The following is a 143020-nucleotide window of genomic DNA, read 5'->3' as shown; positions in this document are numbered from 1 at the left end:
TCATACACATGAATATCAGTCAAAGGCAGGAGGATCACCAAGGTACAAGGGTCAGAGGCTCTAAACTGGAAGCTTGAGCTATCACTAACACTGGTCAGCAGGCTGTGAGAGACTGAAATAGTCCAGCTAGCTCCAGAACGAGGCTGGGGAGATTAACTCCCACATGACCAGTCCGGAGTGAAGACAGCAGAAAATAAACTCCGGACCGGACCATGACAGTACCCCCCTCTCAGTGGGGGGCCACTGGGCCTCCCTGGATGACGAGTGTGAAAGGCCCGGACCAACCGATCCGCATGGACCGAACGCGCCGGCACCCATGACCGATCCTCAGGACCGTATCCTTTCCAATGGACCAAGTACTGAAGTGAACGATGGAGCATACGAGAATCCACCACCTGTTCCACCTCGTACTCGGTCTGACCATCTACCATAACAGGCGGTGGGTGCGAGGGAGACTCATCAGAGGAAGGCACCGACGGCTTCAGAAGCGCTTTATGGAACACATTAGGAATCCGCAATGACGGAGGCAAACGCAGGCGAAAGGCCACAGGATTAATCACCTCTAAAATCTCATACGGACCAATAAACTTGGGACCCAACTTAGCAGAGGGAATTCTCAGCCTTATGTTTTTGGTGGATAACCATACCTTATCCCCCACCTGATAAGTCGGCCCCACTGAGAGTCGTTTATCCGCAAAAAATTATATTTGCCCTGAGCCTCCCCAATGTTTCTCTGAACCTCCCTCCAAAACTCCTCCAATCGCAAAAAGGCCGAATCAGCTCCTGGACACTCCGAATCTAGTCTGGAGAATTCACCAAAATGAGGGTGAAACCCATAGTTGCAGAAGAAAGGAGAAGTACCAGTAGACTGATTGACACGATTATTGAAGGCGAATTCCGCTATAGGTATCACAGAGCACGAATCATCCTGTCTGGATGTGACAAGACACCGCAGGATCTGCTCCAAAGACTGATTGGTCCTTTCAGTCTGACCATTGGTCTCGGGATGGTAGGCCGATGAAAAGGTCAGACTGATGCCCAGCCTTTTACAAAAAGCTCTCCAGAATTTTGCCACGAATTGCACCCCTTTATCAGACACCACACTGACAGGCACACCATGCAACCGAATCACATGCTCAATGAATAGCTTAGATAGAGTCTCAGCATTAGGAAGGCCCGTTAAGGGTACAAAATGTGCTTATTTACTGAACCTATCCACAACTACCCAGATCACGGTTTTGCCATTAGAGGGTGGGAGATCGGTGATAAAATCCATGGATAGGTGAGTCCACGGTCTATCTGGAATTGGCAGTGGCACCAATTCCCCGGCCGGCCGGTTGTGGGAGGCTTTAGCGCGGGCACAAGTTTCACAGGAGGACACAAAACCAGTGACGTCAGAAGTCAACGAGGGCCACCTGAACAGCCTAGTGATGGCTTTACGAGTGGCCGAGATTCCAGGATGCCCCCTCAGAGCTGAGTCGTGGAACTCCCGAAGCACCCTTAACCGATACTGGACAGGCACAAAGAGCTTATTTTCAGGTATGGACGGAGGAGCAAGAGATTGGGCCTCACGAATCTCCTGCTCCAATCTCGGGGACACCACAGCCATCACCACCCCGCGCTGAAGATTGGAGGAAGGAGGTTCAGGAGGCGATACCGGATTTAGGCTGCGAGACAAGGCATCCGCCTTCACATTCTTGGAACTTGGTCGGAAAGTGATGGAAAACTGAAATCGGGGAAAAAAAAAGTGACCACCTTGCCTGTCTCGGAGTCAGACGTTTGGCGGATTCGATGTAAGACAGGTTCTTCTGATCTGTAATGACAGTGATACGATGGCCAGCCCCCTCCAAAAAATGCCTCCATTCTTCAAAAGCCAATTTAATGGCCAACAACTCTCGGTTACCCACATCATAATTCCTTTCAGCAGAGGAAAATTTTTTAGAAAAGAAGGCACAGGGTCTTAAGTTAGTTAATGTGGTGGGCCCCTGGGACAACACAGCCCCCACTCCCACCTCAGAGGCATCCACTTCTATGATGAATGGTTTAGACAAGTCAAGTTGCACCAGTACCGGAGCAGTCATGAAACGTTCTTTTAACAAAGAAAACGCCGCCACAGCTGGAGCTGACCAGTTTTTGAGATCCGCCCCCTTTTGGGTGAGATCAGTGAGGGGTTTGACCACTTGAGAGAACCCCTTGATGAATTGTCTATAATAATTGGTGAAACCCAGAAATCGCTGAAGACCCTTGAGATCTCTCGGTTGCACCCAATCCACAATGGCCTGTACCTTCCTAGGGTCCATACGAAACCCCTCAGCGGACAAGATGACCCCTAGAAAGGACAATTCTTGAGTAAAAAATGAACATTTCTCCAATTTGGCAAAGAGTGAGTTCTCCCTGAGCCTCTGGAGAGCCGCATGAAGATGACCCATATGACTTTGTCTATCAGAAGAATATATGAGTATATCGTCAAGATAAACAACTACAAAGCGTCCAATAAAATCAGAAAAAACATGGTTAATGAAATTCTGGAATACCGCTGGTGCGGTAGTCAAACCGAAGGCATAACCAAATTTTCAATCAGACCCTCAGAGGTGAGAAACGCAGTTTTCCATTCATCCCCCTCCCGCATACGGATGAGATTGTATGCTCCCCTGAGGTCCAACTTAGAGAACCACCTGGCCCCTGACAATTGATTGTACAATCAGGTATCAGTGGGAGAGGATAAGCGTTTCTTATGGTTATTTTATTCAGTTCTCGAAAATCGAGGCATGGGCGTAAGCCACCATCCTTTTTTTTTCACAAAAAAGAACCCCGCTGCCACAGGAGAGACAGATGGCCGTATATGTCCTTTACGGAGGCTCTCAGAGATATACTCCTTCATAGCAGCCCGCTCAGGGCCGGACAGATTGTACAGCCGGGCTTTGGGCAATTTGGCACCGGGAACAAGATCCACGGCACAATCGAATGGGCGGTGTGGTGGTAGAACCTCAGCCTCCTTTTCGGAGAACACATCCTCAAAATCCTTCAGGTACTCCGGAATACCCTCCAGACTGACGGATGACATAGACACAGTAGCAAGACAGTTTTCAGAACAACCAGGTCCCCATTTAACAATATCCCGGGACCCCCAGTCAATAACCGGGTTATGCCGTTGCAACCAGGGAAACCCTAACACCAGGCCAGCAGGGAGGTTATCCAAAACAAAGCATGACATGCGCTCCTGGTGTAGGGCCCCCACCCTGAGGGTGAATTCTTTAGAAATGAAATGGAGACCATCCTTAGTGAGAGGTGTAGAGTCAATAGCCACAATTTTAAAGGGAGTCCCCAACCTAACTGTCCCTAATCTACAGCGAGCCACCAGCTTAGAGTCAATCAGGTTCAGGGATGACCCACAGTCTACAAAAGCCGAAGTATGGAAAAAGCCGTTCTCAACACCAAGTTCCATCTTTAGCAGTATCTTTGAAAAAGAAGAAAAAGGTACCTGAGAGTCTGGGTGACCTCCACGATTATCACCCAGACTCAGTCGCTTGATAGTCGGAGGACAGGAGGGGCAGTCTTTTTTCCAATGTCTGGGATCTCCGCAGTAAAAACACAATTTTCCATCACGTCGTCGTTTCCTCTCTTTCTCCTGGGGGTTGGTGGCTCCCACCTCCATAGGTTCAGATGGAAGCAAAACATCAGGGTTAGCAGGGAAAAATGGAAACCCTCGCTGAGTAACACCTCTCTCCCGCAGTCTCTGATCCATACGGATAGCCTGAGTCATAGCCTCCTCCAATGAGCTGGGAGGTGGATGGAGAGTCAGAGCGTCCTTCAAACAACCGACAGTCCCTTCCTGAACAGACATCTCAGTGCGGAGTCGTCCCAGGACACCTCAGTGGACCATCGACGGAATTCGGAGCTGTACCATTCGGCTGAGTGCTTCCCTTGCCCCAGACCCAAAATAGTGTCCTCTGCCACCCTAACACGGTCCGGTTCATCATAGATAAGTCCTAGGGCCTCAAAGAACCTATCTACCGACATCCGTTCAGGGGCAGTAGGGGGCAACGAAAAAGCCCAGGATTGGGGACCCTCCCTAAGTAAGGAGATAATCCCTACCCGCTGAGTCTCATCCCCAGACGATCGGGGTCTAAGAGAAAACCATAATTTACAACTCTCCTTGAATAGGTGAAATTTATCTTTTTCGCCAGAAAATGTGTCAGGAAGTTTAACTGAGGGTTCAGGAGAGTGCAAAATAACATCTACAGAGTCACCTGGTGGACAAACAATATGAGAGGTGTTTCCCTGCATGGTCTTAATAGTCTCAGTCAGTTCTTTCTGTAAGTGGGTATGAGACATGACAAGGGACTGATGATTCACAGAAAAGTCCAGCGCCATCTGCGTCAAACTGGATACTTGATCTGCCAAGTTATGTAGCTGATCCCTGACCAAAGAAAAAAAATGCAAAATCCCGTTTAAATGTATGGGTTAGTGATAATGTAGTGAAACCTCCACCAGGGGGAGCTGGTGAGGGAAGAGAGGTTACACGCTAAGAGCAGCAACCCTGAGCAACAGCACAGGTGCCACAGGTAACCAGAGAGAATAGTCAGACGAACCGAGTCAGAAACTAGCAGGAGCAGACATACCAGAAGGAGCAGCAATATACGTAGTCAAAATACCAAGCCGAGAGTCAGAAAGCCAGAACATGAGCACGGGGTCCAAAACGTGAGACAAAATACGTGGTCGGGGTACAAGCCGGGGAGTCAGATGCCAGAGAGGGAACGTAACAGCAGAGACGAATACCAAGAGACGGGGTCAGAAATCAGTCCGGGTCATACACGTGAATATCAGTCAAAGGCAGGAGGATCACCAAGGTACAATGGTCAGAGGCTCTAAACTGGAAGCTTGAGCTATCACTAACACTGGTCAGCAGGCTGTGAGAGACTGAAATAGTCCAGCTAGCTCCAGAACAAGGCTGAGGAGATTAACTCCCGCATGACCAGTCCGGAGTGAAGACAGCAGAAAATAAACTCCGGACTGGACCATGACACTAACTAGTAGGACTCGCAGCTATCCTGCAAACAGGGCTCTGAAACTTGAGGATCAAGTTCTGCAGAGTCCCATCTTGATTGAGGCTGAGGTGCATATGCTCGGTCAATAGATAATACATGAACATTGTGTAAGGAGGGAAGGGTGGTAGTCGTGGCGAGGTGTTTTTGCATTCCCACACCCTGCCTCTTCCTGGCAATCTCTGCTTGATCCTGACAATCTCTGCCTCTTCCTGGCAATCTCTGCCTCTTGCTGGCAATCTCTGCCTGATCCTGGCAATCTCTGACTTTTCCTGACAATCTCTGCCTCTTGCTGGATAATCCCTGTCCCGTTCTGGCAATCTCTGCCTTGCTTCACTGCTGCATTACCTCTCCTTGCCCTGGGCATGACCGCCTTGGCTCTCCTCACTAACAATGAAATCCCCTCATTATATCCCACTGTTCTGTATTACACCCATCTGTAGCTCCTCCAGCTTAGAAAAACCCTTATGCTAACTATATCTATTCCAATCAAAGAATAGAATAGAATCGTAGAGTTAGAAGGGACCTCCTGGGCCATCTGGTCCAACCCCCTGCTCAAAGCAGGATTCACTAAATCATCCCAGACAGATGTCTGTCCAGCCTCTGTTTGAAGACTTCTATTGAAGGAGAGCTCACCACCTCTTGTGGTGGAGATCGCTGTGTGTGATGGGGATCAGCGACCAGCCCCCCTGCCAGTTATCGCTGATCGTGCTCGAGCGGCCTGGGCCGTTTTTCGATCGTTGGTCTCCCGCTGGCCAGCGCGCATCGCTGCATGTGGCAGCGAGAGATCAGCGACGCTGGACGCTGGTTTCTAATGTAAACATTGGGTATCCAGGAGCCGCGGCTCCTGGATACCCGCTGTTTACCTCGGAAACCGGAGTACACGCTGGTTTCCAAGGTAAACAGCGGGTATCCAGGAGTCGCACGGCTCCTAGATACCCGATGTTTACCTTGGAAACCAGCGTGTATGCCCAGGTTTCCAAGGTAAACAGCGGGTATCTAGGAGTACCCCACTTGAGACATTCTTCCAACTGGATGTGCAGCCATTTACGACCACTCTTTGGGTCCAATCACTAAGCCAGGTCCACCTAACAGTTGCCTTGTCCATTCCATACTTAGTCATTTTTTCAATAAAGATGGTGTGAGATACTTTGTCAAATGCTTTGCTGAAGTCAAGATATACCTATATCCACAGCATTTCCCTGATCCACCCAGTCAGTGATTCTGTCATAGAAGGAAATTAAGTTAGTCTGACAAGACTTATTAGTTACAAACCCATACTGACTCTGTTTAATTACTTCACTCTTATCTAGGTACTTACATACATGTTGTTTAATAATTTGTTCAAAGATCTTTCCTGGTATAGAAGTCAGACTCACCGGCCTAAAGTTGCCTGGGTCCACCTTCTTTCCCTTTTTGAAGTTAGGAACAACATTTGCTCTTCTCCAGTCTTCTGGGACATCTCCTGTTCTCCAAGAATTTTCAAAGATTATGGAGAGTGGTTCAAAAATTTCTTCTGCTATGTCTTTCAGTACTCAGTGGGGTGTAATTCATCTGGACCTGGAGACTTGAATTCATTTAGGTTAGCTAAGTGTTTCCTCACTATCTTTCTGTTTATATATATCCTGGATTCTTCTATTCCCTTAATAGGACAGTGAAGAACAGTTGATGTTACCTTTCCTTTCTGAGAGAAAACAGATGCAATATAGGAATTTAAAAGTTCGGCCATCTCAGCAACCTGTCTTACCATTTCATCCTGTATAAATCCTATTGCATCTTTGACTTTTCACATATCCCCAAAATCCTTTTTCATTGCTTTTGACGTCTCTTGCAAGCCTCAATTCATTGTCAGCTTTAGCTAATCTGATTCGTGAGCTTTGAGAATTTCATTTTTCAATATTTCCCTCCTTGTTAGGCGTCGGGTTCCTGCCACTGCACAGCAGGAATCCAGAGCCTTGCACCCAGTGGTCTCCCATTCTTCTTCAGCCGCAGTGGAGCCTGCTCAGCAAATTCGTCGGTCCTGGCGCTCTGCCCAGGCCAACTCCGTGGGTTTGCTTGCTGCTGCCACCTCTGGCACAGCTATGACAATGCATGTTGCTCTGCAGCGAGATTCTCCAGGGACTAAGTCCTCATGTTGGGCCACTGAGCATGCCCGTGGAGTGATCTCCCATTGGAGATCAAGGGTCACATGCTCAGGTCCTGCTCGATTCGGATTGGCCCATCCGAGAAGCCAGGAAGGTCCCGGACGCCCGTGGCTATAAAAGGTTTGCATGGCCGCTTGCCCATGCGTTAGTATAGACTAAAATAGTTTGGAGTGTATGATGATGGATGCATGTATCTGGTGACTGACTCATTATGAAACCCCTTCCCTCTGCACACTTGCACACTTGATTTAACCCTTGCTGGCATCGCAGTCACGGTGCCGAGCGCTAGCGGTCTAGAGGGACTTCAGTCCTGCGGTCTAAGGGCTGAGTTCTGTGACCATACGCTAGCGCTCACACTGCCGAGCTCTGTGAGCAATAACAGGCTACGGCATGTATTATTTGGTGGTTGTGCGTCTCTGAGAGATAAGAGTCCGCCTCTGTACACATTGGGTGAGGTTAACCCCGTGTGCCCCGTTATTATACCGCCATATAGCATCCGCCATTACCAAGCAGCAGTTAACACCTCTGCACGGTGGACCCCGGGCTGCGAACGCACTTAAATACCATCTTTATTATTTGCTGCGTTCCGCCAGCCTGTAACATTATACTAGCGCCAGGGTCTGGCTAGTAATGGCGGATGAACAGCGACTGCTACAGTACATCCAGCAGCTGCAGGGCGGGTTGGCGGCTCTCGAGCGTTCAGCCTCAGCTGCGGATGTTACTGCGGTCGCTGTTCAGGCAGCCACAGAGGTTGTCTCCCGTGTGACCACAGCCATCCCTGCCCCGACTTTGTCCCGCCTCCCGCTGCCCGAGAAGTTCTCGGGTGATAGTGCTTCTTGTAGGGGTTTCATAAGCCAGTGCTCTATACAGCTGGAGCTGCTGGCCGCACGATTCCCCTCTGAGCGGGCTAAAGCGGGATTTATTATTTCCCTCTTGTCGGGCAGGGCTTTGGAGTGGGCCACACCGCTGTGGGAGCGTGGTGATCATGTGGTGCAGAGTGTCTCGCGGTTCTTGGACACTCTGAAGCAGGTCTTCCTGGGACCACGAGTCACCCATGACACCGCTCTCCTGCTGCTGGCATTATCACAGGGCTTGTCCATGGTCAGCCACTTTGCCATCCAGTTCCGGACGCTGGCCTCAGAGTTAGAGTGGCCAGATAAGGTCCTCATTCCGGCATTCTGGAGAGGTTTGGCTGGCCATGTGAAGGATGCTCTGGCCACCAGGGAGATTCCCGCTACACTGGAGGAGCTTATCACTGTCTCCACCCGTATTGGTCTTCGCTTCGCCGGGCGAAGGTTGGAGCGGGCCCAGTGTAGGCAGAGGTTTAGGTTGGCACCTAACTTTGCTAAACCTCTGGAATCTTCCGATCGGGCGTCCGAGCGTCAGGGGGCTTCCCGTGAGGGATCCAGGCCCCGGTCCACTCGAGCTCCTGTGAGCTGTCATGTTTGCCGGCGGTCCGGTCACCTTGCCAACCAGTGCCCACAGCAGCTGGGAGAACACTCGCGCCTAGTGGCCATAGGAGGCGGTGCACTAGAATCAGCGGCGTTTTCCTCCAAGCTGTCCTTTAAGGGGACACTTGAGGTTGATTCTTCCACCCTGGCGGTGGAGGTTTGCGTGGATTCCGGGGCAGAGGGCAATTTTATGTCGTCAGCCTTCGCTCAACGGCACGCTATACCCCTGGTTATGATGGCTACACCAGTCACCGTCAGAGTGGTGAACGGCGCCACTCTACCCTCACAGATAACCCACCAGACCGCCCCCTTGTTACTCTCAGTGGCTCCATCTCATCAGGAGACGATATCCCTCCTTGTCATGCCCGAGGGTATTGACCAGGTACTTCTAGGGGTCCCCTGGTTGCGGTTCCACTCCCCCCATATAGAGTGGTCCTCAGGGAGGATTATTGGGTGGAGTAAATCATGTGAGGGTAGATGTCTGAGGGAGTGCGTTCAGGTTGCCTCCACCGAGGTTCCCGCAGATCTCTCCTCGCTCCCCAAACACTTATCGACAGTATGCAGACGTGTTCTCCAAAAAGGCGCCGGAGACCCTTCCACCGCATCGCCCCTATGACTGTCCTATTGACCTCTTGCCTGGTGCTGAACCTCCCCGGGGTCGAGTCTATCCCCTATCTCTCTCGGAGACAGAGGCCATGTCTCAATACATCAGGGAGAATCTGGCAAGAGGATTCATTAGGAAGTCAGTGTCACCAGTGGGGGCGGGATTCTTCTTCGTCCAGAAGAAGAGTGGGGAACTACATCCTTGCATTGATTACAGGGGTCTTAATGCCATCACCGTTAAGAATAAGTATCCTCTGCCCCTGATATCAGAGCTGTTTGATAGGCTACGGGGAGCGAGGGTGTTTTCCAAACTTGATCTGCGGGGGGCTTACAATCTGATTCGCATCCGTGATGGGGACGAATGGAAAGACGACATTTAACACCAGGGATGGGCACTATGAATACCTGGTGATGCCCTTCGGCCTCTGTAATGCCCCGGCCATCTTCCAAGACTTTGTGAACGATATCTTCCGGGATATGCTTACCATCTCGGTTGTAGTCTATCTGGATGATATTCTCATCTACTCACCAGATATTGACTCCCACCGGAGAGATGTTTGCAAAGTTTTCGATCGCCTGCGGGCAAACTCCCTCTATGCCAAGTTGGAGAAGTGTGTGTTTGAGCAGGAGTCCTTGCCTTTCCTGGTCTATATCATCTCCACCCGGGGATTGGCCATGGATCCTGCCAAGCTACAGGCGGTGATGGATTGGCAGGAACCTCATTCTCTCAAAGCGGTCCAGCGCTTTATGGGGTTCATAAATTACTATCGCCAATTCATTCCCCACTTTTTGACTTTGGTAGCACCCTTGGTAGCCCTCACCAAGAAGGGTGCAAACCCCAAGTTGTGGTCGGAACCGGTCTCCAAGGCCTTCTCCTCCATTAAGTCCCATTTCGCTAGCGCTCCCATTCTACATCGCCCCGATGTAGAAAAGCCCTTCATTCTGGAAGTGGATGCCTCTTCCGTCGGTGCTGGAGCGGTCCTGTTTCAGAAGGACACTCAAGGTCGGAAGCACCCATGCTTCTTTTACTCCAAGACCTTCACACCGGCGGAGAGGAATTATGCCATCGGGGAAAGGGAGTTGCTAGCGATGAAGTTGGCCTTCTCGGAATGGAGACCTCCTGGAGGGGGCTCGCCATCCTTTCCAGGTGTTCACCGACCACAAAAACTTGGTGTATTTACAAACAGCCCAGCGGCTAAATTCTTGCCAGGCCAGATGGTCTTTGTTCTTTTCCCAGTTCCACTTCACCCTCCATTTTCTCTCCGGGGAGAAGAACGTCCGGGCCGATGCTCTCTCCCGCTCCGTGGTGTCATCGGAGAAAGAGGAGGAGGAGCCTCGGCTGATCGTCCCATCTGAGAGCCTGAGGACTGTGGTTCCGGTTGCCCTTGAGTCAGTACCTCCGGGCAAGACATTTGTCCTTGCCCGTCTGCGACCGGAGGTCCTCTCTTGGGCTCATTCGTCCAGGGTGGGTGGATATTTCGGGATAAAACGGACCTATGAGCTTCTGGCGAGGACGTACTGGTGGCCGCATATGGCCCGTTACGTCAGGGACTATATTCAGGCGTGCGTCTCTTGCGCCCAGAATAGGTCCTCTCGTCAGCGGCCCGCTGGGCTTCTTTTTCCTCTGCCAGTAGCGGACAGGCCCTGGGAGATGGTCGGTATGGACTTTGTGGTGGGGCTACCCAAGTCCAGTGGCAGCACGGTCATTTGGGATGTCACCGACCATTTCTCTAAGATGGTGCTGCACCTGGTACCTCTCTCCCGGTTACCTTCTGCAAGGGGCCTGGCAGTGTTGTTCATTAAGCACGTTTTCCGCCTGCATGGCATGCCGGACAAGATTGTCAGTGATCGGGGTCCTCAGTTTGCGTCCCAGTTTTGGAGAGAGCTTTGTTCCCTGCTCAGCATTGAGCTGAATCTCTCCTCGGCCTATCATCCCGAGACGAACGGGTTGGTAGAGTTAGCCAACCAGACCCTGATCACATATCTTCGACATTTTGTCTCGGCCAGGCAGGACGACTGGGCATCCTTGCTGCCGTGGGCAGAGTTCGCTTTGAACAATGCTGTGGCCGACTCCACCGGTCAGACCCCATTCCTCCTAAATTACGACCAGCATCCGCGCATCCCTGTGCCCATGCCCGTGTCATCCACCGACTCCAGGGTGGCAGACTGGGCGGTGGAGGCACGCAATATTTGGGATCGCACCCAGGATGCTATCCGGGCTTCCAAGGAGAGAATGAGGACCTCCGCTGATGTACACCGGCGTCCTGCTCCGACTTTTGCCCCTGGCGACTTGGTGTGGCTCTCCACCCGAAACATCAGGCTGCGGGTAGAGTCCGCTAAGTTCGCACCGCGCTACATTGGCCCCTTCAAGGTCCTCGAGCAGATCAGCTCTGTGGTCTACCGTCTGGCCCTTCCACCACACTTGGCTATCTCTGATACATTCCACGTGTCCCTCCTTAAGCCTGTTCACTTGTCCCGGTTCTCTGAGTCAACTGCCGGGACATCAGACTTGTCTTCGGACGAGTTTGAGGTCAATGCCATCGTGGGATGCAAGGTGATGCGGGGCAAAAAGTTTTATTTGGTGGATTGGAAGGGTCATGGTCCAGAGGCTCGGACCTGGGAGCCAGTGGAGAACATCCACGCTCCGCTCCTCATTGCGGTGTTTGAGTGTAGCGAGGGTCAGAGGGGAGGGGGCCCTAGGAGGGGGGGTAATGTTAGGCGTCGGGTTCCTGCCACTGCACAGCAGGAATCCAGAGCCTCGCACCCAGCAGTCTCCCATTCTTCTTCGGCCGCAGTGGAGCCTGCTCAGCAGATTCGTCGGTCCCGGCACTCTGCCCATGCCAACTTCGTGGGTTTGCTTGCTGCTGCCACCTCTGGCACAGCTATGACAATGCATGCTGCTCTGCAGCGAGATTCTCCAGGGACTAAGTCTTCATGTCGGGCCACTGAGCATGCCCGTGGAGTGATCTCCCATTGGAGATCGAGGGTCACGTGCTCAGGTCCTGCTCGTGTTCAGATTGGCCCATCCGAGAAGCCAGGAAGGTCCCAGATGACCGTGGCTATAAAAGGTTCGCATGGCCGCTCGCCCATGCGCTAGTATAGACTTAAATAGTTTGGAGTGTATGATGATGGATACATGTATCTGGTGACTGACTCATTATGAAACCCCTTCCCTCTGATAATACGAATGTGGTTAGGGTTTAGAGTCCGAGTCAGCGCCTGTCAGTGGCTAGTCTATAGGCCGCAGTGCATACCAGCCATCTGCACACTAGCGTCCGATGGTGTCGCCCACTGCAGGGCACTATCGAACCGCGGCAAGTGACAGCCACACCGATGCAACGCCTTGCGCAACCTGTGCGCTTACCTGGCCCAACCCAGGGCGATTAGTGGCGTCCACCTGAGTGGCACTGCGCACACTTGCACACTTGATTTAACCTTTGCTGCCATCGCAGTCGCAGTGCCGAGCGCTAGCGGTCTAGAGGGACTTCAGTCCTGCGGTCTAAGGGCTGAGTTCTGAGACTATATGCTAGCACTCACACTGTCGAGCTCTGTGAGCAATAACAGGCTACGGCATTTATTATTTGGTGGTTGTGCGGCTCTGAGAGATAATAGTCCGCCTCTCTACACATTGGGTGAGGTTAACCCCATGTGCCCTGTTATTATACCACCATATAGCGTCCACCATTACCGAGCAGCAGTTAACACCTGCACGGTGGACCCCGGGCTGCGAACGCACCTAAATACCATCTTTATTGTTTGGTGCATTCCGCCAGCCCGTAACACACCCTTCCTGGACATTTTTGTCCTTAAGGATATCCAGCCATTGGATCCCTCCAAATCTCTTTCTGAATCCCTTAAAATCTGCCTTTCTGCAATCTAACCTTGATGTCTGAGTCTTCACAGGTCTTCCTCCTCTAGTTATCCAAAATTCTAAAATAGCATGGTCGCTACCTCCTAGGGTCCCAGCCACTCTTACCTCCTCAAACATTTCCTCCCTGTTTATGAGGATTAGATCCAAGGTATCAGGTCACCTTGTTTTCTCCCCTACCTTTTGGAAGATAAAGTTGTCAGCAAGAGAGGATAAGAATTTCCTTGACCTGTTAGTTTTGCCTGAGAGAGATTTCCAACAAATATCTGGATAGTTGAAATCTCTCATGACAACTATGTCATATTTTTTGGAGAACTTGGCCATTTGATGCATAAAGAGTTCATCGATATCGTCAGCTTGCACAGGCGGCCTGTAGTAAATGCCTACAATGGTGTCCATTCCATTGTTCTGTCCTTGTATTCTTACCCAGTTTCCACAGAACTCCCAGTCTCTGAAGCTTCAATCTCTGTGCAGATATACGTGTTTCTAACATACAATACGACACCTCCTCCTCGTTTATCAAGCCTGTTTCTTGCAAATAAGTTGTATCCTTCTAGCCTTGTATTCCAATCATATGTATTTTTCCACCAAGTTTCAGTGATTCCAATGACATCATATTTCTTTTCCTGTGTTAGTAGTTCCAATTCTCCTTGTTTGTTGCCCATGCTTTGTACATTAGTATAGAAACATTTTAGTTGTGATTGGTTTCTCTTTCTCCAATATTTTTATTATTTAGATTTTTTTGTCTTTGTTCTTGTACTTCTAAGACTCTTGCTCTTCTAAGACTCTCATTCCCTACCTCTAGTGTGCCCCCACTATTCTAGTCCTATGCTATCCCTAATCCTATACACAACACATGTCAAGTATATACACATTACAGTCAGTAACAGTAAATAAATACATTCTCAATTATAAGCACTATGGAACTGCATGCATTTAATGTGAATACTGTTTGAAGAGGGGGAGGCAGATGATGGACAGTCACCTCCTTACACTCCTCCCTCCTAAAATATGGTCATCCCCAACCATGGCAGCACCTGTAAAACACCAGTTGCCAAATTTAAAACGTTAAGTTAATACAGTCTTAGTCCACTCCTTAAACACGGGTCCAACTGAACCCGTTCCCTTTGCTCCTAGGACCCATACACACATTGTGCTTACTGGCAAAATTTCAGGCCCGTGAGCTAGTCCTTTCCTGCTCCAGGTGTCCAAACACAGGAAGTCCATGTAAACAAACACGATGGCCAACTCAATACCACTCTGACAGTCCATACAGTTCTGACCAGGCTCGCTCCTCGAGTCCTCCTGTTCACATGTTTCCCCCTCCCTCCTTTAACAAAGTATGATCCCTTTAAAACTAGTGTGCTGCTTTTATGCTCTCAGAGGCAGTTCAGGGTTAAAACAACAGTTCAGAGTTAAAATAGCACAGGACTTAGAGCAGCCACACACAGTCCATTCTTGTTACCAAGGGTGATTAACCCTTTTCAGTGTTTTAGTCCCGTAATCCAGCAGGGGTACGGAAACGTGAGCAAAGAAACTTGGAGTAGGGGGAAAAAACAAAGTCACTTAACTGCACCGACACCAGGTGCCATTCAGGGCTCCTTACCCTTCAGGAGACGCGGAAAAGTCTCTCATTCCTTTTCCATTTGACGCAACTAGCACCACACTTTCCATGTAAAAGGCAATGTCCCTGCGACCAGAGTAATGTGCCGCATTCTGGCCCTGTATAATTATAAAGGTGTGGTCCAAAGACCTGCTGGGGAAGACTCTCCACTTTTGCTCAGACTCCTTTCCTCCACCAGTGGCTGGTCCGAGGAGCTTAGAGCCTCCCGGTCCTGACTGTCTTTCTCACCGGCCGGTCAAATGGGAACCAATATTCTAGCTCCACCGTCCACCAGCCTCCGGGGGGCATGTCCGACTTCAACTAGGCCACGGTCTGCTCCCAGTCCTGCTGCCCGATTCCCCCGTGGAAAGACATACTCCACCGCTGCATGAAGACAGGTGACTCGCTCAACAATGGCACCGCTCTTCCAGGTATGTCGTCCCTCTCTTCCTGACCCTGCCCATTCATGGATGGAGCCACTTCCGACTGCTCCGCCCATCCGCCTTCAGACTCCTCCCTCTGCTCAGGAATCTGCTGCATGCGTCGAGGCTTCTTCGTTCTTCTCCGTGCCCACCTCGGGCAGGCACCAGTCACTAGGGGACGTGGCCTCGGCTCAGGCCATGCTTCTGCCAAGCTGATTTTTGTGCCCTTTTCTTTTTAGGACACCCACGATGGGCAGCACCACTCCCATTTTTGACAGCCATCTTCATGTCAGCGTTTGGCCCCCATCTTTGCCATTTTTAATGCTCCTCCGCTCTCTGCACACGAGGCATTGCAATCCTGCCAACTACGCCAATTTTGTAAGGAGGGCACGGTGATAGTCATGGCGAGGTGTTGTTGCTTTCCCAGAACCTGGCATCCCACAAAGGAAACATAAAGTAGAACACTCACTTTAGATTCTAGGGTCGCTTCTGTTTCGGCTATCACGGCTCCAGATCCCCGCTTCTCACAAACAACTTCAGAATCTATGCCCATGCTTAACAGATCAACTTTACTTAGCAACAGGGTTCTTAGTACAGATGCCTCACAGTCCTCATACAATGACATCCCTGGAACTTTCCCTGTCTTCCTGGCAATCTCTGCCTCTTCCTGGCAATCTCTGCCTTGTCCTGGAAATCTCTGCCTCTTCCTGGCAATCTCTGCCTGATCCTGAAAATCTCTGCCTATTCCTGGCAATCTCTGCCTGATCCTGGCACTCTCTGCCTCTTCCTCGACAATCCCTGTCCCGTCCTGGCAATCTCTGCCTTGCTTTACTTCTGCATTACCTCTCCTTGCCCTGGACATGACCTCCATGGCTCTCCTCACTAACCAGGATGTCCCCTCAGTATATCCCACTATCCTGTGTACTACACCCATCTGTAGCTCCTCGCAGCCTGGAAAACCGCTTATGCTAACTATACCTATTCTAAAACTCTCATTCCCTACCTTTAGTGTGCCCCACCAGGGGCGTAACTATCACAGTCTCAGAAGTCGCCACTGCAACCGGGCCCGGGGGGAGTCAGACCATGACAGCTCTCAATCGTCCCGATTCCCGGGGGACAGTCCCAGTTTTGACCCCCCGCGTCCCGCCCGGGAGTTTATTCTTCCTGCACTGCACTGAGCAGCCACGCCCCCCCATGCACCCCATCCTCGCCCTCCCAGATAGACCCACCGCAGCCCCCCAACAGCCTGCAATCACCACTAGGCTGTTCTTTTCTGTGCGCACAGGACCTGTGATGAGGAGTCAGGGGTCACATTATCAGGGGCCTCATGTCTGCAGGACTCTGCTGTGCTGGTTGTCATGGTGCTGGATGAGAGAAGTTTATGTGTGGGGTCAGGAAGGGTTTACAGGGTGGATGTAGCAGAGCTGTGAGTGTGTACAATTTTGGACGGAGCGGAGCCGTGTGTGTACAAGGTGTACGGAGCAGAGCCGTGTGTGTACGAGGTGTACAGAGCAGAGCCGTGTGTGTACGAGGTGTACGGAGCAGAGCCGCATGTGTACGAGGTGTACGGAGCAGAGCCGTGTGTGTACGAGGTGTAAGGAGCAGAGCCGTGTGTGTACGAGGTGTAAGGAGCAGAGCCGTGTGTGTACGAGGTGTACGGAGCAGAGCCGCATGTGTACGAGGTGTACGGAGCAGAGCCGTGTGTGTACGAGGTGTACGGAGCAGAGCCGCATGTGTACGAGGTGTACGGAGCAGAGCCGTGTGTGTACGAGGTGTAAGGAGCAGAGCCGTGTGTACGAGGTGTACGGAGCAGAGCCGCATGTGTACGAGGTGTACGGAGCAGAGCCGTGTGTGTACGAGGTGTAAGGAGCAGAGCCGTGTGTGTACGAGGTGTACGGAGCAGAGCCGCATGTGTACGAGGTGTAAGGAGCAGAGCCGTGTGTGTACGAGGTGTACGGAGCAGAGCTGCGTGTGTACGAGGTGTACGGAGCGAGCCATGTGTGTACGAGGTGTACGGAGCAGAGCTATGTGTGTACGAGGTGTACAGAGCGGAGCCGTGTGTACGAGGTGTACGGAGCAGAGCCGCATGTGTACGAGGTGTACGGAGCGAGCCATGTGTGTACGAGGTGTACGGAGCAGAGCTATGTGTGTACGGGGTGTACGGAGTGGAGCCGCGTGTGTACGAGGTGTACGGAGCGGAGCCGTGAGTGTACGAGGTGTATGGAGCGGAGCCGCGTATGTACGAGGTGTACGGAGCGGAGACGCGTGTGTACGAGGTGTACGGAGCAGAGCCGGGTGTGTACGAGGTGTGCAGAGCGGAGCCGCGTGTGTACGAGGTGTACAGAGCGGAGACGTGTGTACGAGGTGTACGGAGCAGAGCCGTGTGTGTACGAGGTGTACGGAGCAGAGCCATGTGTGTATGAGGTGTACGGAGCGGAGCCGTGTGTGTATGAGGTGTACGGAGCGGAGCCGTGTGTGTACGAGGTGTATGGCGCGAAGCCGTGTATTTACGAGGTGTACGGAGCGGAGCCGCGTGTGTATAAGGTGTACGGATCGGAGCCGTGTGTGTACGAGGTGTACGGAGCGGAGCCGCGTGTGTACAAGGTGTACGGAGCAGAGCCGAGTGTGTACGAGGTGTACGGAGTGAAGCCGTGTGTACGAGGTGTACGGAGCAGAGCCGGGTGTGTACGAGGTGTACGGAGCGAAGCCGTGTGTACGAGGTGTACGGAGCAGAGCCGTGTGTGTACGAGGTGTACGGAGCAGAGCTGCGTGTGTACGAGGTGTACGGAGCGAGCCATGTGTGTACGAGGTGTACGGAGCAGAGCTATGTGTGTACGAGGTGTACGGAGTGGAGCCGCGTGTGTACGAGGTGTACGGAGCGGAGCCGTGAGTGTACGAGGTGTATGGAGCAGAGCCGCGTATGTACGAGGTGTACGGAGCGGAGACGCGTGTGTACGAGGTGTACGGAGCAGAGCCGGGTGTGTACGAGGTGTGCAGAGCGGAGCCGCGTGTGTACGAGGTGTACAGAGCGGAGCCGTGTGTACGAGGTGTACGGAGCAGAGCCGTGTGTGTACGAGGTGTACGGAGCAGAGCCGTGTGTGTACGAGGTGTACGGAGCGGAGACGTGTGTGTACGAGGTGTACGACGCGGAGCCGTGTATTTACGAGGTGTACGGAGCGGAGCCGCGTGTGTATAAGGTGTACGGATCGGAGCCGTGTGTGTACGAGGTGTACGGAGCGGAGCCGCGTGTGTACGAGGTGTACGGAGCAGAGCCGAGTGTGTACGAGGTGTACGGAGTGAAGCCGTGTGTACGAGGTGTACGGAGCGAAGCCGTGTGTACGAGGTTATGGAGCAGAGCCGTGTATGCAAGAGGTGTACAGAGTAGAGCCATGTGTGTACGAGGTGTACAGAGCGGAAATGCGTGTGTACAAGGTGTACGGGGCAGAGCTGGGTGTGTACGAGGTGTACGGAGAGGAGCCGCGCGTGTACGAGGTGTATGGAGAGGAAATGTGCATGTATTTTGGCATTGGGGGGTCCCCATTTGAAAGTTCGCACCGGGGCCCATAACTTTGTAGATATGCCACTGTGTCCCACTATTCTAGTCCTATGCTATCCCTAATCCTACACACAACACGTCAAGTATACACACATTTCAGCAACAGTAAATAATTATATTAAGGCCTGGGTCAAACTTGCGAGAAACTTGCACGAGTCTCGCATCTCAATGTCCGGCACTGCCGCCGGCACTAGGACTGGAGCGCTCAGCTGCATAGAAATACAAGCAGCCGCACACTCAGGTCCCGAGTGCCAGCGGCAGTGTCGGGTATTGAGACGCGAGACTCGTGCGAGTTTTTTGCAAGTGTGACCCCGGCTTAACATTTATAAACACTATGGAACCGCATGCATTTAATGTGAATACTGATTGAAGAGAGGGAGGCAGATGACGGACTCTGTCACCTGCTTACAGCTGCTCTTGGCTTTCTTAAGAAGTTTCATAGTCAGTAAATGAAGCAGAGACTGAACATGTGTCCTCCACTTCGTTCAAGATGAGGCTCTGGAGAACCTGATTCTCGGATTCCAGAACCCCATTCTTGTAATTGTTGTGGGCCCCAATAGACAGACCCCCCCCAGTGATCGATAAGATATCCCCCATGCTATGAAAACTTAATATCTTGTAAATAACTCTAACTATAAAGTATTGGTAAGGGAGTTTGTCTTGGCTGACCACACAGTATAATAGAGGAGAAATGGTTCTGGTGCAATCAGCAGCACAAGGAGAGTGCCGCCTATTTGCAGTTCATGAGCAAGAACTACCTGCTCGACTTCTATGCCGACTTTGCCGCTCAATTCATTGCCGAGTTCTTTGACCTGAATGCATGGACTGAGATGTTGGAGGCAGACAGGACTCGATAAGAGCAGGATGATAGATTCTCCTTATTGTATGTGTTCTGTCAGCATCAACTACAACTTCCAGTAAGTCCTGAAAAACCTGTAATAAATGGGAGTGTGAGTGTACCCCTGTCTATTGTACGTATTATGTCCTTCACCATATTGACAGGTGTTTTCCAGCATCATATGACTGCAGGCAGGTCACTCCATCCTGTTTATTTCCATTGTTCAGAATAGAAAGTCATGTGAGATGAGGCTTGTCTTCAAGAAATGCCTATTAACGCCTTCATTGCCTGGTGTTAGGGCTGAAGCACTTTTTAGAAAAGCGGAGCATGAGAACTAGTCCTGTTTCATTTCCAGGTCTCCAATAAACTACACTCCTCAACATTAAAATTGTAACACCAAGAAGGAAAGGTTGTGAAATTATGGAAATCACAGGATGGATAGGTTAGTAATGGTTGTCTGGGGAATGTTTTGCCACACTGAATGCACTTGGGCACACAAATTAACAAGATTCATTGCTGGCAATACTCTTTGCCATTACTGACCAATGATGTACTCGATGGGAAGACAAGTCCGGAGACACTGCAGGCCATGGGTAGCACGTTTAGGTCACACAGGCTGCTCACAGGGACACATTAAAGAAATGGCCGTACAAATGGTTCCAAATCATGACCAAATCAATCTATCGCTGAGCTGTTAGTGCACCTGGAATATAGACTAGAAGGGTCCGGCTACTGTATCTCATGCCAACCCACACCATAAAACCAGGAGTAGTACCGGTGTGACGTTCCCTCATGGAGTCATCTTCACAGCTTTGACCAAGTGGTCTCCAGACCAAACTCTGGCTATCATTTCATGCAAAATAAAAGAGAAACTTGGCACTAAAGAGGATAGCCATCATTCTAGCCATTGAGAGTGGTGGCATCAGGTCAATGGTACAGCTTTACCTGGATGCCTGATTCGTAGGTCAGTGTAATGCAAATGCCTTCTGATGTTTTGTGTAGACATTGTTTGCTGCCATAAACAGAGGCATACTGTCTATATAGTTAGACCATGTGGACACTATGGGATCCGTGAGCTGGGAGGGGCCTATGCTCACCGCCTTTTGTCACAATTTCAATTACAAGTGCTTCTCACTAAATTAGAATATCATCAAAAAGTTAATTTATTTCAGTTCTTCAATACAAAAAGTGAAACTCATATGGGTCGCCCTCCCAGGGCTGTGGGGTACTCGGTACCGGGCCGGTCTCTCAGAGGGGAATGTCACAGCAGCGGTGACCCGGTCCGTGGCCCTGGGCGCCCATGTAAAAGGGAATTAAGTGATGGAATAAAGTTTATGAGTGAATGATTCGTGACGCCACCTGTGGTGTTCGGCAATGAAGGTGTTAAGCCGACGCTGCAGACAGATCCTCTGGGACAGATGGTGGGGTGCAGCAATGATGGTGTAGCCCTCCACAGGCCGGGCTGTAGTCCCAGGGCAGAGTAGATGAAGAGGGAAGGTGTTGAGGAAGAGGGTGTAGTGTTCGGCACAGAGATTTGGCAGTTCTGGAGAGTTTTCAGGAAGAAGGCAAGGACAAAACAGGGTGCAGTTTCTTTACCTTTACTTTTCTTGGCAAATGCAGTCCAGGGTCCAGATTACAGATGGCACAGGAGCTGGCTAGCCTGGAAGCAACTTAGGAATCTCTCTAGGCAGATGGGTTGTGTAGTCTCCTTCCTAGCGCTTAGTTTTAGGTACTTGCAGTACTGTGTTACACTGAAGTTCCACTTGCTTATTCTCTTTAGAACTCCCTCGTATGGCAGACAGCTGTAGCCTTTCTCTTCTGACTCACACGTCGCTGTTGTGCCTCCGAGTCTTATGTGGGAATAGAGCATGTACAGCTTCCTATTCCTCCGATTTCTGTTGCAGGAACATCAGTATCCATACAACCTTGGAGATCGGGCTCCAGATCATGCGCTATAGCTGGGAATGAGCCTGAACTCTCTGCTCAATCTCCCAGCTCTTCTCCTCACGTCCACACACGTTGCCCTCCTCACACGAACTCCCTCAATTTTCCCTTCCTGGCCCCCAGAGAGCAGTTCTTCCCCCAGTTTTTGGGTTCAGAGCTCCCTCTGCTGGCCTGGAGTGGGAACTGTGTTGTGTGTTGCGATTAACTGCCAGAGAGATCCCTTATTGCTTCCAAGCATGACATCACACTCCCTAGGAGGAAGGTAATGCCACTGTGGCGACCATACTCCTGGGGGCACCACATTCCCCCCTAGTGCAATTCAGTACTCCTGGACTGAAGAAAACATGTAAAAACATATTAACAAATGAACAATTATAACTGTAACAAGATTTCAAAAATGAAAAATTACAAAAACCAAAGCTCAAAAATAGTCCTGGTGACGATTAGTCCATGCGTCAATGTCCATGGTCCATTTCCTGAGCAAGTTGACAAGCTATTTACAAGGATTGTTTTGGCCACACATAGTCCTATGGCCCAATTGTCCATCAAAAAACAAAATAAGATCTTCAAAAAGATTCTTACAGAGTCTCTGTAGGCACAAAACTTGAAAACGTTGCATATTTACAGATTAACAGTTACAAAACTTATCTATATGCGGAACCTTAAGGGTGGAATACCTTGGGTACTACGGACAGACCTATGTAGCACTGGTGTTGTTGGGGATCTTACTGGATGCCTTGTGTTAACTACTGGTGTAGTGTGTGTTGTACTGGCTACATTACTGGTGGTTCTGCGTAGCACAGGGATGCTAGATTTCCTAGGACCACTTCTCACTGTGGGCATGACAGATTCACCACTGGCAGGGTGAGAATTCTCTTGTTCCACTGCTGGTGTGGCATCCGCTGCTTGTATTTGCTGATTTTCAGAGTGGTCTTGAGTCACTTCTTCAGTTGGGGAAAGGTCAAAACTGGCACCACTATGGCTTGATTCGCTCTAGTCCAATTTGCAGGGAGTACAGTGCTGACCTTTTCTTCTTATTCCTCTATGGGCTGAAGGTTGTTTTGCTCTTCCATTCTGTCCTTTAGTTGGTCAGGGCACAGTTTCAGTTGATCCCTCGATACTGCTGATGATGTTTCTCCTCCATCCTTACTGATAAGGCACACTTTGGTGTTGTCAAAGTTTGATGGTAAGACGGTGTAGGGTTCAGCTTCCCATTGGTCATCCAATTTATGTATCCTTCTTTTCCTCTTTAGGACTTGTTCTCCTGGTGACAAGGGAACTGCAGGTTCATGTTGATTGTAGTTCTTTTCTTGTTTTTGTCTTGCCTGAGCTAGACTCTTTTCTACACACTCTTGTACTCTATGGTACTGTTGCTGCCGCTCTGTATCCCAGTCAGCATCTGGTGATGTCACCTCAGGTGTAAGGACTCCCATATCCAAATCAATAGGCAGTTTGCCAAGCCTCGCTCTCATTAGGTAGGCTGGAGTGCAGTTGGTGGAATTCACAGGAATGTGATTGTAGAGGTCTACCAGATCTGGCAACTTCTCTGGCCACATATTCCTCTCTTCCAAAGGCAAGGTCTTCAGTAGGTCAATCACCACCTGATTCATCTTTTCACACATGCCATTGGTCTGTGGTTGGTACGGTGTTGTCCTGATCTTCTTGCAACCGTACAAGTTACAGAATTCCTGGAACACTTCTGCCTCAAAGGCTGGACCTTGATCTGTAAGCACTTGCTCGGGATATCCGTGTGGTCGACAAAAGTGCTGTTGGAATGCTCTGGCTGCTGTCCTGGCTGTTTGATCCTTGACAGGCACGACTACCAGGAATCTCAAGTAGTGGTCAACGATGGTAAGAGCATAAATGTAGCCTGAACGACTTGGAACCAGCTTCACATGGTCCAGGGCTACCAACTCAAGTGGCTGTTTGGTTATTATTGGCTGCAAAGGAGCTCACTGGCTGTTACGGTCCTTTCTGCGCAGGTTGCATTATCCACACTCTCGGCACCAACTTTCAATAGCCTTCCTCATACCAGCCCAGTAGAATCTCTTCCAAGACCATTAACGCCTCCCTCTTTGGGACTACTGTGGCGCCCCTGAGGCTCAGTCGCCACAGAGGTACTGCACCTCCTCCTGAGGTGTGGTGCCCCACCATCCAAGTAAGTTGGAGGCTCCTGACCACGCTCCAACATCTGCATCCCACACAACAGAGTAGTTTAGCAAAGCCACATTGCGGCTCTTTGCTTAGAGAGTCGCAGAGCACCTTTAGTGGCTCCCTGCTTGGAACACTAAACGTGCTGAGAGGCGGGTGGAGATGAGAATACATAAAAGAGCGGGAAGGTTTAGAATTACAGGTCAGTCAGACAGTAGGTCAGTCTGAGAGAGGAAGCCACTCAGAGAGGAGTGAGGAAAGAAGATCCCTGGAAGAGGGATGGAGGAAGGAGGTGCTGCAGCAGACCTCAGTGACCTGGGTCTGCTGGCACGGGAAAGGAAAGAAGGAGAAAGACATTGAACTGAAACCTAATCTTCCATAAGAGAGAGAGATTAGTACGGAACGAAGGAGTAAAAGGGAACAGAGAGGACATGGGTTAGGAGAGAACCCTGCCTAGAAGTTCTAAGCGCAAGGCCGGGGCCCGGTCCCCGAGGTTGTATGGATGCTAATGGTCCTGCAGCAGACACCGGTGGAGTAGTGGGCTGTAAATGCACTACTCCCATCTAAGACTTGGGGGCACAACAGCAACTTGGATAGAGAGCCGGGACTCAGGAGTAAGGAGTCCCCGATGCAGGCTACAGCTGTCTGCCGTACAAGTAGAGTTCTTGGGAACATCTGTCAGGAGGCACTCCAGTGTAACTCAGTACTAGGAGTACTTCACACTTAAAGGCGCTATAGAGGAGACGTTCAGAAAGGCACATGTTGGCGGAGTGTTGGAAGGGAGCACTCCATCTTGCCTGGAGGTTGACCCGGAGGACACGGCATGGAGGCAGGCACCTGTGTGTACTACAGACTGTGAGTAAAGCTTTGGAACTACAAGCCCTGGTGTCCTCCATTCATTCTTGCGCCAAAGCACCTGGCACCGCTACATCTGGGTACCGGCTTCTACACCGATTGTGCCTCTCCTCTAATTCCACATCTACACTGCCTTGGGGCTACAGCTTCACCTGTTGGGAGCTTCACCATCTTGGCTGCAACACACCACCAACCCCAGAGGATCTGCAAGCAGCGTCGGCTTAACACCTCACTTGCCGAACACCACTGGAGGCGTCACGAACTATTAATTTAACTACATTCCACCACCATTTCAATTCCCCCATACATTGGGCGGCCAGGGCCACGGACCGGGTCACCGTTGCTGTGACACATCCCGCTGACACCGGCCTGGTACCAAGTACCTCACGGCCCTGGGAGGGCGACCCAACTTGGCGTCACGAACAGGATGACGAGACCCGATGCCATCGGGTTCTGTGTGCCTAAGATTTGTTGGACTTGGAACTTTTGAGAATGTGCAGAAGACCCAATTTAATAGACTGTAAAATGAGCATTAATAATGGCCGCTGGCACGGAGAAGAAGGGTGTGACGATATGGGAGGTCCTAGGAAAAGACCGCGAACAGTCTTGGGCCTCCCCTGCCTGAATTACTATGTGACAGCAACATGGCCCACCCCCCGAGGGGTTCGTATACTGGCTTGGTATGGAGGCGCTGGAAGAAGACGCCGCCCCAAGAAGGAGGGGCAGAAGCCAGTGGCGGGAAAGGGGCTGAGGCAGGAAGAAGAACGCCAGAACGCCATGTTGGAAGAAGAGGGAAGGAGGCCTGCGGAGTGCGGGGAAGCGGATCTCCCCGGCGCCATGGCTGAAGGCTCGGACCCTGCTTCTAATATGAATCGATGGCAGTTGGAGGAGGAGATTGCCCGGCTGACCCAATGTTTGCGACTGAGGCAGGAGGCCTTGTGGAGGCTTAACTGGCAACGCGCCCAGGAGGGGCCTACACCTGCGGTAACCGCCGCTGCTGCACCGGAGCTTCCCCAGGCAGATTCCGTGGAGCCTGCCGCCGCCATCACACCACCGGCAGCATCCGTAGCCCCTTTGCTGCCTCCACAGGAAGAATTGTATGAGGCCCCGGGAGCCGAAGCGGAGGAAAAGGAGCTCCCGCCCGGACCTGACGCGGCTGCGCAGGTCCCGCCAGAGACCCCTGCGGACCCGGAGTCACCGTTAGCTCCACTGCCATCCCCGGTGTCCCACCGGGCAGCGCCCACCGCCACTACACCTGCACCAGAGCAGAGACCACACCGCCAGAAGGCTCCAGGTACGTCCGATGCACTGACACCTGGGAAGGCCCTGGGGTGTACTACGGTCGCAGCGGCTGGCCAGGTCGTGCTAGATCTGGTCTGGGACCGGGATACCTGTCCCCGGGGGGAAACACCGGAACCTCTGACGGTGGCGCCGTGATACAAAACCAGCCTGGATCGGTCCTGGGAGGAACGGGAGGATGATGAGAACTGGGCTAGTTGTCAAGCTACCATCCGGCAACTGGCAGCTGAACACGGGCGAGGGAGCAGCGCCGGCTAGCGGTACTAGGCCCTGATTTGGACCGGAAGGAACAGGTAAGAGTCGGTCATTATGGTCCCAGAGATGCAGCAGGTTGGGGCCACCTCCTGAATGTGAATCATGAGAGGGGGTTTGGCTTTATCCATGACCCTAGCCGAATCTCCGATCTATTTTTCAACCGGAGAGACGTGGAACCTCATTTGAGAAAAGGGCACCCTGCCAGGTACCTGAGCCCGGGAGATCACGTAACCTTCACCACAAACGAAGGTCTGAGAGGCTGGTACGGTATGAACATCAGGCGGGTCCCGGAGGATCTCATCAAGACCTGCAGGCAGAAACCACCCACTGCCCCCATGTGCCAAGCTGGAGCCGTACCAGTCCCACAGCCAAGGGTACGGAAGGCCGCAAGCTTCACCCCACTGGAGGAAGAGTACCTGAGGACTGCCCATGCTTTTCTTTCATCTGGTAGCAGTTCCCAGTCATCAGCTTCCAGAACCCCAGGAGGGAACAACAACCATTAGTAAATCTCGTTGCCCAGGAGGGTATTTGCACAGTTGTGCTTTGTTTTCTATTATGTTTTAGTTTTGGGTTTTTTCCAGTGTTGCCCTGTTTTATTGGCAGCCTTTATACTTGAACTACAGAGATCATGAACGCTGAATGGTCCAGAACTGCAATTGTAAATAGTTTGCACCTCTTTAGGTGCCCTCTCTTGGTTTTACATAGACACTTTGCGAAGATAAGGTCTACCTCATCTGGAGTATGACTCCAATCAAAGGACACTGCAAGAGATCCCGGCTGGGAGCGGTGTCCAGCGTTTACAAGAATTGTTGAAAGTTTTAATGTGAAGTATTTGATAATGATGTGTCTTATAAGAGTATTGGTAACTAGGAAATGGCTTTTATATAGGATTAGGAATGTTTTGATACAGAGATGAGAGATTTGAATAAAAAATTGAAAATGTAGGTGATGAACCAGGCACCACGGTTGTCACTCAGAGTTAAAAGAAAGTAGAAAATGTGCACTAAAGATGGAAAGAAATGTGTTGATGAAGAATACTGAAGTGATAGTGAGTAACAGACAATAGCACTTTGAATTACGTATTGTATTGAAAATTGCACTTTTGACTTAAGATTTTAGATAGTTTATTAAGAATTGTTTGCAACGTTCAAGAATGATTGCCTCCCACATTGGGAAGTTTAGTATAAGAAATGTTTGTTTAGCATTACAAAAATTTTGTATGTTCCTGTGTTGTCAACTTTGTTTGCCTTGCAGCCTGCGGACGTGCTGTGTTTAACGGGGGGAAGTGGCGCCCCTGAGGCTCAGTCGCCACAGAGGTACTGCACCTCCTCCTGAGGTGTGGTGCCCCACCATCCAGGTAAGTTAGAGGCTCCTGACCACGCTCCAACATCTGCATCCCACGCAACAGAGTAGTTCAGCAAAGCCACATTGCGGCTCTTTGCTTAGAGAGTAGCAGAGCACCTTTGGTCGCTCCCTGCTTGGAACTCTAAACGTGCTGGGAGGCGGGTGGAGTTGAGAATACATAAAAGAGCGGGAAGGTTTAGAATTACAGGTCAGTCAGACAGTAGGTCAGTCTGAGAGAGGAAGCCACTCAGAGAGGAGTGAGGAAAGAAGATCCCTGGAAGAGGGATGGAGGAAGGAGGTGCTGCAGCAGACCTCAGTGACCTGGGTCTGCTGGCACTGGAAAGGAAAGAAGGAGAAAGACATTGAACTGAAACCTGATCTTCCATAAGAGAGAGAGATTAGTACGGAACGAAGGAGTAAAAGGGAACAGAGAGGACATGGGTTAGGAGAGAACCCTGCCTAGAAGTTCTAAGCGCAAGGCCGGGGCCCGGTGCCCGAGGTTGTATGGATGCTAATGGTCCTACAGCAGACACCAGTGGAGTAGTGGGCTGTAAATGCACTACTCCCATCTAAGACTTGGGAGCACAACAGCAACTTGGATAGAGAGCCGGGACTCATGAGTAAGGAGTCCCCGAAGCAGGCTACAGCTGTCTGCCGTACAAGTAGAGTTCTTGGGAACATCTGTCAGGAGGCAGTGTAACTCAGTACTAGGAGTACTTCACACTTAAAGGCGCTATAGAGGAGACGTTCAGAAAGGCACATGTTGGCGGAATGTTGGAAGGGAGCATTCCATCTTGCCTGGAGGTTGACTGAGTCCCTGACCCGGAGGACACGCCACGGAGGCAGGCACCTGTGTGTACTACAGACTGTGAGTAAAGCTTTGGAACTACAAGCCTGGTGTCCTCCATCCATTCTTGCGCCCACGCACCCGGCACCGCTACATCTGGGTACCGGCTTCTACACCGATTGTGCCTCTCCTCTAATTCCACATCTACACTGCCCTGGGGCTACAGCTTCACCTGTAGGGGAGCTTCACCATCTTGGCTGCAACACACCACCAACCCCAGAGGATCTGCAAGCAGCGTCGGCTTAACACCTCTCTTGCTGAACACCACAGGTGGTGTCACAAACTATTAATTTAACTACATTCCACCACCATTTCAATTCCCCCATTACTTGGGCGCCCAGGGTCACGGACCGGGTCACCGCTGCTGTGACACATCCAGCTGACACCGGCCCGGTACCGAGTACCCACGGCCCTGGGAGGGTGACCCACTACCACATGCCAGACCAACTCATGAGTGCGGGCATTAATACTTCTCCGACACAGCTTTCCCTCATAGAGGAACAGCCGGCCTCTTTCCTTCCACAACTGCTGGGTTTCTTCAGGAGCATCTGGATCTGGGCGTGAGTCAGCTTGTGACAGTAGCTCCTTTACCAGGTGGACTGCGGGGTCACTATCCTGGGTTTCTGCCCAGTCATGATGAGGCAATGGATTTAAGGTGGCCTCTTTCACGACAGACCTTCTGTTTCTCACTCCTTGAACACGCTGGGCCGCAATTGGCCGGTGGAAGGCAGGTAACTCTATTTCTTCGAGTGCCTCAGAGTCTTCTCCCCCATCTGGCAGATTGGGCATCGTGGACAGCGCATCAGCATTGGCGTTCTTGTGCCCCGCTCGGTACTTGATGGTAAATTCATAGTTAGACAGCCGGGCCATCCATCGCTGCTCCAGTGCACCTAGTTTGGCAGTTTCCAAGTGAGTCAACGGGTTGTTGTCCGTGAAGATGGTAAACCTGGCTGAAGCTAGGTAATGCTTGAATCGTTCAGTCACAGCCCAGACTATGGCGAGGAACTCCAGTTTGAAGGAACTGTAGTTGTCAGGGTTCCTTTCAGTGGGACAAAGCTTCCTTCTGGCGTAGGAGATCACCTTTCTTTGCCATTCTGTACCTGTGACAGTACTGCTCCCAGTCCCACGTTGCTGGCATCAGTATACAACACAAATGGTTGGTCATAATCTGGGTAGGCCAGAACTTCATCTCCTGTAAGAGCCATCTTCAGTCGAGTGAAGGACCTCTCCAGTTCCTCATTCCATTCAAATGTAGGACTCTTCTTTCTGGCTTTCTTGGGCTGGCCCACCAGAAGATTTTGCATCGGCGTGGCTATCTCAGTGAAGCCTTTGATGAACCTTCGGTAGTAGCCTACCAACCCGAGGAATTGACGTACCTCATGGAGGTTGCTGGGCTTCTGCCAGTCTCGGATGACAGTGACTTTGTCTGGATCCGGTGCCACACCTTCTGCACTCACTTCATGACCGAGGTACTGTACCTTGGGCTTCAGGAGGTGGCATTTGGATGGCTTCACTTTCAGGCCAAAGTTGGACAAGGCTTTAAACACCTCAGCCAGGTGCTTCAGATGGTCTTCATAAGTCTTGGAGAAAACAATTACATCATCAAGGTATAACAGAACTGTCTTGAAGTTCTTGTGTCCAAGACAGCACTCAATTAGCCGTTGAAATGTCCCTGGGGCAGTGCAGAGCCCGAATGGCATGTAGTTGAACTCGCAGAGACCCATTGGTGTAGTAAATGCTATTTTCTCCTTGTCTGCCTCTGCCACAGGAACCTGCCAATACCCACTAGTGAGATCTAAGGTGGAAAAATAGTTAGCAGTTTTAAGTGCAGCTAATGACTCTTCATTTCTGGGTAATGGGTAGACATCCTTATGTGTAATGCTGTTAATTTTTCTGTAATCAACACACATTCTCATGGTACCATCTTTCTTTTTCACAAAGACTATTGGAGCTGTCCAGGGGCTACAACTGTCTCTGATCACCCCAGCCTCCTTCATTTCCCGCAACATACTTTTGGCACATTGGTATTGTGTTGGGGGTATAGGCCGGTACCTTTCCTTAATGGGTGGATGATCTCCAGTGGGGATATGGTGTTGAACCCCTTTTGCCTTCCCAAAGTCTAGAGGGTGTTTACTGAATACCCGCTCATACTCCTGAGTCACTCGGTAAATCCCATTCTTTTGGTATGAAGGGGTGGAGTCAGCCCCCACATGCAGCTGCTGACACCACTCCTCCAGCTGCTTTACAGAGCCATTGTCCTCCACCTGGTCGGATGAGTCCAAGGGCTCTGCTGCCTGTATGGCGTTGTTACTGACAGTAAGCAGCTTAGCAACTGTGGCATGCCGAGGTATTGTGGCCTCCTCCTCCCCACAATTCAAGAGGCGTATAGGTACTCTCCCTTTGCGAACATCAACTACCCCTCTGGCTGTCAGGACAGTGGGCCGGCTATCAGAGTACACTGGCTCTACCAATGCTTGGTAATCTTTTCCTCTGAGGCCGATGGCTGCCTGACACCAAATTAACATTTCACATCTGGGGGGTATCGCAATGGGGAAAGGATCACTCACTCTGACACTGCCAATTTCTCCGCCAGACAGTTCTACCTGCTGTCTTTGCATTAGGGCCTTGATCTCCTTCTGCAGGACTCGTTGTTCACTGGAACCAGCAGTCTCGGCTACCTGTTGCAACAAAGCAATAACCTCGGCAATCACATTAGTACCAAGGGTCGTCATTGGGTTACATTCTCCTCGATCAATGTCTACAACTATCAGACCTTGAGATTTTAACTGTACTCGCCCCACTTTAATAGTAATCTCTTTACATCCTACTTGCGGCAAAGACTGACCCTTGCTGGCAACTACTGTCAGTTCATCACTTGGGCCACGGGCAAGTTCAGAGTCAGCCCAGTACCGCTTGTAAAGGTTATAGGGCATAGTTGTCATCTGAGAGTCAGTGTCCAGTAAAGCATTCATGGGGATGCCGTCAATTACCACTGGGAGGACCGGTCGCCCTCCAACATACTTGACTCGCCAGTTCTTTGGGCCTAGTGGTCCTACTCCTGGGGGTTGGCCCTCTGCCCCAGGGTGGCAGAATCTTGCGATGTGGCCTGCCTTGCTGCAGCGACGACAGATGGGACGTCCATTCTGGTCATAGCGATCGTTGTCTCTCCCTCGGCGTGGCGGAATCCTCTTCTTCCGTAGCCATGGGACATCCTCTGGACTGGAGGCCAGCTGGATCTTCTCCTTTGATGACACCTGCATGGATTGCACAGTTTTAGCAAGTGCAGCCATATTTTTGGTCAGCTCTTGGACTTGAAGGCGCAGTTCTGTAGATGGATCATTATCCAGAGTCTGTGCATCAGCCCCCACAGGGCTGGGAGGGAAAGATGCTGCTTCTTGGTGGTATGTGATCGCTGGGCGCCTAGGGGGCGCTGGACGTCTGACATTTGGGTCATGCAGCACTCGAATAGCCCTGTCTTTGAAGTCAACAAAGTCTAGGTCAGGGTTTTGTAGGGCTATGATGTGCAGCTGTGCTCTGTGGGTACTGGATAGGAGGCCCTCAATAAATTGCTCCTTTAGCAGTCTGTCTCCATCTTTCACACTGTCTGGATCAATCTGCTTTATGGCTCGCAGCACCTCCTGCAGGTTAAGAGCATAGTTCCGTATACTGTCCTGCGCTCTCTGCTTGCACCCAAAGAATCTCATCTTTATTTCAGCTGCAGTACGGGTGTCAAAGGTGCTTCTTAGCTTAGACAGGATCTTTTTAACAGTCTCTTTATCAGTGTCCTGCCAGGCTTTTACTTCCCTTTGCGCTGCACCAGTTAGCTGCCCAATAAGGATGTTCACTTTCTGGCTTTCAGACAGAGGATACACCTCAAACAAACTGCACAGTCTCTCTTTAAATTCACTCAGGGTATGTGACTCCACAGGACGCCACCTCTGACAGGCGCGGGAGCGCTTCCTTCTCTCAGCACAAATCAGCCATTTATCTTGGTATTTCTTCTTGAGAGATTCTCCTCTCCTTCTGCACCTTTTACAAACCTCCAATATTGGAATAAGCGATAATATGATAAAGGCTCGGGCTGAGCCGAAACGTCTTTTATTTATATCGCTTCCACTGTGTGCTATATTCCTGTTTGGCTCCCACATGTAATAAAATGAACACCTATTTGCATAAAGTCTGTTTGCGTGTGCGGTGAATTTAATTAACTTCTCAGAGGGGAATGTCACAGCAGCAGTGACCCGGTCCGTGGCCCTGGGCGCCCATGTAAAAGGGAATTAAGTGATGCAATAAAGTTTATGAGTGAATGAATCGTGACGCCACCTGTGGTGTTCGGCCAGGGCTGCCACTAGGAATTTCGGGGCCCCATACTGGCAATTTTTCGGGGCCCCCTTGAGACTCCGCCCAGGCTCCACCCCAGCCCCGCCTCCACCCCTCGAACTCTCCACAGTCCCACTGCCCTCTCTTGGAAAAACTCTTCTCACCAATCACACATTAACAGTTCCAATCACCAGATCCCACATATAGCCAGCAGCTTTTGTTTTGGCCAAAAGATTTTTTAAGCCGCCACCATAACACGATAGACACTTTTGGACGAGCTCTACTCTACTGTAACCTATTAAATATTTGTTAAAACATACAATACAATTTAGGTATATTTTTATTTATTTTTCCATTTTTAAAATGACCAATAATATCACATACAAGGCACAAATACCATCGCACCATGACCAGACCACATATTACCACCACGGTGATCGAATAATATCACATACAAGGAACAAATACTACCGCACCATGACCAGACCACATATTACCACCACAAATTGACCAAATAGCACATGCAAGGAACAAATACCGCTACACCATGTCCAGACCACATATTACCACCACAAAGTGACCAAATAATAGCGCATACAAGGGACAAATACCGCAACACCATGTCCAAACCACATATTACCACCACATAATGAATGAATACTACAATACTGATCAGTAATAAAAAAACACAATACTATCACCATAAGTGTCATTATACAGAGGATATCTCTACTCAGTATGCAGTGTGTGCGCACAGGTAATACAGTGATCAATGACATTATACACAGGAGCTCTGTATATAATGTACAGGTAATACAGTGATCACTGGTTTCATTATACACAGGAGCTCTGTATATAGTGCCAGTGTACAGGTAATACAGTGATCACTGGTGACATTATGCACAGGACCTCTGTATATAGTATACAGTGTATAGTGTCAGTGTATAGGTAACACACTTACTCACCAATGACGTCTCTAGGTGAAGTCCTTCATCGTTACTTTTCATCTTTCATCCAGAACAGACCGCCATCACGTCTTCCAGCCAGGGCTCATCTCTGCAGGAAATAACACAGTTATCTAGAGCATCGCTTGCAGAACAAATTACTTATTTTTTCCCAACTTCTACATTACACCACATAAAGAAAAAAAGGTGACATAGTGGTCCTGTTACTGTGCAGAGGGACGTCTCCCCATTTAAAACAGTATACGCAAAAACTAAAATAAATACATCACTGCAGTAAAAATATCCCTTAATTAGCCCCTATGGTAATATCCCCCATCCTAGCCCCCGTGCGTCTCATTCCTGGCTTCAGCCGTATGTTCTCCCATCCCACCCTCATGAGTATCCATTCTTCCCCATATGATCTCCCCATCCTGCCTCATCTGTCTCCATTGTATCTGACTAAAAGGATAGGAAAACAGCTAAGCTGCAGGTGGAGACAGTCAACATGCTGGTACTGTTCAGCATAATCTGTGCTGCCTAAAAGGAGAGGACTACGGCTGGACTGCAGGTGGAGACAGTCAACATGCTGGTTCTGGTCAGCACAGTCTATGCTGACTAAAAGGATAGGACTACGGGCAGAGCTGCAGGTGGAGAAAGTCAACATGCTGGTACTGGTCAGCACAGTCTATGCTGACTAAAAGGATAGGACTACTGGCTGAGCTGCAGGTGGAGACAGTCAACATGCTGATACTGGTCAGCACAGTCTATGCTGACTAAAAGGATAGGACTACAGGCTGAGCTACAGGTGGAGACAGTCAACATGCTGGCTCACCCCATCAGCCCCCTGGCTCACTCCATTATCAGCTGGGCCTCCTAGCTCCCCCCATCATCAACCGGACCATTATGTCCCCCACGAACAGCCGGGCCCCTGGCTCCTCCACGTACAGCCGGGCCCCTGGCTCCCCCACAAGACCCCCACGAACAGCTGGGCCCCTGGGTCCCCCACGAACAGCTGGGCCCCTGGGTCCCCCACAGAACCTCCATGAATAGCCGGGCCCCTGGGTCCTCCACGAACAGCCAGACCCCTGGGTCCCCCACGAACAGCCAGGCCCCTGGGTCCCCCATGAACAGCTGGGCCCCTGGGTCTCCAACGAACAGCTGGGCCCCTGGGTCCCCACAGGACCCCCACCAACATCCAGGCCCCTGGGTCCCCCACCAACAGCTGGACCCCTGGATTTCCCACCAACAGCCGGGCCCCTGGGTCCCCCACCAACAGCCGGGCCCCTGGGTCCCCACAGGACCCCCATGAACAGCCGGCTCCTGGGTCCCCACAGGACCCCCACGAACAGCCGGGCCCCTGGGTCCCCAACAAACAGCCGGGCCCCTGGGTCCCCCATGAACAGCCGGGCCCCTGGGTCCCCCACCAACAGCCAGGCCCCTCGGTCCCACACCAACAGCTGGGCCCCTGTGTCCCCACAGGAACCCCATGAACAGCCAGGCCCTGGGTCCCCCACAGGACCCCCATGAACATGCCAGCTGGGCCCCTGGCTCCCCACAGGACCCCCCCATCCCCACAGCCAGGCCCCTGGCTCCCCGACCCCCATGATCAGACCAGATGACAACCGGGCCCCCAGATTCCCCATGATCAGCCGCCAGGCCCCCCGACAGACAGAGACATAAAAAGAATACTCACCTTACCTGCTCGCTCACCGGGCGCAGCCTCGCTGTCCACTGCACCGTCAGACCGACTCCACGTGCACACCGCTCTCCTTCTTGCTCAGGAATGAGGAAGTGAAGAGCAGCGTGTGATGTCACGTGAGCCCGGGGGCGGTGCTGGACCATGGTGCACTGGGGGGAGGGAGAGAGGAGGAGGAGCCAGGCGCTATGCCAATGTCCTTCCCTGACAGTGAAGAAGCCAGGGCAGGCTGAGGGGGGTCTGGGCGGGCCCGGGACGCTTAACAAATTGTAGGGGGGGCCCGGCCGGCTGGGACCCGAGCAGCGAGCGCAGACCGGGTTGCCAGCGGCGCGCCCAGCATGCTCAGGCGCCGCCGGGCCCTGGCGGGCCCCCCTAATGACGGGGCCCCATACAGCTGTAATGCCTGTCATGCCCTGATGGCGGCCCTGTGTTCGGCAATGAAGGTGTTAAGCCGACGCTGCAGACAGATCCTCTGGGACAGATGGTGGGGTGCAGCAATGATGGTGTAGCCCTCCACATGCTGGGCTGTAGTCCCAGGGCAGAGTAGATGAATAGGGTAGGTGTTGAGGAAGAGGGTGTAGTGTTCGGCACAGAGATTTAGCAGTGCTGGAGAGTTTGCAGGAGGAAGGCAAGGACACAACAGGGTGCAGTTTCTTTACCTTTACTTTGCTTGGCAAATGCAGTCCAGGGTCCAGATTACAGATGGCACAGGAGCTGGCTAGCCTGGAAGCAACTTAGGAATCTCTCTTGGCAGATGGGTTGTGTAGTCTCCTTCCTAGCGCTTAGTTTTAGGTACTTGCAGTACTGTATTACACTGAAGTTCCACTTGCTTATTCTCTTTAGAACTCCCTCATATGGCAGACAGCTGTAGCCTTTCTCTTCTGGCTCACACGTCTCTGTTGTGCGTCCGAGTCTTATGTGGGAATAGAGCATTTACAGCTTCCTATTCCTCCGATTTCTGTTGATGGAACATCAGTATCCATACAACCTTGGAGATCGGGCTCCAGATCATGCGCTATAGCTGGGAATGAGCCTGAACTCTCTGCTCAATCTCCCAGCTCTTCTCCTCACGTCCACACACGTTGCCCTCCTCACACGAACTCCCTCAATTTTCCCTTCCTGGCCCCCAGAGAGCAGTTCTTCCCCCAGTTTTTGGGTTCAGAGCTCCCTCTGCTGGCCTGGAGTGGGAACTGTGTTGTGTGTTGTGATTAACTGCCAGAGAGATCCTTTATTGCTTCCAAGCATGACATCACACTCCCTAGGAGGAAGGTAATGCCACTGTGGCTACCATACTCCTGGGGGTGCCACACATATACACTGCTCAAAAAAAAATAAAGGGAACACTTAAACAACAGAATCTAACTCCAAGTAAATCAAACTTCTGTGAAATCAAACTGTCCACTTAGGAAGCAATACTGATTGACAATCAATTTCACATGCTGTTGTGCAAATGGAATAGTCATCAGATGGAAATTATTGGCAATTATCAAGACACCCTCAATAATGGAGTGGTTCTGCAGGTGGGGACCACAGAAGACATCTCAGTACCAATGCTTTCTGGCTGATGTTTTGGTCACTTTTGAATGTTGGTTGTGCTTCCACACTCGTGGTAGTATGAGACGGACTCTACAACCCACACAAGTGGCTCAGGTAGTGCAGCTCATCCAGGATGGCACATCAATGCGAGCTGTGGCAAGAAGGTTTGCTGTGTCCGTCAGCGTAGTGTCCAGAGGCTGGAGGCGCTACCAGGAGACAGGCCAGTACACCAGGAGACGTGGAGGGGGCTGTAGGAGGGCAACAACCCAGCAGCAGGACCGCTACCTCCGCCTTTGTGCAAGGAGGAACAGGAGGAGCACTGCCAGAGCCCTGCAAAATGACCTCCAGCATGCCACAAATGTGCATGTGTGTGCACAAACAGTTAGAAACCAACTCCATGAGGATGGTCTGAGGACCCGACGTCCACAGATGGGGGTTGTGCTCACAGCCCAACACTGTGCAGGATGCTTGGCATTTGCCACAGAACACTAGGATTGGCAAATTTGCCACTGGCGCCCTGTGCTCTTCACAGATGATAACAGGTTCACACTGAGCACATGTGACAGACATGACAGATTCTGGAGATGCCGTGGAGAGCGATCTGCTGCCTGCAACATCCTACAGCATGGCCGGTTTGGCAGTGGGTCAGTTATGGTGTGGGGTGGCATTTCTTTGGAGGGCCGCACAGCCCTCTATGTGCTTGCCAGAGGTAGCCTGACTGCCATTAGGTACCGAGATGAGATCCTCAGGCCCCTTGTGAGACCATATGCCGGTGCTGTTGGCCCTGGGTTCCTCCTAATGCAGGACAATGCCAGACCTCGTGTGGCTGGAGTGTGTCAGCAGCTCCTGCAAGATGAAGGCATTGAAGCTATGGACTGGCCCGCCCATTCCCCAGACCTGAATCCGATTGAGCACATCTGGGACATCATGTCTTGCTCCATCCACCAACGTTATGTTGCACCACAGACTGTCCAGGAGTTGGCGGATGCTTTAGTCCAGGTCTGGGAGGAGATCCCTCAGGAGAAAATCCGCCGCCTCATCAGGAGCATGCCCAGGCGTTGTATAGTAAGGAGGTCATACAGGCACATGGAGGCCACACACAATACTGAGCATCTTTTCCTTGTCATGAGGCATTTCCACTGAAGCTGGATCAGCCTGTAATTTGATTTTCCTCTTTGATTTTGAGTATCATTTCAAATCCAGACCTCCATGGGATATTTATTTTGATTTACATTGATAATTATGTTTTATTGTTCTGAACACATTCCACTATGCAACGAATAAAAATTTGCAACTGCAATATTTCATTCAGAGATATCTAGGATGTGGTATTTTAGTGTTCCCTTTATTTTTTTGAGCAGTGTATAATATAGTCGTTACAGAGTGATCTATTTCAAGTATTTATTTTTGTTAATGTTGATGATTATGGCTTACAGCCAATGAAAACCCAAAAGTCATTATCTCAGTAAATTAGAATACTTTATAACATTAGCATGAAAAAATGATTTTAAAATCTGAAATGTTGGCCTACTGAAATCTATGTTCAGTAAATGCACTCAGAACTTGGGCGTGGCTCCTTTTGCATCAATTACTGCATTAATGCAGCGTGGCATTTAGCCTGTGGCACTGCTGACGTGTTATGGAAGCCCAGCGTCCTTCAGCTCGTTTGCATTGTTGGGTCTGGTGTCGCTCATCTTCCTCTTGACAATATCTTTTTAATGATATTCGAATTTAGTAAGAAGCACTTGTATATCTGAATCCTTAGGATACAGGGTCCATTGAATAGAATGGTGCTGCAAGAAGCCGTCCCCTCCCCATTGTACCATACAGTTTGCGCATCTGAGATTCGGCACAGACTCAGCACAACAGCAGGCACGGTGACTTCAATGGCGCATCAGTCTGCACGTGGAAAAACTGAAGCAGCACATCACGGGAACGTGGCTAGGCGATTCGTATTTAACAGCTAGGGCTAGGCGAGTGGTATGTATTTATTTTTTATCAGTATTTGGCAGCACAAACGATGATCAATTTTTTTATTGATCTTCTCTCTCATTCTACATTCTGCTTTTAGAAACAAGCTGAATTATTGTCCAGACTAGATCTGTTGCAAAACTGATAAAAACAGAATCAGATGGGCTCCGTTGATTAGTAAAAAAGCACATATCAGCTGATGTTTTTATTTTCAGTTCACAAAACTTACACCAAATAGACATACCCTATAATAATACAAGCGGTCTCTCTACATCTGTTTGCATCAGTTATGCAATAGATAATTTCTTTTGTTCCTAAAAAATGGAAAAGACAAATAGAATGTCAAAATGCAGGTGTGAATAAAGTCTTAACACTAATCATTGTTAGCTTAATTACTCAGAAACAAGCGAATAATGACAATAATTGGCAAGTGTTATTATAGCTTTAATGAGACAGGATTTAGGTTTAGTGCCATGGGCAGCATGAGCGGAAAATACCACCCTGCATGACGTCACCACTGCAGCTAGTCAATAAAGACCGCAACAGCAGGAAGGCAGAACTGGACCTGGGGAGAGTGGGATTGGCGTGTGTTATTTCAATGTCTGTAACCCTATAATAAAAAAGTTATTGACGGACAACCCCCTTAATTGCAGTAACCCTGGAAATAAAATCTGACATCTGTTTCACCAAGCTTTTGGCACATCCAGCATCAATCATAAAGGACCCTTTACAGATTGCTAGTTCAAGACGTGGATGTCACTAGAACTAGAGACTTCATCTATTGCCTATGAAATCATACAATGTGTGACTATTGATGAGCGTATGTGGTAGGAGGTGTTATCCGAGAGTGTTCGAGCACAAATAGAGTGTCTTTGGTGTGCTCATTGCGGACATATAGACAGCCTACTAGAATGCTGTATACAGGGGCGGACATATCGCTGGTTCAACTGGTGCGGTTGCAGCAGGGCCCGGAGGTGGACCCCTGAAGGACTGCTAATAATTAGGGAAATCTGGCCTGTGTATCCGACCCCGAGGCTCTGGGGGGCCCCTAGCCAGATTGCCCTCATGTGCAGGGGGCAGGGAGCAAGCTCTGCTGCCTGCAAGAGAAAATGGCAGCGGAGCGGAGATGCAGGGATCCATCCTGCTTCCTGCCCGCGCTTCCTGTCTCACACAGCAGCGGTTTAATGACATCATCATTCAGTGCCGGGGCTGTGCGAGACAGGAAGGAAGCTGCCGATGATGCTTCGGCTGCAGGATACCGTGCGCAGAGGTGAGGTGTGTGCTGTGTGTGTACGTATGCAGAGAGGTGAATGGTGCTGTGTGTGTGTAGGTGAAGGAGAGGGCATGTATGTGTGTGGATGCAGAGAGGTGAATGGTGCTGTGTGTGTGTAGGTGGAGGAGAGGGCAATGATGTGGGTGATGGGGCAGAAGGCAATGATTGGGCTATCGGAGAGGGCAATGATAGGGGTGGTGGAAAGGGCAATAATGGGGTTGTTTGGGGAGGAGGAAATGATGGAGGTGGTGTAATGGGCAATGATGGGGGTGGTGGGGGAAAAGACAATGATCGTGGTGGAAAAGGCAATGATGGGGATGGTGGGGGAGGAAGAAATGATGGAGGTCGTGGAATGGGCAATGATGGGGGTGGTGGGGTAGAAGACAATGATGATGGCGGTGGAAAGGACAATGATGGGGAGGTGGGGGAGCAGGAAATGATGGAGGTGGTGGAATGGGTAATGAACGGATGGTGGGGGAGAAGGCAATGATGGTGGAAGTGGAAAGGACAATGAAGGGGTGGTCAGGAGAAAGCAATGATAGAGGTGGTGACCAGGGGAATCATGGGGGTGGTGGAGAGGACAATAATGGGATGCTGGGAGAGGGTGACAATGAGGGGTGTGGGGGATTGGGATGGGAGGGAGATTTATAATGGATTTAGGAACAGGGGCGGTGGAGGAAAACATTATTATCGCTTATGTCTAACACAGTCCCTTAGTATAATGTTTACTCACTTATTATGTATAGCACAGTCCCTTAGTATATAGTGTACTCACTTATTATGTATAGCGCCATCCCTCAGTAGATAGTGTAGTCACTTTTTATGTATAGCACAGTCCCTTAGTATATAGTATACTCACTTATGCATAGCACAGTCCCTTAGTATATAGTGTACTCACTTATTATGTATAACACCATCCTTAGTTACATAGTTTCAATTTTGTTATGTATAACACCGTCCCTTATTATGAACCATCCTCTCTTTATATATGATGCCGTCCCTTACTTTATAGCTTCATCTGCTGTTATTTATAGTGCTGTCTCTTACATAGTGTATTCTTGTTATTTTTGTTATTCACAGTGCCCTCTTTTATTACATAGTCCCTTCTCTTGTTAGATATAAAATGATTGCTGATGGATGACCAGTCCATCGGCTTCTCCATAAGAAAAGCTTTCTCATGCTCCATCAGCCATCATTGCATTATACAGCTAACAAGACAGGACAGTATGTAATAAAAACAGAGCTCTATGTAATCCAATAAGGGACGGTACTGTACATAACAAGAGATGGCACTGTATAATAAGGGATGACAATATATATAATAAAGGAGACTATTTAATATATACACGTGTGTGTGGCTATATATATATATATATAGTTAGGTCCATATATATTTGGACAGAGACAACATTTTTCTAATTTTGGTTCTAGACATTACCACAATGAATTTTAAACAAAACAATTCAGATGCAGTTGAAGTTCAGACTTTCAGCTTTCATTTGAGGGTATCCACATTAAAATTGGATGAAGGGTTTAGGAGTTTCAGCTCCTTAACATGTGCCACCCTGTTTTTAAAGGGACCAAAAGTAATTGGACAGATTAAATAATTGTAAATAAAATGTTCATTTCTAGTACTTGGTTGAAAACCCTTTGTTGGCAATGACTGCCTGAAGTCTTGAACTCATGGACATCACCAGATGCTGTGTTTCCTCCTTTTTGATGCTCTGCCAGGCCTTCACTGCGGTGGTTTTCAGTTGCTGTTTGTTTGTGGGCCTGTCTGAAGTTTAGTCTTTAACAAGTGAAATGCATGCTCTATTGGGTTGAGATCAGGTGACTGACTTGGCCATTCAAGAATATTCCACTTCTTTGCTTTAATAAACTCCTGGGTTGCTTTGGCTTTATGTTTTGGGTCATTGTCCATCTGTAGTATGAAACGACGACCAATCAGTTTGGCTGCATTTGGCTGGATCTGAGCACACAGTATGGCTCTGAATACCTCAGAATTCATTCGGCTGCTTCTGTCCTGTGTCACATCATCAATAAACACTAGTGACCCAGTGCCACTGGCAGCCATGCATGCCCAAGCCATCACACTGCCTCCGCCGTGTTTTACAGATGACGTGGTATGCTTTGGATCATGAGCTGTACCACGCCTTCGCCATACTTTTCTCTTTCCATCATTCTGGTAGAGGTTGCTCTTGGTTTCATCTGTCCAAAGAATGTTCTTCCAGAACTGTGCTGGCTTTTTTAGATGTTTTTTAGCAAAGTCCAGTCTAGCCTTTTGATTCTTGATGCTTATGAGTGGCTTGCACCGTGCAGTGAACCCTCTGTATTTACTTTCATGCAGTCTTCTCTTTATGGTAGATTTGGATATTGATACGCCTACCTCCTGGAGAGTGTTGCTCACTTGGTTGGCTGTTGTGAAGGGGTTTCTCTTAACCATGGAGATTATTCTGCGATCATCCACCACTGTTGTCTTCCGTGGGCGCCAAGGTCTTTTTGCATTGATGAGTTCATCAGTGCTTTCTTTCTCAGGATGTACCAAACTGTAGATTTTGCCACTCCTAATGTTGTAGCAATTTCTCGGATTTTTTTTTCTATTTTTGCAGCGTAAGGATGGCTTGTTTCACCTGCATGGAGAGCTCCTTTGACGGCATGTTTCCTTCACAGCAAAACCTTCCAAATGCCAGCACCACACCTCAAATCAACTCCAGGCCTTTTATCTGCTTAATTGAGAATGACATAACGAAGGGATTGCCCACACCTGTCCATGAAATAGCCTCGGAGTCAATTGTCCCATTACTTTTGGTCCCTTTAAAAACAGGGTAGCACATGTTAAGGAGCTGAAACTCCTAAACCCTTCATCCAATTTTAATGTGGATACCCTCAAATGAAAGCTGAAAGTCTGAACTTCAACTGCATCTGAATTGTTTTGTTTATAATTCATTGTGGTAATGTCTAGAACCAAAATTAGAAAAATGTTGTCTCTGTCCAAATATATATGGACCTAAATGTACATTTATATATATATATGGTGTATATACACTCACTGGCCACTTTATTAGGTACACCTGTCCAACTGTGTGTTAAGACTTAATTTCTAATCAGCCAATCACATGGCGGCAACTCAGTGCATTTAGGCATGTAGACATGGTCAAGACAATCTCCTGCAGTTCAAACCGAGCATCAGTATGGGGAAGAAAGGTGATTTGAGTGCCTTTGAACGTGGCATGATTGTTGGTGCCAGAAGGGCTGGTCTGAGTATTTCAGAAACTGCTGATCTACTGGGATTTTCACGCACAACCATCTCTAGGGTTTACAGAGAATGGTCCGAAAAAGAAAAAAAATCCAGTGAGCGGCAGTTCTGTGGCCGGAAATGCCATGTTGATGCCAGAGGTCAGAGGAGAATGGGCAGACTGGTTCGAGCTGATAGAAAGGCAACAGTGACTCAAATTGCCACCCGTTACAACCAAGGTAGGCAGAAGAGCATCTCTGAACGCACAGTGCGTCGAACTTTGAGGCAGATGGGCTACAGCAGCAGAAGACCACACTGGGTACCACTCCTCTCAGCTAAGAACAGGAAACTGAGGCTACAATTTGCACAAGCTCATCGAAATTGGACAGTAGAAGATTGGAAAAACGTTGCCTGGTCTGATGAGTCTCGATTTCTGCTGCGACATTCGGATGGTAGGGTCAGAATTTGGCGTAAACAACATGAAAGCATGGATCCATCCTGCCTTGTATCAACGGTTCAGGCTGGTGGTGGTGGTGTCATGGTGTGGGGAATTTTTTCTGGGCACTCTTTGGGCCCCTTGGTACCAATTGAGCATCGTTGCAACGCCACAGCCTACCTGAGTATTGTTGCTGACCATGTCCATCCCTTTATGACCACAATGCACCCAACATCTGATGGCTACTTTCAGCAGGATAATGCGCCATGTCATAAAGCTCGAATCATCTCAGATTGGTTTCTTGAACATGACAATGAGTTTACTGTACTCAAATGGCCTCCTCAGTCACCAGATCTCAATCCAATAGAGCATCTTTGGGATGTGGTGGAACGGGAGATTCGCATCAGGGATGTGCAGCCGACAAATCTGCGCCAACTGTGTGATGCTATCATGTCAATATGGTCCAAAATCTCTGAGGAATGCTTCCAGCACCTTGTTGAATCTCTGCCACGAAGAATTGAGGCAGTTCTGAAGGCAAAAGGGGGTCCAACCCGTTACTAGCATGGTGTACCTAATAAAGTGGCCAGTGAGTGTATATGTAGCTTTGTCTCCTTAAAAGGAAGGGGGCCCAGACATTTCCTGCACAAGGACCCCAAGCTGTCAATGTCCGCCCCTGGCTGTATATGAGGGCACACAGCTGCTGACCCTACTATACATGGGGAATTCCTGGTCACAGGTTCCCTTTAAGCTCCGATTGCGCTATCTAAATCTATAAGATTTAGTCTGGAGGGCGACGATTCCCAAAGACTGAGGCTAGGTTCACACTAGGCGGTTTTTATGCTAATTTTCAGCTGCATTTTACAGTACCAGCAAAGTCTCTGAAGTTTCGGAGATCTCCTGCACACAGCTTGGTTTGTCATCAGGATTTTGTGGCTTTTTTACACAATACACTTCTTTCACCCATTGACTTGAACGAGTAGTGAAAAAAACGCTACAAAAACACAAGCATCATGTTTTGATGAGTTTTTTTTTGTGCCAAAACCTGATTCTATGGAATAGGATTTTTTTTTCCAATACTAAACTTTATAGTGCACAAGATACAGATCCAGTATGCCAAATCTGTGGCAAAAAAACCCCAAAACATGCTTTTTTTCTGCAGCTTCTTTCCTGCCAACAGATCAGGTTTTGCTGCTGAAAAACCGCCTAGTGTGAACTTTACTCTTAATCCATTTTATAAGCCACTCCGGACATTCTGCGTCTCTGGGAATGCGCGATGCAGCTGAGCACACGCTCCCCGGTTTTGTCACGTTATTGTATTCCTTAGGCTGGAGTCACACTAACCAGCGCAAAATACGGTCCGTAGTTTACATGCGTAATACGGATGAATGACCCCTAAATAGTGCTCCGTAGGTCATCCGTAAGCCAGGTGCGGTCGCGTATTTTGCGCATGTCTGCATCGTATGTAATCCGTATAGCATCCGTATGTAATCCGTATGCAACCCGTATGGCGAGATTTTCTCGCAGCCTTGCAAAATGGACATTTAACGGTTTTGATGCCTGATAATTTAAATCATTAGCCTGCACCCTATTTATACACTCAGAAACAGGTGGCTGCCTCCATTCTGTCCATTTGTGAGCTTGCTTTCAGGAGGTGTGTTGGTGCTCTTTGTGCAACATGGCAGAGGGTCTGAGATTCAATACAACTGACCAGGTTCTCTAACTGGCTTTTGTCATGGCGCTTTGGGCAACCATACCCAGTAATAGTGGATCCGCGGAGGAGGAGACGCATGTGGGTCCATCCACTTTTGAGGCAACGACTCACAAGAGGTCATTTTCACCGCCTCTATTCTTCTCTGTGGGAGCATCCGGAGAAATTTTACCAGTACTGTCCATTGAGCATTTCCACATTTGCTCGACTCTTGGAGACAGTGCGCCCTGGGATAACCTTTCAGGACACAAGGATGCGCAAAGCGATATCTGCAGAGGAGCGACTTCTACTCACAATACGGTATGTACTACACAACCACATTCTCTATGTTCATAATGTGTGTGCTAAAGTATGTTTATTTGCCTTCTTGGACAAAGTTTTATGCCCTCATCTTACTCCAAATATGTTTCAACTTACACACCAGAATGTTAGCTCTAATATGTCCTGCATATCACTTAGTCATTGTGCCACCAAATATGTGTGTGTTATTCTCTCTCAATTCCTACCAAGTTTGGTCGGCATGTAACTGATGTTTTTGGACTTTATGCATTCTAAACTTATCAATTTCTGTTGTTCTACAGCTTCCTGTCCACTGGCCTGTCTTATGCCGCCCTCCACCATGAGTTTCTCATTGGAAGATCAACCATTTCAGGCATAGTCAGGTCTACATGTACAGAAATCTGGACAAGACTCCATCAAGTGGTCATGCCCGAGCCCAGGATGGAAGACTGGTTGAGGATATCAAGGGACTTTGAGGACTGCCAGTTTCCAAATTGTATTGGGGCTCTGGATGGCAAACATATCCGGGTGCGTAAGCCGCCGAACTCTGGCTCCCAATTCTTCAATTATAAACAATACTTTTCTGTTGTATTGTTGGCTCTGGTAGACCCTCAATACAAGTTTATAATTGTTGACATTGGGGCCTATGGAAGGACGGGAGACTCTAGAGTCTTCAGTACTTCCATAATGGCTCGGCGGCTACGCACCAACCAGTTGGATCTACAACCACCACGCCAGCTACCAGGCTCCCCTGAAGAATCAGTCCCTTATGTCCTTGTGGCAGATGAGGCGTTTCAGTTATCGCACAATGTCATGAGGCCATATCCCCGACGCAACCTTGACCACAGGCGCAGAATTTTTAACTTGCGCCTATCACGTGCTAGGCGACTGGTGGAGTGTTCCTTTGGGATTCTTTGTGCCAAATGGCGGGTACTCCAGTCTGCCATTCATTTGAGTGAACAAAATGTGAATGAAGTTGTGAAAGCCTGTGTTGTTCTGCATAACTTTACCAGGATACATGATTGTTCCTCCTCTGATGGTGTTGTGCGTAGGCCGGACAATGTGCGCAGGGTGAGACCACCTATGAACCCTCAACGTAGACCGCTCTCTGGCCTCAAAGTGCGTGATATTTTCACTACTTTATCTCACCTGAGGGGGCAACTTCTTGGCAAGAGCATACTGTGTCTATGTTATAATTTGTTTCTTTAAGTGTGTCTAAATATATATTACTCAACCCCTTATGATTCTATGAGTGTTTCATTGCATTGGTTAGTGTATGTTAGTATGTTGACAGGGTTTTTGAGAAATCACACAGAGACGTTAACTATAGTAGACAAATTTTTAGTTTTGCCTTTTTTTTGGTTGCTTAAAGGCAAACACAATATTTCCATAAGAACATTTTGGCAATGGGCAAAATGACCCTTTGTGCCTTCTTAAACTTTTTTGAAAAGTAACATTACATAACATAACCCAAAAAACATTAGGCAATAACAACATTGCTGCATGAGAATATTAAACTAGAAAGGAAAAAAATAGGTGAGCTCCATCAACAAAATTAATGCTAAAAGATAACACTCACATTTCTTCAGAATGTTTTCCAATCATAGAAATATTCCACCATGACAGGCAAGGCTACCTCACGGCTTTCAGACAGATATTACCTGTCTGTAGAACAGAGAATATTTAACCATGCTATACTGGAAAGGATGAAAAAACAAAACTCACTTGTTAAGACATAGAGAGCGTGATATTCTGAAGGCTGGTCGCCTTGATTTGTTTTACTATAGAGTGCTAGCAAAAAAGGTGACTACTTCACTAAGGCCTGCACGCCTTTCCTAGGCATTAGCAAGTGAGTAGTGTATTTTCATCCTTTGACTTTACAGTATAGCGCGTTGAAATATTCTCTTTTGTACACACATGTAATATCTGTCTGAAAGGCGTGAGGTAGCCTTGCCTGTCATGATGGATTCTTAATATGATTGGAAAACAGTGTGAAAAAATTAGAATGTTAAATTAGGTAACAAAGTTTGGTGATGGAGAACACCTGTTTTTTCCTTTGTATTTGGAGCACCAGTTAAACCGCACTGGACATCTACAGCCATCAGACTTATAAATCCTCATAGGTTGGGGAAGGGGAACGTGGAAGAGCAGCCTGTGGGTGCTGCTGGACACTGTGGCCAACATCGCCCTGTGTGGGGCCATACTGTTGCCCATGATGCTGGAATTGTCCTGCCTCCTGGGACTGTTGGGGATACTGGCCAGAGTAATGATGATGGTGAGGGGCATCTTGTTGGCTGTGGTAGGCACGTGGCTCATACCCACCAAGATAGCCAGATCGTCCCCAACCAGGTTGGGACCAGCCTCCAACACTGGGTGGGTACAAGTGGCCATATTGGTGGGGTTGGCTAGAGGCTGACATTTGTGGCTGCTGAATAGAAGGTTGGGTAGTGGGAGGAAGGGGTTGAGGTGTAGGCCCACGTATTAGGGGATGTTCGGACCCTGCTTGAGCAAGCATCTGTGTGGATGGTCTCATGCGCATTAGATTTCGGGGGGAGAGCTGCCACCTCTCCAGATATTCGAATAGCCCATATGGGGTATTGGGGGGGGGGGTGCTTGCATCAAGCAGGATCTGAAAACATCCCCTAATACGGAGCCTGACCTCACGGGTAAGGGCACAGAGATAAAGGGTGAGGCTACGTGAGTAGGCCTCCTCCCCATCATCTGTAGTTACTCTTGATAAATAATTGAGCACCCCTGTGTCCACATTGGTCCTGCTCTCTTGAATAGTGACCTGGCGCCTTTTTCGTGTTCGCCGTGTTGTAAGAGCAGCCTGTGGGGATGCCCTGATCTGGCCAGTTGGGCTGCTGCTCAAGTTGCCCGGCTCTTCCAGGATGGGTGATGGGGCAGCAGCAGACCGTCCTGGTGGTGTTGTGTGTTGGGCAGCCATTGGGTTGTCTTGTGATGCCTCATCTTCTGCCATCCTTCTTGTAGGGGAAGAAGATGGGCCAGCCACCTCATCCCCTACAGGATGTATTATGGGCTCTGCCTCTGAGGCCGTTCCTCGATCCGTAAGGTTGGATTGAGTTCTGTTATGAAATAGAACAGAGGCAAAAATACATCAATATTTTTGGCCCTGTAAAGTATTTGTGTAATGTGGTGTGAGGTATCTACTTACGGTCTCAGATCCAGAATTGGGGCGAGGAAGGAGAGCCGGTCATAATAGATATACTTCCTTTTAACATATCCAGCATCCCGACTCCTGGACCGCTGCTGGCGTTCCCGGCGGTACTGGTCCCGGATGCTTCGCCAGCGTTTCATCACATCTTCCACTACAATGTGACAGGAAATATTGTCAAATTCACATATTTGACTACCAGTAGTCTAGGCATGGGGCCTTCTGGGGTGTGCTTTCTACCCATGGTGGCATATCTAATTGGGCAGATACACAGGGTCTCTTCAGCTACACTTAATAATTGTTTTGTCTAGGAGGATGAGGAGCTTGTGGCCTAACCCCAAATTATGGCTGTGTGAATCCACGTGTCACATCCAAATGTAACGGCCTCATGAGGCAAAAAGTACATGCACAGGAAGGGGGGTGCTGATTCTATATTCCTTTTTTGTTGCGCGCTAAGGTTACTCATGTTTTGCGTTGTACTTACGAATTTTATGCTGCTCCTCACGTGGTCGGTCACAAAAGTCATGGTACATCTGGCGACAGATGCGCCTCCATGACGCCTCCTTTCTTGCCCGGTTTGCATAATTTGCATCGCGTTGGTCCCAGATTTCGGGACGCTCCTGCACCAGGACAATGAGCAACTCCACATTTATGTACGTGGACGCCATGCAGCTGCTGTACTCCGTGGAGGCGTACTTCCTGGATGTCTGGAGCGCTTTTTGAGCTCATTTGCGTGTCTAGGCTTCCTGATGATGGATTGGCCCATTTCCTGTCACCAGCCAAAAGACCTGCGTATTGCTCGCAGGTCACACGTCTGGTCCGTGTGTAATCCGTATTTTTTGCGTGCCCATAGACTTGCATTGGCGTACTACGGGCGTAGTACGCTGACAATCGCAGCATGCTGTGATTGGCACGGAGCGTAGGATACGGATGAGAAATATACGCCTGGTGCGAGTGACCCCATAGAGAATCATTGGTCCATGTGTAATGCGTGCTTTTAGCGCCTCTCACTCGCCCGTATTCCTCGCCTGTGTGACCCCGGCCTAATAAGTCCGCCTATATTACTCCCTATAGAATGTGACCTGACATGTATTTCCTTTTAACACCCAATGAAGCTACTGAGAAATACTGCAAGTGAGTCTCTGCACCCAGTGTGAACACAGTCCAGCTCTCCACACACTGAGAGGGAGCCTCTGCGCCCAGTGTGAACACGGTCCACGGTCCAGGTCTCCTCACACTGAGAGGGAGCCTCTGCGCCCAGTGTGAACACGGTCCAGCTCTCCACACACTGAGAGGGAGCCTCTGAGCCCAGTGTGAACACGGTCCAGCTCTCCACACACTGAGAGGGAGCCTCTGAGCCCAGTGTGAACACGGTCCAGCTCTCCACACACTGAGAGGGAGCCTCTGAGCCCAGTGTGAACACGGTCCAGCTCTCCACACACTGAGAGGGAGCCTCTGAGCCCAGTGTGAACACGGTCCAGCTCTCCACACACTGAGAGGGAGCCTCTGCGCCCAGCGTGAACACGGTCCAGCTCTCCACACACTGAGAGGGAGCCTCTGCGCCCAGCGTGAACACGGTCCAGCTCTCCACACACTGAGAGGGAGCCTCTGCGCCCAGTGTGAACACGGTCCAGCTCTCCTCACACTGAGAGGGAGCCTCTGCGCCCAGTGTGAACACGGTCCAGCTCTCTGTGAGGAGCCTCTGCGCCCAGTGTGAACACGGTCCAGCTCTCCACACACTGAGAGGGAGCCTCTGCGCCCAGCGTGAACACGGTCCAGCTCTCCACACACTGAGAGGGAGCCTCTGCGCCCAGTGTGAACACGGTCCAGCTCTCCACACACTGAGAGGGAGCCTCTGCGCCCAGTGTGAACACGGTCCAGCTCTCTGTGAGGAGCCTCTGCGCCCAGTGTGAACACGGTCCAGCTCTCCTCACACTGAGAGGGAGCCTCTGCGCCCAATGTGAACACGGTCCAGCTCTCCTCACACTGAGAGCCTCTGCGCCCAGTGTGAACACGGTCCAGCTCTCCTCACACTGAGAGAGAGCCTCTGCGCCCAGTGTGAACACGGTCCAGCTCTCCTCACACTGAAAGGGAGCCTCTGCGCCCAGTGTGAACACGGTCCAGCTCTCCTCACACTGAAAGGGAGCCTCTGTGTCCAGTGTGAACACGGTCCAGCTCTCCTCACACTGAGAGGGAGCCTCTGCGCCCAGTGTGAACACGGTCCAGCTCTCCACACACTGAGAGGGAGCCTCTGAGCCCAGTGTGAACACGGTCCAGCTCTCCACACACTGAGAGGGAGCCTCTGCGCCCAGTGTGAACACGGTCCAGCTCTCCACACACTGAGAGGGAGCCTCTGCGCCCAGTGTGAACACGGTCCAGCTCTCCACACACTGAGAGGGAGCCTCTGCGCCCAGTGTGACCACGGTCCAGCTCTCTGTGAGGAGCCTCTGCGCCCAGTGTGAACACGGTCCAGCTCTCCTCACACTGAGAGGGAGCCTCTGCGCCCAGTGTGAACACGGTCCAGCTCTCCTCACACTGAGAGAGAGCCTCTGCGCCCAGTGTGAACACGATCCAGCTCTCCTCACACTGAGAGGGAGCCTCTGCGTCCAGTGTGAACACGGTCCAGCTCTCCTCACACTGAGAGGGAGCCTCTGAGAGAGGGAGCCTCTGCGCCCAGTGTGAACACGGTCCAGCTCTCCTCACACTGAGAGGGAGCCTCTGTGCCCAGTGTGAACACGGTCCAGCTCTCCTCACACTGAGAGGGAGCCTCTGCGCCTAGTATGAACACGGTCCAGCTCTCCTCACACTGAGAGGGAGCCTCTGCGCCCAGCGTGAACACGGTCCAGCTCTCCTCACACTGAGAGGGAGCCTCTGCACCCAGCGTGAACACGGTCCAGCTCTCCAAAAAATGAGAGGGAGCCTCTGCGCCCAGTGTGAACACGATCCAGCTCTCCACACACTGAGAGGGAGCCTCTGCGCCCAGTGTGAACACGGTCCAGCTCTCTGTGAGGAGCCTCTGCGCCCAGTGTGAACACGGTCCAGCTCTCCTCACACTGAGAGGGAGCCTCTGCGCCCAGTGTGAACACGGTCCAGCTCTCCACACACTGAGAGGGAGCCTCTGCGCCCAGTGTGAACACGGTCCAGCTCTCCACACACTGAGAGGGAGCCTCTGCGCCCAGTGTGAACACGGTCCAGCTCTCCTCACACTGAGAGGGAGCCTCTGCGCCCAGTGTGAACACGGTCCAGCTCTCCTCACACGGAGAGGGAGCCTCTGAGCCCAGCGTGAACACGGTCCAGCTCTCCACACACTGAGAGGGAGCCTCTGCGCCCAGTGTGAACACGGTCCAGCTCTCTGTGAGGAGCCTCTGCGCCCAGTGTGAACACTGTCCAGCTCTCCTCACACTGAGAGGGAGCCTCTGCGCCCAGTGTGAACACGGTCCAGCTCTCCACACACTGAGAGGGAGCCTCTGCGCCCAGTGTGAACACGGTCCAGCTCTCCACACACTGAGAGGGAGCCTCTGCGCCCAGTGTGAACACGGTCCAGCTCTCCTCACACTGAGAGGGAGCCTCTGCGCCCAGTGTGAACACGGTCCAGCTCTCCTCACACGGAGAGGGAGCCTCTGAGCCCAGCGTGAACACGGTCCAGCTCTCCACACACTGAGAGGGAGCCTCTGCGCCCAGTGTGAACACGGTCCAGCTCTCTGTGAGGAGCCTCTGCGCCCAGTGTGAACACTGTCCAGCTCTCCTCACACTGAGAGGGAGCCTCTGCGCCCAGTGTGAACACGGTCCAGCTCTCCACACACTGAGAGGGAGCCTCTGCGCCCAGTGTGAACACGGTCCAGCTCTCCACACACTGAGAGGGAGCCTCTGCGCCCAGTGTGAACACGGTCCAGCTCTCCTCACACTGAGAGGGAGCCTCTGCGCCCAGTGTGAACACGGTCCAGCTCTCCTCACACGGAGAGGGAGCCTCTGAGCCCAGCGTGAACACGGTCCAGCTCTCCTCACACGGAGAGGGAGCCTCTGAGCCCAGCGTGAACACGGTCCAGCTCTCCACACACTGAGAGGGAGCCTCTGCGCCCAGCGTGAACACGGTCCAGCTCTCCTCACACTGAGAGGGAGCCTCTGCGCCCAGCGTGAACACGGTCCAGCTCTCCTCACACTGAGGGAGCCTCTGCGCCCAGCGTGAACACAGTCCAGCTCTCCTCACACTGAGAGGGAGCCTCTGCGCCCAGCGTGAACACAGTCCAGCTCTCCTCACACTGAGAGGGAGCCTCTGCACCCAGCGTGAACACGGTCCAGCTCTCCAAAAAATGAGAGGGAGCCTCTGCGCCCAGTGTGAACACGGTCCAGCTCTCCACACACTGAGAGGGAGCCTCTGCGCCCAGTGTGAACACGGTCCAGCTCTCTGTGAGGAGCCTCTGCGCCCAGTGTGAACACGGTCCAGCTCTCCTCACACTGAGAGGGAGCCTCTGCGCCCAGTGTGAACACGGTCCAGCTCTCCACACACTGAGAGGGAGCCTCTGCGCCCAGTGTGAACACGGTCCAGCTCTCCACACACTGAGAGGGAGCCTCTGCGCCCAGTGTGAACACGGTCCAGCTCTCCACACACTGAGAGGGAGCCTCTGCGCCCAGTGTGAACACGGTCCAGCTCTCCTCACACGGAGAGGGAGCCTCTGAGCCCAGCGTGAACACGGTCCAGCTCTCCACACACTGAGAGGGAGCCTCTGAGCCCAGCGTGAACACGGTCCAGCTCTCCACACACTGAGAGGGAGCCTCTGCGCCCAGTGTGAACACGGTCCAGCTCTCCACACACTGAGAGGGAGCCTCTGCGCCCAGTGTGAACACGGTCCAGCTCTCCACACACTGAGAGGGAGCCTCTGCGCCCAGTGTGAACACGGTCCAGCTCTCCACACACTGAGAGGGAGCCTCTGCGCCCAGTATGAACACGGTCCAGCTCTCCACACACTGAGAGGGAGCCTCTGCGCCCAGTGTGAACACGGTCCAGCTCTCCTCACACTGAGAGGGAGCCTCTGCGCCCAGTGTGAACACGGTCCAGCTCGCCTCACACTGAGAGGGAGCCTCTGCGCCCAGTGTGAACACGGTCCAGCTCGCCTCACAAAGAGAGCAGCCACGACCGAGAGAACTGAGGCTAAGTGCACACGTAGATTTTCCTCCTGCGGATTTTTCTGTGCAGATTTGAAGAAATCCGCAGGTCAAATGACCTTCATTTTTCCAGCGGATTTCTTCCTGTTTTTGTGCAGTTTTCTTGCGGTTTTCCCCCTGCGGATTTGGAGAATGGAGCAGGTGGAAAACCGCACAAAAGATGTGACATGCTGCATTTTTTGCACCGTACAAAAACCGCAGCGTCTGCACAGCGGTTTTTAAAAAAATTGATTTACATTGCACTGTAAATCACTTTGCGGATCCGCAGTGTTTGGCTGTGCTCACACACAGCGTTTTTTTTAGTGGGTTTTTTTTTAGCGGTTTTGATTATAAAACCGCTAAAAATAAGCTTCCCATTAATTTCTATGCATTTTGCACTTTTTGTGCATATTGATGCGGCCTTTACCGTGAAAAAAATGCGTCGCGGTAAAAAACCCAGCATGCTCATTCATTTTGCGGATTTTTCCACGTTTCTGGCTAGTTCAATGAGTTTTGAAAACGCGCCGGAAAAAAACGCATCAAAACCGCAACGAAGACAAAAAAAGCGCGGTTTCTGGGAAGGGAGTCAGGTTTTTGAGCAGAAATTTTCTGCTACGTGTGCCTTTCTGCTCGGTAAAATCCGCTGCGGATCCGCAGGAAAAACGCATCCTGTGCACATGGCCTAAAAGCAGCGCGGAATGGTGGGTGGGCGGAGCATGCAACCCAGCCCCGCCCACTACCCAACCACGAGTATTTTTATTGGGTGGCAATACAGAACGGGGCGGGGCTGACTAGAGCATTCTGCAATGTACAGGGTGTCGCTTCCGCTCTTATGACAGACGCCAGACGGTCTAGTGCCTTTGTCATGGCGGCTGGCCGGTTTTTGGCCTCTGTCCTGCTGTGCGTAGTAGCCGTCCACACAGGGTCTTCCACCCGATATGAGCCCACCTGGGACTCGCTGGATAAGCGCCCCCTGCCGGCCTGGTTTGACGAGGCCAAGTTCGGCATCTTCCTGCACTGGGGCGTGTTCTCGGTGCCCTCGTTCGGTAGTGAGTGGTTCTGGTGGAACTGGCAGCACGAGAAGAGCGCCGCCTACGTGCAGTTCATGGGTAAGAACTACCCGCCCGGCTTCTCCTACGCCGACTTCGCCCCGCAATTCACCGCCGAGTTCTTTGATCCGGACGCGTGGGCTGAGCTGTTCGAGGCGGCCGGGGCTCGGTAAGTGTGTGCCGCCACTACAACTCCCAGCGTGTCCTGTCGGCGGCGCCCCCTTCTATGTGTTGCCCAGGTCATATGACTGAAAGTCATGTGATCAGGCTTCTAGAAAACCTCTTAGTAACTCATTCACTGCCGGCTGCCAAGCCTGCAGCACCTTGTGTCTCAGGACAGCGGCTGCCATAGACTGTAAGGAAGGGTCTGTGTGTACCCTCCTCTATTATGGCCCCCGATCGGATAGCTTAGACCCCCGCTGGAATCTCCAGTGACATCCATATGATCACATTGTATTACTATGAAAGAAACGCTAAAACTCCTCAGTCTGAGGTCACTATTCACCTGTAGTGGGGATCCAGCGGCCATAATGAGATCCCCACGACATCCCATGCCCAGGGTGACCCCGTAAAATGAGAGGTTCATAGTGCGACCATGCCCCTATAATAATGCTGTAGTCGTTACAGCTCAGATGCCCCTGGTCCCGGGATTGTTACCTTCTCCCTAGTGCCGACGTTCATTGCCTAAAATCTAACGCCTACGGCCTTTATGAAAGCAATTCAACATAGGTACCGGAAACATGCTAGATTATATATATATAAGAAGGCAATAAATTAGGTACAACTATCATGGACTAAAGTGTGGACAGATCGCAGTATGAAACCGCACAACACACAGAAAAATTATGATCATAAGTCCAAAAATAATATGAAAAATTCATACAAAAAATCCTTTATTAGATAAAACATACAGGTAAGGTATAACACCACTTTTGTGCAAACAGCAAGAATAATGACGACGTTCGGACGTCACACTGAAGCCTCATCATTACAACATGTAGTAAAAAACGGATCATCATAAATATAATTATAATCCCCTGAGTCTGACACAATGGAGGAAATACCCAGTCATTATAGAAACTATTGTGCCAAAAGGTAAGGCTCAACCAGTACATGGGTAAAAGTGAGCACTTACTAAACAATCGCAGGCAAGAAATATCCGGCAGCGATCATACCTTATAGGCAAAATGACAACAGGGGGCAAGAGGCCACAGCGTTCGGCGTCCAAGCGTCTCCCCGACGCACGTTTCGGAGCCCTGCCCCGACGCACGTTTCTTCTGATTAGCTGGAAGTAAACTGGCTTCCACCTGCTGTCTCTCGTTAGGTATGTCGTCCTCACCACAAAACACCATGAAGGCTTCACTAACTGGGGGTCTCCTGTATCCTGGAACTGGAACGCTGTGGACACTGGACCCCATCGAGATCTTGTAGGTGATCTTGGAACTGCCCTGAAGAAAAGGTTTGTACGTCCAGTGTGCTGTCGTATCGCTGTTGTCCTGCCGCCTGTGATCCATGCCCGGCAATGACGGTGTGTCTCTGTTTTGCAGAAAGTTGCGCTATGGACTATATCATTCTTTACTGGAGTGGTTTCATCCTCTTTATTTAGCGGACAAGAACAGTGGCTTCAAAACACAGTACTTTGTGCTAGCAAAGACTATGCCAGAGCTGCATGATCTGGTAATGAGGTAAATGGAACCAGTGATCTTACTGCGTGCTGCATTGTAATGTACGACTGTGTGCATCCCCATAATGTAATCATGCTACATGGCGGCACACCTCACAGTGCACAAGTACATAGAAGTCATGGGGTCCATAGCAAAAGTCCTAATGGGGCCACCTGACAAGGGCTGTGGAGTCGGAGTCTGAGCCCATTTTAGTGGTCAGTCTCCATAGCCTTGCACCTGACGCACCCCCCCCCCCTTCCCCCGAAAAAAAAAAAATAGTGGGGGGTTGCGGCACATGTGCACATACAGGGTGAGGGTATCCACAGCCACCTTCCACTCCTCCCAAAAGTTGCATCTACTCCAAAACGGTAGCGATAAGAGTTATAGCACATTAATTAACATTACGTAATGGCTCATCTTGTGTTTAAAAAAGAAAAAAAATATTCTTGCACAAAAATGTAGTAAAAACCAATATAAACTGGGTATTATAGCAATCATACGGACTCCCAGAATGAGGTTCACTGTTAATTTTACTGCATGGTGGACAGCATAAAAATGTAAAACAATCCCCAGTTGTATTTTCTGTTCATGCTGGCTACCAGAACAGTTGTATATACCCCAAAAATGTTTTCTAAAAGTGAATTTACTTTGATGCAAAAGTAGTATTATTTATTGTTTGAAGGCGTGATTAAACCCTGTTCAGAACAAGAAAATTGCTGGGATCTTAATAACCAACGTTTGATAGATATAATTTAATATCGCTTTAATCGTAATGACCCGCAGAATGGATTTTACACTTTATTTGTGCAGCACATTGAATAGTGCAAAATGTACAACCTGCCCAGTCAGGATTCCCTGCCTAAGGGTACTGTTACACATAATGATGTCTCAGCGATCCCACCCACGATCCGACGTGGAAGGGATCGCTGGGACGTTGTGAGCTGTCACATAGCCCCTCTAGCGTTCAGGACCAGCGAGCACGCTGGTTACCAACATAAACATCGGGTTTCTAAGGGCTGCGGGGCCCTTAGAAACCCGATGTTTACTCTAGATACCAGCGTGCACTGCAGGCAGGGCAGGAGGTGGAGGGAGAGCGGCACACAGACAGTCTGTCAGGCCGGAGTAACAGATAGCAGAGCTACGCCGGTCTGTCTGTGCGCCGCTCTGCCTCCACCTTCCGCCCTGCCTGCAGTGCACGCTGGTATCTAGGGTAAACATCGGGTTTCTAAGGGCCCCACAGCCCTTAGAAACCCAATGTTTATATTGGTAACCACCGTGCATCGTCGCTCATCGCTGCCACACGCAGCAATGCGTGCTGGCCAGCGGGAGACCAGAGATGAAAAAATGGCCCAGGACGATCCAGCACGATCAGCGATACCGGGCAGGGGGGCCGATTGCTGCTGGATGTCACACAGCGATCTCGCTGGAGAGATCGCTGATGTGTCACAAAATCAGCGAGATCGCTGTCTGTAACGGGCCCACAGCAGGCTAAGGGTGATAATTGTCATCCACATCATGTCCATGTCATAGGTGACAATTGGGTGAAAGGAGAAACCCAGATTCTGATCTCACTGAGCAGTCACAGTTCTCCACTCATAGCAATGCTTGACATCCTGCTGAGTGGGGCATCACTCAACTGAACATAACCGCCCAGTGCTGCGCCTTACCCTGAGGGAACGGAGCATGGTACAGTGCTATTATAATGTGTTTTTTTTTTTTTTCTTTTTTTCCATTCACTGCTTAGTGCTACCTATGATACAAACCTGATCGTGATAAGTGTGCAGTAAGACAGCCGTATGACATGGACGAGGATCACATAGCAATGCTCGGACTGGTCGTCTGTTCTGACCCGAGCAGGACTGCCTGTATTTCTATGCAGTTGTCGCACTCTAATCAGGAGAGCCGATGGCCAATCCAAGGATTGTGATGCGATAGTCATCCATTTTATGCAGTTGTCTTGCGCCCTTAGTCTACGCTCTCACGATCCGGACGCAGCGCATTGAACACATGTAAATCCTCATGAGTTACTAAACCATGCAGACTTACCGCGTCCAATAGATTCTATTGAAGAAGTTTGTTGGGGAGACTAGCGTCTCAGCTAGAGAAATTGACATGCTGCGATCTTAAGATGCACTGCGTGTCAGGCTCCACAGATGAGCCACATACGCACATACAAATAGTGAGAGTTCTTGAAATCCCATCCACTATGCAGTCACATCCGGCCACTGCGGGTTTGATGCTGCTTCCTGATCGTGGGCACGTTCCCTTATAGTCCTAACCCTTAGCCTGAGAAATAATCTGAACCTACCTGACAAGTTCCTTCAACACAATGGCAGTATTGCTGGTTTGTGGTTTGTTTTTTTTTTTTTGTATTTTTTAAATTTTTCTATGTTCTTCCCAATAAGAGTTAATACGTACCCTAAAATGGTGCCCCTGACAATTACAACTCATCCCTCAAAAAGCAAGCTGTCACGTGGCCATGTCAGCAAAAAAAGTATAAGTCCTGGATGGCAACAGTAGAGAAGAGGTGGAAAAAAAACCTTCCTAACGTCCAGTCTTGATGGGGTAAAGCAACATTTTTAAGAAATATGGCAAAGCCTAACCTCCCCATGCATTGTGTGTTTGGACTTTGTTCCCCTGTGCATCTCGGCAGTTTTTTTTTTCCTGCTGGATCTGTTTGCCATTAACCTAACTATTTTGTCTGTACTTTTAACTTTTCAGGTATGAGCCTGATTTGCTTTGGTCTGATGGGGACTGGGAATCACCAGCTACTTACTGGAACTCCACGGATTTCTTAGCCTGGTTGTACAATGACAGCCCGATTAAGGTATACTTCTGTTGATTAAAGTTTTAGGGGCGTCTCTGGCATATTCTGCGAAAAACTCATCTCAGCTACAGTGATAGTCATGTACTTCATGACATGGCAGTGTTTTGTTTTTTTTTTCCAATGATTTGTTTTTTTTTTCCTCCCTTTCTTCAAAAGGCTATAACTTCTTTATTTTTCCATCAAAATAGCCATATGAAGGCTTGGTTTTTGCACAGGTTGTCATTTTGAATGACATCGTTAATTTCATCATGTAATGCACTGGAAAATTGCCAAAAATTCCAAGTGTGTTGCAACTGCAAAAAAAAGTGCAATTACCCAATTGTGTCCTGTGTTTTTTTTTTTTTGTTTTTGTTTTTTTTTCTTCTTAGGCTGGTTTCACATTTGCGCTTTTGTGCGCAGCGCATCGTGCGCACCCGTGCGCATGCGCACTGCGCACCTATGTTTATCATGACGTGCGCATGTTTTTGCGCACACTTGCGTTTTCGTGCGCATGCGTTTTTTTGTCTTTTGCGCCAGGTGCGCCAGACGCAACATGTTGGATTTTTTGGTGCGCCCTGTCTCGGCAAAAAAACGCATGCGCACGGAATGCGCAAAAACAACACATTGAAGTCTATGGTAACGCATGCGTGCGCATGGTCTTGCGCACGGTTGCGTTTTTTTACGCATGCGTTTTTGAGTGAAACAAGTCTAGAATGTTCTCTAGACAATGGAAAAAACGTCACACTTAAAAACGCATGCGCATAAAAAACGCCAACGCATGCAAAAAACGCATGTAAAACGCAAACAACGCTGCGTTTTTTTTACACATCAGCGTGCGCATGACGTTAAAAAAACGCGCGTTTGTTTTGCGTTTTTCTTTGCGTTTTTTATGCGCCCGATGCGCTGCGCAAAAAAACGCTAATGTGAAACTAGCCTTACCACGACTTAACCTCTCAATATGATTCTACAGGTAAGTAGGAGTACGCAGACAGCAAACGTGTGTGTGTGTGTGTTTGTATATGTGCATGTAAAATGTATATACACAGTGTGTGTGTGTGTGTGTATATATAATATATGCACAGTATATAACACATCTCAAATGGTGAGAGATTGGACGTTTGTGGAAAAAAAAAATGTTTTTGTTGCCATTTTATAAAATATGGAACATTTTAATTTTTCAGGGGCTGGGTCCTGGCTTATTTTTGCGTCCTGAGCTGACGTTTTTACTGATACAGTGTTTTCATTGCTTCTTAATGCAATGTTGCGCCGCCAAAAAAAAAAAGTAATTTTGGGGTTTTGATTTTTTTTTTTTTTTTTCTTCTCATTACGCTGTTTACTGTTTGGGTATCTATCAAAATATAAAATTAATTCAATGTGTATTTTTAATTTTTTTTTATTTTTAACCCCTTACCTACAATTGACGTAATATTCCGTCCATGTGACCATGGACCTAATTACCATGGACGGAATATTACGTCATCGCGATCAGCGGCGCCCACGTGGTGAGCGCCGCTGATCGCGGCCGAGTGTCAGCTAATTATCATAGCTGACACCCGGCACAATGTGTCAGGGGCGGTCACGGACCGCCCCCGACACGTTAACCCCTTGCACACCGATCAAACGTGATCGCGGTGTACCGGGGGTTAAAGGGAAGCATCGGCAGGGAGGGGGCTCCCTCCGTGCTTCCCTGAGCCCCCCACGGCAGCGCAATGTGCAGCGCTGCTGCGGGGGGCTCTTTCCCTACAGGCCCCCGGATCCAAGATGGCGACGGGGGCCTGCAGGGAGCTGACTTCCTCACTGCCTGCAAAGCGCAGGCATGAGGAAGTCTGCAGCAGTGCCTGTGACAGATCGCTGATCTGTCACAGTGATCTGTGATGTGACAGATCAGCGATCTGTCACAGGACAGTGATGTCCCACCTGGGACAAGGTAATAAAGTAAAAAAAAAAAAAAGTGTTAAAAATAATTTAAAAAAAATCGCTAAATAAATATCAGTAAAAAAAAAAATAATAATCCCCCAATAAATCCATTTTTTCAAAATAAAAAAAAACAAAAACAATAAAAGTACACATATTTGGTATCGCCGCGTCCGTAATGACCTGCCCTATAAAACTGTCCCATTAGTTAACCCCTTTAGCGAACCCCTTAAAAAATAAAAATAAAAAACGAAGCAAAAAATAATGATTTATTATCATACCACCGAACAAAAAGTGCAATAACGCGCGATCAAAAAGACGCATATAAATATGCATGGTACCGCTGAAAACGTCATCTTGTCCCGCAAAAAACGATCCACCATACAGCATCATCCGCAAAAAAATAAAAAAGTTATAGCTCGCAGAATAAAGCGATACAAAAATGATTATTTTTTATATAAAATAGTTTTCATTGCAAAAAACCGACAAAACATAAAAAAACGACCTAAATGAGGTATCGCTGTAACCGTACTGACCCGAAGAATAAAACCGCTTTATCAATTTTACCGCACGCGGAACGGTGTAAACGCACCCCCCCAAAAGAAATTCATGAAACGCTGGTTTTTGTTCATTCTGCGTCCCAAAAATCGGAATAAAAAGCGATCAAAAAATGTCACGTGCCCGAAAATGGTACCAATAAAAACGTCAACTCGTCCCGCAAAAAATAAGACCTCACATGACTCGGTGGGTCAAAATACGGAAAAATTATAGCTCACAATATGTGGTGATGCAAAAACTATTTTTACAATAAAAAGCGTCTTTTAGCGTGCGACAGCCGCCAAACATAAAAACCGCCATAAATCTTAAATCAAACCCCCGTTATCACCCCCTTAGTTAGGGAAAAATAATAAAACTAAAAGAAAATGTATTTATTTCCATTTTCCCGCTAGGGTTAGGGCTAGGGTTAGGGCTAGGGTTAGGGCTAGGGCTCAGATTAGGGTTAGGGGTGTGTTGAGGTTCGGGTTGGAGTTATAATTGGGGGTTTCCACTGTTTGGGCACATCAGGTGCTCTCCAAAGGCAACATGGCGTCTGATCTCAATTCCAGCCAATTCTGCGTTGAAAAAGTCAAATGGTGCTCCTTCCCTTCCAAGCTCTGCCATGTGCCCAAACAGTGTTTTACCCCCACATGTAGGGTATCAGCCTACTCAGGACAAATTACAAAACAACTTTTGGGGTCCAATTTCTCCTGTTACCCTTAGGAAAATAAAAAATTGGGGGCAAAAATATAATTTTGCGGAAAAAAATGTTTTTTTTATTTTCACGCCCAGGCGTTATAAACTTCTGTGAAGCACTTGGGGGTTCAAAGTGCTCTCCACACATCTAGATAAGCTCGGTGGGGGGTCTAGTTTCCAAAATGGGGTCACTTGTGGGGAGTTTCAATAGTTTAGGTACATTAGGGGCTCTCCAAACGCATATGACACCCGCATACCAATCCATCAAAGTCTGCATTCCAAAACGTCACTACTTCCCTTCCGAGCCCCGACGTGTGCCCATACAGTAGTTTTCTCCCACATATGAGGTATCAGCATACTCAGGACAAATTGGACAACAACTTTTGGGGTCCAATTTCTCCTGTTACCCTTGGGAAAATAAAAAAATGGGGACTAAAAGATCATGTTTGTGGAAAAAATACGATTTTTTTATTTTCACGCCCGGACGTTATAAACTTCAGTGAAGCACTGGGGGGTTCAAAGTGCTCACCACACATCTAGATAAGTTCCTTGGGGGGTCTAGTTTCCAAAATGGTGTCATTTGTGGGGGGTTTCTACTGTTTTGGTACATCAGGGGCTTTCCTAACGCGACATGGTGTCCGATCTCAATTCCAGCCAAAAACGTCAAATGGCGCTGCTTCCCTTCCGAGCTCTGCTATGCGCCCAAATAGTCATTTACACCCACATATGGGGTATCAGCGTACTCAGGACAAATTGCACAATAACTTTTAGGGTCCTGTTACCCTTGAAAAATTAAAAATTGGGGGTGAAAAGATCATTTTTGTGGAAAAAATATGATTTTTTAATTGTACCGCTGTACGTTATAAACTTCTGTGAAGCCCTTGTGGGTTCAAAGTTCTCACCACATATCTAGATAAGTTCCTTGGGGGGTCAAGTTTCCAAAATGGGGTCACTTGGGGGGGTTTCCACTGTTTAGGTACATCAGGGGCTCGCCAAACGTGACATGGCGTCCGATCTGAATTCCAGCCAATTTTGCATTGAAAAAGTCAAACGGCGCTCCTTCCATTCTGAGCTCTGCCATGCGCCGAAACAGTGGTTCCCCCCCCACATATCAGGTATCAGCGTACTCAGGACAAATTGCACAATAAGTCTTGCAGTCCAATTTCTCCTGTTACCCTTGGTAAAATAAAGAAAATTGAACCTGAAGTATTTTTTTTGTGAAAAAAAGTTAAATGTTCATTTTTTTTTTAATATTCAAAAAATTCCTGTGACGCACCTAAAGGGTTAATAAACTTCTTGAATGTGGTTTTAAGCACCTTAAGGGGTGCAGTTTTTAGAATGGTGTCACTTTTGGGTATTTTCTATCATATAGACCCCTCAAAGTGGCTTCAAATGTGAAGTGGTCCCTAAAAATAAAATGGTGTTGCAAAAATGAGAAATCACTGGTCAATTTTTAACCCTTATAACTTCCTAACAAAAAAAAATTTTGGTTCCAAAACTGTGCTGATGTAAAGTAAACATGTGGGAAATGTTATGTATTAAGTTTTTTGTGTGCCGTATCGCTGTGATTTAAGGGCATAAAAATTCAAATTTGGAAAATTGCGAAATTTTCAAAATTTTCGCCAAATTTCCGTTTTTTTCACAAATAACCGCAAGTTATTTGAATGCAATTTTACCACTAACATGAAGTACAATATGTCACGAGAAAACAATGTCAGAATAACCGGGATCCATAGAAGCGTTCCAGAGTTATGACCTCATAAAGGTACAGTGGTCAGAATTGTAAAAATTGGCCCGGTAGTTAACGTGCAAACCACCCTTGGTAGTGAAGGGGTTAATGGGGCAAAAAGGTGTGATTTGAACTCTTGTGGAGGTTTTTTTTTTTTAAACTTTTTTTTTTTTTATTTAAAGATTCCACAGAATAAGATAACAAACATATGACCATGTAGTATAAAGTCAAAATAATCCATATAATCACCGTTTACATTGACATAGATGACATCACACTTTCAATAATAAACAAAGAAAACGAATGAAACATAGCATTCAGCATAATGTACTCTACCAAGCATTGCACGTCCTAACCAACAGGCTCGTTCTTAGGGCTCATACTTGCTTCCAAGAGACTCGCGTGAAAACCTGGCACTGCCGCCGGCACTCGGATCGGAGTGTGCGGCTGCATAGAAAAACATGTAGCCGCATGCTCCAGTCCGAGTGCCGGCGGCAGTGCCAGGTTTTCATGCGAGAGACTAGCACGAGAATCGTTTGAGTCTCTCGCAAGTGAGTATGAGCCTTAAGAGTTTTAAACTCGTACCAGGTCAGATTATAATAGACACATAGCTTACACAAATCATCACTTTCATGGTCTGGAAGGGATATACATCAGGGACTGTATCGCAAGATCGAGGAGACCATAGTATTAAGGAGCCAATTGCGTCAAGGGTGAGTTACACCACTTTTCCTAAATCCTATGGAACTTCGGGGGACATCCTCTGTTTCTATATAATATGTTTTCAGAAGGAATTATATCATTCACTAGTTTCTTCCACTGATTAATCGAAGGAGATTTCCACCCCATCCTCCTCAACGCTACAGCTTTCCTAACCATAAATAGAACTTCCCGAAGAAATATTCTATCATGGTGGACCCACATCTCCTCATCCAGGAGGATGCACAACTCCGGACTACATTCGATCGGTATCCCAATTATCCGCTCCAATGTAGCTATGACATCGCTCCAATATCTTCGTATAATTCTATAGTTCCAAATAAGGTGCCAGAAATCCACTCCTGATTCCCCACACCTATGACATTCATTAGTTGCCCCTCTACCAAATTTATGTAATCTACTTGGGGTGAGATAGGAATGTTGAAGAATATACAATTGTATTAACTTGTTATTTGCAGCTGGCAACACATCGTATGTGCCTCTAGGGCATCGTTCCACTGATCATCAGTGATAGAGGGGATTAAGTGGCGCCTCTTGCTTTCCACAGCGAGCTGAGTGGATGCAATTTTAGAGTTTAACAAAAAGGTATAAAGGGAGGATTTCGCACCTGTGGGTCCTTGAGTTGATAATACTATCAATGGATATTTAGATATTCTCACTCTAGGAAACGGGAACTGGTACATTATGGCATGTCTCAGCTGCAGATATCTATAAAAGTCTCTATGGGGAATTCTGAACCTGACGTGAATTTGTTCGAACGATAATAGTTTGTTTTAAAAAATCTGATTGTGTTGTGTTTCCAGAAATTTGGATCTTGTAAATTTTGAAGGTGCGGGAATTCTGGATAATCCCATATTTGAATTTCCCCAAGTTGATCAGTGAACTTCATAATACGTTTACTTTCTTGCCAAACCTGTTTTGCTAAGTTATGCGCAAATAACAAACCCTGGGGTGGTCTGTACGAACCCTCCAATATTGCCCACTGTGTATGCCCACCCAAAAAGTGCATGAGATGTGCCTCTGCATTATTGAGTCCATCCTGAATTAACCAATGTTTTAAGTAACGTAGTTGACCGGCTAGATAATACAAATATAAGTCGGGGACTATCCACACTGGTTTTTGGGCCTCTGCAGGGATCCAATACTTAATTTAGGTCTTGACGGACCCCATATAAACACTGCCATCATACTATGCATTTTCCTGAAGAAACCCTTAATGATGTGTGTTCCAACATATGTTCTTGGGAAAAATTATTATTTTAATTAATCCAATTCTGCCCACCACAGATGGGGGAAGTTGGGACCATATCTCAAACTTTTTCCTCATCATATCTCCCAAAGGGTATATACATTTGTGGCCAAAAGTATTGACACCCCTGCAATTTTGTCAGATAATACTCAGTTTCTTCCTGAAAATGATTGCAAACACAAATTCTTTGGTGGTATTATCTTCATTTAATTTGTCTTAAATGAAAAAAACACAAAGAATTGTCCTAAAGCCAAATTGGATATAATTCCACACCAAGCATAAAAAAGAGGGTGGACAAAAGTATTGGCACTGTTCGAAAAATCATGTGATGCTTCTCTAATTTGTGTAAATAACAGCACCTGTAACTTACCTGTGGCACCTAACAGGTGTTGGCAATAACTAAATCACACTTGCAGCCAGTTGACATGGATTAGAGTTGACTCAACCTCTGTCCTGTGTCCTTGTGTGTACCTCATTGAGCATGGGGACAAGAAAGAAGACCAAAGAACTGTCTGAGACTTGAGAAACCAAATTGTGAGGGAGCATGAGCAATCTCAAGTCTACAAGTCTATCTCCAAAGACCTGAATGTTCCTGTGTCTACCGTGCGCAGTGTCATCAAGAAGTTTAAAGCCCATGCCACTGTGGGTAACCTCCCTAGATGTGGACGGAAAAGAAAAATTGACAAGAGATTTCAACGCAAGATTGTGCGTATGTTAGATAAAGAACCTCGACTAACATCCAAACAAATTCAAGCTGCCCTGCAGTCCGAGGGTACAACAGTGTCAACCCGTACTATCCGTCGGCGTCTGAATGAAAAGGGACTGTATGGTAGGAGACCCAGGAAGACCCCACTTCTTACCCCGAGACATAAAAAAGCCAGGCTGGAGTTTGCCAAAACTTACCTGAAAAAGCCTAAAACGTTTTGGAAGAATGTTCTCTGGTCAGATGAGACAAAAGTAGAGCTTTTTGGGCAAAGGCATCAACATAGAGTTTACAGGAGAAAAAAAGAGGCATTCAAAGAAAAGAACACTGTCCCTACAGTCAAACATGGGTGGAGGTTCCCTGATGTTTTGGGGTTGCTTTGCTGCCTCTGGCACTGGACTGCTTGACCGTGTGCATGGCATTATGAAGTCTGAAGACTACCAACAAATTTTGCAGCATAATGTAGGGCCCAGTGTGAGAAAGCTGGGTCTCCCTCAGATGTCATGGGTCTTCCAGCAGGACAATGACCCAAAACACACTTCAAAAAGCACTAGAAAATGGTTTGCGAGAAAGCACTGGAGACTTCTAAGGTGGCCAGCAATGAGTCCAGACCTGAATCCCATAGAACACCTGTGGAGAGATCTAAAAATGGCAGTTTGGAGAAGGCACCCTTCAAATATCAGGGACCTGGAGCAGTTTGCCAAAGAAGAATGGTCTAAAATTCCAGCAGAGCATTGTAAGAAACTCATTGATGGTTACCGGAAGCGGTTGGTCGCAGTTATTTTGGCTAAAGGTTGTGCAACCAAGTATTAGGCTGAGGGTACCCATTTTTGGAGTTTTGTGTGAAATGATCAATTTTTTGCTTCATTCTCTTTTGTGTTTTTTCATTTAAGACAAACTAAATGAAGATGATAATACCAAAGAATTTGTGTTTGCAATCATTTCCAGGAAGAAACTGAGTATTATCTGACAGAATTGCAGGGGTGTCAATACTTTTGGCCACAACTGTATTATCCTTAAGGTCTCCAATTGGATTTTGATTAATTATGATGCCTAAATACTTATATTTTTGTACTACCTATAAACCACATAGCACAGGTGCAGTTATGTTATCTACTAGCGGCATGATCACAGATTTACTCCAATTAATTTTAAGACCAGACAATTCCCCAAAACGATTAATAAGGTCAATTGCCCTTGGAAGAGATTGCTCTATTTTATCCAGAAAGAGTACCAGATCATCAGCATATAACCTGACTTTATCCACCCTAGAATTTATATTCCCTCCACCACAGGATCCTGTCTAATCCCAAGTGCAGTTGTTTCAATCGCAAGAGCATTGGGGACAGTGGGCAGCCCTGTCTAATTCCTCTACTCAGGTCAAAATACTCCAATAGCAAGCCATTAACAAGGATATTGGCTCTGGGCATATAATAAAGTAGTCCAATCCACCTGCAAAATTTGTCTGAGAAATTTCCACTCCATTGCATCAAAAGCCTTTGCAGAATCTAAAGAGGCTATCACCCAAGGCTTCTAAAGGGCCTGTCACACTAAGCGATATCGCTAGCAATATCGCTATAACTTGTGACGTTATAGCGATATTGCTGTGTCTGATACTTACCTACAACCCGCTCCCCCGCTGCTTATTGCTGATCGCGCGAGAACAGGCTGGACTGTTTCTCGTCGTCAGCTTCCTGCGGTGCTTCCTGCTGTGACGACAAGCGACGTGTGGAGCCGGGCGGGAGGACGCATGATCGCCGCTTCTGACAGGTAAGTAGCGACCCCCGTCCCCAGCGATGTCGCTGGTGAGATCTGCCTGTGTGGCAGCTCACTAGCGACCACTTAGCGATGTACCAGCGATCCTGACCGCGTCAAATCGCTGGTCGGGATCGCTGGTACATCGCTAAGTGTGACAGTACCTTTACACTTGTGTCCTATCTGCGTTAGAACCTGCACCCTTCTAATATTAGAGGAGGTGGATCTTCCTGGCATAAAGCCGGATTGATCTTCATGCACTCTTCTTAGTATTACTGCTTTAAGTCTATTAGCTATAAGCTTAGTGAGTATGTTATAGTCTGTGTATTAAGCAGAGATATGGGATAAGAGCCACAGTCCTCAGCAGGTTTATCTGGCTTTGGTATTACCACTATAGTGGTGTCAAAAGGATTGGGTGAGCGACTGTCTTGCAAGTGCTTCAGAAAGGGTCTGCAGCAGAATCGGCTCTTTCTGATTTAGATATCTTTTATATAGTTCTATGGGCATGCCATCAGTGCCCGGAGTCTTCCCATTAGGGCTCATACTCTTGCGAGAGACTCGCAAGTTTCTTGTGCGAGTCTCTCGCATGAAAACCTGGCAGTGCCGCCGGCACTCGTACCGGAGCATGCGGCTGCATAGAAATACGTATAGCCGCACGCTCCGGTCCGAGTGCTGTCCGCAGTGCCGGGTTTTCATACGAGAGACTCACACGAGAATCGTGCCAGTCTCTCGCAAGTGAGTATGAGCCCTTAGAGCGAGACATGGCTGCTTCCCGAATTTCCTCCAACGCGATATCCCTATCCAAGAACGCTGGTCTTCACAAGAAAGTCTGGGAAACTCTATATGGTCTAAGTACTCATCTGTTTCTTCTATAGTATGGTTCAGTTGAGAGTCATATAACTCTTTTTAAAATATTCTTCGAATTTGTTTGCAATTTGGTCAGATTAAAGCAGTGGAGTTCCCTCCCTTGTATTAATGGCCAGAATGGATGGAGACATTTTATTTTGTTGGACTTTGTATGCCAAGAATTGACTGGTTACCTAATTCAAAAATAAGTCTGTATAGAGAAAAAAGTTTTCTCTGGGCTTTCTCCTGTAAATGTATCAGGTACTCCCTTCCCTTACCAAGCCATTTATGCAATCAATCATCAGAGGGGTTATTGACATATTGAACTTCCAACAATTTACATTCCTCAGCAAGTCTCTGCTCCCCAATACAGGATTCCATTTTAATATATGCATCCCACAATACTAATCTATCGGGGAAATCAGCATGGTCTGTTATAAATACCTCTAATAGGTCTACTATTCTATTCTATCCCTATAAGGGATAACCTAAATGGGTGTATGACCTATTGGGTCTGTTCGGGCCGCCTAAATGAAAGCACATCATGAATACAGCACATGATCTGACACCGCCCTAGGAAGGTACTCCATTTCACGCAGATCCGATAGTACAGCATTATTTCCAAATGCATGATCAATTGTGGACAAACAACAAACAGGTGGAGGGGTTTCACTTCATTTATCAGTTCCCTTAGGGTACTTGAAGCTGTGATGGTCGGATGGCTTGTGCTATACATAGCAGTGGGTCAGCATATTAACGCCAGCCAGCTTTCACAGGAGGATCTTAATGTCAGGCAAGAGGGTCATCAGCAGACCCCCAGCTGTCATGACAACTCATAGGCGCCCCACAATCACATCACAGGTGCGCCGATGAATGCGTGAAATGAAGTTTTCCCTTCCGGCGCATGTTGAATACGGCTGTCAGAGATTGACAGCGGGATTTAACAGGTTAAATGCTGTGGGTGGAGCTCGGCTCCACCTGTGGCTGCTAGTCATGATGGCTGGGACACTACATATGACATAAGTTTACGTCATATCTCGTGAAAGGGTTAATGAGCACTTTCATGAATTGGTTAAAATTACACAGTGTATAAGTACAGTATATTTCTTATGGATATTGACAATTGTGTCCTAAGTACTAGATCATTCTGTGCTGTTGAGACTGTGCTATGGGGGCCTGCTACATATAAGGAGCCTATGCAAACCAAGAGCATTAGAGGGCGTTTACAGTGCCTTGAAAAAGTATTCATGCCCATAAACTTTTTACACTTTTTTTCCCACAAACTTAATTTTTTATTGGGATTTTATATGATATATCAACACAAAGTAGCAAGTATTTACCACCTTTTGCTGCAGTTACTGCAGCCAGTGTTTTGGGGTACAGTGGTATGTAATTTCTTTTTGAAGGTTTCCTTTGTTGGTGAGAGTCCAATTTGTTGCGGCAGAGAGTTCCAGAGCATGGGGAAAGCACGGGAGAAGTCTTGTATGCGGTTGTGGGAAGAAGAGATAAGGGGGAGTAGAGGAGGAGATCTTGAGAGGATCGAAGGTTGTGTGCGGGTAGGTACCTGGAGACCATGTCACAGATGTATGGGGGAGACAGGTTGTGGATGGCTTTGTATGTCATGGTTAGCCTCTGGGCAATAGGAAGCTAGTGAAGGGCCTGGCATAGGGGGGAGGCTGGGGAATAGCGGGGAGACAGGTGGATTAGTCGGGCAGCAGTTGTAATAACAATGGGAGCATGCTTAATACCTAAAGAAAATGATGTCAGATTAAAGACCACCTATGGAACATAGCAATGAAATGGAGTTAGCAGGTATGATACCTAATCTTAGAGACGCCAAGGTGGAGACGGGATGAATGCTGTGTCCTCCCCACACCTGATGCGTTTTATCACTAAAAATGTTATAAAGTGCCACCTCTAAAAGTAGGGGGAATCGGAAAAACACCCAGGGAACAACTACCTCTCCTACAGTAAAAAGGCAAGTCAATTCTTGCAAGGACAATATTCTCGGGGTGGAACCGATTTTGAGTTAGAGAATATAGATACGTTCTCAAATAGGCCACCTGCTCAAGAAAGAACATGCGCTTGAGTGCATGGGACAATAGATGTTGTCTGAGTAAATATAGTAGGCTATATAAATTGCTTTTATCCTGTAAGGAAAGTGGAATTGATACTAGCGTCTACAACAAGAATGGATAATTTATAGACACATCATATAATAGGATGAAGCATAAGTCAGGTAAGGAAACGGTAATTAATTCGAGCATTCTCACCAGTCCTGTAGTCTGCTTTCACACAAGGAGTATCTTCCTGAAATGGTCCTCCAGAGAACAAATGGGACAACAGTTATACCTATCGGTCCCTGTGGGGCTTGATATAAGCTGATCCCCAAAACTCCTGTCCTGAGAAGGGCAGCCCACAGCTACCCCTAGGCGGAAAGGCCCTTCGAGAGAGAGAGAGAGAGAGAGAGAGAGATATATTTTGTGGGAATAGATAGCTCAGCTGGGATCTTTGCTTTGGCACAAGCGTGTGGCTATGGAGTCACTACAGCAGACTAGCAAGTTCCACATGGATATTGACACGGCATATTTATTGTGCCCACTGGTTATTCAATGTTACACATGCCAAACATGAAATAAAACATCTAAGGCCGTCTGGCCACTAACTAACAATAGCAAGCTAACTACAAAATAAACCTATATAACAGCAAAGAAGTCCATGTAATCTTACTGTGTCAGCTCCCAGCTCAGCAGACGAGATAGACTGAGAGATCCCAGCTCCTCCTGATTATATCAGCTGGACCAGTCAGGAAACCAAAACCTGGATTGAATTAGTGGAGGGGGAACTACCAGTCCTTTCCATGCTGATCACTAAGGAAACCAGGACTGGATTACAGTGAAATAAACTGGCTTCATCATCAGTACACGGAGACATATGAAATGAAACGGGGAGAAATATACCTGTTTTCTAGTACCTCTCCCCTTTGCACCTCACACACCCCCCTCCTCTATTCGAGCCCGTGGGGTCGGACACGACGAGTCACCAAGCAGTGCGTTCTAGACAACGCATCTGCATTTCTGTGCGCTGTGCCCGCCCTGTGCTCAACGGAAAATTTAAACCCCTGTAATGCTAAGAACCAGCGTGTCACCCGCGCATTGCCCTCTTTTGCCCGGGACATCCACGTTAGGGGCGAATGGTCTGTCACTAGCCTAAACGGGCTGTGAAAAATGAGGATGAATGAACTCATGGAGATCAACATCCAACATTGCGGAGACACCATCACGTGTTTCTCAACGCAGTGATTCTAGAGCACTGCCCCCATCCCTTATGGGAAACATGCAAAACAGAAGCCGCGGAGACACCATCACATGTTTCTCAATGCAAGCAATGACCAGCCAGGTCTTTCCCCGGGAAGGAACAACCACGGGAAGGGCAGTCTCCAATGAAGGAAACCACCTATGCCAAAACATGGTATCCATCCACAGACAGCTGTTTCGGGCTATTGCCCCTCATCAGTGTGGAGTAGGAAACTGGCTGGTAGGAGCAATGCCTAGTAAGACTGTGAAAAATGAGGATGAATGAACTCATGGAGATCAACAGCCAACACTGCGGAGACACCATCACGTGTTTCTCAACGCAAGCAATGACCAGCCAGTTCCCTACTCCACACTGATGAGGGGCAATACCCCGAAACAGCTGTCTGTGGATGGATACCATGTTTTGGCATAGGTGGTTTCCTTCATTGGAGACTGCCCTTCCCGTGGTTGTTCCTTCCCGGGGAAAGACCTGGCTGGTCATTGCTTGCGTTGAGAAACGTGATGGTGTCTCCGCAGCTTCTGTTTTGCATATTTCCCATAAGGGATGGGGGCAGTGCTCTAGAATCACTGCGTTGAGAAACACGTGATGGTGTCTCCGCAGTGTTGGATGTTGATCTCCATGAGTTCATTCATCCTCATTTTTCACAGTCTTTTACTAGGCATTGCTCCTACCAGCCAGTTTCCTACTCCACACTGATGAGGGGCAATACCCCGAAACAGCTGTCTGTGGATGGATACCATGTTTTGGCATAGGTGGTTTCCTTCATTGGAGACTGCCCTTCCTGTGGTTGTGCCTTCCCGGGGAAAGACCTGGCTGGTCATTGCTTGCGTTGAGAAACATGTGATGGTGTCTCTGCGGCTTCTGTTTTGCATGTTTAGCCTAAACGGGCGACCTAGTAAATAATAGCGCAAGGTGCACAGGGCCCATTTCACAGCCAGGGCTTCCCGCTCAACTACACTGTAGTTCTTTTCTGCTCTTGTAAGCTTTCTGCTTAGATAGGCCACTGGGTGTTCCTCGCCATTTACTTCTTGAGACAAAACCGCGCCGAGGCCCACCCCAGAGGCGTCCGTTTGGACAATAAACTCCCGTTTATAGTCGGGTGCAACCAACACTGGTTGGTCACAGAGGACTGTTTTCAATCGTTGAAAGGCCGCCTCTGCTTCTGCGTTCCACTTTATTGTGACAGATTTTGACCCCTTAGTAAGATCTGTGAGAGGAGCTGCGATGGTTGCAAAATGCTTGATGAACCGCCTATAATAACCAACGATCCCTAAAAAAGCTCCAACCTGTTTTTTGGTTACCGGTCGTGGCCAATTTTGAATAGCGTCCACTTTATTACTTTATTGGCTTGAGGCTTCACGACGCCTCTCCCTATGCTATATCCCAGATAGCGAGCCTCTTCCAATCCCAACTTACATTTCTTGGGATTGGCAGTCAACCCAGCTGTTTTTAGGGAGTCTAAGACGGCTTGTACTTTTGACAAATGCGTGTCCCAGTCATCGCTAAAGATAATGATGTCGTCCAAGTATGCGGACGCATACCGGCCATGGGGTTTTAGGACAATATCCATTAGACGTTGGAAGGTGGCTGCGGCACCATGCAACCCAAATGGCATATCTCGGTACTGGAATAATCCCTGGGGCGTAACAAAGGCAGTTTTCTCTTTGGCTGATTCCGTGAGGGGAATCTGCCAATAACCTTTTGTTAAGTCAGTAGTGGATATGTACCTGGCCGAACCCAGTCTCTCTATCAGTTCATCGACTCTTAGCATCGGGTAGGCATCGAATTTCGATACTTCATTTACTTTACGAAAATCGTTACAAAATCGGATAGTCCCATCGGGTTTGGGCACCAGTACGATAGGGCTAGCCCAATCACTCCGGGACTCCTCAATGACCCCGAGCTCTAACATCTTCTTCACTTCCTTGGCAATGGCTTGTCTCCGAGCCTCTGGAATTCGATATGGTTTTAGCCGTACCCGCGCCTGTGGTTCAGTAACAATGTCATGTTTAATTAGGTGAGTCCGGCCAGGAAGTTCCGAGAAAACATCTGCATTCCTCTGTATGAACTCCCTGGTCTCTCGTTTTTGGCTTTCGGATAGCGTGTCTGCAATACCCACTTCTGGCGGAGCTACCTGGGGGTCCTTTACCTTAGAAGGTGGTGCCCCTCGAGGCCCATCCTCAAGGGCAGCTCCTGCCACCAGACTATCCCTGTCCCGCCAGGCCTTAAGCAAGTTTATGTGGTATATTTGTTCGGGCTTTCTCTTATCTGGTTGGTGTATCTTATAATTTACTTCACCTATTCGTTCCAGCACTTCGTATGGTCCCTGTCATTTCGCAAGAAATTTATTTTCTACGGTAGGTACCAATACCAACACCCTGTCTCCGGGTTGAAAGACTCGTGTTTTAGCCGCTCGGTTGTATACCGTGCTTTGGGCATATTGTGCGCGCTCTAAACACTCTTTAACTATTGGCATAACTGCTGCAATTCGGTCCTGCGTAAGTGTTATGTGTTCAATTACACTGCGATAAGGAGTCACCTCTTGTTCCCAAGTCTCCTTGGCAATATCTAACAGGCCTCTTGGACACCGCCCATAAACCAACTCAAAAGGTGAAAAGCCTGTGGAGGATTGGGGTACCTCACGTATAGCGAACAGGAGGTATGGTAGTAGGGCATCCCAATCTCTCCTGTCCTTATCCACCACCCTTTTCAACATTCCCTTTAGGGTTTTGTTAAAGCGCTCCACCAAACCGTCAGTCTGAGGGTGATATACTGAGGTACGCAAATGGGAGATTTTTAGCAGTTTACATAAATCTTTAAGTATACGAGACATAAAGGGGGTCCCTTGATCCGTAAGTATCTCTTTTGGAATGCCAGTGCGGGAAAACATATTAACCAGCTCCTTTGAAATTGATTTCGCATCGGCATTCCGCAAGGGCACTGCTTCGGGATAACGCGTGGCATAATACAATACTACCAAAATGTACTGATGACCCCTGGCAGATTTAACTAACGGACCGACTATATCCATTGCTATCTTCTCGAAGGGCACCTCTATTATTGGTAAGGGCACAAACGGGCTTCTAAAATGTGACATAGGTGCGGTCAATTGACACGTAGGACATGACCGACAGTACTGGGTCACGTCTCCCACTAGACCCGGCCAAAAGAAACGTTGCAGAATACGGTGTTTTGTCTTTTCTACCGCCAGGTGCCCTCCCAAGGGATGTTTATGTGCCAACTCCAATACTACCTGGCGAAAGGACTTAGGTACGACTAGTTTTTCTACCACCACTCCTCGCACCTTGTCTGTGATATAGCATATCCTGCTGCACCGCCATGCGTGGGAACTCGTTTTGAGCCCCTGGGTACAATGGTCTTCCCTCGGAGACCTTCACGTTTTCCCACGCCCTTGCTAGAGTAGGATCCTGGTGCTGAGCGGTCCCGAACTTACCACAGGCCACCTCAAGGTCAGGCATTTCTAAAACATCCTCTAGCTGGTCTGCCTTGCCTGCATACACAGCCAGAGGAGAGTCCACAGATTCTAGTACTTCCTCTGAGATGGGTTCTCCGTCGTCTTGCTGCAATGGTTCAGGGGCTAGCTCCGGAGTACCGTCTTCAGCTAGAGGGTTCATGCCACTTTTGAAGTTCCACAAGTCCCAAAATAAGGGAAAGTCTCTCCCCAGGATTACACTGTGTCCCATAGACTTTGACTGCCGCCTGATGTCTTTTGGTCCCTACTGGCGTGGCAAGAGTATCCCAGGCAGTGGGATAGTTCTTAGTATCCCCATGGATGCAACTAATGCCCACGGTTAAGTTCGTTAGGGCGCTAGAGTCCACCAAACTGGCATGTACCAAAGTTACTTGTCTGCCGGAATCCAAGACGGCATTCACACTATAACCGTCAACCTCAACGTGGCACACGTGTTGTTCATTTCCCGTGAGGGTCTCTGCCACACAGACTGACTGCACATATAACGAAAAACGCCTCATAGCGTTAGTCCATTGGCTCTGTAGTCATTGGGCAGTTAGCTGCTACATGGCCAAGCCTGTGACATCTCCAACATTGTATAGGCCCTTGCCTCCTCGATGGAGATCTGCTGGCTTGCTGTGAGCCCGTACCACCTCCTCCATAGTCCTTTGTAGGTCTGCTACCTTCATTGTGACGTTCTCTCCTTTTGAAGATGAAATAGGTTTCGCAGGACTCTCCAGCGATTTCTTGGTGAGCCAGTGGGGTGCTAAATGTCCCTTGGAGTAGTCTTTCAGAAGCATTGTAGAGTTCGACCATATTCACCAACTGGTCAGCGGTAGTTGGGTCACCCTGTCCAACCCACCTCTGGATCTTAGCGGGTAAGGACCGCAGGTACTTGTCTAGAACAACACGCTCCACCATCTGTGCGGATGTCAAAGCCTCTGGTTGCAACCATTTTTTTACTACATGGATGAGATCATGCATTTGTGAGCGGGCTGGCTGATGCTCCACAAAAGTCCATAAATGCACCCTCTGTGCCCGTACATACGTGTTTACTCCCAGCCTTGCCAGGATTTCGCCTTTGAGTTTGATATAGTCCATAGCATCCGCTCCACTCAGATCATAATAGGCCTTTTGTGGATCTCCGCTCAGAAATGGAGCAACTACCTCAGCCCATCTGTCCAGCGGCAAGTGCTCACGTTCTGTAATACGTTCGAACACGGTGAGGTATGCTTCCACATCATCGTCTGCGGTCATTTTAAGCAAAGTCTTCTGTACGGCTTTCTGCGCACTAGCAGCGCTTTGTGCAGTCTCCCTCATCTCGGGGTTGCCGAACCAAGGCCTGTTTTATTGCCTCCAACTGCTCTTGCTGCATCTGGTGTTGCTGCTCCAGAGCCTTCTGGAAGCAAGTATTAGTCTGCTGTTGTTGCACATTTGCTTGCAATAACTGCTTCACAAGTTCCTCCATATTACTGGACTCTTGGCTCTTCAAAAGCACAGAAGCTTTCAGCCAGGACATACACAGCGTTTTCTCTGCAGTCACAGTCCAGCAGCCACAGTTGCCCGCATTCGAAACACCATATGTGGGGAATAGATAGCTCAGCTGGGATCTTTGCTTTGGCACAAGCGTGTGGCTATGGAGTCACTACAGCAGACTAGCAAGTTCCACATGGATATGGACACGGCATATTTATTGTGCACACTGGTTATTCAATGTTACACATGCCAAACATGAAATAAAACATCTAAGGCCGTCTGGCCACTAACTAACAATAGCAGGCTAACTACAAAATAAACCTATATAACAGCAAAGAAGTCCATGTAATCTTACTGTGTCAGCTCCCAGCTCAGCAGACGAGATAGACTGAGAGATCCCAGCTCCTCCTGATTATATCAGCTGGACCAGTCAGGAAACCAAAACCTGGATTGAATTAGTGGAGGGGGAACTACCAGTCCTTTCCATGCTGATCACTAAGGAAACCAGGACTGGATTACAGTGAAATAAACTGGCTTCATCATCAGTACACGGAGACATATGAAATGAAACGGGGAGAAATATACCTGTTTTCTAGTACCTCTCCCCTTGGCACCTCATATATATATTGTGTCAAGCCACGCCCACTCCACATAGCCACACACAAAGCCCCATATATATATATATCTACTTCATAGGCAGATCTTCTTGACCACAACAGGTTACACTGCCTGTGTTGTCCATAGCAACCAATCACTAAGCATCTTTCATTTCACCAGAGCTGTTTAAAAGATGAAAGCTGAGCTGTGATTGGTTGCTATTTCTTTAGAAAAAGACAGATTTCTCCAACCCAGGTATTAGTTTAATCGGTGTAACAATGCCAATCTGACAGTGCCTGGTTCGCTTTAAACTTATTTATACAGCTACAACTAATGCCACTCTAAATTAGTCCTTCTTTACAATTTCTAACTAAATGGTATTACACTCAGGGGGTGGAGCCGCCGCACTGAAATGCTTTGTGCTGCGGGGACACAGCGTCTCCACAGTGTACAAACAGGAGGGAACCTGGAGATGACATTCGGGTATATACTATAGAATATCGCTACCAGTAGTTATTTAAAGGATGTACTACCCTTTATGTGATTGCTAACTGCATAATCATGTATCACGGCAATACATATGACAATGATTACGCTTCCATACAATCCGGGGGAGATATAATGAATGTTTTCAGTATCATGATTGGTATAATTATCTGGGGAAGGGAGATTAATTTAAATGCAGTAAATTGAAAAGTTGCTTGTTTTCATAAGCATAATCCAATTATGCCCATCAATGAAGATGAGAATACCCCTTTTTGATCTAAAATGGTTGATCCCCGATTTAAAATAAAATTGCTAATACTCTCCTCCCCGTGCCAGCGCCATTCCAGTGGTATCGGCACTCGCGTTCTCTTTGCTTTCGTGCAGTTGTTGTGACACTTAAGCCTAATGCCCAATCAACGCTTGCATCACTGTCCCAGTCTTCTGATAAATTGAACATGAAGAGGAAATCGGGGCTGCAGCTGATCTGACTTACCATACCTTTCACATTCATTTTGTCCAAAGGCAGAGACAGTGACACACGCACTGATTGGGCATTGAGCTTAAGTGTCACAACAACTGCACGGTAGCTCCGGGGAGAGCGAGTGCTGACACCGCTGGGAAGCGAGTATAAGCATTTTTATTGATATGTGTGCTAAACCTTTAGATCAAGAAGAGGTTGGCCTAGTAGTGGTCAACCCCTTTTTAAGGTTTACTGCTAAAAAAGAGCACTGTTTTGCCTTGTTCGTCTTACAAGCCCCAAATTACATCTGCTTGATTTTTGTCATCTGTTAAGAGAGATCAGAGCAAATATAATTTTTTTACACATGTATTTAAAATTAATTTTAGGACAAGGTTTTGGTCAATGATCGTTGGGGAAGTGACTGTTCTTGTCGCCATGGTGGTTTCTATAACTGTGCTGATAAATACACTCCATCTACGCTGCCAGACCATAAGTGGGAGAAATGTACTTCCGTAGATCACAACTCTTGGGGCTACAGACGCAATATGCAATTGAATCAACTGATGGATGAAGGAAATATAATTTCGGTGAGTAAAAACAAGTGTCCAGGGCAAAGTTGGCCCCGTAGGACCCAATGTTTCTTACTGATCTGACACTGGACCTGTGAAGGTGCTCTGTTGATAATTGTGATTTATTGCACGAGGCAGACTTATAAAATGTGATTGAAATGATGTTTGCTTTTCCTTACAGAGGAGAGAAGGAGCCGTACCCAGTAGCATATCCGGGGTTCAGGATAGGGGTCGCTGGTTCACAACACTTAAGCCACATTTTGCTAGATGGCCTGCTTTAGCAAGTTATGTGAAGAATAGTTAAATTACTGTTTCTAAAGGCTAAAGCTTTAATTCTAGGGAAACTGCCAGCAGGTTTTTCTGATAAAATGTACAGCCAGCACCCGTACACCCTTATATACCGCATTCTAGAAAACTGTATACAAGTCCTCAGTGCATGCTGCATAACACAAGAAATTACTTTTTCTGTACTCTCTTCCGCCATGGTCCGGTCTGATGAGTGTCGCTGATCTTGATCTGGTGCCTGTGCTCTTATAATCGCCGTCCTCTTTCTTGCTTTGTGTGGATGATGCATCCTACCATCATTCACGCAGTGTCCTTGGAATTGTGCTCCTGCGCAGGCGTACATCTCTGCACTTGGGAAGGAGGACCGCATCGCACAAAGACAGGATGCGCCAGATCAAGATCAGTGACGGCCATTGGACTCTACTGCTCCCTAAGTGAAGACCAAAAGCAAAACACAAAACAAATATACTGGAATAAAAAAGTAAAAAAATATATTGCAAAAATTGCATGAAGGTAGTAATAATAGTAATAATAAGGGTATTTAGTTAACATAATTTTGATCAAAATAATGTAGAAGCCATCCCGCCACGTCACGGCAACCCTTGTGGGACAGTCCTAACTCTTGTATTTAAAACCTTTCCACTTGTCAAGTGAGGTAAATGTGAACAAGGACAGAGGGACTGAACCACCAGTAATAGTATAGGCCAGACAGGATGGATTTTCCAACTCAGAAACAGGGCGGTCACACCCTTATATGCACAGCATGCACAATGAAACAAATGAGAAACTGGGTCTGAGCAGAAAAAGTAAATTAATGTGCATGCAAAATGTAATTGCATATGAACACATGACCTTTACACAGAGAAGACCAAAAGCAAAACACAAAACAAATATACTGGAATAAAAAAGTAAAAAAATATATTGCAAAAATTGCATGAAGGTAGTAATAATAGTAATAATAAGGGTATTTAGTTAACATAATTTTGATCAAAATAATGTAGAAGCCATCCCGCCACGTCACGGCAACCCTTGTGGGACAGTCCTAACTCTTGTATTTAAAACCTTTCCACTTGTCAAGTGACGTAAATGTGAACAAGGACAGAGGGACTGAACCACCAGTAATAGTATAGGCCAGACAGGATGGATTTTCCAACTCAGAAACAGGGCGGTCACACCCTTATATGCACAGCATGCACAATGAAACAAATGAGAAACTGGGTCTGAGCAGAAAAAGTAAATTAATGTGCATGCAAAATGTAATTGCATATGAACACATGACCTTTACACAGAGAAGACCAAAAGCAAAACACAAAACAAATATACTGGAATAAAAAAGTAAAAAAATATATTGCAAAAATTGCATGAAGGTAGTAATAATAGTAATAATAAGGGTATTTAGTTAACATAATTTTGATCAAAATAATGTAGAAGCCATCCCGCCACGTCACGGCAACCCTTGTGGGACAGTCCTAACTCTTGTATTTAAAACCTTTCCACTTGTCAAGTGACGTAAATGTGAACAAGGACAGAGGGACTGAACCACCAGTAATAGTATAGGCCAGACAGGATGGATTTTCCAACTCAGAAACAGGGCAGTCACACCCTTATATGCACAATGAAACAAATGAGAAACTGGGTCTGAGCAGAAAAAGTAAATTAATGTGCATGCAAAATGTAATTGCATATGAACACATGACCTTTACACAGAGAAGACCAAAAGCAAAACACAAAACAAATATACTGGAATAAAAAAGTAAAAAAATATATTGCAAAAATTGCATGAAGGTAGTAATAATAGTAATAATAAGGGTATTTAGTTAACATAATTTTGATCAAAATAATGTTAACTAAATACCCTTATTATTACTATTATTACTACCTTCATGCAATTTTTGCAATATATTTTTTTACTTTTTTATTCCAGTATATTTGTTTTGTGTTTTGCTTTTGGTCTTCTCTGTGTAAAGGTCATGTGTTCATATGCAATTACATTTTGCATGCACATTAATTTACTTTTTCTGCTCAGACCCAGTTTCTCATTTGTTTCATTGTGCATGCTGTGCATATAAGGGTGTGACCGCCCTGTTTCTGAGTTGGAAAATCCATCCTGTCTGGCCTATACTATTACTGGTGGTTCAGTCCCTCTGTCCTTGTTCACATTTACGTCACTTGACAAGTGGAAAGGTTTTAAATACAAGAGTTAGGACTGTCCCACAAGGGTTGCCGTGACGTGGCGGGATGGCTTCTACATTATTTTGATCAAAATTATGTTAACTAAATACCCTTATTATTACTATTATTACTACCTTCATGCAATTTTTGCAATATATTTTTTTACTTTTTTATTCCAGTATATTTGTTTTGTGTTTTGCTTTTGGTCTTCTCTGTGTAAAGGTCATGTGTTCATATGCAATTACATTTTGCATGCACATTAATTTACTTTTTCTGCTCAGACCCAGTTTCTCATTTGCTCCCTAAGTGAGTATAATAAAAGCTATTTTTTTGTGTTGTGCAGAGCGCATTGTGGACTAGAATGCTGTATATAAAGGCTTGCAGGTGCTGGCCATACTTTATATGGGAAAAACCTGGTGACAGGTTCCCTTAACTCCATCCTGACTGCCACCATACATTTACGGCAATCAGGTGGGTGGAGCTAAACCGGGAGGTAGGGGGTTTATTAGGATAGATCAGGGATTATACCCGTAACCTTGATGAAGAGGGACCGTGTCTCTCGAAACGCGTCGTTCGGATTGACCCTGAGCACCACCCGTTCAGCACGGCGGCTGGTCACGTGACGTCACGCCCCCAGTTCTCTGTGCTTTGCAGTGTGTTGTCGGCGGTGCTTCGGCCGGAGCCCACTGTCGGCCTCTGCCCTCTCCAAGCTCCCTGCCTGCACCTTTCACGTGCTGGCAGCACGTTAACCCCTAGCAACGCATTGGGAGCTTTCTTCCTCAGACCATATGGCATCCTGACTTGCCATCTAGCCTTAGTGCCTCTCCACCTAACAAGTAAGTGTCTCATATCACCGCTACCCACTGACATAGGCAAGGCTGTAATTCTTTGTAACATTTCTGTGACGTTTAATTGATCATCCAGCAGCATTTAACCGCTATATTTTACAGCCGCACCAATGGGGGTTACATTTCAACACTCTCTGCTGCAGGAAGTGAGAGGTTAATCTACATAGCGCTTACTCAGCACAGCGATTATCTGCTATTTTAACTCATTGCTATCTGGCAGAGGCAGTGAACAGTCTATCTGGAGGATTTTTTTAGGTACACGTTTTTTCTTAGTATGTAATCTTGCTAATTTTCAGTGAGCAAGCGCAGTGAATTTTATTTCTGAATCACTTTTATATAGTGCATTTTTACTTTTTTATATAGCATTTTATTAATTTATTATTGAGTGTTTTCCTTCACTTCTTATGTTAATATATTATATGCATTTATGTCTTATTCCCCCTTTTTTTTTTTTTTTTTCTTTTTCCCTACCCCTTATGCTTTTAATTCTCTATGTTTTAATTGTTATGACGTATTAATTGTTTGGTATCCTGGATTGGCTATTTATCACCCCTTTTATATACCTTCTCTTGATACAACCTATGTATTGCCACCTGAGGAAGACAGAAGTTTCTGCCGAAACGTGTTGTGGACTTTAATAAGAGAAGATTTTACCCTTCGCCACGACGTCACCCACTGGAGGTATCGGATCCGCCCCATTTGGAACAGGAAACCCTACAGGAAAGATAAAAGGGGGCGGTCCGCCTTTCCTCCTCAGTTTTGGTTTCCTGTTCCAAACGGAGCCACGATATCCTTCAGGAAAGAATACCTGGGCCAGGCATGCCGCCTGTGCAGTCTCCATGGGAACGGCAGGGGCTGCGGTCCGGAGGCAGCGTCGGGGGAGATTCCACTAGACGGCTCCCCCCTCGTCTGGTGAGCGAAGGGTGATGACGGGGTCCGGGGAGGGCCGCCCCGTCTCACCCAGGAGAGCGCCGGTAGGCACCGGGACGCACCACTGCTGGGAGCGGTAAGAGCGCCAGTGGCGCAGAAGAAAAAATAAAAAAAAAAAGAGGAAGTCTCTTTTAAAATGGAAGCGGCGGTGGCGGTGCATAAAGAAGGGGACCGCATGGAGAGCGGGGGCCGCACATCAAAGCGGCGCGGTAGCCGGCCGGCGCACAGTCTCCTGACCCCCCGGAAGTAATGGTTGAACCTCCGGGGAGGGATGGCTGAGAGCGCGTCGGGCATGCACGCGGTGATCCCAGGGTGGAGGAGCAACTTCCGTGGGGACGACAGGAAAAAAAAAAAAGGAGCAGATTATTTAAACAGCGGCACAGCTGAGCGGCGATGCAGCAATGTCGTCCCCAACGGAAGCACACACTCCAGCGGGGGATTCTGCAGGAGGTAGCTCCACCAGGGACCGCAACACCGGCCGCAGGAATGAAGCAGGAGAATCAAGGCCTAGGACGGTATCTCAGCCATCTGATCCGGTAATATAAGGCTTCACTGGGTGAGTGTGCAAAGTATATACTCTGCCTGCTAAGCTGACCTCTCTCCCCCCCCCCCCCCCCCCATCCCCGCCTTGATGTCCCCTTCTAGACCAAGAAAAAGGATAAATCCAAGCATAAAGAATGTGCGCTATGCTCTGAACCTCTCACTGACTCCTACCCTAAGAAGCTCTGTAAACAGTGCACCAAAGAGACAAAGCAAGGGGCCGCATTGTCGACAAAGGACATTAGAGCTATAATCAGGGAGGAGATACAGGCTATTAACCGCGCCAAAACTCCCTCAGAGACTGGCAGCAAAAAGCAGTTAACCCTCAGAGTCAGAGGAAGAAGGGGGGTTAATCTCTGACTCCTCACTAACATCCTCGTCATCATCAGACATGGAGGGACAGTCATGTTTCCCCCTGGATAGTGAGGACAACCTAGTCAAGTCAGTGAGAAGCACTATGGGGTGTGAGGAACCAAGGGGTGCCCAAACCACACAAGACATAATGTTTGCGGGATTGGCGGAAAAGAAAAGGAGAGCGTTCCCGGTAATACCAGCAATTAAGGCACTAATAAAGAGGGAATGGGAAAAAAATGACCAAAGAAGTTTTCTCCCATCAGCCTCAAAAAGAAAGTATCCATTTAGCGATGAGGAGCTATTAAAATGGACCAAAGTGCCAAAAGTGGATGCCGTTATAGCCTCTACTTCGAGACAATCGGCTATTCCAGTAGAGGACGCAGGCTTGTTGGCAGACCCGTTAGACCGCAAGGCGGAATCATCATTGAAGAGGTCTTGGGAGTCTACCACGGGTATTTTTAAGCCAGCGGTAGCCAGCACATGCACCACTAGATCTATGCTCGTGTGGTTGGACCAGCTGGATCAACAAATCGAGCAAAAGGTGTCCAGAGAAAAATTAAGGGCCGCTATCCCATTGATAAGAGGGGCAGCTGCCTTTATGGCTGATGCGTCGGCAGACACTCTACGGCTGGCAGCAAGATCAGCAGCTCTAGTGAACAACGCCAGAAGGGCGTTGTGGATGAAGAGCTGGAAGGGGGACGCGCAATCAAAGGCTAAGATCTGTGCAACCCCGTGTGAGGGTGAGTTTCTCTTCGGGAAAGCTCTAGACGAGATACTCGCCAAAGGAGAGGAAGAAGGCGTTCCCTGACTCTTCTATCCCTTTCTATAGGAGAACCTTTAAGAGGCGACCGTTTGGAAGAAGGAGGCAAACGGAAAGATCAAATAGATGGGCCGCAAAAGAAGAGAAACAAAAGGGTACCATGTTCAGGGGTCCAACGTTCCGAAGGGAAAATAGAAATTAAAAAATCAGACCCACCTGTAGGGGGTAGATTACGGTTCTTTTATCCAAAATGGGAACAAATATCCTCAAACCCATGGATCTTGAGTATTATTAAAGAAGGAATGAAAATAGAATTCCTTCAAAATACTTATGATTTCTTTGTCCTAACCCGCCTTAACTCTATGGCCCAACAAAAGGCCCTCGAAGAAGAGATTCGGAGCCTACTATGCAAAGGGGTTTTAGTAGAGGTCCCAGAGGGACAGGAAGGTAGAGGCTTCTACTCTCCCTTATTTTTAATTTCCAAACCAGATGGTACGTTTAGAACAATTATTAATTTAAGGAAGCTTAATACGTTTATCAAAAATTATAAGTTTAAGATGGAATCAATCAGATCCACCATAAAGCTTCTCTTTCCAAATTGTGTGATGGCAGGAATTGACTTAAAAGATGCTTACTATCATCTTCCAATCCATAATAGATACCAAAAATATCTAAGGGTCGCAGTGGTATTCGATGGCAAGGTCCGTCAATTTCAATACACAGCCATGCCTTTCGGCCTCTCAACAGCGCCAAGAATCTTCACCAAGGTGATGGCAGAGGTGATGGCCTATGTTCGTCAAAAAGATACTTTAATCGTACCTTACTTAGACGACTTCCTAATAATCGGGAACTCAGATACCCAATGTACCGAACGAGTGGCTGATGCAATCTCATCTTTGCAGGACCTAGGCTGGATCATCAATATACAGAAGTCCAGGCTCGTTCCGCAATCCCTCCAGATGTTTTTGGGGTTCCAATTGAACTCCATAACCCAGAAATGTCTACTTCCGCAGGTAAAGATTGCACTAACAAAAGAGAAAGTAGAGGCAGCCATAGATAGACCACGCATGTCTCTGAGAGGGGCAATGTCGCTATTGGGGTCTCTAGATTCCTGTGCCCCTGCAGTCCGGTGGGCCCATTATCATGTCCGCACACTCCAGCATCAGATCCTCCAGGAGGAGAGGCGACATGGTGGTCACCTCGAGAGCAAGATAACTCTAACGCAGGAGGTCTTGACTTCTCTGGAATGGTGGTTAGATGATGACCATCTATCCTCGGGAGTCCCATGGGTCATAGTACCATCTGGTATCCTAACCACCGACGCCAGCCCCCAAGGCTGGGGAGCCCATATGGGGAATAGCTTTTGTCAAGGAAGATGGAATAGAGAGGAAAGAGAATACTCGTCTAATTTAAAAGAACTGACAGCAGTATACTATGCTCTACATTATTTCCTTCCACGGCTCCAACAGAAACATGTCAGGATCCTGTCGGACAACACCACCACAGTGGCCTACATAAACGGACACGGAGGTACTCGATCAGAGACTCTAATGTCTTCTGCGGCAAGAATCTTAGGCTTAGCCGAAAGCAGTTTGCTGTCCCTCTCAGCTCTTCATATCAGAGGAGAGGACAATCAAGAAGCAGATTTCTTAAGCCGACACACACTTCGGCAAGGGGAGTGGTGCCTCAATCACCAAATCTTCCAGAACATAGTGGCTCTATGGGGTCATCCTCAAGTGGACCTCTTCGCCACAAGGGAAAACAGACAAACAAAGACCTTTGCTTCCCTGTCTCCAGCAGATCACCCAGACATACTGGATGCCCTCCAGGCCTCATGGAGATTCAAGCTGGCATACGCCTTCCCTCCATTGATTCTCCTGCCACAAGTGATTCAGAAAATCAGAGAGGAAAAGGCGAGAGTAATCCTGATAGCACCTTTCTGGCCCAAGAGACCGTGGTTCTCGTGGCTACGAATTATGTCAGTGACAGATCCTTGGGTTCTCCCCTCAAACCCCAACCTACTCTCCCAAGGCCCTTTCTTCCACCCTCAAGTGGACAACTTACACTTGACGGTGTGGAACTTGAAAGGCACCTATTAAGATCAAGAGGGTTTTCGCAATCATTAATTACTACGCTCCTGCAGAGCATTAAGCAGTCCATAACCCAAATTTATAAAAGAATATGGAAGAAATTCCTACAGTTTCATACAGCATCTCATACAGCAGAAGTCCCGATAGTCCCTATCTTAGAGTTCCTACAAAAGGGGAAGGAATTGGGCTTGTCAGTAAACACACTGAAAGTACAGGTGTCTGCGTTGGGGGCGCTGTATGGCCATAATATAGCAGGGAATAAGTGGATATCACGATTCATTACGGCATGTGAAAGAATAACTCCGGTTCACATACCCACAATCCCTACATGGGACTTAAACTTGGTGTTAGACGCCCTGACAGAAGAACCTTTTGAACCGATAGATACGATATCCCTTAAATATTTATCATTTAAGACGGCCCTCTTGGTAGCACTGACATCCGCTAGGAGAGTGGGTGATATCCAGGCCCTGTCCATAGATCCACCCTTTTTGCAGGTATATCGGGATAGATTAATATTTAAAGCCAGACCCCTCATACCTGCCTAAGGTATCAACAAGGTACCATAGGTCTCAGGAGATACTCCTCCCAACCTTCTTTGAAGATCCCTCCACTCCGGAAGAGCAGAAATTCCACACTTTGGACGTCAGAAGAACTGTCCTAAAGTATATTGAAAGGTCCGAGAGCTGGAGGCAGTGTAGGGCTCTCTTCATTTCTTTTCAGGGCCATAAAAAAGGGTATGGAGTCACAAAGAGCACCATTTCCCGATGGATCAGGGATGCCATTCGTTTAGCCTACTCTGCAAAAAATGAAGAACCTCCGGGAAACATCAGAGCACATTCCACCAGAGCAGTGGCGGCTTCCTGGGCGGAGAGGGGAGACGTTCCAATTGAAACCATATGTAAGGTGGCAATTTGGTCATCCTCCTTCTACCTTCTATAGACACTATAGACTTGACCTTTCGTCTACTTCTGACCTAAGCTTTGGCAGGACTGTCCTTGGCACGGTGGTCCCACCCAGGTGATGGTCTCTGGAATCTCTCCAGTGGGTGCTGTCGTGGCGAAGGGTAAAAAGCCTTACCGGTAATGCTCTTTTAATGAGTCCACGACAGCACCCGCTCACTTCCCTCCCTGCTAGAAATATCAATATTAAAAGTATATCTGCTAAAGTTGGATAAGTAAAGTTATAAGTACAAGACATTGCCTAATCCTTGGCGGTCCTCCTGGTACTCTGAAATGCAAAACTGAGGAGGAAAGGCGGACCGCCCCCTTTTATCTTTCCTGTAGGGTTTCCTGTTCCAAATGGGGCGGATCTGATACCTCCAGTGGGTGCTGTCGTGGACTCATTAAAAGAGCATTACCGGTAAGTAATCCGGCTTTTTAAACCTATATTTTCCCCTCTCTGCGCTCCTTCTGACCGGGCTCCGCCAGCATTGTAATTCACTTCCTCCTTTGAGGTACCTGGCTGGAGCTGCAGTGATCACCCTCATAACGCGCGGCTGGCGCTCCCCTGTGACCGTCTATACTACTCTGAACAATCAGGTGGAGGACATAGTCACCATCTTAAAAAACTTAGGATGGTGTTTAACCCTGGAAAAGTCAAGGTTGCGGCCACAGAGGAGAGGACACAGGTCTTTCTAGGACTCTTACTCTACTCCCACCGGCAGGAATGTCGGCTGCCAGAGCAGAAAAAACAGAAGTTGTTCAATCTCATCTCCAGGACAGTAAAAAATCCAGTAATGACTCTCAGGAATGCTATGGCGCGCCTAGGCTCCCTGACTTCATGTGTTCCGGCAGTAAAGTGGGCCCAGATCTATTCGAGATACTTGCAGGGTTTCGTCCTCAGAAGTCATCGTTTGTTGCAGGGGTGTCTAGACAGTACGCTAATTCTACCGCTGGAACTTGTGTATTCTCTTCACTGGTGGCCATCAGGTAAGGATGCTGTCGGACAACCAAGTCACTGTGGCGTATGTGAATCATCAGGGGGGTACACGGTCCCAGGCCCTATTGCAGGTAACCCAAACGGATTTTCGTAATAGTGGAAAGCAACATCCTTTCACTGTTGGCCCTCCATATCAAAGGGATGGACAATGTAACACCAGACTTTCTAAGCAGCAGGCCGCTTCTGAAAGTCAAATGGTCCTTCAAGACGGCAGTATTCAGGCGTTTAGTAGAGATGTGGGGGAAACCGGAGATCGACCTTTTTGCCACCAGACTGAACACCAAAGTGGGGAAATTCTGCTTCCTGGACCCGAGGGAGAACCCCTATGTAGTAGACGCCTTCTGGATCAGATGGAAGTTTTCCCTCGCTTATGCCTTCCCCCGATCTGTCTGATACCAGCAGTCCTCAGGATGATCAGGCAGGACAGGGCAAGAGTAATACTCATAGCCCCCTTTTGGCCCAAGAGGCCCTGGTTCTTCTGGCTGAGGAGTATGTCAGTCATGGATCCCTAGGTCCTTCCGGAAATCCCAGACCTACTAACTCAAGGGCCTGTGCTTCATCCTCAGGTGACAGGGCTGCACTTGACAGCCTGGAACTTGAGAGGTCAGTGCTAGAGGGTAGGGGATTCTCAGCCAACCTGATTTCCACCTTTCTTGCTTGTAGGAAACCCGTCACTACAAGGATTTATGGTAGGACTTGAAAAAGATTTTTGTCATCTACAGGGTATTCTCCACAAGGGAAAGTACCCCTGAGGGAAATCCTGGAGTTCCTTCAGAAAAGACAAGATCAGGGCCTGGCACTAAGCAAGTTAAAGGTTCAGGTGTCAGTGTTGGGGGCGCTTTATAACTACAACTTAACGGGTAATCGGTAGGTGCTTAGATTCATTAAGGCCTGCACTAGATCCAGACGAGCCCCGATAGCCAAGGTTCCCTCCATGGGACTTGAACTTGGTCCTAAATGTCTTGACTGAACCCCCATTTGAGCCATTAGCAGATGCATCCATAAAACTGGTTACGTTTAAGACCATAATCCTGGTAGCTCTTACGTCAGTACATAGAATTGGGGACATACAGGCCCTTTCAGCAGATGCTTCCTTCACGGTCGTAATGAATGATATAGTCCTGAAGCCTGATCCAGCCTATTTGCCCAAAGTAGTGTCAAGGTTCCATAGATTGCAAGAGATATCCCTACTGTCCTTCTGTCCTGACCCAAAAAATGATGGGGAAAAGAAATTTCATACCCTAGATATCAGGAGGTGCCTCCTTCACTATTTGCAGGCAATAAAATCTTGTAGGAAGGATAGGGCTCTGTTTATCTCTTTCCAGGGTTCTAGGAAGCGGATGGGAGCCTCGAAGGGTAGCCTATCCAGGTGGATTAGGGAAACGATCAAGTTGGCCTATGTATGTGTGGGAAGACTGGTCTCGGACAATCTAAGGGCCCACTCTACAAAGGCGATGGCAACTTCCTGGGTAGAAAGGGCAGATGTGTCTATCGAGCAAATCTGTAAGACGGCTACGTGGTCATCACCTTCCACCATCTATAGTCACTATAGACTGGATCTTTCTACCTCTTCTGATTTAACTTTTGGGAAAAGGGTTCTACAAGCTGTGGTCCCTCCCTGATAGAGTAATTCTCTGTAATTCTCTCGGTGCTGTCACGGGTGCTAGGAAAACACGTATATTACTTACCGGTAATGTGTTTTTACGAAACCCATGACAGCACCCGTATATTCCCTTCGGCTCGTAAGCTTTCACCCCTTGGTTGGTGGGTTGTTGTATATAGTTTACACTTAAGGTGGGGTTGAGAATGTGTACAGTCAATAAAGTTGTATAACTGTATATATGTGTGTGTGTACATTAACCCCGAGGTCCTCTCAAGCTCTGTAAACCACTGATGCGGAGAGAGAAGCCGCACTTTTTATCTTAAAGGTTCCCTGTCCTTGTGGGGCGAATCCCCTTTCTCGTTGGTGCTGTCATTGGCTTCGTAAAATCACATTACCGGTAAGTAATATACCATATTTTTCGGACTATAAGACGCACTTCGAATTTTCACAAGGAAAATGGGGGAAAAAGATAATGTGTCAAATGGGGGTTCATCTTGCAATCCGAATTCAGCTTACCAGGGAAGAGATCCGGCACAGGTGGAGGAGTGGTCACAGGGGTCGTTCGGTGTTCCAGGCTGGTGCGTTGGCCTCTAGGAAATCCCATCTCAAACTGGTGCAGTGGCAGCTCTGTGCTTGTGCTGGGGGCGCTGTGCTTGTGCTGGGCGCACTGAGCTCAGGTGCAGGGGCTCTGTGCTCAGGTGCAGGCTCAGCCGGCATTTCCTCAAAGCCCGGAGTCCCCCGCACATTCGTTGCTGCTATGTTGAGGTGGACTCCGGGAACATGGGCGCCGGGAAGATGGCCGCCGATCCGGGGATGGCGCATGCTAAGGTTCAGATCTCTTCCTGAGATCTCGTTGCCGAGATTTGAATCTACCTGAGCATGCGCCGTACCCGGACCGGCGGCCATCTTCCCGGTGTCCATGTTCCCGGAGGCCACCGCAACATGGCAGCAACGGACGTGCGGGGGCCTCCGGGCTATGAGGAAATGCCTGCGGAGCCCCCCCATGGAGAACAGAGAGCCCCTTCACCGGAGTACAGCCCGCCATCACACCACAGAGCCACGCTGCACCCGCACCAGTGAAAATGAGAAATGCCTTACCGTGGCTTCCAGGTACACATAACTTGGCCATTTTATGCGCTAAACTTTCTCAATTTTTCATACGTCTAATGCAGTAATGCAATTCATTTTTCAATTTTCATGTTTGCATGTTATGGCGCTACAGTCGGCTTCCTTTTTTGTTTGAATGCACCTGATTATAAGACGCACCTACACTTTAGAAAGGAAAATAAGAAAAAAAAATATTTTGAGCCAAATAGTGTGCAAAAAACCTTTAATAAAATACCTAAATATTATCTGTGGATGATGCTCTGTTATGGGGGGTCTGTGATTTACAGTACAGTGCCTGCAGTACTGTATATTGTGACTACCACCCCTCATCCTCAGGAATACACCCACTTACTGTATAAATGGATATATTCTGAAAGATGAGAGAGGTAGTAGTCACATTTGCAATAAATACTTTGGACACTACATTACAGTGTATATTTTAAACTAAATATGGCTAGAACCCCTATCATCCTTCAGAGTATACCCATTGATGCAGTATATTCTGAAAGATGATGAGGGTTGTTTGCTCACTTTTCCTAAAAGGATCTTGGACTTGAGTACCATAGTTGCAACATTAAATAGTGTGCAAGGACAGATATGTGATTGGAGGCAGCTTAGCAACAGTTTCCTCCACCAATCACTATACATCCCTGCAGAGGAGGAGGAGAATCACTCCTCTCTCCCTCCTCAGCTTTAGGCCTCTTTCAAATGTCCTTGTCTCCGGTATGTGTGGTGACAGTTTTCACACGTAATGGAGACACTGACACACGTAGACGCATTCAAATGAATGAGTCTGTGCACCTGTTAGTTTGTTTCCACGGATCGTGTGTCCGTGTGCCCCACACATAAGACATGTCTGTTTCTTACCGTCAGCACGGGCGGCAAAACGTCCTACACACGGAGAACACACATGGATCTCATCCATGTGACACGCATCGGCTCCGGGGAAGAAGCGCTACAGTAAGCACTGTTCCCTGGCGCCGGGTGCTGAAGACGGTCTCTTCATTCTCTTCTGCTTTGCCGGCGATCAGCGCGAGCAGAGGATAATGATTAGTGTTATATTCAAGTCATAACAATGACAGCAGGTGGGGGCCTTTTGGACTATAAATCCCATCAACCTACACCTGCTGCCGCTAATAATAGCGACAGCAGGAGCGGATTATGGGGGTATTCCTCACCTGCCACCTGCTATATAGCTAAATACTGTAAATGAATGAAAAACTCGTTGTGGGTTCCCCTGTATTTTCTATAACCAGCCAGGCAAAACTCAGAGCTGGGGGCTGCAACCCTCCGCTGTCAGCTTCAGCAAGGTTGGTTTTCAAGAATAGAGGGGTCCCCACGCTGTTTTTTAGTTACGGTATGTAAATAAATAATTTAACAAAACTGCATGAGGTCCCCCCCCCATTTTTGACAACCAGCTTTGCTCACAGCTGGGGGCTGGTATTCTCAGGCTGGTAAGAGGCCATTGATACAGTCCCCCAGCCTAAAAATGGCAGCCTGCAGCTGCCCAGAAAAGGCACATCTATTAGGTGTGCCAATGCTGGTGCTTTGCCTTGCTCTTCCTACTTGCCCTATAGCGGTGGCAAGTGGGGTTCATATTTGTGGAGTTGATGTCATCTTTGTATTGTCAGGTGACATCAAGCCCACGACTTAGTAATGGAGAGGCGTCTATAAGACGCTTAATCATTACTAATCCTATAGTTGTATGGTAAATAAAGACACAGCCAGAATAAAGTCCTTTATTTGAAATAAGACTAAACACAGTTTTCCATTTTTATTTAAATGCCTAATTCAAGCGAAGCCCTTGTTCTCCTGTAATAAAAGTAAAATAAAAAAAACAACAATATCCCTCACCTCTCCGTCATTCTGTCCCACGCCGTAATCCATGTCTGGGGAATAAACAGTTTTCAACCTGGACGGTGCCAAGATGCGACCGTCCCAGCTGAAAACCACTGGTGAATGAATTGCTGCGAGCGCAGCATCATTGACTAGCGGTGACATCATCGAGACCGGGCCGAGAGGTCCATCTGCGCCGCATCCGCAGCCATTTTCCTGGAGACATCACGTAGAGGCATGTGCGAATGGAGATTTCTGCTTTCCTCCATCTGCGCCGAGAAGCCGGAATCCGGACCCCAGACCCCGGAAGAAGTGCGTCTTATAAAGCGAAACATAGTCTAGGTTGGGGGAACCATTGAGTTTCCCAAAGAGTAGAATAACTTGTGGAAGTTTAGCAGCCATTATGTCTAACTGTATTAAATTGTTCTTCAAAAGCAATCCAAGTACCATACTTATCAATTATCGTAAAACTGAAAACTCTGGTCCGGTGTTCTGGATTTGTTTTTGTTTGGCATTTTAGGAAATGTGATTTTGAAGTGACATGACTGTAAATGAAATCTGACCCTGATATAAAAATTGACAGCATTGATTTCTGATATGAGTGATGGCTTTTCATCTGTGTGCTGTGCTTCCACTGGTTCTTTTTTAATATCTTTCAGGAATTAGTGGAGACTGTGAGCTTTGGAGGAAATTATCTTTTAAATGTGGGACCCAGCAAAGAGGGCTTGATCATGCCAATTTTCCAAGAGAGACTTCGAAATGTTGGGAAATGGTTGAGCATTAATGGAGAGGCAATTTATGCTACTAAACCTTGGAGAGTCCAGAAAGAAAACATTACTTCCAATGTCTGGTAAGTCCTAGCATTCATAGGAGTAGAGGATTGTGAGTGTGTGATCCAGACGTGACATACAGTATATATAACGCTTATTTGTTCTTGTTTTTCAGGTTCACTGCTAAAGATTCAGTTGTTTATGCCACTTTCTTAAAATGGCCTGAGAGTAATATTCTAAATCTACAGTCTCCTAAATCCACCCCGAGTACTAATGTGAGTATCTTTTAAAGGAAGTTGGAAATATTGATAAAGGCCTACAGCACCAATCTTTCCAACTAATTTGTAGACAAAATCTGAATGGCATTAGATGTGCGAGTTAATCAGACACATAGATAAATATACAGAGTCCTATTTCAATTTAATTTTCCCTTCAGCCAGAAGAAAAGCTAGAATCGGCCCTGGCTATTTGTTAACTTATTATTATTTTATTTTTGTGTGCAGTTTAATTACTTACATTGGCCTGTCTGGCAATAGTCATAACAGATATGTTATACTTTTGAAGTTTTTCTGACTTTAACCCCTTCCTGACATCAGACGTACTATCCCGTCCATGGAACCCGGGCCCCTATGCCCATGGACGGGATAGTACGTCTCAGCGATAAGCGGCGCCCATGTGGTGAGCGGCGCTGATCGCGGCCGGGTGTCAGCTAATTATCACAGCTGACACCCGGCACAATGTGTCAGGGGCGGTCATGGACCGCTCCCGACACGTTAACCCCTTGCACACCGCGATCAAACATGATCGTGGTGTACCGGGGGTTAAAGGGAAACATCGGCAGGGAGGGGGCTCCCTCCGTGCTCCCCTGAGCCCCCCACGGCAGCGCAATGTGCAGCATATAAATATCCATGGTACCGCTGAAAACGTCATCTTGTCCCGCAAAAAACGAGCCACCACACAGCATCATCAGCGAAAAAATAAAAAAGTTATAGCTCGCAGAATAAAGCGATGCAAAAATAATTATTTTTTATATAAAATAGTTTTCATTGCATAAAACCAACAAAACATAAAAGACCTAAATGAGGTATCGCTGTAACCGTACTGACCCGAAGAATAAAACCGCTTTATCAATTTTACCACACGTGGAACGGTGTAAACGCACCCCCCCCCCCCCAAAAGAAATTCATGAAACGCTGGATTTCGTTCATTCTGCGTCCCAAAAATCGGAATAAAAAGCGATCAAAAATGTCACGTGCCTGAAAATGGTACCAATAAAAACGTCAACTCGTCCCGCAAAAAATAAGACCTCACATGACTCGGTGGGTCAAAATACGGAAAAATTAGAGCTCTCAATATGTGGTGATGCAAAAACTATTTTTACAATAAAAAGCGTCTTTTAGCGTGCGACAGCTGCCAAAAAACCGCCATAAATGGTAAATCAAACCCCCCGTTATCACCCCCTTAGTAAGGGAAAAATAATAAAATTAAAAGGAAATGTATTTATTTCCATTTTCCCATTAGAGTTAGGATTAGGGTTAGGGGTGTGTTGGCGTTAGGGTTGGAGTTAGAATTGGGGGTTTCCACTGTTTGGGCACATAAGGTGCTCTCCAAATGCAACATGGCGTCTGATCTCAATTCCAGCCAATTCTGAGTTGAAAAAGTCAAATGGTGCTCCTTCCCTTCCAAGCTCTGCTATGCGCCCAAACAGTGTTTTACCCCCACATGTAGGGTATCAGCCTACTCAGGACAAATTGCAAAACAACCTTTGGGGTCCAATGTCTCCTGTTACCGTTAGGAAAATAAAAAATTGGAGGCAAAAATATCATTTTTGTGGAAAAAAAATGATATTTTTATTTTCACGCCCGGGCGTTATAAACTTCTGTGAAGCACTTGGGGGTTCAAAAGTGCTCACCACACATCTAGATAAGTTCCGTGGGGGGTCTAGTGTCCAAAATGGGGTCACTTGTGGGGAGTTTCAATAGTTTAGGTACATAAGGGGCTCTCCAAACGCACATGACACCCGCAGACCATTCCATCAAAGTCTGCATTCCAAAACGTCACTACTTCCCTTCCGAGCCCCGACGTGTGCCCATACAGTAGTTTTCTCCCACATATGGGGTTTCAGTGTACTCAGGACAAATTGGACAACGACTTTTGGGGTTCAATTTCTCCTGTTACCCTTGGGGAAAATAAAAAAAAATTGGGGACTAATTGATCATGTTTGTGAAAAAATACGATTTTTTTATTTTCACGCCCGGGCATTATAAACTTCTGTGAAGCACTGGAGGGGTCAAAGTGCTCACCACACATCTAGATAAGTTACTTGGGGGGGGTCTAGTTTCCAAAATGGTGTCATTTGTGGGGGGTTTCCACTGTTTTGGTACATCAGGGACTTTCCAAACACGACATGGTGTCAGATCTCAATTCCAGCCAAAAACGTCAAATGGCGCTGCTTCCCTTCCGAGCTCTGCCATGCGCCCAAATAGTGGTTTACCCCCACATGTGGGGTATCAGCGTACTCAGGACAAATTGCATAATAACTTTTAGGGTCCTGTTACCCTTGGAAAAATAAAAATTGGGGGTGAAAAGATCATTTTTGTGGAAAAAATGATTTTTTTTAATTGAACTGTTATAAACTTCTGTGAAGCCCTTGGGGGTTCAAAGTTCTCACCACTCAGCTAGATAAGTTCCTTGGAGGGTCTAGTTTCCAAAATGGGGTCACTTGTGGGGGGTTTCCATTGTTTAGGTACATCAGGGGCTCTCCAAACGTGACATGGCGTCCGATCTGAATTCCAGCCAATTTTGCATTGAAAAAGTCAAACGGCGCTCCTTCCCTTCTGAGCTCTGCCATGCGCCGAAACAGTGGTTCCCCCCATATATCAGGTATCAGCGTAGTCAGGACAAATTGCACAATAACTTTTGCAGTCCAATTTCTCCTGTTACCCTTGGTAAAATAAAAAAAAATTGAACCTGAAGTATTTTTTTGTGAAAAAAGTTAGATGTTCATTTTTTTTTAAATATTCAAAAAATTCCTGTGATGCACCTAAAGGGTTAATAAACTTCTTGAATGTGGTTTTGAGCACCTTAAGGGGTGCAGTTTTTAGAATGGTGTCACTTTTGGGTATTTTCTATCATATAGACCCCTCAAAGTGGCTTCAAATGTGATGTGGTCCGTAAAAATAAAATGGTGTTGCAAAAATGAGAAATCGCTGGTCAATTTTTAACCCTTATAACTTCCTAACAAAAAAAAATTTGGGTTCCAAAATTGTGCTGATGTAAAGTAAACATGTGGGAAATGTTACTTATCAAGTTTTTTGTGTGCCATATCTCTGTGTTTTAAGGGCATAAAAATTCAAAGTTGGAAAATTGCGAAATTTTCAAAATTTTCGCCAAATTTGTTTTTTTTCCACAAATAAACGCAAGTTATTTGAATGATATTTTACCACTAACATGAAGTACAATATGTCACGAGAAAACAATGTCAGAATCACTGGGATCCATGGAAGTGTTTCAGAGTTATTACCTCATAAAGGGACAGTGGTCAGAATTGTAAAAATTGGCCCGGTCATGAACGTGCAAACCACCCTTGGGGTTAAAGGGGTTGTCCAGTCCACTCTGTGTGGCTGCAGACTTATGAATCCCCCGAGTGCACAAACTGTGTGCTGCGGGGATTCACTGATTTGTGAGCTGGTGTGTGTATAAGTTACCCTTGTATGGAGCGAGGCTGCGCCCTTTAGTCTGCCACACCCACTGGATGGCTGCGTCACTAGTTGAGGCACAACCTCGCTCAATACAGGTGCTCGGAAGTCAGGCCGCACTCGCTGCCGGGAGTATGTATAACTCATACATACCCTCCGATCACGGTTTAGAAACAGTGTCAGTGCGTGTGCTGAAGGCATTCAAAAGTCTGCAGTCACTCTGTGTGACTGCAGACTTATCGATTTGGACAAGACAACCCTTTTAATGTGATGTAAACAAGGCCTAAAGGATCGTTTACACCAGGGGTCCTCAAACTACGGCCCGCGGGCCACATGTGGCCCACTAATGACATTTATCCAGCCCGTCTCAAGGGGGCCCGAGCAACTGTTCCTCCTACCTCAGCTACACCGGCCGACATTGAACTTCACTACAGTTCAATGCTGGCAGACCCTGTAATTGGGGGCGGAACCGGTGGGCCATGTAATTGGGGGAGGAACTGGCGGGCCCTGTAATTGCGGGCCTGATGACGTAACCCTGCCTATGCCAGAAGAAGACTGAGTCGAGCGGGCGCCTCTTCAGAGCAGCGGTGGACAAAGGTGAGTATTCGTGCTTTTTTAACGCCGGGTCCGGTCTGTCGTGCCTACTGGGGACATTTACCTGCCTATTGGGGACTCTTGCACTACGCCAGTCTGAGCCTGAGGTAAAAGCAGAGTTCCACCAATATGGGCACTGGTGAGGCTGAAATGATATGGACTGGCAAGGTTGCATTGATGGGCACTGATCAGACTTCATTAAGGCAGTGCAGTCTGTATGTCTCTGTGGGCAATTTTATTGCTGGTATATTGTTTTTGTAGCGCTATATATATAAATATATAATATATTGGTATTTTACTAATAGCAATTTGGAATCCCTAGGAAACAATGATATGTGCAGTGTGCATAGGAATTTGTTCATAGTGTTTTTTTTTTGTTTTTTTTTAAAACTATATTCTCGCCCTCCAATGGTCTGAGGCACAGTAAACTGGCCCCCTGTTTAGTTGATGACCTATGGTTTACACAGATCAACTCACAGCACTAAAAGATGGCAGTTGGTAAAACTTTTACCGATCAGTCTTTACATTACAAGTAACTGATTGCCACTGAGCAATCTGCAGTAGTTCACTCCGTGGACCTAGGCTGCCATGGTTCTCAGCAACGCGAGTCCCGTTTTACACATTAAGATGCAGTGCAAGTGTGAACAGTTATTTAAAGAAGTTGACCATTACTTAGCCAGCTTCTTGTCAAACGCCTTGCTTGGCCCCCATAAACTAATAAAGTCTATACTCTCCTCCCGTGCCAGTGTCGTTCCCGTGGTGTGGGCAGTTGCTCTCCCCAGGGCTCTCGTGTGGTGTTGTGACGCTGGCGCCCAATTGGCACTAGAGTCACTGTCCCAACCTTCGGACAGATAGAACATGAAAAAGTCCGAGATCAGCTGCAGCCAAACGTTTTCATCAAGAAGGAGTTGTCCTAGTAGTGGACAACCTCTTTAACCCCTTAATGACCGTCAATACATCTTTTAACTTACCTGAGATGTAAGCGAATATCTTCACAATCCAGCAGCTGTCAGCTGTACACTATAGCTGACAAAATGCTGCATCAGCCACGATCAGCGTTGGCACCGTCCATATCTGTTTAACCCCTTAGATGCTGCTGTCAATAATGACTATCATATAAATGGTTAAGAGTGTGGGGGCTCCCTATTTATCCCCATCGGCACCCTGAGATCACGATTGTGTGGTCCTGATGTTTGCCATGGCAATTCATGGCCAAATAATGGCCTTAGAGTCCGACGGCTACAGTGACCTGTTCAGAAGTTACCGACATTTAGGTGGTAAAAATGCACTTTTACATTCCTATCATGCCACTTTGTATTAATTCCTGAAAATCACCTGAAGGGTTAATAAACGACTTGATGGCAGTTTTCAGTATGTCAGGGGATGTTTTTAACATGGTATCACTTTTGGGGGTTTTCCAATATATAGGACCCCTAAGGTCACTTCAAACCTTGATAGGTCCGTAAAAAAAAATAAATTTGTATATTTCCATGAAAAAAATGAAAAATTGCTGCTATTTAAACCTCCTAAAATGCTAACAAAATAGAATAACATTTTACAAATGGTGCTGATGTAAAGCAGACATGTGGGAAATATTATGTTTTGCTATGGTATGAATATCTGGATTAAAGGGATAATCAAAGTTTGAAAATTGCTAATTTTTTCAAATTTTTGCCAAGTTTCTGTCCTGAATTTTTTTTTTTTTTGTATAAATAAACACAAAACGTATCAACCTAAATTTACCATTACCATAAAGTATAATGTGTCACGAAAAAACAATCTCAAAATCAATGGAATTTGTTGAAGCGTTAGTTATTACCACATAAAGTGACACTGGTCAGATTTTTAAAATTTGGCTCTGTCACTAAGGGGTATATTTCCTGTTACATACCCCTGTGTATTCTCCAGTTCTCACAAGACCACCTCCTTCCCTCTTGTACGTTCCTCACAGAACCACCTCCAAGATTTTTTTTTTTTTTTTTTTCCCTCTGAAATTCAGTGCCTCCAACACATTTTGTCTCCCGCATTTGGAACCTTTAGATGCAACCTGGAATTCATCTTTAGCTTGTAGTTGATCTGTAGACTCATCTGTAAAGTCCTAACACTGCCTGGGTCAAAGTTTTTCTCCCAGAAGAAAAGACTGTTCTCCAGACTGGCATCTGCTCTCTGAGACGCCAGTCATTGGATGGCTTTTGCACTTTTTGATCAAAAAACCCTAACTAGGCACCTTACATTTTTAACGTTTGGATCAGTTCATGTATTTATTAATCGCAGTGTGCTGATCATCATGTACAGTGGGGCAAAAAAGTATTTAGTCAGTCAGCAATAGTGCAAGTTCCACCACTTAAAAAGATGAGAGGCGTCTGTAATTTACATCATAGGTAGACCTCAACTATGGGAGACAAACTGAGAAAAAAAAATCCAGAAAATCACATTGTCTGTTTTTTTTCATTTTATTTGCATATTATGGTGGAAAATAAGTATTTGGTCAGAAACAAGCAATCAAGATTTCTGGCTCTCACAGACCTGTAACTTCTTCTTTAAGAGTCTCCTCTTTCCTCCACTCATTACCTGTAGTAATGGCACCTGTTTAAACTTGTTATCAGTATAAAAAGACACCTGTGCACACCCTCAAACAGTCTGACTCCAAACTCCACTATGGTGAAGACCAAAGAGCTGTCAAAGGACACCAGAAACAAAATTGTAGCCCTGCACCAGGCTGGGAAGACTGAATCTGCAATAGCCAACCAGCTTGGAGTGAAGAAATCAACTGTGGGAGCAATAATTAGAAAATGGAAGACATACAAGACCACTGATAATCTCCCTCGATCTGGTGCTCCACGCAAAATCCCACCCCGTGGGGTCAGAATGATCACAAGAACGGTGAGCAAAAATCCCAGAACCACGCGCGGGGACCTAGTGAATGAACTGCAGAGAGCTGGGACCAATGTAACAAGGCCTACCATAAGTAACACACTACGCCACCATGGACTCAGATCCTGCAGTGCCAGACGTGTCCCACTGCTTAAGCCTGTACATGTCCGGGCCCGTCTGAAGTTTGCTAGAGAGCATTTGGATGATCCAGAGGAGTTTTGGGAGAATGTCCTATGGTCTGATGAAACCAAACTGGAACTGTTTGGTAGAAACACAACTTGTCGTGTTTGGAGGAAAAAGAATACTGAGTTGCATCCATCAAACACCATACCTACTGTAAAGCATGGTGGTGGAAACATCATGCTTTGGGGCTGTTTCTCTGCAAAGGGGCCAGGACGACTGATCCGGGTACATGAAAGAATGAATGGGGCCATGTATCGTGAGATTTTGAGTGCAAACCTCCTTCCATCAGCAAGGGCATTGAAGATGAAACGTGGCTGGGTCTTTCAACATGACAATGATCCAAAGCACACCGCCAGGGCAACGAAGGAGTGGCTTCGTAAGAAGCATTTTAAGGTCCTGGAGTGGCCTAGCCAGTCTCCAGATCTCAACCCTATAGAAAACCTTTGGAGGGAGTTGAAAGTCTGTGTTGCCAAGCGAAAAGCCAAAAACATCACTGCTCTAGAGGAGATCTGCATGGAGGAATGGGCCAACATACCAACAACAGTGTGTGGCAACCTTGTGAAGACTTACAGAAAACGTTTGACCTCTGTCATTGCCAACAAAGGATATATCACAAAGTATTGAGATGAAATTTTGTTTCTGACCAAATACTTATTTTCCACCATAATATGCAAATAAAATGAAAAAAAAACAGACAATGTGATTTTCTGGATTTTTTTTTTTCTCAGTTTGTCTCCCATAGTTGAGGTCTACCTATGATGTAAATTACAGACGCCTCTCATCTTTTTAAGTGGTGGAACTTGCACTATTGCTGACTGACTAAATACTTTTTTGCCCCACTGTATGTACCATGTATGTTTGTATATTGGTCTCATAATGTATTTGTGCACCTGTACATTAGTTTAATACTTAAGGTGTGTGGGCCCTAATTTTTTTGGGCTTTTTTAAATGTATTATATTGATAGATTTCTCTGCCTGCAGGTGACTATGTTAGGTCTTACTGGGACGTTGCCCTGGAAAAATGACCCAGAACTTGGTCTACTTGTGCAGCTACCAAGCATCCCTCCTGGAGTCTTCCCTGTGGAAAACGGCTGGAGTCTTAAACTAGAAGGTGTAAACTAAGGTCAATATGAAGATGGAGAAAGGGTCAAGAAAAAATCTGTTTAATGTGAATTGAATGAAATGAACTTCAAAGTCACAAACATAAATTTGATGAAATCTTCCTGTTGATGAAGATCCTCCTGTATATGCTGATCTGAGAATAGGTTGAATAGGACAGGGTTGGCACTTCACAGATTTGTCTTTTTGTAATGGTGGGGTCTTCAGATCTAGGGGTTCGCTTTTCATCTGTCAGGTGATTAAGTCTAAAATGCGTCAGTGTCTTACCATCCAAGGATCTAGATTTTGACATGAGCCACCTATTGTAGGTGTCATATATACATTTTGCCTTACATGGCTGTTTAATCTGGTTTAGGCTGTCAGAATTTCAGACCAAATGTGAATTGCACTATACAACCAGTTTAGATTTTCTATTTTTTTTTTATTGCTAATTGCACTTATTTTACTTATCTGTCACTATTACAGTGTGTTATAATGTAACAGACTGTTGCTGTGAGAATTTTGAGCACATCTGGACAGTGACTGTGATTAGGCTGCCCCTCATAGTTATGAATCAGTAATCCAGTACCTGGCTGTCATCCCTGAACACTTTTTTTTTTTTTTTTTTAGACAGTATAGTAATTATCTACAATGTGTTAGAAAATTAGCTTGTAAACTCTGGAGGCAACGTGTACTCAGCAAGCAGTCGATTGGAAAACCGGACTAGATCTAATTAGCGGAAAAGGAAACCATTTTTCTGATGCAAACTGGTTTATGTGGACCTTTTATGACCGTAACAGTCAGAAACAATAAGGGGCAATTACTTTAATTCATTTCAATTGGTTTACAGATTTTTTTTTTTTTTTTGGTAATCTAATTCCTAGACATTGTTTATAATTTGTCTCCAATTATGCTTTTTTTATTTATTTTCTTTCGTAATTAAATGATTTACTCACTTTTTTTGGAATTGATTTTCCTTGCGTATTTGTCACACTGAATGAGTAGTTGGAATTGCCCTATTCGTACTGACCAAAGAATAAAGTGTAATTTTTTTTTTACATTTTAAATTTGTGTACTATTCGCCGCACTACAGCAAATAAACTGTGGCAGAATTAATGTGGTGTTCTATTTCTTCCTATAAAGAGTTAACAAAAGTTTGTTAATAATTAGTATGTTCCTCAAAATCATGCCACTGACAAACGCAGCTCATGCCAAAAAAGCCCTCGGACTAATTTGCTGAAAGCAAAAAAGCTATGGATACTTGTATGAAACAATAAAAAGCAAAAAGTTCCATCACAAAGGTCAAAAGTAGGTGTGGTGCTAATGGCTTAAATGGAGTCTGTGGACCCAAATTGATAGTATAAATTAAGCAAGATGGCCTTGTAGGGAATATAGCATGTAGAGAAATCATCCCTTTTTAGGGCAGTCAGATAGGCGTATAAATGGGAATGCAGTGCACAGACTGGCCAGTTGCTCTCTGGACCTGAGCGTGATGGCTGCATAGGAAAACATGAAGCTGTCAAGCTCTGGTCCGGTGAGCCGCAGGCCAGTCCTTGCTCTTCATTACCATTCATACGGCCTTCTCACTTCAATAGCTGTCTCTGTTCTACAGTAACTGATCATTTTAATCAGATATTCTAATTTGGGTGCTTATTGCACCCTTGGTGTTTGCCCAGAACTCAGTGCACTGTCCTGCCCACTGGTTTTGCATGTCCTTGCCTCCCTTACTAGTGATTGACAGCACTAACTTTCCTGAGCTTTCTCTGTAGACAGTGTTCACTCCAAGCAAGGCAATTGGGTTTTCTGACAAGGAGCCTAATGGCATGTGGACCCTGCCTTCCAGCTTCTGATGGATAAGTTTCTCCTTGTTACTGTTCATACATTGAAATCTGCCTTGAATGAGGGGGAAATGTACCGTAATATAATTAGTATCCTTGTTACAGCACTGGATGCAATGTTTTTACACGCAAGTTCTCCAAACTGACTTCATATTTATTCAGACACAATAGAGAGTCTCTGACTAAACTTTGCTGCATTCAGAGAGGGCCACTTAAAGCACCACTCCAGCTATATTTTCTTTCAGCACTGGAGGGGCGCTTTAAATGTAAGCCCACTGTACCTGTTCTTATACTAACCCTCTGGCGATTTTACCGGCGTCATCTTGTGCCTGGAACTTCTGATTGTCCAGAAGTTACTTCACAAGAGCTCCAATGCAGGTCTAAGGCTATGTACCCATGCGCGGATTTTTCGCGGAGTTTTCCGCGGCAATTCTGCAACTCCCTGCCGAGGCAAATATGCGAAAAATCCACATGCTGATTGACAGGTTGGTCACACTCATAAAACAGTGTTTGACAAGTGTGACCAACTTTTTTTTTTTACTACGTCAAATGGCGCTGCTTCCCTTCCGAGCTCTGCCATGCGCCCAAATAGTCATTTACACCCACATATGGGGTATCAACGTACTCAGGACAAATTGCACAATAACTTTTAGAGTCCTGTTACCCTTGGAAAAATAAAAATTGGGGGTGAAAAGATCATTTTTGTGGAAAAAATGATTTTTTAATTGTACCGCTGTACATTATAAACTTCTGTGAAGCCCTTGTGGGTTCAAAGTTCTCACCACATATCTAGATAAGTTCCTTGGGGGGTCTAGTTTCCAAAATGGGGTCACTTGTAGGGGGTTTCCACTGTTTAGGTACATCAGGGGCTCTCCAAACGCGACATGGCGTCCGATCTGAATTCCAGCCAATTTTGCATTGAAAAAGTCAAACGGCGCTCCTTCTCTTCTGAGGTCTGCCATGCGCCGAAACAGTGGTTCCCCCCCACATATCAGGTATCAGCGTACTCAGGACAAATTGCACAATAACTTTTGCAGTCCAATTTCGCCTGTTACCCTTGGTAAAATAAAAAAATTGAACCTGAAGTATTTTTTTTGTGAAAAAAAAGTTAAATGTTCATTTTTTTTTTTTTAAATATTCAAAAAATTCCTGTGACGCACCTAAAGGGTTAATAAACTTCTTGAATGTGGTTTTGAGCACCTTAAGGGGTGCAGGTTTTAGAATGGTGTCACTTTTGGGTATTTTCTATCATATAGACCCCTCAAAGTGGCTTCAAATGTTATGTGGTCCGTAAAAATAAAATGGTGTTGCAAAAATGAGAAATCGACGGTCAATTTTTAACCCTTATAACTTACTAACAAAAAAAAATTTGGTTCCAAAATTGTGCTGATGTAAAGTAAACATGTGGGAAATGTTATTCATTAGGTTTTTTGTATGCCGTATCTCTGTGATTTAAGGGCATAAAAATTCAAATTTGGAAAATTGCGAAATTTTCGCCAAACTTCCATTTTTTTTTCACAAATAAATGCAAGTTATATGAATGAAATTTTACCACTAAATAATGTCAGAATCACCGGGATCCATGGAAGCATTTCAGAATTATAACCTCAAAAAGGGACAGTGGTCAGAATTGTAAAAATTGGCCCGGTCATGAATGTGCAAACCACCCTTGGGGCTTAAGGGGTTAATGTGGTGGGGCCCTGGGACAACACAGCTCCCACTCCCACCTCAGAGGCATCCACTTCTGTGATGAATAGTTTAGACAAATCAGGTTGAACCAGTACCGGAGCAGTCATGAAACTTTTTTTAACAAAGAAAACGTTGCCACCGCTGGAGCTGACCAGTTTTTGAGATCAGCCCCCTTTTGGGTGAGATCATTGAGGGGTTTGACCAATTGAGAGAACCCCTTGATGAATTTTCTATAGTAATTGGCGAAACCCAGAAATCGCTGAAGGCCCTTGAGATCTCTGGGTTGCACCCAATCCACAATGGCCTGTACCTTCTTAGGGTCCCTACGAAACCTCTCAGCGGACAGGATGACCTCTAGAAAGAACAATTCTTGAGTAAAAAAATGAACATTTCTCCAGTTTGGCAAAGAGTGAGTTCTCCCTGAGCCTCTGGAGAACCGCACGAAGATGACCCATGTGACTTTGTCTATCAGAAGAATATATGAGTATATCATCAAGATAAACTACTACAAAGCGTCCAATAACATCAGAAAAAACATGGTTAATGACATTCTGGAATACCGCTGGTGAGTTAGTCAAACCGAACGGCATAACCAAATTTTCAAACAGACCCTCAGAGGTGAGAAACGCAGTTTTCCACTCATCCCCCTCCCGCATACGGATGAGATTGTATGCTCCCCTGAGGTCCAACTTAGGGAACCACCTGGCCCCCGACAATTGATTGTACAAATCAGGTATTAGTAGGAGAGGATAAGTGTTTCTTATGGTTATCTTATTCAGTTCTCGAAAATCGAGGCATGGGCGTAAACCACCATCCTTTTTTTTTTTTTTTTTTTTTTATTTACAAAAATGAACCCCGCCGCCACGGGAGAGACAGATGGCCGTATATGCACTTTACGGAGGCTCTCAGAGATATACTCCTTCATAGCAGACCGCTCAGGGCCGGAGAGATTGTACAGACAGGCTTTGGGCAATTTGGCACCGGGAACACGATCAACGGCACAATCGAATGGGCGGTGTGGTGGTAGAACCTCAGCCTCCTTTTTGGAGAACACATCCTCAAAATCCTTCAGGTACTCCGGCATACCCTCCAGACTGATGGATGACATAGACACAGTGGCAAGACAATTTTCAGAACAAACAATATCCCGGGATCCCCAGTCAATAACCGGATTATGCCGTTGCAACCAGGGAAACCCTAACACCAGGCCAACAGGGAGGTTATCCAAAACAAAGCATGACATGCGCTCCTGGTGTAGGGCCCCCACCCTGAGGGTGAATTCTTTAGAACTGAAATGGAGACCATCCTTAGAAGTGTAGCGTCAATGGCCACAATTTTTAAAGGAGTCACCAACCTAACTGTCCCTAATCTACAGCGGGCCACCAGCTTAGAGTCAATCAGATTCAGGGATGACCCACAGTCTACAAAAGCCAAAGTATGGAAAAAGCCGTTCTCAACACCAAGTTCCACCTTTAACAGTATCTCTGAAAATGAAGAAAAAGGTACCTGAGAGTCTGAGTGACCTCCACGATGATCACCCAGACTCAGCCACTTGTTAGTCGGTGGATCTCCGCAGTAAAAACATAACTTTCCATCACCCTGCCGTTTCCTCTCTCCTGGGGGTTGGTGGCTCCCACCTCCATAGGTTCAGATGGAAGCAAAACATCAGGGTTAGCAGGGAACAATGGAATCCCTCGCTGAGTAAGGCTGGTTTCACATTAGCGCATTTTCAGCGCGCGCACGGCCGGGGGTAGCTCCGCCCCCGAGCCGGCTCTCTGCCCGGCGTGCCCGCCCCTTCCTTGTAGCGCCGCCTCCTAGCGGACAGCGGCGCCTGCGATCGGCGCACCCTATCTTTAGCATAGGGTGCGCCGATCGTGCGCAGGCCGTGCGCTAGTTGCGCTTTGACCTGCGCTGCGCACTTTTGACGGTGCGCCGTGCGCGCCAAAATCCGAAAAGTTTGATTTTGGTGCGCACGGCGCACCGTCAAAAGTGCGCAGCGCAGGTCAAAGCGCAACTAGCGCACGGCCTGCGCACGATCGGCGCACCCTATGCTAAAGATAGGGTGCGCCGATCGCAGGCGCCGCTGTCCGCTAGGAGGCGGCGCTACAAGGAAGGGGCGGGCACGCCGGGCAGAGAGCCGGATCGGGGGTGGAGCTACCCCCGGCCGTGCGCGCGCTGAAAATGTGTTAGGCTGGTTTCACATTAGCGCATTTTCAGCGCGCGCACGGCCGGGGGTAGCTCCACCCCCGATCCGGCTCTCTGCCCGGCGTGCCCGCCCCTTCCTTGTAGCGCCGCCTCCTAGCGGACAGCGGCGCCTGCGATCGGCGCACCCTATCTTTAGCATAGGGTGCGCCGATCGTGCGCAGGCCGTGCGCTAGTTGCGCTTTGACCTGCGCTGCGCACTTTTGACGGTGCGCCGTGCGCGCCAAAATCCGAAAAGTTTGATTTTGGTGCGCACGGCGCACCGTCAAAAGTGCGCAGCGCAGGTCAAAGCGCAACTAGCGCACGGCCTGCGCACGATCGGCGCACCCTATGCTAAAGATAGGGTGCGCCGATCGCAGGCGCCGCTGTCCGCTAGGAGGCGGCGCTACAAGGAAGGGGCGGGCACGCCGGGCAGAGAGCCGGATCGGGGGTGGAGCTACCCCCGGCCGTGCGCGCGCTGAAAATGCGCTAATGTGAAACCAGCCTAACACCTCTTTCTTGCAGTCTCCGATCCATACGGATAGCCTGAGTCATAGCCTCCAATGAGCTGGGAGGTGGATGGAGAGCCAGAGCGTCCTTCAAGCAATCCGACAGTCCCTTCCTGAACAGACATCAGTGCGGAGTCATCCCAGGACACCTCAGTGGACCATCGACGGAGTTCTGAGCTGTACCATTCGGCTAAGTGCTTCCCCTGCCCCAGACCCATAATGGTGTCCTCTGCTACCCTAACATGGTCCGGTTTATCATAGGTACTTTGAGGCCCTAGGACTTATCTATCGATATCCGTTCAGGGGCAGTAGAGGGCAATGAGGAAGCCCAGGATTGGGGACCCTCCCTAAGTAAGGAGATAATCCCCACCCGCTGAGTCTCATCCCCAGATGATCGGGGTCTAAGAGAAAACCATAATTTACAACTCCTTGAATAAGTGAAATTTATCTTTTTCGCCAGAAAACGTGTCTGGAAGTTTAACTGAGGGTTCAGGAGAGTGCAAAATAACATCTACAGAGTCACCTGGTGGACTAACAATATGAGAGGTGTTTCCCTGCATGATCTTAATTGTCTCAGTCATTTCTTTCTGTAAGTGGGTATGAGACATGACAAGGGACTGATGATTCACAGAAAAGTCCTGCGCCATCTGCGTCAAACTGGACACTTGATCTGCCAAGTTATGCAGCAGATCCTTTACCAGAGGGGAAAAAAAAAATAAAATCCCATTTAAATGTATTGGTTAGTGATAGTGTAGTGAAACCTCCACCAGGGGGAGCTGGTGAGGGAAGAGAGGTTACACACTTAGGCTATGTGCACACGCTGCGGATTCACCTGCAGGTTTTTCCGCGCGGATCCGCAGGTAAAAACGCAGGTAAAGTGACCTGCGGTTTTGCCCTGCGATTTCACACCTCTACTATGTTAAAGGTGTAAAACCGCTGCGGAATCCGCACAATTGACATGCTGCGGTTTGTAAAACGCAGCAAAACCGCGTGGAAAAAAACGCAGCGTGAGCACAGCGGATTTGAAATGCCATAGGCTAACATGGTACTGTACCATGTCTGCGGAACTGCTGCGTTTCCGCAGGGCCAAAAACTCTGAGGAAACGCAGCAGAATCCGCAACGTGTGCACATAGCCTGCGAGTAGCAACACTGAGCAATAGTACAGGTGTGACAGGTAACGAGAGAGAATGGTCAGACGAACCGAGTCAGAAACTAGCAGGAGCAGACGTACCAGAAGGAGCAGCAATACACGTAGTCAAAATACCAAGCCGAGGGTCAGAAAGCCAAAACATGAGCACGGGGTCCAAAAACATGAGGCAAAATACGTGGTCAGGGTACAAGCCAAGAAGTAAAATGCCAGAGAGGGAACGTAGCAGCAGAGTCGAATACCAAGAGACGGGGTCAGAGATCAGTCCGGGTCATACACGTGTATACTAGTCAAAGGCAGGAGGATCACCAAGGTACAAGGGTCAGAGGCTCTAAACTGGAAGCTTGAGCTATCACTAACACTGGTCAGCAGGCTGTGAGAGACTGAAATAGCCCAGCTAGTTCCAGAACGAGGCTGAGGAGATTAACCCCCGCATGACCAGTCCAGAGTGAAGACAGCAGAAAATAAACTCTGGACTGGACCATGACACAACCCCAACTCATCACAGACACAGATTTCCAATCCAAAACAGGATTATGGGTTTGCAACCAAGGAAAACCCAGTACAATAATATATAAATTGTGCAACACCAAAAATTTACAATTCTCTTGATGGTCCGGGGCGACCCGCATTATCACCTGGGTCCAAAACTGGGGTTTATTCTCCGACAAAGGGGTAGCATCAATACCCCTCAAAGGAATAGGGGTCCGCAGGGGCACCATGGGAAATCCACAATGTTTGGCAAAGTCAAAATCCATCAGATTCAAAGCTGCTCCTGAATCAACAAAAGCCTTAGCAGAAAATGTAGACAAGGAACAGATCAAGGTAACCGCCAAAAGGAACTTAGGCTGTACTGTTATGATGAGTCACCGAAGGAGGAAAAAACAAAATACCAGCTAAGTCCAGAAAAACCAGAGAGGTTGGCAGCTATCGGATTGCAGACCCCTGAACCTATCCACAACAACTAGCAGTAGCCGTGGGGGGTTCCTATGGTGCCCTAGACCCCTCGATCACAGCTGGAGAACTATATAGCCTAAAGACAGAAAGGGGAAAAACTAAACTGCCCCAGAGCAGACCCCAAAGCAATAGGCAGCCCCCAAACATATAATGACAGTGAAGCAAGATGAAAACACTAACACAGATAGAAAGATAGGTTGAGCAAATGATGGGGCCCAAGCTAACTACATAGGACAGGATAGGAAAGCTGCTGTCTGACATCCGCAAAAACCCTATCAAAATGAGCCAACCGACTGATAGGGAAAACAGGCCCTGAAGTCGCTAGGCTTCAAAAGACTATATCAGCACTCAGGTATATTCTGAAGACAGCAAAATATCAACAGATCAGAGGCAAAAATGGAATTCAGCTCACCCCCGGCCGGGGATGGCAGAACTCCCAAAAAACAAGGCAAAACAAAAACAAAACTGAAAAGTACAAAGCAGAGCAAAAAAACTTAGCTTTGAGATGCAGGAATCAGACTGGTCTCCAAGAATCCAGCAGGAAAATCACCAGCCAGGAAGAAGGGCGTCGGCAGCCTTATATCCAGGCCTCAATTCCAGCCACCCAGTCATCATCTAGCTGCCCAGGTGTTTGGTAATCAGTCTCACTACCTTCCTTCACTAGAGGAGGGAGTTCATCAGACCTCAATGGTGAAGGGAAAAATGAACTCACAACACTGTACACTGCCCACCGCAAATGAGTGAGCAAAACGTTTTTCTCGTTTAGGGCAGACAGAAATAGTATGAGAGACGTCCCCACAAATGAAGCACAACTTATTACGCCTTCTAAACTCTTGACGTTGCGCCCTAGACTAAACCCTATAGCATTGCATGGGTTCAGAAGTCTGTTCGAAAGGCAGCACCGCCTCTCGCGTAATTTTACGTTCACATAAACGTCGATGAATTTGAATGGCTAATGACATAGAGTCGTTAAGACCAGAGGGGACAGGAAATTCCATCATAACATCTTTTACGGTTTCTGCCAGACCTTTCCGAAAGAGCTACTAGGGCATCATCTTTCCATTTAGTAAGGACCACCCACTTTTGGAATTTTTGACAATATACTGTTACTCTGCAGCATCCTGACCCTGGTTCAATGCCAATAAGGTTATCTCAGCTTGATCAATAGCATTAGGTTCATCATACAACAACCCCAGGGCTTGAAAAAACGCATCCACATTAGCCAGAATAGGATCTCCAGGTGTCAGAGAAAAAGCTCAGTCCTGGGAATCGCCGCGCAGCAAGGAGATGACAATTTTAACCTGCTGCACAGAGCTCCCTGATGAGTTAGGCTTCAAAGCAAGAAATAATTTACAATTCTTAAAATTCAAAAATTTTGACCGATCCCCAGAAAACACATCAGGAGTAGGGATCCTTGGTTCCACAGCAGATGATAGGCAGAAATTCCCCGCACTTCAGCAGCGAGCTGCTCAACACGATCGAACTATTGCTTAGTCTCCATTAAAGAAAAAATCCTCCTACGGCCCCAGAGAAAAAGAGGAAAAAATATATTAAAAAAATTTTGACACTTTTTTTAATTACGATTCTTTCCTTCTTTCGAGTACCCTAGAGTCTACAGTTTGGGCTGGTGATTCTGTTATGAACTGGTCACCGAGGAGGATGGCAGGAATAGGCTAGGCCACCAGGAAACCAGAAAGGTTGGTAACTTAGCGGATTGAAGACCCCTAATCCTAACAACACAACTAGCAGTAGCCGTGGAGCATACCTACGATGCCCTAGACGCCTCGGCACAGCTGGAGAGCTAACTAAGCCTAAAGCAAGAAAGGTGAAATCTAAACTGCCCCGGAGTAGAACCCCAAAGGAATATATAGCCCCCAAACATATATTGTCAGTGAGACAAGATAAGACACAAACGCAGGCACAAAATAGACAGAGCAAATTATGGGGCCAAAACTGACTAGATAGGATAGGAAAGGAAAGACACTGTCTGCAATCACGCAAAAACCCTAAAAAATCCAACACGTCTGATGTACAAAAAACAATGAGGTTTCACGACCTCTCCCCCACTATATCAGCATTCTGGGGAGAACTGGCAGCAAAGCAAAAGAGACTAATATAACAGGGGACTAAACAAAGTGACACAAGCTCAAGCTGTAACATATGGAGCGGGGTTCAGCACAGCCCTAACAGGGAGCTCGCTGAACCCTCACAGCAAAGCAGAAAGAGGCAAAACCAGATCAGATGCAAAGGATTAGCAAATCAACAACTTAACTGAAAAATGCAGGATCAGGCAGGAGACAGCAGACCTCAGAATGCACAGGGAGAAACTAATCACCAGCAGCCACTGAAGGAAGCCTGCTCACTTAAATACTCCAGTCAGTAACCCCAGATTTGCAATCATCGTCGTCAGGTGGCAGACTTCGGCCATCTCCACTACCCACAGTAACCACCAGAGGGAGCCCCGACTCAGAAGTCAAATCGAGAGAGTTCACAACAGGCTCCTTTCTGTACACACACGGCTCCTCTCCGTACACCTTGTACACACGCGGCTCTGCTCCATACACCGTACACACGGCTCCTCTCCATACACCTCGTACACACGCGGCTCCGCTCCGTACACACATGGCTCCACTCCGTCCACCTCGTACACGCGCCGCTCTGCTCCGTACACCTCGTATACACACAGCTCTGCTACGTCCACACTGTAAACCGCTCTTAACCCCACACAGAAACTTTACCTCATCCAGCACCATGACAACCAGCACAGCCCATGATCATGTGACCCCTGACTCCTCCCCTCTCACAGGTCCTGTGCGCACATAGCACACAGCCCAGCCACATCATTGCAAGCTGCGGTGGCTCTCTAGGAGGGCGAGGATCATGGGGTCGGTGCATGGGGGTGTGTGGCGGCTCAGTGCAATGCAGGAAAAATAGCATCATGGGCGGGACACGGGTGGTGTCAAAAACAGGACTGTCCCGCGAGAATCTGGATGGCTGGGAGCTTTGCTCCATGTAAAAGTAAACTCATTTAACACTTAGTAGTCTGGAGTTGAATAAGCAAGGGTGCATTTTACATTAACCTGCAGTTGCTGGTTTTGTCCTGACAGCAGAGGTGGTGCTGAAGAGCAAAACCGAGGAGATTTCTGTTTGTTGACATTGGAGCTGGAGTCAGCATGGTTGATGCCGAGTTTGCTAGAACTCATGGGCTTGCTTGCTGTTCTTTAGCTAAACCTTTCCCATCTTCACCATCAACTCAGCGCCACTTTCACAGAAAGCTCTTTCAGATTTTACATAATGTAATACTGAAGGTGGGGTCGGTTCATTGTGAGATAATTCCTTGCTATGTCCTGGATGGTCTTCCCACCCCAATTGTATTGGGTCTTCCCTGGTTGGTCAAACATAGTCCGCTGGTGGATTGGCAAGCCAGGGAAATCATTGAATGGGGAGATTACTGTCATGAGAACTGTTTAAATTTCCCTTTCTACAGTCTCTACAGAAACCTTACCTGTATTTTTGTCTGGGTTTGAGGATTTTTTTCTCAGGGGTTGTCAGGATTTGCCTCCTCATCTTGCATATGACTGTCCTATTAATCTGACTCTCGGCGCTAAGCTACCAAAGTCCAGACTGCATAATCTTTCTGGCCCTGAAAGAAAAGCCATGAAGAATTTCATTGTGGAGAGTCTGGAGAAGGGACATATCAGACCCTCATCTTTGCCCATGGTGGCAGGGTTCTTCGTGAAGAAAAAAGATGGTGGTCTACGTCCCTGTTTAGATTTCTGGGAATTAAATCAAATTCCCATACAAGATCCATACCATCTTCCTCTGATTCCGAGTCTGTTCAGTCAGGTGGTGGTAGCTAAGGTGTTCTTCAAGTTGGATTTAAGGGGTGCTTACAACCTGGCTAGAATCAGAGAAGATGAATGGAAAACAGCGTTCAATACCCCTGATGCTCATTTCAAGAGTCTGGTCATGTCTTTCGGTCTGACCAATGCACATGCGGTTTTCCAGCATTTCATTAATGATATTTTCCATCATTTGGTGGGCAGGTTTGTGGTGGTCTATCCAGATGATATTTTGGATTACTCACCTGATTTTGAGACACATTGGGGGAATGTTACTGGTGATGCAAATATTAAGAGATAACAAACTATTTGCCAAACTAGAAAAATGTGTTTTATCCATCCAGGAGGTGCAGTTTTTGGGGTACCTGTTGTCATCTTCGGGTTTTCGGATGGATCCGCAGAAGATCAGTGCTGACCTTGATTGGGACCGTCTCGAGAACTTGAAGGCTCTACGTTTTCTGGGTTTTACTATTTTTTAACAGAAATTCCTCCAGAATTATTCAGTAATTGTGAAACCCTTTAAATGACATGACAAGATGTCTGATTTTTCCAAATGGTCGGATGTCGTCCTTTAGGCTTTTTCCTACCTAAAGAGCTGTTTTTCCACAGCTCCTATATTTAGTCAACCCGATGTTTCCCAACCCTTTATTGTGGAGGTTGATGCGTCTGAGGTGGGAGTTGGGGCTGTGTTGTCACCAGATCTATCCCTTGGTAAATGGCGTCCAAGCGCTTTCTTTTCTAAGAAGTTATCTTCGGCTGAGATAATTTACGACATGGGTAATAGGGAGCTTTTGGCAATTAAATTGGCATTTGAAGAATGTCAAGATTAGTTGGAGGGGGCTGTCCATCCTATTACTGTTATCACTGACCATAAAAACTTGTCATATCTTTAATCGAATAAATGTCTCAACCCTAGGCAAGCTAGATGGTCCCTGTTTTTTTACTAGGTTCAATATGTTGTCACCTTCCGTCCAGGAGTCAAAAATGTCAAGTCTGATGCTTTGTCCCAGAGCTTCTCTGGTGGCGGTGACCATGAGAACCCTGACCCCGATTTTGCAGAAGGGGGTAGTCATTTTGGCATTGTACTCTGAGCTGGAGTGTGAGGTGTTGGAGGCCCAGGGGACCCCCCTGCCTCCTGCCCTTCAGGGAGGTTATTTGTACCATCTAATCTGCAAAGCAAAGTAAGTAAAGAACATCACAACTCTGTGCTTGCTGGTCATCCTGATGTTAAGGCAACTGTGGACCTCTTTTCTCATCGTTTTTGATGGCTGGGTTTGCATCGAGATGTGGTTCAACACGTATCTGCCTATATTACCTGCCCACATTCTAAAGTATCGCAAACCCGTCCGTCTGTTACTCTTATTCCGCTACCTATTCCTAGGAGACTATGGACACACTTGTCCATGGATTTTATTACTGACCTACCAGTTTCTGCAGGCAAGACTCTTTGGTGGTTGTAGGTAGGTTCATTAAAATGGTTCACTTTGTCGCATTATAGACACTTCCGAATGCCAAGACTCTTGCTCAGGTGTTTATAAATGATATTGGGACAATTCACAGGGTTCCCTCAGATGTGATGTCAGACCAGGGGACCCAGTTTATTTCCAAGTTCTGGAGGGAACTCTTTCTCGACTGGGGGTGCAGCTATCCTTTTCCTCTGCCTTCAGTCCCCAGTCAAATGGACAGACCAAGCGTGTTAATCAGAATTTGGAGACTTACCTCAGGTGTTTTGTCTCCGAAAATTAGGAGGATTGGGCTTCCTACTTACCGCTTGCAGAATTTGTTATTAATAATCACCGTGAAGAATCCACCAACAGGTCACTGTTCTTTGGTGCATACGGTTACCCTCCACAGTTTGGTACTTTTAGGTGGGAGGGGCTTTGGGAGTTCCGGATGAGGAACGTTTTGCCTCATTGCTCTCATCTGTGTGGCGGAGGGTTCTGAATAATTTGAAGATTAAGTGGAACAGGTACAAACATATGGCTGACAGAAAATGCTTGTCAGTGTGGAACTTCCTTCCTGGAAGTTGAGACCTAGATTTATTGGTCCCTATAAAATAACCACTGTCATTAACCCAGCAGCGTTTCATCATGAACTACCTCAGGCACTTAAGATCCACAATGTCTTTCACAGGTCTTTGCTCAAGAAATATGTGGAACCTCGAGTCCTCACCTCTACTGCAGCCCCCAATAATGGATAATGGTAATCTAGAGCTTCAGATTTCGAGGATTGTAGATTCTCGCCTCCAACGTCATTTCCTACAATACTTGGTGCACTGGATGGGTTACGGTCCAGAGGAGAGGGTGAGTTTCAGCAACAGGGGTGAATGCCCTTAGGCTGGTTCGTTTTTTTCGCACCTCTTATCCTGGGAAACCTGGTCCTGAATGTCCGAAGGCCACTCGGGGGGGTTACTGTCACAGGTGTGTCAGATGCGACAATCGCTCTCCATCTGGGTGCAGAAGGTCTCTGCGTTTGGCATTGCAGATGCCTTCTTAATCCTTCTGTTGGACCCAGCGGCAACCTCAGTCCAGCCCTATTTGACACACCTGGACCTTGGGGTTTATAAACTCCCAGCCTGCTTCAGGGAGTCACCGGTGATATTCACTTTTTCCCTTGTGAAGGTTTGGCATTGCAGTTGTCAGTTAACTTCCTCTGTTGCTCTTGGAGGATGTTTGGTGTGATCTCTCAGGAGTCTACTCAAGCTAAGTTCTTCTCTCCTTGTTTGCCTCCCTTGTTAATAATAATCTTTATTTATATAGCGCCAACATATTCCATCACTCTTTACAGCTTGACAGTTTCAAACACAAGTCATAAGTAACAACGTTAACAATACAATAATTAAAGCAAAATAAGATGACCCTACTCGTGAGAGCTTACAATCTACAATAAACTTGTTGTCTTTAGTTATCAGTGGGGACTGACCAGTGCTCATTTTCCCCCACCTTCCTATGCAGGGTTTAGCTCTAGGGATATACAGGGCTTAGGTTTCCTGCTCGGCGATTGGTGTGGAAACAATTTAGGGATGGTAGGGTAGGCAGGGTGTTTTAAGATCTGCCTAGGGTTCTCCACTCCCCCATTCCCTAGTGTTTGGGCTTCCTTCCCCTCATCCCTTCGTGTTGCACTTAGTCTTTCCCACACTGTGCGTGACAGACAGTGATGTCCCGCATCAAACGCAGGTCATTTCAACCTAGACCTAATGGATTCTAGTCATCCAAGATGGCATCAAAGTGAGCAAATATCAAATTGTAACAGATTTTAATAAGTAACTGGTGTTTTTAAAGGGTTAAATTACTTTGAGCCACTGATCTAACCATGCTCACACACAGATAGCGATGGCCTATATAATTATCAATTCCTGCCATTAACCTGGCGCGGTTTCAGTCACCACTCAGTTTATAGTGAGTGGTATCTGTAACAAGGTCCCAACACTTAACTGGCAGCAGGCTCTTTGCTAATGCACTGCTGAGCCGGCTGTCAGTCAGTGCTGGGGTGTGATTACAGTCTTAGTATGTAGTGATTGATGACTGAAGCTGCGCCGACTGCGCCTCCGTGACTGAAAGTTGTAGGCTACCAGAGGAATAAAGATCATTTCCTGCCGGCAACAGGGCTCTCAGTGCGGGCGCTGGGCATATTTAGAACACTATTAACCTATAGATTAAACCCATATCTGCAGGTTTAGTGTTTGGGTACATGGCAGGTTGCCTTTTTTTCAAAGCACACACATTAAATAGTTTAACGGATAAACATGTGTAGGTAGTGTAGTGAAGGTGATCACTATCTTCCACAATTTCTGGTGTTGCTCTGGTCCTCTTCCGAATCACATGATGGCGATTCAGTCTTGCGGTCTTACACTGCACTCTATTTGTGAACCGGAACTATTACAATGTAACTGTATGGAGCCACCTGCTCCATAGACATACTTTATAATATTGACTTCTGGCTCACGCATAAAGCGTAGTGTGGTACGGCAAGACTGAATCGCTAAACACCAGTTGCTTATTCAAAGCTGTGATAATTGGATATTTGCCCACTTTGATGGCAGTTCTCATGCACAGGACCCGTTTGGGACAGGCTTGAGTAACCTGCGTGTGATGTGGGGTGGTATGTGTAACTGTGTATCTTCGATGTAAGAACAGGGGCCTAAAGTCATTTAACCCATTAAAATCATCAGTTATTCAAATCTGTGAAAACTGGATATTTGCCCACTTTGATGCCAGTTCTTATGCACAGAACTAGCTTGGTCCAGGTTTTGGATGCCGGGCAACCTCCATCTGTGTAATGGTGTGAGATCATTTAACCCTTTAAAAACACCAATTACTTATTGAAATCTGTGAGAACCCATTCAGGCCAAACTGGAGTGTAAAGTGTTCGAAGCAGGGCATCTCTATCTGTGTAATGGTGGTGTGAAATCAGAGTTCCAGAAACATTTATCCTTTAAAAACACAAAAATTGTCTGTGTGCCCACATTGATGCCAACTCTGATGTCCAGAGCCCATGTGGGCCAGGTTGGAGTGACCTGAATTTGATGAGAGACATCACTATCTGTGTCTGAAATCAGTTGCCCATAGTAATTTAACCCTTTCTGCAACACCCTTTGAGGCCCAGTTGGATGCCCATTTTTATGCCACTTTTATCATTTTTGTGGCTATTTTTAATTGCATTCACATCAAGGCACCTCGCTGTATTGTATTTTATTATTGTGATTTTTTTTTTCTGGTTGTTTTTAAACCTGTAAGGCTAAGTTCACACGTTGCGGAACTCCTGCGGAAGTTAGGCTATGTGCCCACGTAGCGCTTAAAACCTGACACCTGAAACCAGACTCCTTCCCAGAAAATGCGCATTTTTTTCCGCGCGTTTACTGCGTGATTTTTTTTAAGTTATTATCGCGTTTTTCCCGCAATTTTCGCATGCGGAATTCAAGCACTTTCCAAGCGATTTGAAGCATCGCTTGGAATGTGATTGACAGGTTGGTCTCACTCGTCAAACATAGTGTTTGACAAGTGTGACCAACTTTTTACTATTGAGGCTGCCTATGCGGCATCAATAGTAAAAGATAGAATGTTAAAAATCCTAAAAAAATTAAAAAATCGTGATATTCTCACCTTACGACGTCCCGCGCAGCCTTCCCGGGCCTCAGCGATGCTCCCGTTCCCAGTAATGCCTTGCGAGACCATTGATGACATGAGGTCTCGCGTTACTGTAGCGGTCTCGCGAGGAATAGGGACCGCTACAGTATCGCGGAACTGTGACATCATCAAAGGAGTCGCAAGGCATTACTGGGAACGCGAGCATCGCTGAGGCCCGGGAAGGCTGCGCGGGACACCGGAAGGTGAATATAACCCGATTTTTCTATTTTTAATTCTTTTTTTTTTACAGGGATATGGTACCCAGGGCCTGGAGGACAGATTCCGCAAAAAGAATGAGCATCCTGCGTTTTTTTCTGCGATGTGATTCCACCGCGGAAAAAAACCCATCATTAGCACAGCATGTGCGGAATGCCGTAGGAATGCATGGGGTGCATTCAGTATGAGTTTTTTAAGCATTTTCGTGCTGAAAATCGTGGCAAAAACGCATAAAAAACGCAATATGGGCACACAGCCTTACCGTGGGAATTCCGGAATTCCATTCCGCTGGAAAATCGCATTTTAAATTCGCGGAAAAACTAGCGATTTGCAAGCGTAATTAGCTTGCAGAATGCTAGCGTTTTCCAAGCGATCTGTAGCATCGCTTGGAGAACTGATTGACAGGTTGGTCACACTCGTCAAACACAGTGTTTGACTAGTGTGAAAAACTTTTTACCATTGAGGCTATGTGCACACGTTGCAGATTCTCCTGCGGATTTTTCTGCCCAAAACCCGCAGCTGCTGGCAGAAGCCGCAGATGCGGTTTTGCTGCGGTTTTGCATGCTTTTTGCTGCGGATTTCATGCGTTTTTAAGTGCGATGTTTTAAGCAGGAATTGTCTGCGTTTTTCACAGCATCACATATCAATAAAGTTTGAAAAAAAAAAAAATGTCCTTGTCCAACCTTTCTTTTCAATTTTCCTTGATGCTTTGCTAAATATTGTCACACACATGTACACACACACACACACTCACACGTACTCACACAGCGTACACACGTACTCACACACGTACTTCACATGTACACACACACACGTACTCACACATGTACTTAGACACACGTACTTCACATGTACACACACACGTACTCACACATGTACTTAGACACACGTACTCACACACACGTACACACACACGTACTCACACATGTACTTAGACACACATACTCACACACGCACTTCACATGTACTCACACACACACGTCCTCATACACTTCACATGTACTCACACACACTCACGTACTCACACACGTACTTCACATGTACACACACGTACTCACACATGTACTTAGACACACGTACTCACACACGTACTTCACATGTACACACACACGTACTCACACATGTACTTCACATGTACTCACACACACACGTACTCACACATGTACTTCACATGTACACACACGTACACACACATGTACTTAGACACACGTACTCACACACGCACTTCACATGTACTCACACACACTCATACTCACACACGTACTTCACATGTACACACACACACGTACTCACACACGAACTTAGACACATCCCATAGTCCGGCGGTCAGGTTACTGTGACGGACTCAGATTTTGCTGTTGACGCTCTGGGTTGTGGCACACACTCAACCAGGGAGAGTTGATCCTGTGAGGAACCACCACCTATACATGTAGTGTCTGGGGCAAGAAAAATGGTGTGAGCCACTACGACTGCTGTATCTTGAAGGCCGGCTCAAGGAAGACACAAGTGTGTCTGACAAAAGGGTACATGCAGGATACAAGACAAGACCAAGTGTGGTCACAGACTATCCTCATTAAAGCGTGTTTTCAAGGGTAACAACCATTTAAATACTTAATTATGAGGACAAAGTGATACACATCAAGGTGCGTGCGACTGCACGCCAACATCCAAGGCATGTTATGTGCTAGGTGGCACGCCTGGGTTCAGACAAGGGTTAGGTGGCATCTGACTCCTGACATCTGGCAACGATCAACGGGTTCAGGACATCATGATGTGGACATCATCTCCGGAAATCAGGCCGCAGTCATCAGTCTCTGGACCTATGTCATCCATCGGCAGACTACGGCCATCCGTCAGGCAAGCCAGGGTTCAAGGGTTCAGTCAAGGAGGTGCGTCAGTTCCAGACATGGTCTAAGGCAGGATTCAACACAAGGTCCTGCACATGAAGAGAGACACGCCAGGGGCAGGGTTCAAGACAAAGAGCAGAACATAGGCAGTAACAGAGAGGTGGGTACGGACAACAGTTCAACTCAGGTCATACAGATCAGAACACAACAGATATAAAAGGTTCAGGACAGAGCAATAATAGAAAAAGACTTGTGATAAAGAAGCATGAAACGCACAGTGCGAGAAACAGTGTGGGTGCAAGAGAGCATGGAAAACATGGCTGAGGCACAGAGAGGAGGGCACGGGTACGACCAGGCACGTGCAAGGGGCACGCAGCGACAAGGCAGGGCTAAGGTACAGAAGACGCGTGCAAGACGTCACAGCAAAGCCTGGTAGAAAAGGTGAAAGGGAAACTGCACGCGCCTTCAAAAACAGACACAAAAAGTACGCTAGGAACACAGGCAAGGTAGAAGAGCTAGAGAGTGGAACGGAAGCTGAAGAACAGAGCAGAGTCAATGACAAATAAGCGTAACGTAAGGTAGAGCATAGAGACTGGAAAACACAGATCATAGGAAGTACCAAGCAGGACACCAAAATAATTTTTTGAACGTAGAAATTTATTTTGGGATAAATAACATTTGACAAACATGTCAACCTCTTTATTTTCAATGTGAAAGAACATTATGGACACATAAGTCCATTTCAGCAAAAATGAACAAAAACTGATCAAACAAAAAGATAACTAATTTAAATTATAGTACTGGGGGTAATATCCATACCCAGTACTGCAATCTGATGTGGAGTCTCCCACCCTTTCATTTGATGCTGCCTGCAACTGCTGGGTGAAGCTTTGGTGTTGACTCTCTTGGCGCACAGGGGCTGGAGGTTGCTGGCCTTGTTGTCTCGGCCTGAATAGGCCAAAAAGCCCCATCCAAATCTGTTCGTAGTTGAAGATCGGAGCAGGGTCCTCTAGAACCGTTAGGGACATCTGGACCATACTCATGAAAATCGATTGCCTGTCCGGTGGCAGTGATCGTGTTTTGCTGGCAATTTGCAGCGCAAAAAAATCATACTGGTCCTCTGAAGTGGATTTTTTAATCAACTCCAGAGTATCAGTGGCTGCCTTGACACTGGGATCTTCATTTTTTTTTTTTTTTGTCGGCTCTCCTGCCACCGGACAGGCAGGTCGTTGTCGAACAGCAGGTTCTGCCGAACCAGATGTTCCTGCAGCTGGTGTTGCAGATGTTCCATCAGATGCAGAACAAGTGGCAATGGCAGAAGCTGGTTCCACACATGGTGAACAGATGTCCCTAGCTCCAGAGGACCCTGCTCCATCTTCTGATTCTTGTCCGGTCTGTTTAGGCGGTTCAATGTTTCCTTGAGTGCTGAAAAAAAAAACTTAAAAAAAAACACATTAGTATGGTATTTAGCCATGCGACATAGAAGCTACACTTTGGACACAGCCAACATCCCACTCATCTAAAAGTGCTGCTCCCTTTTATTGCGCCTTGCTGATAAAGCATGTTTTGAGTAAAGACATGCGAAATCACCTGATGCTATAATTACACGTTGAAACTTAGCTTGCGTAGCAAGAGCGCCTACGCCAGCTAAATAGACATGCTGCGGTGTACAATAAATGTGCAACATGTCGTGTTAGGTTGGCCTCACCCCTACATCTTTGGACGCATTGTGTCAAGGGGATTTAAGGAAATCCACTTCAATTTGCTGGAACATCTGTATCCTGGCAATTGAAAGATGGAACATGACGCAGCGTTCATTACGCAACACACCCAATTTGTACTAGACACATGGCAAAACACATGACAATTCTTGGCTGTTATTTGTAAAAAAAATTACCTCCGCACATTCCGGCTTGATATCAGAAATTGGAGTTCTTCGAAAAAGGGGAAGTGGTTCTTGCTTGGCGACGATCCACTTTTGGAGCAGTTGACCAGAACCTTGGTGAAACGGTCCCTTACAGAGCGCCACCACTGCTTGACATCTCTCTCTCCATAACAAACCAAAAGACAAAAATTTTGAAATTTTTGAAGATATAAAATATTACACATCGTAAAAAGTATGCAAATTACCAATTTGCGACTGTATGCCATTGGTGAATTGATCCCAGTCGGGATACATCTGGAGGCAAATTTTGGTCCAGCAAAGGTCCCTATAATATCGGTCCTTGTAGGTCTCCTCTGCCTGGTCCCAGATAGCTGGATAGTCCCGGACCTAAAATGTATACACAGTAATGTCTTAACATGCTGTAACCAACACCAAATTTTTGATTATTTAAATTTAGGGAATATGCCACCGATTTTTAGTACGATCACCTGCCTGTACCACCATCAGGGGATTATCTACAGCATTCTGCCATGCTCTAGATATGCCAACAATGTTAGTTTACACCAACAAGTTAGATAATATACTAAACACAATCCGGTTACAATGGGTGTTGCGGTCCGGTAGGGGGGCCTCACATTTTCTACTGAAGCCGTCCTGCTTCGTATATCTGTGTGACAATTCCCGGCGCCAGACAGGACCGCAACACCCACTGCAGCAGACCACGCACCCTGGTAAGTGTAATATAAATAGTCGGGCCATTATCAACAGCATTACAGAATGCATTACAGAATGCGATAGATAAGCCCATGGCGAGGGCCACAGCAGATAGGTGTACAAATAGGTGACATATTCACTTTTCATCGAACCACACACCAAATCCAAGCCCTATGCCTAATCCCAACAAAAATGACTACCATAAAGATTATTTTTATTCTTAAAAAATGATTTTGGGGTACCCCTCTATTTCATATTCAGACAGGCTACGCAGAGAGCTGCAGGATGATCTGCATAGCCTTGGAAGGGGCCGTGGATATTGATCCCCCCACCTGGAGGTAAATATGATCCCGCATCAGCAAAAGAAAGTCCGCATCTATAAGATGCGTAAATTCCTGCACCTAACCACTCTCCTCCCACTCCCGTGTAGTGCCGGGATATGGGGTAATATAGGGGTTAATGTCACCTTTTAATGATAGGTGACATTAGGCCCGGTTAATAATGGAGAAGCGCCAATAAGACGCAGATCCCTTTTGAATCTAAAAGTGTGAAAAAGTAAATAACCACTAAAAAAAAATAACACAATGGAGATCCAGGAATAAAAGGCTCAAACATGCAGTACAATCTTTACAGCCTTGGAAGGGGTTAATATCCGTGCCCCCTTTCACAGGCTATAAAAATCATCCCGCACCTGTCTGCGTAGCCTTTATGGCAATCACAATCAGGGTACCCCACCTAAAAAAAGTTACGTGGGGTGCCCCTATATTTTATGGCCAGAAAGACTAGCAGACAGCTGGTTTGATATTTATAGCCTTTGAAGGAGTTAATATCCAGCTCCCCTTTCCCAGGCTAGGATTATCCGCCCGCAGCTGTCTGCGTAGCCTCTCTGGCTCTAAAAAAAAGGGTGATCCCCAAAAAGTGACGAGAGGGTCCCTCATATTTTAGGGCCAGAAAGGCTAAGCAGACAACTGCGGGCGGATATTTCCAACCTGGGAAGGGGTTAATATCCATGTCCCCTTTCCCAGGCTAGGAATATCAGCCCGCAGCTGTCTGTGTAGCCTCTCTGGCTCTAAAAAAAAGGGGGACCCCCAAAAAAAAATGACTCGGGGTCCCCCTAGATTTTAGGGCCATAAAGGCTACGCAGACAGCTGCGGGCTGATATTCATAGCCTAGGAAGGGGTCATGGATATTGCCCCCCCTGGCTACAAATATCAGCCCGCAGCGGCCCCAGAAATGGCGCATCTATAAGATGCGCCAATTCCGGCACTTAGCCCCTCTCTTTCCACTCCCGCTCCGCGGCGGCCGGGATGTGGGGTAATGAAAAGGTTAATGCCACCTTTGATTGTAAGGTGACATTAACCACGGTTAATAATGGAGAAGCGTCAATAAGACGCCGATCCATTATTAATCCCATAGAGAAATATTTAAAAAAAAAAAAAACACAGACACAATAAAAAAAATTTTTTTAATGAAATAAAACACTGTTTTTGGCCATGTTTTTATTACACTGGCACTCCATTGCGACACCCTCGATCTCCTAGAAAAAAAATAAAAAAACAAACCAAATTTATACAACCTGGTCCGACGCAGTCCATAATCAAGGGTCCCACGACGATCTGCCATGGAGAACAGTCACTTCTGGAGATGTAACCATTCTCCATGGCTGCAGAAACACACTGACAGGAGCTCTGCTCCTGCAGTGTGTTACTGCGCATGCGCCAGAGTTTACCAGAGTTCAGTGACTCCGGTAACCTCCTTTACGGCATTGCTGCGTGGGAAAGTTCACACGCAGCAAGAGAGCCATAAAGCGAGGTCCCGGAGCGCCCGAACACTGGAAACTCGGCGGTACACTGCAGGAGCACCGCTCCTGCTAGTGTATCGCCCGAAGACAGCCGAGATTGCCGTGGGACAATCGATTATGGATTTCTGCGGACAGGGAGTATAGATTTTGTTTATTTTTTTTTAGGGGAACAATGGCTTCGGGGAACAAAATGTGCTGTATGGTGAGTAAGTAATGTATGTTGTATGTCATGTGTTATGTCATGTAATGTTACACGTATTGTATATGTTCTTGTGTGTTTTTTTTTTTTTTAACATGCACAATTGTGCTCGGTCACCTCAGGGACTACTCTCCCATCCTATAGCCGGATGGGGGTAGCAGTCCCATACTGCAACTGAGCACAATTGTGGGGCTACTGTCGCATGGGGACTGACGCACACAGACTGACGCACATAGACAGACACATACATACAGACAGACACACACACATACAGACACAGAAACATACATACATGCATACATACCAAATCGATAAGCTACCCCACATCGATCCCCATGCGACGGTAGCCTTCCATGACGGCAGCCTTCCATGACGGCGACTTCCTTCCCTACACTACACTCCACCCACACACTTCCTCCTGCCTGACATCACTTCCCTATGTAGCGGTTTTGACACCCAAATCCGCAGCAAAAACCGCACATATGCGGTATTTGCTGCGGATTCAAAGACTCTATACAAGTCAATGGGTGCAGAACTGCTGCAGAATCGCTGAAATAATTGACATGCTGCGGATTATATTCGCAGTTTTTTCCGCACTATGTGCACAGCGGTTTCGTTCTTCCATACACTTTAATGGTACTGTACTTTGTTACGGAAACCGCAGCGGTTCCGCAGTGTAAAAACCGCTTCGGAATCGCGGCTGATTCCGCAATGTGTGCACATAGCCTGAGGCTGCCTATGCAGCATCAGTAGTAAAAAGATCTAATGTTAAAAATAATAATAAAAAAAATCATGTTTTTCTCACCTTCCGACGTCCCGCACAGCGTTCCCGATTATCACAATGCTCCCGTTCCCAGTAATGCCTTGCGAGATCTTTGATGACGTAGCAGTCTCGCGATTCTGTAGCAGTCTCGTGAGACTGCTACGTCATCACAGGTCCTTGCCGCAAGGCATTACTGGGAACGGGAGTTGGCGGGAGCATCGGTAAGGCTGCGTGGGACCTTGGAAGGTGAATAAAACCCGATTTTTTATTTTCATTCTATTTTTTACAGGGATATGGTACCCAGGGCCTGGAGGAGAATCTCCTCTCCTCCGGGTCGTGGGTACCATCTGCAAATGTGCTGCTTATTTTTCGCATGGTGGGCACAGCCACATGCGGAAAGTAAGCAGAGTAATGCATTCCTATGTGGGCGGAATCGCCGCGATTCCGCAAAATTAATGAGCATGCTGCGTATTTTTCCGCGATGTGATTCTGCCGCGGGAAAATCCGCAGCATTAGCACAGAATTGCGGAATCCCATAGGATTGCATGGGATGCTGTTTTTTTGTGTTTTCGCGGCAAAATCGCGCGTTAAAAACCGCCATGAAAAAAACGCAACGTGTGAACACAGCCTTACAGTGTGTGAGGGGATAATGCCTAATATTACTGTGGGGGTGGGGTAAGGGCTCAGGAGACACTATTACTATATGTGAGGTGATCTCGGGAGCCATTTTCACTATATTTGTGAGGGAACAAGTGCTATTATTACAGTGTGTGTGATTGGACAATTGCTAATATTACTGTGTGTGGGGGTGGGGCTCAAAAGCCATCTATATATATAAGAGGCATCGTGATTACTCGCTAATCCCGCCCCCTGCACAGTAGCTCCGCCCCCCACCACATCACCACACATTATCCCGCCCCCCACCCCATTACATAGTGGCATTGTGATAACTCGCTAATCCCGCCGTCTGCACAGTAGCTCCACCCCTACCACATCACCACACAATCCTGCCCCCCCACCACATCACCACACATAATCCGGCCCCCCCACCACATGTCCACACATAGTCCCGCCCCCCCACCACATCACCACACATAATCCCACTGCCCCCCCACCACATCACCAAACATAATCGTGTGTACATACATCTGAATGTTCGTAACAGTAATGCTAAGAATGGAATGATTAATGATGTACATTTAATGCATCCTTTTATTGTTTCAGGTCTTCCTCATTGCCATATGCCCGGATATTAACAAGGAGCTTTACGATGTTGTCACCAGCTGCATGATTCATGGGCCCTGTGGAGAACACAATAGAAATTTACCGTGTATGGAAGATGTAAAAGGAATCCAGACATGTTCCAAAAAGTTTCCCAAAGACTTCAGCGAAGAAACAAATATTAATGTGGATGGTTATCCAGTATACCGCAGACGAAAAGATGGCATTAAGCTCAAGATTAGGGATGTGGAAGTTGACAGCCGCTGGGTTGTACCATACAACCCCTACCTCTCTCAGAAATACAGCGCACACATAAATGTGGAAATCTGCTCTTCCATCCAGACCGTCAAATATATTTTCAAGTACGTGTACAAAGGACATGATGCAGCCATTGTTCAAGTGAACGAAGTCAGCAACACCGGCACCTACCACTGGGACGAGATTAAGACTTACATCGACACACGATATTTGGCATCGCCTGAAGCAATGTGGCGGCTGCGAAAATTTGAGATGTCTGCACGTTCCCATGCTGTAGAATGACTTCCGGTACACCTACCTTTCCAACAATCAGTTTAGTTTGAGGATGGAACGGAGTAGCTTATTGTGGAAAAAGCTCAGCGTGATGGCACAAAACTTACGAAATGGTTCGTTCTAAACCAAACTGATCCATCAGCACGTCAGTATTTATATTGTGAAATACCCTACCATTATGTCTGGACAAATAAGTTTTGGAAGACAAGAAAAAGAGGTGCTGACAAGATCCTTCCAAGAATGTACTCTGTCTCTCCACAAGATATGGAAAGATTTTCCCTGCGCCTACTCCTGATGCATATCAAGGGTAAGTCATATTCATCTAATTGTACGTTATTAGATCATCCTGACTTTTTTATAATTTTAAATTATTTTCTTTATGTTGTTTACAGGTGCTACATCATTCCAAGATCTGAGAACAGTGGAAGGACACACATATGAAACTTATATTCTGGCAGCAAAGGCCATGGGATTATTGCATGACGATTCAGAGTGGGACAAAACAATGGAAGAAGCATCTTTATTTAGAATGCCCGGTGAGCTTCGACAGCTATTTGCTGCAATCCTGAACCACGCCAACATCACAAGTGGACTTGATTTATACAGCAAATATAAAAATAACATGATGGAAGACTTCCTCCTGACTCATAACGAATACATGGCCGAGCAGCAAACACTTGCCGATATCCAAGACCACTTACGACAGCTTGCTAAAGATTGCAAAAGTTATGGACTACCTTCCCCATCAGATGCATATAAAATGTGTGACATTGTTGATGTGGAAAGGGAGAAACAAGAATCTGAACGACTGCAGTTTCTGATGAACCTAGAACAACGAGGCACCTTTGAAACAATCATGAATGCAGTTAATAATCCAACCACATCACAAAAATGCTTTTTGTTATCTGGTGCAGGAGGTTGTGGAAAGACTTTCGTGTACAAGGCTTTGACATCTATTATACTTGGGAATGGTGGCATTGTGAAAACAGTTGCTCCTACCGGTTTGGCAGCTACATTACTAAAAGGTCATTTTAATTACGATTACAGAATACTGAAAAGCGTAAATTTAAGATGTCTGTATTGAAGATTTTTTTTTGTTTTACACAGGAGGTAAAACAGTCCACTCCGGATTTGGAATTTCAATTCATTTGAATGAGAGAACTGTATCAAGTATTAAAGAAGGAACCTCAGTCTGCCGAGAGCTTTGGGATACTAAACTTATTATATGGGATGAGCAGTCCAGTCTGGAAATCCTTCAAGGAACTGAAATTAATCAGGAACATGCTAGTCAATCCTGATGAGGTTGAATTTTGTGAGTGGCTGCTAACTGTTGGATCAGGAGTTGAAGATGGGAATCTGGTGGATTTTGTGAAGCTGAGCAAAGACATTCTGACTCATGACGTCGTGACGAGCATATTTGGGAATGACCTGAACTCTCTCCTGCTGATCTTGCTTCCAGAGCAGTACTATGCCCTAAAATCTGTGACACGCTGACAGTCAATGAACAAGTGTTGAACATGTTTAGAGGTCAGACTAAATCATACTTCAGTGTCGACAATATTTCTTCCTGTGAGACAGAAGAAGAAAGAGCTCAGTACCCCATTGAATTTGTACATTCCCTAACTCCTATGGGCCTCCCTCCTCATATGCTGAACCTTAAGAAAGGCTGCTGTGTCATGCTACTTCGCAATCTAAATCCAAAGAAAGGACTGTGCAATGGTACTCGATTAAATGTAGAAACTCTTGGCACAAATTTCATTGACTGAAGTATTTTTTCTGGGGAGCGTCGTGGTCAAAAGGTTCTCATTCCAAGAATACCATTGGACATTAGCGAAAATTGCGATATCCCGTTTAAGTTAACAAGAAAACAATTCCCACTTCATCTGGCTTATTCCATGACAATTACAAAATCGCAAGGACAAACATTCGATAAGATTGGCGTTCTCCTACCTGATCCTGTATTCACACATGGTCAATTATACACTGCATTCTCTAGAGTAACAAGTTGTAAAGGTCTTTCAGTTCAAATTGTACCTGGTAGAAGTCAAGGAAAGATCTTTGAAAATGACGAAAATGACTATACATTTAATTGTGTTTACAGAGAAATTTTAACTTAATTTATGTTTCGGTATGAAATTTGTTTAGATGCTGGAATGAATAAAAGACGCACATCTTACTGAATCCAGTTTGATTTTAATTTTACACTGTGAATAAAATGTATCATTAGTATTATTCAGATTTTTAATGATTATTAATGTTATTAACTTCATTTTAATTTAATTTACCACCTGCGTTATTGAATGTTGTCATTATTTACTTTAGTTTAATCACCAGCAGCGTTAATTAGATAGCAATGAGCGTGCCGAGCGTTAGCTGGCTGGAAACAGCTAGTTGTTACTATATGTGTGAGCGAAGAAGTGTTACTATTACAGTGTGTGAGGGGACAGTGCCTAATATTACTAAGTTGCAGGGTGGGGGAGGAGCTCAGGAGACACTATTACTATATGTAAGGTGATCTCAGGAGCCATTATCACTATATTTGTGAGGGAACAAGTGCCACTATTACAGTGTGTGAGGGGACAATGCCTAATATTAATGTGTGTGGGGGAGGGGCTCAGGAGACACTATTACTATATGTGAGGTGATCTCAGTTGCCATTATTACTATATGTATGAAGGAACAAGGTCTAATATTACTGTGTGGGGGAATGGGGGTGTAGCTTCGGGGACACTATTACTATATGTGGGGTAACCTGAGGAACCATTATCACTATATTTGTGAGGTAACAAGTGCTGCTATTATGGTGTATGTGAGGGGACAATTCCTAATGTTACTGTGTAAAGGGGTGGGGCTCTGGTGCTATTATCACTATATTTGTGAGGGAACAAGTGTTACTATTACCGTTTGTGAGGGGACATTGCCTAATATTACTGTATTTAGGGCAGGGCCACCATCAGGGCATTACTGGCCTTCCTGCTGTATGGGGCCCGGCAGGCAGAAGTAAATAGTCCCAGTCCGGGCCCCTTCCCCTTGTGCTTCTGCTCATCGGAGCAAGGAGGCTTCTTGGAGCTCATGGCTGTCAAAACCAACTCCAAAGGAGACCCTCTATCTCTTCTGTGAGGGCGCATATGCAATGAAGTCATCGCGTACGTGCCGGCATCTACTCGTGCCCCTTGCCAGGAGGACAACAGTCATGTAGCTGCTGGGGATCGTATGAGAGATAAGTATGAAAAACTTTTTTTTTAATAAAATTGAATGAGTTTGAGGAGGACAACAAGTTATGATGAATTGAGGGTGTGGGAAGGAGGACAGTGAATGATGAATTGAGAATGGGAGATAGAGAATGATAAATTGAAGGTGGGGAATGGGGGACAGTGAATGATGAACCGAGTTTGCGAGTGGGGAGAGCAAATGATGACTTGAGGGTGGAGAGAGCAAATAATGATGAATTGAGGGTGGGGTGCAGCAAATTATTTAATTGAAGATGTGGAGCAAATGATGAATTGAGGGTCGGGGAGAGTAAATTATGAATTGAGTGTTGTGGGAGAGCAAATGATGTATTAAGGGTGGGGTATCGGAAAAGATAATGAATTGAGGGTTGGGGGAGTCAAAATTATGAATTGAGGGTGTGGGGAGAGTAAATGATTAATTGAGGGTAGGTATAGCAAATAATGAATTGAGGGTGGGAGGTAGAGCAAATGATGAACTGAGAGTGGGGGAGAGTAAATGATGAATTGAGACTGGGCGATGGGGGACAGCAAAACAAAATGAACTGAGTGTGGGGTATAGCAAATGATAATGAATTGAGGGTGGGGGACAACAAATGATGATAAGTATAGGGTGGGGAAGAGCAAATGATGAATTGAGTATACATAGTATACTGTGTATAGTGTCAGTGTAGAGGTAATACAGGGATCACCAGTGACATTATACACAGGAGCTCTGTAGATATTGTCTGTGTACAGGTAATACAGGGATCACCAGTGACATTATACATGAGTTGTGTATATAGTGTCAGTGTACAGGTAATACAGGGATCACCAGTGACATTATACACAGGAGCTCTTTATATAGTGTCAGAGTGCAGGTAATATACAGTGATCACCGGTGACATTATACACAGGAGCTCTGTATATAGTGTCAGTGTACAGGTAATACAGGGATCACCAGTAGAGATTGGCGAACACAAACAGTAACGTTTGGGGTCCATACCTAACACCTACTGTTTGGGCACGGATCCCGAAGTCCAAACATGGACTTCACCACGAAGTCTGTGTTACTGTTTGGGTTCGGCCTCCCAAACACCGGGTGTTTCCCAAGCTGTCATGTACATGACTGCATGGCACACACTGCCTCTAATCAGATGACAGAGTAAGCCCGTAGATGTGATTGGAGGTTAAAAGTTTGCCTCCTATCACAGGCATCGGCTGATGGATCTACTACTCCCATCATCCTACGCTTGCTGCCGCTAATAACAGTGAGAGCAGGCGCCGACTAATGGGAGCATTCATCAGCTGGCGCTATAAGTAAATAAATAAAAAAAAAATGTTGTGGGTTCTCCTATATTTTTGTTATCCAGCCATGCAAAACAGACAGCTGCAGGCTGGTATTCTGAGGCTAGAAAGGGGCCATGGAAATTGTCCACCCAGCCGAAATTTAGCAGGCAGCAGCCGTCCCAGGCAGGGACAAGTGGGGTTCATATTTGTGAGGTTGATGCCAGCTTTGTATTGTCCGATGATATCAAGTCCATGACTTGACGCCTATCCATTACTAATACTATAGTTATATTGTAAATAAACACACAGCCAGAATAAAGTCCTTTGTTTGAAATAAAAAAAACACTTTTACTTTTTTATTTAAAAATAACAAACACAGTTATACTCACCTAATGCCTATTCCATTGCCGCCGTGGTCTCCTGTGACAAATCACAGCTGACATCAACCCCAACTACCATTATTCCGATTGCCAACATACCAGGGCAATCGGGAAGAGCCGAGTCAAAGCAACATAAGTGGGGCATCTAATGTGATGAGCCACTCCTGGGGCGGCTTCAGGCTGGTATTTTTAGGCTGGAAAGGGCCCAATAACCATGGACTTTCCCAGCCTGATAATATCATCTCACAGCTTGTATATGAAAAACCTTGAGGCACATGGTAGATGCTGGCGATTCCAATATTTATTATCTCATGAATAAAGATACACGCTTGACATAAACAAAAAAACGACGTTTCGGCCATGCAAGACCTTGTTCACGGTTTATCTAGGCACTAAAGAAATAAATAACTAAACGTATACTAGACTTTGTGAAAGTAAATATATTTATAACCATGTAATATTCGGTTTCATAATAATAGACAAAATGCCATAAAGAAAAGTGGGTCCTCGACTCAGGTGAATAAACCTCTAAAAGAAATTAGAAAATATATGTTATGTAATATAATATATAATATGCAACAATATAACTTAGTTCGTCAAAGAAACTCACACAGGATGCTGTATGTGGTAAAGAAATCCTAATTCTATCATAATGTAAGTGGTAGCATAAGTTAGCTGAACCACTAAAGCTAATTATAATAAAAATTAAAATGTCATTCATATAACAGGTATGGCAGCTATAAGCTATAATATATATCTGTTTATAAGAATAATACATACAGTTTCCTGTGTGAGTTTCTTTGACAAACTTATATTACGAAACTGAATATTACATGGTTATAAATATATTTACTTTCACAAAGTCTAGTATACATTTAGTTATTTATTTCTTTTGTGTCTAGATAAACCGTGAACAAGGTCTTGCATGGCCGAAACATCATTTTTTTGTTTATGTCAAGCGTGTATCTTTATTCATGAGATAATAAATATTGGAATCACCAGCATCTACCACGTGCCTCAAGGTTTTTCATATACTATTTGATTTTTGTTTCCTGATGGGCACCCCTTTAGTCAGCCATCCCCCTTTACTTCCTCATCAGCTCACAGCTGTCTGCTTTACCTTTGCTAGTTATCAAAAATAGGGGGGACTCCACATCATTTTTTTTCATTTATTAATTAGCTTAGTACATGCACTGTAACCTAGTTACACCCGCAAGGCACTAATTATATCTCTCACGAATATCTATCTATCTATCTATCTATCTATCTATCTATCTATCTATCTATCTATCTATCCCATATCAGTCTAACTATCTCTATCTGCACATCTTTAACACCTAAATATCTGTCATTTCTATTCTACATTCTATTCTGGTATGTCACTTGGATGGTGCACATGGATGTCACACGAACAACCCTCACAGACAACACTGGTAGTATTTTTTTCCAGTACCGACAATCTCAGGATGTGTGATGGAGGCTTTGACCAGGGCTGTGGAGTCTGAGTCGTGGAGTCTGTGTCCATTTTGGTGGAGTAGGAGTTAGAGTCAGTATAAAATGGACCAACTCCTACTCCTAAAATATATAATACATACACTACCATTCAAAAGTTTAGAGTCACTTAGAAATGTCCTTATTTTTGAAAGAAAAGCACAGTTTTTTCCAATGAAGCTAACATTAAATGATTCAGAAATACTCTCTATACATTGTTATTGTGGTAAATGACTATTCTAGCTGCAAACGTCTGGTTTTTAATGCAATATCTTCATAGGTGTATAGAGGCCCATTTCCAACAACCATCACTCCAGTGTTCATATGGTACATTGTGTTTGCTAACTGTGTAAGAAGGCTAATGGATGGTTAGAATACCCTTGAATACCCTTGAAAACCCTTGTGCAAGTATGTTAGCATAGCTGAAATTAGTTTGGCTGATTAGAGAAGCTATAAACCTGACCTTCCTTTGAGCTAGTTGAGAATCTGGAGCATTACATTTTTTGGTTCCATTAAACTCTCAAGATGGCCAGAAAAAAAGAACTTTCATGTGAAACTCGACAGTCTATTCTTGTTCTTAAGAAAAAGGGGGAGACAGGGCGCTTCCAATGCGTAGGTCTGTATGGAAAGTAGTGAGTACACAGCAAATGTTAGGCTCACCTGATAGGGTTGTGAGAGTCACAACACCTATAATCGCATAAAACAGCTGCAGCAGTCTGCACGAGGTCCAAGGACTTGGTACAAAGAGAAGGCTGGTAGTGCAATAAGAGACTGCGCTGCTGTGGTAGAATTCAAGATATCTTTATTGCCAACGCGTTTCCTGAGCCAGTCCCAGCTCACTTCATCAGGGCCCTGATGAAGTGAGCTGGGACTGGCTCAGGAAACGCATTGGCAATAAAGATATCTTGAATTCTACCACAGCAGCGCAGTCTCTTATTGCACTACCAGCCTTCTCTTTATTCTTGTTCTTAGAAATTAAGGCTATTCTATGCGAGAAATTGCCAGGAAACTGAAGATTTCCTACAACGCTGTGTACTACTCCCTTCAGAGGACAAGCAGGCTCTAACCAAAGTAGAAAAAGAAGTGGGAGGCCCCTCTGCACAACTGAGCAACAAGACAAGTACATTAGAGTCTGTAGTTTGAGAAATCGACGCCTCACAGATCCTCAATTGGTAACTTCATTAAATAGTACACGCATAACGCCAGTATCAACGTCTACAGTGAAGAGGCGACTCCAGGATGCTGGCCTTCAGGGCAGAGTGGCAAAAAGCCATATCTGTTAGGCGTCTGGTTTCTGCGTCTGCTCTGCAGGAATCCAGAGCCTCACATTCTGCGGTCTCCTGCTGTCTATCTACTGCAGAGAAGATTACTTTGCATCAGACCGCTCCAGAGACTAAGTTCCTCTGTGCTCCTACTGGGCATGCTCACGAGGCGATCTCCCATTGGAGATCGGGAGTCATGTGCCCAGGTCCTGCTCCAGATCTCATTGGTCCATCTCGGAGATCTGGAAGGTCCTGCACGGCTATAAAAAGCGTGCATGACCATTCGGCTATGCGCTAGTATAGACTTTGCAAGCTAAATGTGTGAATGGTGACAGATGTATGACTCTGGTGACTGACTCATTTGAAACCCCTTCCCTCTGATATTATGCATGTGGATAGGGAATTAGTGCAGCAGTCAGCGCCAGTCAGTGGCAAGCCTTAGGTCACTGTGCACACTGCACCTCTACTCTAGCATCCGACATTGCGCCTGCCTCCTAGCTTTGTCGACTAGCGGCCGTGCCCTACGCCGCGCTGCAGTTGCAGCCCTCCTTGGCGCCCGCAGTAGCGACGCCGCACACACGGTAGATCTAGATGGACGCAGCTCCTCTGCCTTGGGTCCTGCTCCTGTGACCAGATACCGTGTGTACATTTCCCTGTGGTCTGTGACTCTAACAAGCTCAGCGTTTTCGCATATTTATGCTGCGGCGCCTCTGTGTGTGAACAGAGCCCGCTTTGCGCACTTCGGGTGAAGTCTAACCCGTGCGCATTATACCGCCATATTGCTCGTCTATCATTACCTAGCCGCGGTGTAACACATACTGCACGGTGGACCCCGAGCGGTGAACGCACTTTATTATTTATTTTTATTTAGTGCGTTCTGCCGTTCCTGACATTATACTAGCGCCAGGGTCTGGCTAGTAATGGCAGATCAGCGGCAACTCCTTCAGTGGATTCGCCAGCTAGAGGGCCGGTTGGCTACTCTTGAGAGTGTTATCTCAGCGACGAAGTCTTCGGAGGCTGCTGTACAGGCGATCTCAGAGGCGGTTTCACGTATGTCCGCGTCCTCCCCTGCGCCGACAGTTTCTCGCCTCCCGTTGCCCGATAAATTTTCTGGCGATTGCGCCTCCTGTAGGGGTTTTGTGAGCCAGTGCTCTATACAGCTGGAGTTACAGGCTGCGCGATTCCTACGGAACAGGCTAAAGTGGGGTTTATTATTTCCCTTCTGTCGGGCAGGGCGTTGGAGTGGGCCACGCCACTGTGGGAGCGTGGTGACCCTGAGGTTCGGACCGCTGCTCAGTTCTTAACATCTATCAAGCAGGTTTTCCTGGGACCATGGGTCACGCACGATACCTCTCTTCAGCTCCTTGCATTAACTCAGGGATCCCTCTCGGTCAACCAGTATGCCGTTAGTTTTCGGACACTGGCTTCCGAGCTGGAGTGGTCTGATAGAGCCCTCATCCCTGTGTTTTGGAGAGGTTTAGCTGAGCATGTTAAGGATGCTCTATCTACCAAAGAGGTTCCTGCAAGTCTGGAGGAGCTGATTGCCATTGCCACCCGCATTGATCTCCGTTTCTCGGAGCGCGGGCTGGAGCGTGCTCAATCCAGACGGAGGGTTACTCCGGCTCCCAACCTCTTTGAACCTCTGCAATCACCCGAGCCAGAGTGTTCACTCCCTGAGCCCATGGAGGTGTCTCGCGCCAGTCTCGAGGCGCATCCGGCACCTAGCTCCACTTGCGGCTACCACTGTCAGCACTCTCTTCCCCAGGATAACGGGGCCCCGCAATGGCCAAACTTTGTGCCCCCGGGCAAGACCTTTGTCCACCCTCGCCTTCGGCCGAAGGTTCTCGCGTGGGCACATGCGTCCAGGGCGGGTGATCACTGTGGCTACATGCAGACCACAAAACTCCTGGCAGGGTCGTATTGGTGGCCGCACAGGGCTCGGGCATTAAAAAATATATTTGGGCATGCGCCTCATGTGCTCGGGATAGCCTCCTTAAACAGAGAGTGGAAACGTCCACCGAGACACCGTGGCGTCCACTTCAACCTATGCTCCAGGCGGTTTTGCCGCTCCCGTTGTCTCCCACGTGTCCCTTCTTAAACCTGGCGATCTTGCCGCCTCTGATAGCTTCCATGTGTCCCGGTTTTCCGTGTCATCTACCAGGACATCAGACTTGCCTTCGGACGAGTCTGAGACCTATGCCTCTGATGGGCACAAGGTGGTGGATTGGAAGGCTCAGAGGGGAGGGGGCCCTAGTAGGGGGGGTAATGTTAGGCGTCTGGTTTCTTCGTCTGCTCTGCAGGAATCCAGAGCCTCACATTCTGCGGTCTCCTGCTGTCTATCTACTGCAGAGAAGATTATTTTGCAGCAGACCGCTCCAGAGACTAACTTCCTCTGTGCTCCTACTGGGCATGCTCACGAGGTGATCTCCTATTGGAGATCGGGAGTCATGTGCCCAGATCCTGCTCCAGATCTCATTGGTCCATCTCGGAGATCTGGAAGGTTCTGCATGGCTATAAAAAGCGTGCATGACCGTTCGGCCATGCGCTAGTATAGACTTTGCAAGCTAAATGTGTGAATGGTGACGGATGTATGACTCTGGTGACTGACTCATTTGAAACCCCTTCCCTCTGATATTATGCATGTGGATAGGGAATTAGTGCAGCAGTCAGCGCCAGTCAGTGGCTAGCCTTAGGCCACTGTGCACACCGCACCTCTACTCTAGCATCCGACATTGCGCCTGCCTCCTAGCTTTGACGACTAGCGGCCGTGCCCTACGCCGCGCTGCAGTTGCAGCCCTCCTTGGCGCCCGCAGTAGCAACGCCGCACACACGGTAGGTCTAGATGGACGTAGCTCCTCTGCCTTGGGTCCTGCTCCTGTGACCAGATACCGTGTGTGCATTTCCCTGTGGTCTGTGACTCTAACAGGCTCAGCGTTTTCGTATGTTTATGTTGCGGCACCTCTGTGTGTGAACAGAGCCCGCTTTGCGCACTTCGGGTGAAGTCTAACCCGTACGCATTATACTGCCATATTGCTCGTCTGTCATTACCTAGCAGCGGTGCAGAAATGACGTGGAAGTGCAATAAGGACTGCGCTTGCTTCTGGTAGAGTAAAGGGTTCTTTATTCAGCCAACGCGTTTCCTGAGCCTGCTGGCTCACTTCATCAGGGCAGATCCTGCCGAATCTGCCCTGATGAAGTGAGCCAGCAGGCTCAGGAAACGCATTGGCTGAATAAAGAACCCTTTACTCTACCAGAAGCAAGCGCAGTCCTTATTGCACTTCCACGTCATTTCTGCAATTCTGTCCTAGGACCCTGTGCAGACTTGCTGCTGCTTCTTAAGCGTTCATGGGTGTTGTGACTTCCTCACAACCCCAATAGGTGAGCACCTTCCTTACTGTTCCACAATTTTAATTGTTTTATACGGATTTCACACAGTGGATGCGCCCTGTATCTCTCCTTTTACCTAGCAGCGGTGTAACACCTACTGCACGGTGGACCCCGAGCGGCGAACGCACTTTATTATTTATTTTGATTTAGTGCGTTCCGACGTTCCTAACAATATCTGAGACTGGCTAATAAAAGGAAAATATTAATATGGGCAAAAGAACACAGACATTGGACAGAGGAAGATTGGTAAAAAGTGTTATGGACAGACTAATCCAAGTTTGAGGTGTTTGGATCACACAGAAGAACATTTGTGAGACGCAAAACAACTGAAAAGATGCTGGAAGAGTACCTGATGCCATCGGTCAAGCATGGTGGAGGTAATGTGATGGTCTGGGGTTGCTTTGGTGCTGGTAAAGTGGGAGATTTGTACACGGTAAAAGGGATTTTGAATAAGGAAGGCTATCACTCAATTTTGCAACGCCATGCCATACCCTGTGAACAGCGCTTGATTGGAGCCAAATTCATCCTACAACAAGACAATGACCCAAAGCACACCTCCAAATTATGCAAGAACTATTTATGGAAGAAGCAGGCAGATGGTATTCTATGTGTAATGGAGTGGCCAGCGCAGTCACCAGATCTCAACCTCATTGAGCTGTTGTAGGAGCAGCTTGACCGTATGGTACGCAAAAAGTGTCCATCAAGCCAAACCAACTTGTGGGAGGGGCTTCTGGAAGCATGGGGTGACATTTCTCCAGATTACCTCAGCAAATTAACTGCTAGAATGCCAAAGGTCTCCAATGCTGTAATTGCTGCAAAGGGAGCATTCTTTGACGAAAGCAAAGTTTGAAGGAGAAAATTATTTCAAATAAAAATCTCTTTTTCGAACCTTGTCAATGTCTGGACTAGATTTTAAATTCATTTGGCAACTCATTTGATTAATAAAAGTATGAGTTGTCATGGAAAACACAAAATTGTCTGGGTGACCCCAAACTTTTGAACGGTCGTGTATATACTAAATTGGGTTCAGTATTTCGGTGCAGGATGTGCTGTAAATATTTTCATGAAAATTTGGGAAAGTTATGAAATGTCCTAAAATTGTCTTCTGTACCTGATCAAAGGATCTAGGCTTTTAATTTAGATGAATATGTGCTGCACTTTATGTACATGCTCATTTGTGACCAGTGCTGTAGAGTCGGAGTTGGTGGTTTGGCTTACCGACTCCACAGCCTTTCTTTTGACAATAACTTATATTTAGAAAAATCACTAATCTGGCCCTGCCCATTTTGTTATTAAATTAAAAGAGGCGCAGATTGCTGATTGGTACTACTTAAGAGGTGTTATTACATCACAGTGGCACTCGGGGTGTTATAACCGTTAAGGGGCACATATGAGTCATTATTTCTTTTAGGTCCAAAAATGTGGGCACTATTACTTTGTAGGGCACTCAGGGTATTTATATTTTCTAGAGGGCAGCATGTGGGCATTATACTATGTAAGAGGCACATGAGTAGGCATTGCTCTGTGGAGCATCGATAGGAGAATGTTTACCATACCACACAGCATGTGTATTAATACGGACACATACAACACCATCAGGGTTAACATTGAAGTATCTGTAAGATGGGGAATTTGTGCACGTTAGAAATAGACCCCAACAAACCTATCCATCAAAGTCACTCACCCCAGTCCCGCAAGCTCACTGCCTCGGAGTAGCCCTGGACTCTGATCTCTCCTTCACACCACATATCCAAGCACTTTTAACTTTCTGCCGACCCCAACTCAAAAATAGTTCTCGGATCCATACATTCCTCAACCAAGAATCTGCAAAAACACTAGTGCACTCATCATCTCCTACCTCGACTCCT

The 143020-nt window shown here is 47.0% G+C and overlaps 2 protein-coding genes across 2 annotated transcripts; both read left to right on the top strand.

Moving 5' to 3' along the window:
* Nucleotides 1-54721: 54721 nt before the first annotated feature.
* Nucleotides 54722-104785, top strand: FUCA1 (alpha-L-fucosidase 1). Its single transcript, XM_073572926.1, has 8 exons — nt 54722-55158; nt 56314-56448; nt 56537-56674; nt 59375-59480; nt 79804-80004; nt 95112-95302; nt 95398-95497; nt 103553-104785. Exons 1-8 carry the CDS (start codon nt 54773-54775, stop codon nt 103691-103693), a joined length of 1398 nt encoding a protein of 465 aa, XP_073429027.1. The 5' UTR covers nt 54722-54772; the 3' UTR covers nt 103694-104785.
* LOC141086794 (uncharacterized) lies at nt 84885-95105 on the top strand. The gene is made up of 2 exons (XM_073572925.1): nt 84885-85855; nt 85945-95105. Exons 1-2 carry the CDS (start codon nt 85153-85155, stop codon nt 87972-87974), a joined length of 2733 nt encoding a protein of 910 aa, XP_073429026.1. The 5' UTR covers nt 84885-85152; the 3' UTR covers nt 87975-95105.
* Nucleotides 104786-143020: the final 38235 nt, after the last annotated feature.

Source organism: Dendrobates tinctorius, unplaced genomic scaffold (assembly GCF_039654945.1).
Source record: "Dendrobates tinctorius isolate UK_male_01 unplaced genomic scaffold, ASM3965494v1 ptg000007l, whole genome shotgun sequence".
NCBI classification, from domain to species: Eukaryota; Metazoa; Chordata; class Amphibia; order Anura; family Dendrobatidae; genus Dendrobates; species Dendrobates tinctorius.
The sequence above is the reverse complement of the archived record's forward strand: the minus strand, read 5'-3'. Positions and strand labels throughout refer to the sequence as shown.

Bases quoted from the DNA above. Each gene is read 5' to 3' on its own strand.
- FUCA1 (XM_073572926.1), top strand. From the start codon at position 54,773: ATGACAGACGCCAGACGGTCTAGTGCCTTTGTCATGGCGGCTGGCCGG. The intron at 59,481-79,803 runs GTATACTTCTGT...AATTAATTTTAG, and splicing joins ACAATGACAGCCCGATTAAG to GACAAGGTTTTGGTCAATGA. The intron at 95,303-95,397 runs GTAAGTCCTAGC...CTTGTTTTTCAG, and splicing joins AACATTACTTCCAATGTCTG to GTTCACTGCTAAAGATTCAG.
- LOC141086794 (XM_073572925.1), top strand. From the start codon at position 85,153: ATGGAGGGACAGTCATGTTTCCCCCTGGATAGTGAGGACAACCTAGTC. The intron at 85,856-85,944 runs GTGAGTTTCTCT...CCCTTTCTATAG, and splicing joins CTGTGCAACCCCGTGTGAGG to GAGAACCTTTAAGAGGCGAC.